This window comes from Thermobia domestica, chromosome 13 (genome assembly GCF_964235325.1).
Source record: "Thermobia domestica chromosome 13, izTheDome1.hap1.1, whole genome shotgun sequence".
NCBI lineage: Eukaryota > Metazoa > Arthropoda > Insecta > Zygentoma > Lepismatidae > Thermobia > Thermobia domestica.
In genome coordinates this window covers 1151233-1265162 of record NC_137466.1, presented here as the reverse complement: position 1 = coordinate 1265162, position 113930 = coordinate 1151233, and the positions used below count along the sequence as shown (strand labels likewise).

The following is a 113930-nucleotide window of genomic DNA, read 5'->3' as shown; positions in this document are numbered from 1 at the left end:
TCGCATTAAACATTAAAAACTTTTTTTTTCATATCGTAAAATATTTTACGCATATCTTGAAAAATCTGAGCATATTTTACTAATAGAATGAGATACTATACATTAATGTTATTAGGAGCGTGGTTTCTAAGTAGGACTCTGTTATATTATGCTCCTATTTATTTTTTATCTTTCCATTTTATTCGTTGAATTGAACGAAGCGTCTGCTTTAACCAGTGGGATGGCATTTGAGTAAGAGCGAAGTCTATGTCACTGCCAGGATAATTCTCGGGCACTGTAGTCATACACGCCTAATTTTCTGCAATACTCTCTTTATTATCAAGGAAGTAACACTACATCTTTCCTTGAGTTTATTGCCGTTTTAGCCACATATTCTTTATGTTCTTCAATAGTTTGTCTGATAGCATCTTCAAAGCGGTCCCGCTTTTGCTTTTCCAACCTTTTTGATGTGCTGGGAGTAGAGGAGTAATATTGCGGCAAGTTGGGAAAAAACACTTGACACTGCTTATTTTTTCAACTTTGGTATTTTTCTAAAAAACACTTTCACTTCACCACCCACAACAAATGTACCGTAACGAATTATGTTAGATTCATGAAAATGTTTTATACATATCACTGGATTTTTTATCCTGGTAAAATCGGTAGATATTTTCCTAACACATTGACTTCTTAAAGGCTCTGATTTTGGGAGCAAAAATGTGGTAACAGTGGAATCACTTTGCTCACTTTTATAATTAGACTTGCATCCACTGACGAGGCATGATGATGTCAAGCAGATAGGCTACATAAATTCTTCGTTTAATCTATAAATAAAATTAAACAGGCGTCAGTGAAACATCTAAATGCGATTTACAAACGTGTATTTAGTACATTTTTAAAAAGAATGTTATTAATAGTACACGAACATATATATTTACTAAGTAAATCAGTCTTTTGAAGAAGAAAAAAGGCTCTAAGGAATTTCTACGATTGCAAAACCACTCATTTCATTGACTAAAAAGAACGCCAAATTCGACTTTGGAGAAACGGAGAAAAAGGCATGGGATACTTTGAAATCTTGTCTCATATCTGCTCCAGTCCTCGCAAACTTTGACCCGAATCAGGACGCCATAGTCTATTTGGATGCCTGTCGAGACGGAATAGGTGGATACATCGCACAAATTAAGGAAGATAACAAAGAACACCCAATAGCCTATTTTTCGAAATCGTTGTCTCCAGCGGAGCTCAACTACTCCACGGTTGAGCTTGAAGCTCTGGGTGTTACTAAGACAATTTTGCATTTCCACTTTCTATTGGCAGATCGTCCCTTTATTGTTCGGACTGATGCTCACGGCATCTGTTACCTAAGAAATAATAAGATGCTAAATTCTCGATTTATGCGTTGGGCCATCCGTTTACAACCTTATCAATTTACAATTGAACATGTAAAAGGCCGCAATAATGTGACCGCATATTTTTTGTCAAGGTGTCCGCTAAAGGATGAGTTACCCTCAAAATTTGGTCAAGAAGATTGTGCAGACGTGTGCAACCTAGTGTTATGTCCCAAAATAGATATAAGAACAATGCAAAGAAAGGACGATAAAATTAGAGAACTAATACAAAAGAAGAAAGATAACCCAACTGATCGTACTCTAAAACCCTATGTGGTAGTTGACGGTGTTCTATATCGAGTCATGAACAAAGATAGGAAACTAGTGATACCGGAAAAGGCTAACCCTGACACATTACAAGAGGCCCATTCGTCTCCGCTGTGTGGAGGCCACACGGGATTCTCTCGCACTTACTCTAAAGTGAACGAACGTTACTACTTTCCTAACATGGGGAAAATAGTTAAGGAATATGTTCGCTCTTGTGACGAATGTCAAAGGTTTTCTTCACCCCTTACCTCTAAAAGAGGAACTATTCTCCCGCTGGAGTTTGGATATTTTTGGACCGCTACATAGTAGTGCAGGCTATAGTTATATCCTGGTTATGATAGAATATCTTAGCCATGTCGCAATATTAGTACCGCTGCGAAACATAAAAGCTCCTACAGTGGCTAGAGCCATCTTGGACGAGTTAATCGCGCGTTTTAGCCCCCCAAAAGAGGTATTGACGGATAGGGGGAACTAATTTTTTATCAGCGATAATGGCCGAACTAAATGACTTATTTGACATTAAACATGTTCGAACTGCAGCATTCAAACCGTAAACAAACGGGCTGTGTGAGCAATTTAACTCTGTCATTGCAAATTTTCTAACTAAATACACGGACAAACAGCCTACCAAGTGGGCGGAATATGTCCGCTTGTGTGCATATGCTTATAATGTATCAACCTCCCCTATTAGAAAATACTCCCCATACGAGATTGTCTTTGGTCAAAAGGCAAGATTCCCCACTCAATTGGACACCCAGTATCAATTTACGAAAATACAGGAACATCAGAAACAACTAAAGATAATCCGTAAGTTAGCTCAGCACGCCATGACACAAGTACAGCAACAGACTAAATTACGAGTTGATCGCACTAGACAACCTATTAAGCTAAAACTCGTTGACTTAGTATTGTGTAGAGACTACCTGCAAAAGAAGGACATTTCTCCTAAATTGACACCAAAGTTTATGGGACCGTATTATCATAGAAGTATTTCCCCCACAAATGCCTGTAAAATTAAATCAGTAACTGATCCCAGCCGCACCCAGATTGTAACAATCGAAAGATTAAAGAAGTAATACCCGCGAGATAGGTTAACTTCGGAAGAGGTATCTGGTAACAGTGATGAGGATTAAGCAAGAAAAAAAGACGGGGGGTCAATTACATTACTGTGTAGCCGCCTTGAGTGTAATGAACTGGCACCAAAATTCTCACCATATTCAATGCCGCTACGCTGTGAAGAAAACAATAGTTTTAGGATTAGAAACAATATTTTTCCTTCTATCTTTGGAGGCCGGAAGGAAACTTCGGCAGCTATAGAGTATGAGTGTGTCCGAGCACCAGAGATGGTTGGGAGAATGCTGCACACAAAAAAATTTAAGTTAAAAAAAAGAAAGAAAGAAAGAAAATCTCCCCCCTATCCTTAGCTCTTGCTCCCCCATCCTCCGGATTTTAAACTACTCGAGCCACTAGAAAAAAAATGCTCAAGAAGCTTAAACCTAGGTTTAACCGGATTAGTATCAAAAAGGAGCTCCTTACTTCAGAAACATGAATAAGTTACACACAGAATTAAATCGCATAAGTAAATCCGTACGGTGGTTAAACATAGGTTAAACACAGTGTAAAGAGAGAATCCACTAAATGCTGGATCCTAAACTAGTGGTGTTGGGATCTCTTAAAATTAAAAATACTAATAATAGTAATAATAGTACCGTTCTGTAGTACTCAAAGTTTTCAGCATTAAATCCAAGAAAATTGTTATTTGAAATTGATAATTTACAAATGTTATTACTCTTTTGGCAGACAAAACACTTCTGGTTGAACACCAAAACGAACTGGTAAAGTGTATAAGGTCAAGTAAGTTATACTGAAGCCCTCATAAATACTGCTTATCTGCTTGACGCTTAAAAAAAGACAATTTCAGGATGGCTACGGCAAATTGTACGACTATGTCACCTAAGGTTCCTAGCATCAAAATTGATAATTATGGCGGAACCCCGGGAGAGTCCCTGGAGGACTTTCCCCAAACCTTCAAATTGGCCGCAAAGCTATATAAATGGAATGATACTGATTCCATAAAGTACCTTGTTGCTTACTTGTACGGTCCTGCACGTGACTTTTATGAAATACATTGTGATGAGCTACAAGCTCTAACTAAATTTGATGATGCAGAACAGAAATTACGCGCTGCTTTTGGAAACACTGACCAACTCTCAGATAGTTATGCTAGCCTTCATAATAGAATGAAGAAAACGACCGAAACATACTCACAAAATTACTATGCTATGATGAAGCTATGCCAACGTGTCTCTCCGCATATGAGTGACGAGGACAAATTTCAGCACTTATTGCGAGGCTTACCGGCTGATGCCCTTAGTTATGTCATTGAAAAGGGGTGTGACACCCCGGAAGAGGTAAAACTGGCTCTTGAGCGATATGAAAAAGCTCGAGTACGCTCGCAGTTGCGGCGATTGCAAAGTTCTCTGCCATCCACCACTAAGCCAACACAAAAATTGTAATAGAAACTCTGCTTCGATTTTATAGTAGAGAAAAGCATTTCTACAACATATCAAAAGTGTAGCGAAACCTAACGTGTCTTTTCCCGCCATTTTGAGCCGCTATATTGGAAATTTGAACAGAATACTTTACTTTAAAACAGTGGGTACATCTTCTCACAGAAATAAGATAGGAACTTCGTTCTTGTATCAAATTGATAGTAATAGAAGTGAGGAAAGTTGGTGAAGTTCTACAACGACGCCGTTATATTGAAATATGACGGCTGTTCTCTCTAAAATTTCCTTATATTCGGTTTCCTACCTTTAGGAATTGGCACATAACTAAGAAACCGTTATAGATACCAAAAACTCATCCGTAATATAAGTTATAGAGTAGAATATTCTCTTTCCAATTATATCAAAATGGTATCGTTGTCTTAGAAACTAAGGGAGCTATACCATTTTATCTGGTAAGAGTGTTGTGTTTTATATCATTGAAGTACGAAATCTCAGGCTATATATTTTTCTTTAAATAAATGAAATAAATTCTTCCTGAATTAATAAGGACATTTATCTGAATTATTCCTATAAATTGAAAGTAATAATAATAAAGTATATTTCTGGACCGCATCCCGTCTGAGATCGTTGTTAGCTTTTAGAAACCGAATCATACAATCGCTGGAATGTAACACTAGCGAAAGAGACTGAGTTGCATTTTACGGTAGATCAAATAGTCCTTATGCACATTGCAGAAGATTACCTAGATCTGTGACACTCACCAATTTCGCATGAACCTTGCTCTTGAATGGGGAGGTCTATTTGAGCACTTCTTGTGCTGATGCTTTCAATTGTGGCTCGTGACGTCACTTCCTAATATGGATCTTATGGATGAAAATATGTACAAGCGTTTGTCGGGCACTGAAATACCAAAGCAATAAAATAACTGAAAAAATCTGCAATAGGATTGCCGAACAAGTAAGATATCTAATTCATAGTGTTCAAGGTATGAGTAACATAAGGAATTACGATCTTGGAAAACCGTAAGTACGTCCAATTTTATTTATTTGTGTGTGCGTGTTGTGTTGAAGTCGTAATATAGAGACTGCCATGTTATAAATATTTACCTCAGTCAAAGAAAAGATTTTAATCAATGTCAAATCGAAGTTGCTTATATGGTTTGCAGTATCATCAACGACGAAATCACCGCCGACACAGACTGCAATGGAATTCTCAAGAATCTGCAATTGTTGTACAAGCAGATGTTAAGTTGCAATGAAGAAGGAACAGCAAGTCCACCGGCAGCGGAAGATACATTTGGGTCAAAAGCAGGAGGGACTATCGCTCTGTAAGAACATGTGAAAGTAGTCTAAACAAAGGATAAGGTTAATGTGCCTACAGTTGAGGTCAATGCCGATTTTCTGCAGGTAAGGCAGATGGTCGAAACATGGAAGGAAACAAAGACTTCATCAAGCAGAACCTCTAGACCGTGTATACAATACATGCAAATTGTTAGCATTCTGAAACAGTTCATAACTGCTGAAAGAACGGGTGACTGGTATCTGCACATTAAATCCCTGAGAGAGATGATTCCATTCCTTGCTGCCGCGGGACATCACAAATGGTTTTATGCAAAGACCTTCCACATTCATTTCAAGATATGGAAAACTTGCATAGCACAAAATCGTTATGTACACTCCATGTTTCAGAAAGCATTTTACATTATCTGATGTTCTGAAAAATACTGGGCAGGACTACCAGCCGTTCATTTCATCGAACAAGTCCTGATGAGAACCATAAAATCCAGCGGAGGCCTGACAAGCGGAAGGGGAATGACGGACTCTCAAGTAAATCTATGGGTACAGTCAATGACACCATGTGTTAAAGTTAACTATGCCATGCAAGAGTTCACTGGGGTGAAGTACAACACAAGCGAGCAACACAGTGATACTCCTCAAGCCCGAAGAAGGGAAGCTGAAGACGCAGAACAAGAGTAGTTGGAATGTCTATCTGACAGAAACCCATTCCAAGCAGATTCCTCGTTACGCAGCAAAATATCAGGTGTGCGTTCATTTGAGAATGTAAATGTAGAAGATGGAACCGAAGAAGTAAGAGAAAGCATACTCCGTTATATGATTGGTAAAAACGTGCAATCTTACCCTTTAAACGAAGTGAACAGTCCGTGACAATGGCAATGGAAAAACTTATAGAGCTTAACCGTTAATTGGACTACCTTTTTTTTTTATCGTAGTTTGCACTTTCCGGGCCTGAAACAATTTAGTGGAAATCGTTCTGAATGTGTGACAAATTCATATTTATTTTGAATAATGTGTTCAATTCTACATACAGAAAGATTATATATCTTGTTACACTTGTATGTGCGTAAACTTATTTATTTATTTGCCATCAACACAACAGGCATAAGGCCAATTATAGTGTTGGTGTATTACATAATACATTTACAATAGTTTTCTTAAACATAGAGTCCATATTGCAGATGTCAATTTCTTTATGTTTGATACATATTTTGTTATAAGTAGAACACATTCTCCAAATTGGTGATTTCAATAATACGATGGTCCTTGCTTTTTTGCGATAAAACAGACCAGAGTTATTAGCACGACTTTTAAGTGTCGGGACATGAAAATTTAATGTTGATATGAGATTCGTACAATTAAATTCGTTATGTACTATTTTATGGAGAAAAATCATATCTGTCACATTTTGCCTTTGTTCAAGTGTAGAGATACAGAAGTTGTCTATTAATGATAGATAATTTTCATCATATGGATAGATTCCAGTTGTCTTGTACGTCAAGTGTTTGATAAATTTAGATTGGATATTTTCCAATTGGTGTCTGTTGGTGTTACGTTCTTGTATTCGTGTTTTCGTGACTATTGCTTTCCCCTTCACCCAGTATGTCACAGCTGGTAGTAGTGGTCCAGCCCCATTTAAGCTTCGTCTTTAGCCTCACTGGTTCCAAGATGATCAGAAACAACGCTAATAGTGTTAATAGTACGGGAACATTGTATCTCAGAGATAGAGCATGTACTGAGAGTCGAGTACCAGGTAATTCATGACGACTTCATTCTGAATCAAGTACAGAAGGACTGCATTGCTAAATTAAAGAAGTCATTTTCATTTTCATCTTTAATTTTATTGACAAAAACAAAAACAAAAAAAATAAGAAGAACAGCAAGAAAATAACAAAGGAGATTGTTAAGGTAAGAGCGAACTAGTTAAGGTTCCTGTGCCCAGCCCCTTGTCGGGAGTTCTTAAGTTGACATAACCACAGCAACAGGACATGACGTCACTTAATGTCGTCACTACCCAGGAGCATTTAATGCGCAGTGTATCCATAAGCAAGGCAGCTCTGTTGACAGTATTACTGCTGAGATAATATGCCAAGGTGGATTATAATTTAAAACATACCTGGAATTTGTTTCTGTACTGGTGGACAATAAAAAACACATTATGTTGTTACAGCGGTTGTGTGAGTTGCGCTTAATATTTAACAAACGAACAAGATAATACACAAACAATACACTGAATAATGCGTAAATAATTGCGGTTTGTCCCATCAAGGGCGGGAAGAACGCCGGGATTTCTTAAAATCTCATTTCGTGCTGCTCACTGATACATGTATCAAGATTGAAATTTCAGGTTTCCTCAGTTATGTTCTATTTTAAAAGCAGTGGCGTATTTAGGGGGGGGGCTTCCGGGCTTAAGCCACCCGATATCTTACTTACTATAGTAAAGTATATGAAATATCTTGCAGAATTTTCACATTTTCAGGCAAAGCCCTCCCCGAAAGTTAGAAAAGCCCCCCGAAAGAAAATCGTAAATACGCCACTGTTTATAAGTGTACTGATATTTATGATATATCAATTTATTTGAGCACCAAATGAACTCTTGTAGGTTTAGTAAGTGTTTTCTAGTGGCAGAAACGGGATTAAGAATACGTGGACATTTTTAAAATTACAATTTACAGGTAAAAGGTGTTAATTCAGAACAAAAGACAAACGTTTAGGGAATTTATTTATGAAGTCGCAGAATATTTAAGTCATCTGTGAACATAGATACAGCAATAAGATGTTGCTTTAATTCTATGAAACTCTCCGTAAGGGCGTTATTCCAGGGCTGCAAACTAATGTACAAGGGACTTGTAATATGACTATATCGCTGCCTGAACCTACCCTAACCTAACCCGAACTACTGCTACTCTACTACTACTAGTATACTATTATTATTGCTACTACTCAACTACTACCATTACTGCCTTACTATACTACTACTACTACTAGCCTATTCTTATACTATCATTGCAACTACCAGGGCCGAAACCAGCTACAAAGGTTTGGGAGGACCGTGAATATGTTACGGGGGGCCAAGTCTTTAAAATTATCTTATAAATATCTAAATTGTGTTTTTGTATTGATAATAAAATTTTGTATTGAAGTCTGGAGGGACCACAAAAAGTTTAGAGGGACCTGGACCCCCTTTCGTTGCGGGTCTGGCTACTACTAAACTACTACCCTACTGCTACTGCCTTACTACTACTATACTATCATTACTACTATTACTAAGTGTGCACCCATACGTTTAAAAAAAATGTAATTTTTGAACAATTATCTCTTGTAGCGCCCCTAAATTTTACCTGTTCCTGGTGGATAACTGCCATGCGCCAACACATATACAGTTTAGAAGGCGTGATGATATTATTTTCATCGAGAAATGTGGGTTTCAAACTAATATGAATTTGTCGACGTATTATTGATCTGAACTGCGGAAACTGCTCTATCCGAATTTAAGGATGCACACTAACACTGATGTATTAAAGTACTTATGCAGCCTATACCTAAGCTACACGAGGTTTACGTTTACGCACCCACCGTTTCCACTTTTGAAGTATTTCGTTTTATTAGCTTATCGACGTCGACCACACCCTAGACGCCGCATGGACAAAGTCGCACATAGTACAAACTATTCGCAAAATTAAAGTAGGCGAATCACTTATCGACAATTTTCGCATTTATTACTGCCTTAAAATGAAGTGGTCCTTAAGTGACATGAATTCCCGCCTATATCTGTGTGCGTTGTGGATTACACGCACAACATTTAATTGATTTATCAAGAAATACTGAACCCACATAACTGAACAGGGGTGCCCATCAAGGGGGGCAAGGTGGGGCGCTCGCCACCTAACAGGAAATTGTACTTCGGAATACTGAAAACCCAATAGAATTTTTACATTACTTACATTAAAATTTGAAACTATATTTGAAACGTCACTTATACCTGCCCCCCTTGGAAACCACAACATGGGCGCCCTTGCTTATGAACTGCACACTAAGAAAAATCCTTTCTCCGGACAGCGGTATATTATACAAATATACAAAATCCTCTTGCTTACTACACAAATCAGTATGGAGCATATGCTACATACGCACTGCCCTTAGATGTTACATCATGCCATTGCAGGATGTCTGACATCTAACAGTTTTCCGTATATCACCTATGTTACATTCGGCAGCTATATTCTATTCTACTATGGACATTCTACGTCGATTTGTATGTGAGATCCTGACCGCCTATATTGTTTCATACGGAAAGCACGTATAGATGGAACACTTATATTATAAAACATGCGTTTTCAGTTATACGTTTGCTGTACGTTAAGTCCAAAAACTACAGGAATTACGCATGTAACCTACCGTTTTAAGTACACTACCTACAATTTTTTTCTCAGTATGTGCTTTGAAAACTAGCCATATGTCGGATTACAAGAAGAAAGCATTTTTTGTTGAAAATCGTTGCTGTTTTCTTAAATGTTTTTGAGGTTAATCTACCTAAAGCCAAACATACCACTAACTAAAGAGTTTCAGACAGTATTGCTGAGCATGAGTAGTCGCTAATGCTCTCGCCTTTGGTCCTGGGCTCGATTTCCGACAGGGTCAGTCGATCGAAAAAAGTGTAACAGCTTTTTCAGGCTAGCTATCCTAAATGAGGTTTTTCCTGGGATTTCCTCATTCACACCAGGTAAATGCCGGGATGGTATCTAATTTACAGGCCTCAGGGCGCTTCTTTCCTTATCCGTTCCTTATATCCCTCCCGCGTACCGTGATTGTGTGCTCGCCGAGAATGTCATCCCTCCAACCTGACGTGCTTAAGGCCATAGATGCCGGTAATGGCCATGACTTGTACCAATAAATAAATAAATAAATATTGACGAGCGAGCGCTAGCAAGCGAAGTCGGGTTAGAACACCGCAATGCACGTTATATTTGTCCATTCTAATTTATAGCAAATAGTAATTGTAAAATTTTCCATTCAGCACATGGTTTTTCCAGTCTACTCAGTTCACAAATTACTCACATATCAAAATGAATTATCTTTCCGCAACATGAACTCATTCCACCTATAAACATTGTGTTTTTACGTAGTTTTGGTCCCCCGTAATCCTACAGAACTCGAGAAATATATTACATACCTCTTTCGTAAATTTTGCAAATTCAAACTCATAAAATAGGACAGCACCATCGTTTTCTACATACAGTAAACGTTATATAATTTTTAAAAATTAATAGTACAGTCCTCTTTCACACGCAGTCATTCATTTTAATCATAAATTACTGTTTTTATGTTTATTTATTCCACACCTGCATCCATTTATCCAGCGCCGTAACTTAGATTGTTTTCTTGGGAGGAGGGTAAGCATTAATACGCATATTTGGTGCTCCTAGAAAAAGTTGTTTCTCTAATCTTGGGCTCCATCTTTCTCTTACTCTTTATGGGCCCGGGTCGGTAGTTACACCTTTGATCCCGTTCCATACATGACAAATGAATTAGACCTAAGGAGGCAATATTGACAAATATCAAAGCCATACGAATACACATTACTTCTAGGGCCCCTAATAGAATTTTTTTTTATTGAAATGGGCCCACGACTCATTTTTGCTTTATTTACCTTTTATGTGTTGTTTTGTTTATGTAATATAGTGGACATATTCGATGCTTCATTTATAATTTCATGTTCGTTTTGTATACGGAGTAGGAAAATGTCTTAAAATGGGTCCCCTCGAACGGTGGGGAGCTTCCTTGGGGAAGCATTTGCCCTTTCCCTCCTCAAGTTACGGCCCTGTCACTTATCACATACTAGGCTGGTAGCCAGCCCAAAAAACTAGGGGAAGCCCGGTAGAAGTTTGGGAGGGAGACCGATCCAAACGTATTATAGTTAATCATTATATTATAGCTCAGTGTACAAATTTTTGACTAGAAATTTAGAGCTGGCGACCATTGTTCAGTAGGAATGGTTTCTGCCTGAACTCGCAGCGCATTTTCTATTTCGCAAGAAAATAATTGTCACTGAGTGAGAGAAAACACGGAATGTGAAGTCTTTCTTTGTCAAACCAAAGGCCGTTTGGGGTGGGGGGTCATCTCAATGTGTACGTGAGAGATACTGCGACCATTATTTTTGGATTGACAAGTGCGTCTGACTTTGAAATTTTGCACCCTGTTATAGTTCATTTGCAAGCGTACTGTGAAAATTTTAGGGGACCAGTACCGTAAAAATTTAGAGGGGCCCGCCCTCCTAGACCCCATGGATAAGGGCCTGTCACATATTAACATGATGTAGACCTATCATTAGTTTTATGTCAATTATATATTGTGGATCTCCAAATTTTTTGTGGCAACAAATCTTTCGCGGAGCACATCATCAAATATCGCGTGTGGAAATGCTATGTTTTCATACAAATATACAAATATTTCTTTAAGTATATTACTTCATTAACAGATAATCATTTTTAAACATATTTTCTTTACCGGTCTGTTACTCTAGTATAAAATTAATAAGTTGACACCAAATCAGTTGCAAACACTGCTCAACATACTATCTGGTCTGGTGCTCTGGTTTTGTCAACTTAAGATCTCCCCTCCCTTGTCCGAGCACTTCGCCTTTTCGCCACCAGATGCTCACTTTTTCATTTAGCAATTACTGCTGGCACCTCTACTGGGAAGAACTGAAAGATCGTACCGCTCAGTTTAAATGTGTCCAGGATATCCACAATTGAAGTGGGCGGGGAGAGGAATCCAACAGTTTTTTTTTCTTCGTGCACCTGCAGTCAGTCAGAGTCTATTTTTACAAGCCGAGTCGTTCAGCCGCAGGGCAAAATCTCAACCATTGACGGGTAACAGAAATCTTTTCTTTTTGCAGGTAGGAATATAGTTTTTGTACGAAAAACATGAATTAGGTTGCAGAGAACGTCATTCGCATCGCGTTGACAAATTTTCTTTCGTCCGTTTATCACATGAAGCTCTTTTCTTTTGTTTTCGATTATTACCAGAATATGAGATAAAAAACCTAAATGGTTCTTTGTATACAGAAAACAAACAATACCAATATTTTCTTACATATCAGTATTATATGATTTTTTTTTCCTGAAGTGTATGATGCTTGAAAAATGGACAGAATGAATTTTGACTTTTATATTTGTCCCTATCCTTCTGAGTAGAGACAATGCTGTGGCGCAACTAAAGGGCCTGCAGGGCCCGCAACATTGAGAGGCCCAGAACAGAAAGAGGCCCATTTCAGTTTCGAAGTTAAACTTTATAATGTTAGGATGTTAAAAATTATGTGATGTTCCAACTATATCTCATTTTTACCTGTGAAGACGGTAACACCTGAGTGATTATTTAGTAAATGCCAACAAAACTTATACTGACCAGCGAAAACATTATGACCACTCGCTACATTTTGAACGAAATCATTGTGCAGAGATAAGAGCTACAAGGCATAACACAACCGCGCGCCAAACATGACAAGAATCTCATTCGATTAGTCAGTGTGGTGCTTGTGCCTTGAATGGGGAAGGACGACGATATATCAGGGTGAGTAAATGGCTGAGAGCTTCATTTCGGAAACAGCGCGACTTGTCGAGTTTTCGCGATCAGCCGTGCTTATGTATTTCAAAGGTGGGAAAAGGACAGTGAAACCAGCATCGAACCAAACAACAAAAAGTGGGGCGACTACACCTCATTAAAAATGTCGGATGTCGTAGACTCTCGAGGTTGGTACAGCAGAATAGACGAAAACTATAGCACAATATAATAATAATAATAATAATAATAATGTGCATTTTTTTGCATATGAGCAAGTTGTGACTCACTAGATATAACATAGAAAGTCAGAACTGTTCTCTGTAAATTTTACGTGACTCATGGATGTAGATAGAGGGGTCCGTTTAACATTTTTGCGGGAAGGCCCATTCGTCCTTACTTACGCTACTGAGAGGTAAGGTAAAATAATACCGCCAATATATATATATATATATATATATATATATATATATATATATATATATATATAAACTCCTGGCGCAACAGTCCCTTGTGATCGTGAGTCTGCAGCGGGCTTATGTTAGTGGTCAGCACAACTACACCCAACGTAGCCGGCTGTCTAGATTGAAGTCCGCTATCTTTTAGTTTCCCAACTTTTCTCTCGATATTTGGTCAACACAGAAATGTTTGCGTGCCACACCGGGAATTAATCCCTGGACGACGCACACCCTATCACTTTCGCTAATCATTTGGTAAAATTCAGGTTAGGGTGGTACTGAATTAATTTTGGAATATGCCATTTCTCATAAGGTAAAGTTCAAAAGTATTGTGACATAATTAAAAAGCTCATTATCAACCACGTATTCTTGCCTCTAATATCACTAAAAGTTTTCGAGATATGTGTCAAAAATGGTTGAAACACTTGAAGTTAGTTTACTAACTTGAAGAAGATAGTGGCCTTATACATACATAAATGCTCCAATTTTTATTTTTATTTTTCTTTCTCGTAAAGAAATACAAAATCATAATTTCAACCATTTTGGTACATTTTTCATAATTTGAAGGGCGAACAGCCGGTTTCTTTCCTTACGTTTGGAAATTGGGATTTATATTCTTCTTGTCACTTATCGCGAAAGTCTTATAATGACATGGGTCCCAAAGCTAGAATATATTATGCGACAGAGGTAATGACAATTTCATCTCTCAATATCTATTAAATTTGACATTTATTGAACGATAGCGGTTTTATAATACGGATAAATTTTTCGCAATAAGGTGCATATAGTGGTCGTAAGAAATGACAAAAGCTACCATTGACCTTTATAGTTTGACTGATGCTTTTCCGATCATGGTCTTGCCCTTAAATTTTGTAAAGCACAGTATCATTTTAATTATCTTAACCTAATTTCCTAAAGTCTCTCATTCGTACGCTAAGAGAAAGATTTCTATTTTTTATGTATAAGAATTCAGGGAATGCAAATTTATTCAAAATTCCTTTACAATTAAAGTCGCCTAAACAGATATTCCTTCGAGATTTCTGTATTTTGAAAACAAATTCACGACTTCAGTTCTTTGTATTTACTTGTTTCCATTTTTTTTTATCAATACTGTATGATCAATTCCAAGAATTATTTTAGTTCCCCGGTAAATCCATTTATAACCAGCTCCAAATACTGCTACAATTTTAATGTGTTTTTTTTAGGAGAATCTGCATATCTCATCCTTTTGTTACTTTCTATATATTCATCTAGTATGTAAACAAACATCAGTGAAAAAAAGAGGCTGAGAGCTAACACGTGCTCCGTGAGGAACGTTGTCATTCCTTTTACTGATATATCTAGAGAGTCTAGTGTTGCCACGAGACAAGACGAAACTTCTAGATGTGTCGTCTCGTCTAGAAAAGATACCGTCTCGTCTCGTATCGAATGGTTCTGTCTCGTCTCGTGGCAATACCAGAAAGCGTGAGGCCCACAAAAAGAGCTGTTATACCAAGTGGTTAAAATTACAATTTTTAACCAAGTTTTGTTTGGTAGCACAACACACAACACGACTGCAATCTTCCAGCAACGACTGCTTAGATTCGACTGAACCAGTAATTACTTCGATAGGAACATTTGTCAATACCGTCAGTACAGTCGAAAGGAAAGATTTCCCCATTTATTCTGATATCCTTTTTTCAGAACCCCTGGCGCCACTTCAACAAATAAGGAGGCCTATATAACTTCCCCATTTAAAAAATGGTTTAGCTTCGAATAACATCATAAAACAATAAAAAAGATAAATTTTGTTGTCAAATCAGCATCTTTTCAAAATTCAGTATCGAGAAAAGCTGACACGTTTCTGTCTTGGTTCGGAACGAGAAAGACCATGAAACAATAGTTAGTTACTGATAAAATTGCCACTTCTACGTGTACTTCTATAACAGGATTTTTATACGTAGATATCTTCACCAGCCCCCGGAATAAAATCTTCTGAAACACTGATCTCAATGAACGCTTTACATTTGTATTTGAATCTGGAACACTATCACAAAATAATTAAACTTGAATCGATTGAAAAATGGAAGGGAAAGTTGTTTGTAAGAATCATTTAAAAAAAAAATCTTTAGGTATTCCCTGTTCTTTGTAAGATTTGAAACATTGAATCATTTCGATCATTTGAAATAATAAAAGATGATATACATTTCGAAGGCAAATAATTTATTCCGAGTTAATAAATTTTTAAGCAAATTCAGAAACTGTGTTTGTATTTTTCGAGACACGAGACGAGACATTTCACAGAACGTTTCGTATTGTATCGTGTCTCGCTTCAAAGAGTCCTGTCTCGTCTCGTTGGAACACTAAGAGAGTCTTACGCATTCTCTTTCCAAGAAAGTGAAACTTGAAAAGCACATTCAGTCAATTGTTATCATAGAATATACTATGGGCATAGCCACTAATGTGTAGAAGGTGACACAAGCGGAATTTGTTCTTATGGAGCCCTTGGCGAGTTGGAGCCGTGGGGCTCTATTATTTGGATTGGAAAAATTGGTTCAAAAATATTTTACATTTAGCATACATATATACACACACATATATATACATACACACACACACACACACACACGTACATGTGTGTTACATATACTTTAATTAATGTGTGGACAAGGTATAGTTCGCCCGCCCAAAAATCCGCCTCCGGAGGGTGGGTTCGAAACGCACTCCTGAAACATAGAATTATGCTAATCGTAATCTTCTGAGATAGACTGCCCCCCGAGGAATAAGTAGATAAATAAATAAATAAAAATAGTTTCGTAATGTTTATCTTCCGTATACGAGTAATTGAAAAATTTTAGTGTCTCAACAATGAGAGCTGTATACAGGTGATCCTGCGTTCCTGGCGGAACTTCCCTAGTTCCGGCCCAAAATTTCACACTATATCCTCTTTCGGCTCTCTCCCCCACGGTAGTTTTAAGAATTTTTATCTATTATCTACTCCCTTAGAGTAACTGTTGCTCTGTATTTTCACGGGCTTGCAACCGTCAGAATGAATATCCTGGCTGCTTTCCCAGCTACCTATTCAGCATGCAATAACAATCAAATCCCATACAAACTACTCTACCCATCAAATATTTTAACATGGAAAGTTCTTTTACGCAACGTATTTCGTTTGTTTAAAATGGAATAGACCTAAAAACAACTTCTTTTTTAATGTTCTTCTGGAAATTCGATAGCGAGATCGCTCACATCAAAAAATGAGAGAATTAGTGCTCTGACAATCTGGTAGAAATACAACTGCAATATATACACATTACTGTGATTACATTGCTATTTATTCAATGATTATTTTGCTTAGAGCTTTCTTACTCTCCAGGGTACTCTTCAAGGGTATATAATTACTCTTCACTTATGTCGCGAAAAAATATTCAGCTTGCAAATTTATTTCGAGAACTTCTCATTCCCTAATACATGTTTATTCTCTGAATTTGTACGTACAGCCGGCAAACTTACATAGAATCTCAACAGAGTTCAAATGTGAGGTGTCTGCTGGGAAGCACAGGTCAGTTGTATGGGAGGGGCTTTTAGAGTGCAATTCTAGGAACACTGTGGGCTTTTAGAGTGTAATTCTTGAAACGCTGTAGGGGGCCATCCCGCTCCACCTGAGACAAAACAAAAAATCTGGAGACACACAACTAGTTCACACTGGTTATAAAACAGGCGCAACAAAATTCTGAGTGAAATGTGTTTATTTTTTTTTCACTATTCCATTTTCCGAACAATAACATTTACCGATGACCTGTTAGCACCTTCACCACAGCCAGCATGAAAACAAATTCAACCGGAATTTGCCCAGCTCGTTTGATCACGAATAATTATCGTTTGATCCCAACGCATACTGATGTATTACACAATTTGGCTAGGGCTTGTTAGCCCTTGATAATCGACATGTATCATTCCATAGATATTTCAATCGTAAATAGGTAAGCATAGTTTGCTTAGTTTCTGGTAGCAAGTATGGAAAATAGTTTACTGTTTATTTAAAAATGGAGGCCTCCAACAATGAAAATAACAACAATATGAGAAATCGACATGTACCATTCTCTAGATATCTGAATCGCAAATATGTCAAGTTTGGTCAGCTTCTGGTAAAAAGTATGGAAAATTAAGTGAATCGTTTATTTAACAATGGTAGTCTCCAACAACGTAACTAAAACAATATGTGAAATCGACATGAACCATAGGATAGATATTTCAATCTTACATAGGTACGCAAAGTTTGGTCAGTTTCTGGTAGAAAGTATGACAGATAAAGTTTATTGTTTATTTAACAATGATGGCCTCTAACAATGAAACTAACAAAAACACGTGAAATCGACAAGTGCCATTTCATAGATATCTAAATCGTAAAGGAGTGTGCTGTTTGGTTAATCTGTGGTAAAAAGTATGGCAGATGAAGTTGATTGTTTATTTAACAATGGAGAAATCCAACAATTATTTATTGAACAATGGTGGCCTTAAACGATAAAACTAACAATAACATGTCAAATCGACAAGTACCATTCCCTAGATATCTCAGTGGTAATCCGATGGGTGTGCCAAGTTTGGTCAGTTTCTGGTACAAAATATAGCAAATAAAGTTGATTCTTTATTTAACAATGGTGGCTTCCAACAATGAAAGTAAGAACAACATGTGAAATCAACACGTACTATTTCCTACATATTTCAATCTTAAATGGGTGTACAAAGTTTGGTTAGTCTGTGGTAGAAAGTATGACAGATAAAGTTGATCGTTTATTTCACAATGTAGAAATCCAAGGATTGTGTATTTAACAATGGTGGCCTTCAACAATGAAACTAACAACAATATGAGAAATCGACACATATCTTTCCCTAGATATTTCAATCTTAAATGAGTGTGTAAGGTTTGGTCAGTTTCTGCTAGAAAGTATGGCAGATAAAGTTGACTCTTTATTTAATAATGGTGGCCTCTAACAATGAAATTAACAACAATAAGTGAAATCGACACGTACCATTCCATAGATGTCCAATTGTAAATGAGTGCGCCAAATTTGGTTGGTTGTGGTAGAAAGAGTGTAAGATAAAGTTGATTGTTTAGGTAACAATTTAGAAATTCAACGATTGTTTATTTAACAATGGGGGCCTTCAACAATGAGAGAACAACAATATGTGAAATCGACACATACCATTCCATAGATATCTCAATCTTTCATGAGTGTGCAAAATTTGCTTAGTTTGTGGTAGAAAGTATGGCAGATAAAGTTGATCGTTTATTTAACAATGGAGGAATCAAACGAATGTTTATTTAACAATGGTGATCTTTACAATGAAACTAACAACAATATGAGAAATCGACACATATCTTTCCCTAGATATTTCAATCTTAAATGTGTGTGCAAGGATTGGCCAATTTCTGGTAGAAAGTATGGCACATATAGTTGATTGTTCATTTAACAAACCTGGCCTCTAACAATGAAAGTAACAACAATAAGTGATACCGACACGTACCATTCCATAGATATCTCAATCGTAAATGAGTGTGCCAAGTTTGGTTAGTTTGTGGTTGAAAGTTTGGGAGATAAAGTTGATTGTTTATTTAACCATGGATAAATCCAACGATTGATTATTTAATATTGGCCTCGAAGAATGAAACTAAAAACAATATGTGAAATCGACTAGTACCATTAAGTAGATATCTTTGTGCAAATCCGATGGGTGTGCCAAATTTGGTCAGTTTGTTTTAGAAAGTAAGGCAGAAAAAGTTGATTGTTTATTTAAGAATAGTGGCCTTCAACAATGAAACAAACAACAATATGTGGAATCCACACGTACCATTCCCTAAATACTGCAATCTTAAATGGGTGTGCAAAGTTTCTTCATTTTCTCGTAGAAAGTACGAAAGATAAACTTGATTGTTTACTTAACAACGGTGGCCTCTAACAACGAAACTAACAACAATATGCGAAATCGGCACAAACCATTTCATTGAAATCTCAATCGTAAATGAGTGTGCCACGTATGGTTAGTTTGTGGTAGAAAATACGGCAGACAAAAGTTGACTGTATACTTAACACTGGAGAAATCCAAGGATTCTGTATTTAACAATGGTGGTCATTAATATTGAAACTAACAGCAACATGTGAAATCGACACATAGCATTCCGTAGATATTTCAACTTTCAAGGGGTATGCAAAATTCGGTCAGTTTCTGGTAGAAAGTATGGCAAATATAGTTGACTGTTTATTTAAAAATGGTGGTCTCTAACAATAAAACTAATAACAACAAATGAAATCGACACGTACCATTCCATAGATATCTCAATCGTAAATAAGTATGCCACGTTTGGTTAGTTTGTAGTATAAAGTATGGCAGATAAAGTTGATTGTTTATTTTAATGGAGAAATTCAACGGTTGTTTTAAAATGGTGGCCTAGAACAGTGAAACTAACAACATGTGAAATCGATTGGTACAATTCAGTAGTTATCTCTGTGGTAATTCGATGGGTGTGCCAAGCTTAATCAGTTTGTGTTAGAAAGTGTGTTAGATGAAGTTGACTGTTTACTTAACAATGTAGACCTTCAGTAATGAAACTAACAAGAATATGTGGAATCGACACGTACCATTCTTTAGATATCTCAATCTTAAATGGATGTATAAAGTTTGGTCAGTTTGTGGTAGAAAGTACGGAAGAAAAAGTTGATTCTTTACTTAAAATGGTATCCTCTAACAACGAAACTAACAAAAATATGTGAAATCGGCATGTACCATTCCATAGATATCTCAATCGTAAGAGATGGTGCAAATTTGGTTAGTTTGTGGTAGAAAGTGTGGCAGATAAAGTTGATTGTTTTTTTAACAATGGTGACCTCTAAGAATGAAACTAACAACAATAAGTGAAATCAGAACGTACCGTTCCATCGACATCTGAATCGTAAATGATTGTGCAAGTGTGGTGCGTTTGTGGTAGAAAGTATGGCAAATAAAGTTGATTGTTTATTTAATAATGGAGAAATCGAACGATTTTTTAACAATGGTGGCGTCGAAGAATGAAGCTAACAACAATATGAGAAATTTATTGGTACTATTCAGTAGATCGATGGGTGCGCCAAGTTTGGTCAGTTTGTGTTAGAAAGTATGGGAGATGAAGATGATCGTTTATTTAACAATGTAGAAATCCAACGCTTGTGTATTTAACAATGATGGTCTTGAACAATGAAACTAACAACAATATGAGTAATAGACACATATATTTCCTTAGATATTTCAACAATGGTTTCCTCGAACAACGAAACGAACTACAATATGTGAAATAGACAGGTAACATTCGCTGGATGTCTCTGTGCTAATCGGATGGGTGTGCCAAGTTTGGTCAGTTTGTTTTAGAAAGTGTGGCACATAAAGTTGATTGTTTATTTAACAATGGTGGTCTTCAACAATGAAACTAACAACAATATGTGAAATCGACACGTACCATTCCCTAGATTTTGTAACGTCCATTAACCAGATTATATCCGTTTTTGTTTAATTTTTGAATGGTTCATTTTATTTTTGATTGTTTTAATTTTATTAGTTGTATATGTTAACATTGGTGACGGTGGCGCCATCTACCGTTTTAGACACAATGAAAGAACAACAATATGTGAAATCGACACATACCATTCCATAGATATCTCAATCATTCATGAGTGTGCAAAATTTGCTTAGTTTGTGGTAGAAAGTATGGCAGATAAAGTTGATCGTTTATTTAACAATGGAGAAATCCAACGAATGTTTATTTAACAATGGTGATCTTTACAATGAAACTAACAACATTATGAGAAATCGACACATATCTTTCCCTAGATATTTCAATCTTAAATGTGTGTGCAAGGATTGGCCAATTTCTGGTAGAAAGTAAGGCACATATAGTTGATTGTTCATTTAACAAAGCTGGCCTCTAACAATGAAAGTAACAACAATAAGTGATATCGACACGTACCATTCCATAGATATCTCAATCGTAAATGAGTGTGCCAAGTTTGGTTAGTTTGTGGTTGAAAGTTTGGCAGATAAAGTTGATTGTTTATTTAACCATGGATAAATCCAACGATTGTTTATTTAATATTGGTGGCCTCGAACAATGAAACTAAAAACAATATGTGAAATCGACTAGTACCATTAAGTAGATATATCTGTGCAAATCCGATGGGTGTGCCAAATTTGGTCAGTTTTTTAGAAAGTACGGCAGAAAAAGTTGATTGTTTATTTAAGAATAGTGGCCTTGAACAATGAAAATAACAATATGTGGAATCCACACGTACCATTCCCTAAATACTGCAATCTTAAATGGGTGTGCAAAGCTTCTTCATTTTCTCGTAGAAAGTACGAAAGATAAAGTTGATTGTTTACTTAACAACGGTGGCCTCTAACAATGAAATTAACAATATGCGAAATCGGCACAAACCATTTCATTGATATCTCAATCGTAAATGAGTGTGCCACGTTTGGTTAGTTTGTGGTAGAAAATATGGCAGACAAAAGTGGACTGTATACTTAACACTGGAGAAATCCAACGATTCTGTATTTAACAATGGTGGTCATTAATATTGAAACTAACAGCAACATGTGAAATCGACACATAGCATTCCGTAGATATTTCAACTTTCAAGGGGTATGCAAAATTCGGTCAGTTTCTGGTAGAAAGTATGGCAGATGTAGTTGATTGTTTATTTAAAAATGGTGGTCTCTAACAATAAAACTAGTAACAATAAATGAAATCGACACGTACCATTCTATAGATATCTCAATCGTAAATAAGTATGCCACGTTTGCTTAGTTTGTAGTATAAAGTATGGCAGATAAAGTTGATTGTTTCTTTTAATGGAGAAATCCAACGGTTGTTTTAAAATGGTGGCCTCGAAAGTGTAACTAACAACATGTGAAATCGATTGGTACCATTCAGTCTATATCTCTGTGGTAATCCGATGGGTGTGCCAAGTTTAATCTGTTTGTGTTAGAAAGTGTGTTAGATGAAGTCGACTGTTTACTTAACAATGTAGGTCTTCAGTAATAAAACTAAGAAGAATATGTGGAATCGACACGTACCATTCTTTAGATATCCCAATCTTAAATGGATGTATAAAGTTTGGTCAGTTTGTGAAAGAAAGTACGGAAGAAAAAGTTGATTCTTTACTTAAAATGGTATCCTCTAACAATGAAACTAACAAAAATATGTGAAATCGGCATGTACCATTCCATAGATATCTCAGTCGTAAGTGATTGTGCAAGTTTGGTTAGTTTGTGGTAGAAAGTGTGGCAGAAAAACTTGATTGTTTATTTAACAATTGTGGCATCTAACAATGAAAGAACAATATGTGAAATCGACACGTACCATTCCCTAGATATTTCAGTCTTAAATACGTGTGCAAAGTTTGGTCAGTTTCTGGTAGAAAATGTGGCAGACAAAGTTGATTGTTTTTTTTTAACATTGCTGGCCTCTAAGAATGAAAGTAACAACAATAAGTGAAATCGGCACGAAACGTTCCATCGACATCTCAATCGTAAATGATTGTGCAAGTTTGGTCAGTTTGTGCTAGAAAATATGGCAGATAAAGTTGATTGTTGTTTTATTATGAAGAAATCCAACGATTATGTATTTATGAATGGTGTCGTACAACAATGAAACTAACAACAATATGTGAAATCGATACATAGCATTCCGTAGATATTTCAACTTTAAATGGGTATGCAAAGTTTGGTTTGTTTGTGGTTGAAAGTGTGGCAGAAAAACTTGACTGTTTATTTAACAATTGTGGCATCTAACAATGAAAGAACAGTATGTAAAATCCACACCTACCATTCCCTAGATATTTCAATGTTAAATACGTGTGCAAAGTTTGGTCAGTTTCTGGTAGAAAATGTGGCAGATAAAGTTGATTGTTTTTTTTAACATTGCTGGCCTCTAAGAATGAAAGTAACAACAATAAGTGAAATCGGCACGCAACGTTCCATCGACATCTCAATCGTAAATGATTGTGCAAGTTTGGTCAGTGTGGTAGAAAATATGGCAGATAAAGTTGATTGTTGTTTAATAATGAAGAAATCCAACGATTATGTATTTAACAATGGTGTCTTACAACAATGAAACTAACAACAATATGTGAAATCGACACATAGCATTCCGTAGATATTTAAATTTAAATGAGTGTGCAGAGTTTGGTCAGTTTCTAGTAGAACGTATGGCCATTAAGGTTGATTGTTTATTTAACAATGGTGGATCTAACAATGAAAGAACAAAAATATGTGAAATCGACACGTACCATTCCCTAGATATTTCAATCTTAAATGCGTGTGCAAACTTTGGTCAGTTTCTGGTAGAAAGTGTGGCAGATAAAGTTGATTGTTTTTTTTAACAATGGTGGTCTCTAACAATAAAACTAATAACAATAAATGAAATCGGCATGTACCATTCCATAGATATCTCAATCGTAAGAGATGGTGCAAATTTGGTTAGTTTGTGGTAGAAAGTGTGGCAGATAAAGTTGATTGTTTTTTTTAACAATGGTGACCTCTAAGAATGAAACTAACAACAATAAGTGAAATCAGCACGTACCGTTCCATCGACATCTGAATCGTAAATGATTGTGCAAGTGTGGTCCGTTTGTGGTAGAAAGTATGGCAAATAAAGTTGATTGTTTATTTAATAATGGAGAAATCCAACGATTTTTTAACAATGGTGGCGTCGAAGAATGAAGCTAACAACAATATGAGAAATTTATTGGTACTATTCAGTAGATATCTCTGTGGTAATCCGATGGGTGCGCCAAGTTTGGTCAGTTTGTGTTAGAAAGTATGGGAGATGAAGATGATCGTTTATTTAACAATGTAGAAATCCAACGCTTGTGTATTTAACAATGATGGTCTTGAACAATGAAACTAACAACAATATGAGAAATAGACACATATATTTCCTTAGATATTTCAACAATGGTTTCCTCGAACAACGAAACTAACTACAATATGTGAAATAGACAGGTAACATTCGCTGGATGTCTCTGTGCTAATCGGATGGGTGTGCCAAGTTTGGTCAGTTTGTTTTAGAAAGTGTGGCACATAAAGTTGATTGTTTATTTAACAATGGTGGTCTTCAACAATGAAACTAACAACAATATGTGAAATCGACACGTACCATTCCCTAGATTTTGTAACGTCCATTAACCAGATTATATCCGTTTTTGTTTAATTTTTGAATGGTTCATTTTATTTTTGATTGTTTTAATTTTATTAGTTGTATATGTTAACATTGGTGACGGTGGCGCCATCTACCGTTTTAGACACAATGAAAGAACAACAATATGTGAAATCGACACATACCATTCCATAGATATCTCAATCATTCATGAGTGTGCAAAATTTGCTTAGTTTGTGGTAGAAAGTATGGCAGATAAAGTTGATCGTTTATTTAACAATGGAGAAATCCAACGAATGTTTATTTAACAATGGTGATCTTTACAATGAAACTAATAACATTATGAGAAATCGACACATATCTTTCCCTAGATATTTCAATCTTAAATGTGTGTGCAAGGATTGGCCAATTTCTGGTAGAAAGTAAGGCACATATAGTTGATTGTTCATTTAACAAAGCTGGCCTCTAACAATGAAAGTAACAACAATAAGTGATATCGACACGTACCATTCCATAGATATCTCAATCGTAAATGAGTGTGCCAAGTTTGGTTAGTTTGTGGTTGAAAGTTTGGCAGATAAAGTTGATTGTTTATTTAACCATGGATAAATCCAACGATTGTTTATTTAATATTGGTGGCCTCGAACAATGAAACTAAAAACAATATGTGAAATCGACTAGTACCATTAAGTAGATATATCTGTGCAAATCCGATGGGTGTGCCAAATTTGGTCAGTTTTTTTAGAAAGTACGGCAGAAAAAGTTGATTGTTTATTTAAGAATAGTGGCCTTGAACAATGAAAATAACAACAATATGTGGAATCCACACGTACCATTCCCTAGATACTGCAATCTTAAATGGGTGTGCAAAGCTTCTTCATTTTCTCGTAGAAAGTACGAAAGATAAAGTTGATTGTTTACTTAACAACGGTGGCCTCTAACAATGAAATTAACAATATGCGAAATCAGCACAGACCTTTTCATTGATACCTCAATCGTAAATGAGTGTGCCACGTTTGGTTAGTTTGTGGTAGAAAATATGGCAGACAAAAGTGGACTGTATACTTAACACTGGAGAAATCCAACGATTCTGTATTTAACAATGGTGGTCATTAATATTGAAACTAACAGCAACATGTGAAATCGACACATAGCATTCCGTAGATATTTCAACTTTCAAGGGGTATGCAAAATTTGGTCAGTTTCTGGTAGAAAGTATGGCAGATATAGTTGATTGTTTATTTAAAAATGGTGGTCTCTAACAATAAAACTAATAATAAATGAAATCGACACGTACCATTCTATAGATATCTCAATCGTAAATAAGTATGCCACGTTTGGTTAGTTTGTAGTATAAAGTATGGCAGATAAAGTTGATTGTTTCTTTTAATGGAGAAATCCAACGGTTGTTTTAAAATGGTGGCCTCGAAAGTGTAACTAACAACATGTGAAATCGATTGGTACCATTCAGTAGATATCTCTGTGGCAATCCGATGGGTGTGCCAAGTTTAATCAGTTTGTGTTAGAAAGTGTGTTAGATGAAGTCGACTGTTTACTTAACAATGTAGGTCTTCAGTAATAAAACTAACAAGAATATGTGGAATCGACACGTACCATTCTTTAGATATCCCAATCTTAAATGGATGTATAAAGTTTGGTCAGTTTGTGAAAGAAAGTACGGAAGAAAAAGTTGATTCTTTACTTAAAATGGTATCCTCTAACAATGAAACTAACAAAAATATGTGAAATCGGCATGTACCATTCCATAGATATCTCAGTCGTAAGTGATTGTGCAAGTTTGGTTAGTTTGTGGTAGAAAGTGTGGCAGAAAAACTTGATTGTTTATTTAACAATTGTGGCATCTAACAATGAAAGAACAATATGTGAAATCGACACGTACCATTCCCTAGATATTTCAGTCTTAAATACGTGTGCAAAGTTTGGTCAGTTTCTGGTAGAAAATGTGGCAGACAAAGTTGATTGTTTTTTTTTAACATTGCTGGCCTCTAAGAATGAAAGTAACAACAATAAGTGAAATCGGCACGAAACGTTCCATCGACATCTCAATCGTAAATGATTGTGCAAGTTTGGTCAGTTTGTGCTAGAAAATATGGCAGATAAAGTTGATTGTTGTTTTATTATGAAGAAATCCAACGATTATGTATTTATGAATGGTGTCGTACAACAATGAAACTAACAACAATATGTGAAATCGATACATAGCATTCCGTAGATATTTCAACTTTAAATGGGTATGCAAAGTTTGGTTTGTTTGTGGTTGAAAGTGTGGCAGAAAAACTTGACTGTTTATTTAACAATGATGGCATCTAACAATGAAAGAACAGTATGTAAAATCCACACCTACCATTCCCTAGATATTTCAATGTTAAATACGTGTGCAAAGTTTGGTCAGTTTCTGGTAGAAAATGTGGCAGATAAAGTTGATTGTTTTTTTTTAACATTGCTGGCCTCTAAGAATGAAAGTAACAACAATAAGTGAAATCGGCACGCAACGTTCCATCGACATCTCAATCGTAAATGATTGTGCAAGTTTGGTCAGTTTGTGGTAGAAAATATGGCAGATAAAGTTGATTGTTGTTTAATAATGAAGAAATCCAACGATTATGTATTTAACAATGGTGTCTTACAACAATGAAACTAACAACAATATGTGAAATCGACACATAGCATTCCGTAGATATTTAAATTTAAATGAGTGTGCAGAGTTTGGTCAGTTTCTAGTAGAACGTATGGCCATTAAGGTTGATTGTTTATTTAACAATGGTGGATCTAACAATGAAAGAACAAAAATATGTGAAATCGACACGTACCATTCCCTAGATATTTCAATCTTAAATGCGTGTGCAAACTTTGGTCAGTTTCTGGTAGAAAGTGTGGCAGATAAAGTTGATTGTTTTTTTTAACAATGGTGGTCTCTAACAATAAAACTAATAACAATAAATGAAATCGGCATGTACCATTCCATAGATATCTCAATCGTAAGAGATGGTGCAAATTTGGTTAGTTTGTGGTAGAAAGTGTGGCAGATAAAGTTGATTGTTTTTTTTAACAATGGTGACCTCTAAGAATGAAACTAACAACAATAAGTGAAATCAGCACGTACCGTTCCATCGACATCTGAATCGTAAATGATTGTGCAAGTGTGGTCCGTTTGTGGTAGAAAGTATGGCAAATAAAGTTGATTGTTTATTTAATAATGGAGAAATCCAACGATTTTTTAACAATGGTGGCGTCGAAGAATGAAGCTAACAACAATATGAGAAATTTATTGGTACTATTCAGTAGATATCTCTGTGGTAATCCGATGGGTGCGCCAAGTTTGGTCAGTTTGTGTTAGAAAGTATGGGAGATGAAGATGATCGTTTATTTAACAATGTAGAAATCCAACGCTTGTGTATTTAACAATGATGGTCTTGAACAATGAAACTAACAACAATATGAGAAATAGACACATATATTTCCTTAGATATTTCAACAATGGTTTCCTCGAACAACGAAACTAACTACAATATGTGAAATAGACAGGTAACATTCGCTGGATGTCTCTGTGCTAATCGGATGGGTGTGCCAAGTTTGGTCAGTTTGTTTTAGAAAGTGTGGCACATAAAGTTGATTGTTTATTTAACAATGGTGGTCTTCAACAATGAAACTAACAACAATATGTGAAATCGACACGTACCATTCCCTAGATTTTGTAACGTCCATTAACCAGATTATATCCGTTTTTGTTTAATTTTTGAATGGTTCATTTTATTTTTGATTGTTTTAATTTTATTAGTTGTATATGTTAACATTGGTGACGGTGGCGCCATCTACCGTTTTAGACACAATGAAAGAACAACAATATGTGAAATCGACACATACCATTCCATAGATATCTCAATCATTCATGAGTGTGCAAAATTTGCTTAGTTTGTGGTAGAAAGTATGGCAGATAAAGTTGATCGTTTATTTAACAATGGAGAAATCCAACGAATGTTTATTTAACAATGGTGATCTTTACAATGAAACTAACAACATTATGAGAAATCGACACATATCTTTCCCTAGATATTTCAATCTTAAATGTGTGTGCAAGGATTGGCCAATTTCTGGTAGAAAGTAAGGCACATATAGTTGATTGTTCATTTAACAAAGCTGGCCTCTAACAATGAAAGTAACAACAATAAGTGATATCGACACGTACCATTCCATAGATATCTCAATCGTAAATGAGTGTGCCAAGTTTGGTTAGTTTGTGGTTGAAAGTTTGGCAGATAAAGTTGATTGTTTATTTAACCATGGATAAATCCAACGATTGTTTATTTAATATTGGTGGCCTCGAACAATGAAACTAAAAACAATATGTGAAATCGACTAGTACCATTAAGTAGATATATCTGTGCAAATCCGATGGGTGTGCCAAATTTGGTCAGTTTTTTTAGAAAGTACGGCAGAAAAAGTTGATTGTTTATTTAAGAATAGTGGCCTTGAACAATGAAAATAACAACAATATGTGGAATCCACACGTACCATTCCCTAGATACTGCAATCTTAAATGGGTGTGCAAAGCTTCTTCATTTTCTCGTAGAAAGTACGAAAGATAAAGTTGATTGTTTACTTAACAACGGTGGCCTCTAACAATGAAATTAACAACAATATGCGAAATCGGCACAGACCATTTCATTGATACCTCAATCGTAAATGAGTGTGCCACGTTTGGTTAGTTTCTGGTAGAAAATATGGCAGACAAAAGTGGACTGTATACTTAACACTGGAGAAATCCAACGATTCTGTATTTAACAATGGTGGTCATTAATATTGAAACTAACAGCAACATGTGAAATCGACACATAGCATTCCGTAGATATTTCAACTTTCAAGGGGTATGCAAAATTCGGTCAGTTTCTGGTAGAAAGTATGGCAGATATAGTTGATTGTTTATTTAAAAATGGTGGTCTCTAACAATAAAACTAATAATAAATGAAATCGACACGTACCATTCTATAGATATCTCAATCGTAAATAAGTATGCCACGTTTGGTTAGTTTGTAGTATAAAGTATGGCAGATAAAGTTGATTGTTTCTTTTAATGGAGAAATCCAACGGTTGTTTTAAAATGGTGGCCTCGAAAGTGTAACTAACAACATGTGAAATCGATTGGTACCATTCAGTAGATATCTCTGTGGTAATCCGATGGGTGTGCCAAGTTTAATCAGTTTGTGTTAGAAAGTGTGTTAGATGAAGTCGACTGTTTACTTAACAATGTAGGTCTTCAGTAATAAAACTAACAAGAATATGTGGAATCGACACGTACCATTCTTTAGATATCTCAATCTTAAATGGATGTATAAAGTTTGGTCAGTTTGTGGTAGAAAGTACGGAAGAAAAAGTTGATTCTTTACTTAAAATGGTATCCTCTAACAATGAAACTAACAAAAATATGTGAAATCGGCATGTACCATTCCATAGATATCTCAATCGTAAGTGATTGTGCAAGTTTGGTTAGTTTGTGGTAGAAAGTGTGGCAGAAAAACTTGATTGTTTATTTAACAATTGTGGCATCTAACAATGAAAGAACAATATGTGAAATCGACACGTACCATTCCCTAGATATTTCAGTCTTAAATACGTGTGCAAAGTTTGGTCAGTTTCTGGTAGAAAATGTGGCAGACAAAGTTGATTGTTTTTTTTTAACATTGCTGGCCTCTAAGAATGAAAGTAACAACAATAAGTGAAATCGGCACGTAACGTTCCATCGACATGTCAATCGTAAATGATTGTGCAAGTTTGGTCAGTTTGTGCTAGAAAATATGGCAGATAAAGTTGATTGTTGTTTTATTATGAAGAAATCCAACGATTATGTATTTATCAATGGTGTCGTACAACAATGAAAATAACAACAATATGTGAAATCGATACATAGCATTCCGTAGATATTTCAACTTTAAATGGGTATGCAAAGTTTGGTTAGTTTGTGGTTGAAAGTGTGGCAGAAAAACTTGACTGTTTATTTAAAAATGATGGCATCTAACAATGAAAGAACAGTATGTAAAATCCACACCTACCATTCCCTAGATATTTCAATGTTAAATACGTGTGCAAAGTTTGGTCAGTTTCTGGTAGAAAATGTGGCAGACAAAATTGATTGTTTTTTTTTAACATTGCTGGCCTCTAAGAATGAAAGTAACAACAATAAGTGAAATCGGCACGTAACGTTCCATCGACATCTCAATCGTAAATGATTGTGCAAGTTTAATCAGTTTGTGCTAGAAAGTATGGCAGATAAAGTTGATTGTTGTTTTATTATGAAGAAATCCAACGATTATGTATTTATCAATGGTGTCGTACAACAATGAAACTAACAACAATATGTGAAATCGATACATAGCATTCCGTAGATATTTCAACTTTAAATGGGTATGCAAAGTTTGGTTAGTTTGTGGTTGAAAGTGTGGCAGAAAACTTGACTGTTTATTTAACAATGATGGCATCTAACAATGAAAGAACAGTATGTAAAATCCACACCTACCATTCCCTAGATATTTCAATGTTAAATACGTGTGCAAAGTTTGGTTAGTTTGTAGTATAAAGTATGGCAGATAAAGTTGATTGTTTTTTTAATGGAGAAATTCAACGGTTGTTTTAAAATGGTGGCCTCGAAAGTGTAACTAACAACATGTGAAATCGATTGGTACCATTCAGTAGATATCTCTGTGGTAATCCGATGGGTGTGCCAAGTTTAATCAGTTTGTGTTAGAAAGTGTGTTAGATGAAGTCGACTGTTTACTTAACAATGTAGGTCTTCAGTAATAAAACTAACAAGAATATGTGGAATCGACACGTACCATTCTTTAGATATCTCAATCTTAAATGGATGTATAAAGTTTGGTCAGTTTGTGAAAGAGTGTACGGAAGAAAAAGTTGATTCTTTACTTAAAATGGTATCCACTAACAATGAAACTAACAAAAATATGTGAAATCGGCATGTACCATTCCATCGACATCTCAATCGTAAATGATTGTGCAAGTTTGGTCAGTTTGTGGTAGAAAGTATGGCAGATAAAGTTGATTGTTGTTCAATAATGAAGAAATCCAACGATTATGTATTTAACAATGGTGTCTTACAACAATGAAACTAACAAAAATATGTGAAATCGACACATAGCATTCCGTAGATATTTAAATTTAAATGAGTGTGCAAAGTTTGGTCAGTTTCTAGTAGAACGTTTGGCCATTAAGGTTGATTGTTTATTTAACAATGGTGGCATCTAACAATGAAAGAACAACAATATGTGAAATCGAAACGTACCATTCCCTAGATATTTCAATCTTAAATGCGTGTGCAAACTTTGGTCAGTTTCTGGTAGAAAGTGTGGCAGATAAAGTTGATTGTTTTTTTTTTTAACAATGGTGGCCTCTAAGAATGAAACTAACAACAAGTGAAATCAGCACGTACCATTCCATCGACATCTGAATCGTAAATGATTGTGCAAGTTTGGTCAGTTTGTGGTAGAAGGTATGGCAGATAAAGTTCATTGTTTATGTAATAATGGAGAAATCCAACGATTGTGTAACAAAGGTGGCGTCGAAGAATGAAGCTAACAACAATATGAGAAATTGATTGTTACTATTCAGTAGATATCTCTGTGGTAACCCGATGGGTGCGCCAAGTTTGGTCACTTTGTGTTAGAAAGTATGGCAGATAACGATGATCGTTTATTTAATAATGTAGAAATCCAACGCTTGTGTATTTAACAATGAAACTAACAACAATATGAGAAATCGAAAGGTACCATTCGCTGGATGTCTCTATGGTAATCGGATGGGTGTGCCAAGTTTGGTCAGTTTGTTTTAGAAAGTGTGGCACATAAAGTTGATTGTTTATTTAACAATGGTATTCTTCAACAATGAAACTAACAACAATACGTGAAATCGACACGTACCATTCCCTAGACATTTCAATCTTAAATGGGTGTGTAAAGTTTGGTCAGTTTCTGGTAGAAAGTACGGCAGATAAAGTTGATTGTTCACTTAACAATGGTGGCCTCTAACAATGAAACTAATAACAATAAGTGAAATCGACACCTACCATTCCCTAGATTTTGTAACGTCCATTAACCAGATTATATCCGTTTTTGCTTTATTTTTGAATTGTTCATTTTATTTTTGATTGTTTTAATTTTATTAGTTGTATATGTTAACATTGGTGACGGTGGCGCCATCTACCGTTTTAGACACAATGAAAGAACAACAATATGTGTAATCGACACATACCATTCCATAGATATCTCAATCTTTCATGAGTGTGCAAAATTTGCTTAGTTTGTGGTAGAAAGTATGGCAGATAAAGTTGATCGTTTTTTTAACACTGGAGAAATCCAAAGAATGGTTATTTAACAATGGTGATCTTTACAATGAAACTAACAACAATCTAAGAAATCGACACATATCTTTCCCTAGATATTTCAATCTTAAATGTGTGTACATGGATTGGCCAATTTCTGGTAGAAAAAAGTATGGCACATATAGTTGATTGTTCATTTAACAAAGCTGGCCTCTAACAATGAAAGTAACAACAATAAGTGAAATCGACACGTACCATTCCATAGATACCTCAATCGTAAATGAGTGTGCCAAGTTTGGTTAGTTTGTGGTTGAAAGTATGGCAGGTAAAGTTAATTGTTTATTTAACCATGGAGAAATCCAACGATTGTTTATTTAACATGGGTGGCCACGAACAATGAAACTAAAAACAATATGTGAAATCGACTAGTACCATTAAGTAGATATCTCTGTGCAAATTTGATGGGTGTGCCAAATTCGGTCAGTTTTTTGTAGAAAGTACGGCAGAGAAAGTTGATTGTTTATTTAAGAATAGTGGCCTTCAACAATGAAACTAACAACAATATGTGGAATCCACATGTACCATTCCCTAGATACTGCAATCTTAAATGGGTGTGCAAAGTTTCTTCATTTTCTCGTAGAAAGTACGAAAGATAAACTTGATTGTTTACTTAACAACGGTGGCCTCTAACAATGAAACTAACAACAATATGCGAAATCGGCACAAACCATTTCATTGATATCTCAATCGTAAATGAGTGTGCCACGTTTGGTTAGTTTGTGGTAGAAAATATGGCAGACAAAAGTGGACTGTATACTTAACACTGGAGAAATCCAAGGATTCTGTATTTAACAATGGTGGTCATTAATATTGAAACTAACAGCAACATGTGAAATCGACACATAGCATTCCGTAGATATTTCAACTTTTAAGGGGTATGCAAAATTTGGTCAGTTTCTGGTAGAAAGTATGGCAGATATAGTTGATTGTTTATTTATAAATCGTGGTCTCTAACAATAAAACTAATAACAATAAATGAAATTGACACGTATCATTCTATAGATATCTCAATCGTAAATAAGTTGCCACCTTTGGTTAGTTTGAGGTATAAAGTATGGCAGATAAAGTTGATTGTTTATTTTAAAGAAGAAATCCAACGGTTGTTTTAAAATGGTGGCCTCGAACAGTGAAACTAACATGTGAAATCGATTGGTACCATTCAGTAGATATCTGTGGTAATCCGATGGGTGTGCCAAGTTTAATCAGTTTGTGTTAGAAAGTGTGTTAGATGAAGTTGACTGTTTACTGAACAATATAGGTCATCAGTAATGAAACTAACGAGAATATGTGGAATCGACACTTACTATTCTTTAGATATCTCAATCTTAAATGGATGTATAAAGTTTGGTCAGTTTGTGGTAGAAAGTACGGAAGAAAAAGTTGATTCTTTACTTAAAATGGTGTCCTCTAACAATGAAACTAACAAAAATATGTGATATCGGCATGTACCATTCCATAGATATCTCAATCGTAAGTGATTGTGCAAGTTTGGTTAGTTTGTGGTAGAAAGTGTGGCAGAAAAACTTGATTGTTTATTTAACAATTGTGGCATCTAACAATGAAAGAACAATATGTGAAATCGGCACGTACCATTCCCTAAATATTTCAGTCTTAAATACGTGTGCAAAGTTTGGTCAGTTTCATGTAGAAAATGTGGCAGACAAAGTTGATTGTTTTTTTTTAACATTGCTGACCTCTAAGAATGAAAGTAACAACAATAAGTGAAATCGGCACGTAACGTTCCATCGACATCTCAATCGTAAATGATTGTGCAAGTTTGGTCAGTTTGTGCTAGAAAATATGGGAGATAAAGTTGATTGCTGTTTTATAATGAAGAAATCCAGCGATTATGTATTTAACAATGGTGTCGTACAACAATGAAACTAACAACAATATGTGAAATCGACACATAGCATTCCGTAGATATTTCAACTTTAAATGGGTATGCAAAGTCTGCTCAGTTTCTAGTAGAACGTATGGCCATTAATGTTGATTGTTTGTTTAACAATGGTGGCCTCTAACAATGAAACTAACAACAATATGTGAAATCGACCCATACCATTAAATAGATATCTTAATCTTAAATGATTTTGCAAAGTTTGGTTAGTTTGTGGTAGAAAGTGTGGCAGAAAAACTTGATTGTTTATTTAACAATGATGGCATCTAACAATGAAAGAACAGTATGTAAAATCGACACGTACTCTTCCCTAGATATTTCAATCTTAAATGCGTGTGCAAAGTTTGGTCAGTTTCTGGTAGAAAGTGTGGCAGATAAAGTTGATTGTTTTTTAACAATGGTGGCCTCTAAGAATGAAACTAACAACAATAAGTGAAATCAGCACGTACCGTTCCATCGACATCTGAATCGTAAATGATTGTGCAAGTTTGGTCAGTTTGTGGTAGAAAGTATGGCAGATAAAGTTGATTGTTTATTTAATAATGGAGAAATCCAACGATTGTTTAACAATGGTGGCGTCAAAGAATGAAGCTAACAACAATATGAGAAATTGATTGGTACTATTCAGAAGGTATCTCTGTGGTAATCCGATGGGTGCGCCAAGTTTGGTCAGTTTGTGTTAGAAAGTATGGCAGATGAAGATGATCGTTTATTTAACAATGTAGAAATCCAACGCTTGTGTATTTAACAATGATGGTCTTGAACAATGAAACTAACAACAATATGAGAAATCGACACATATCTTTCCTTAGATATTTCAATCTTAAATGAGTGTGCAAGGTTTTGTCAGTTTCTGGTAGAAAGTATGGCAGACAAAGTTGATTCTTTATTTAACAATGATGTCCTCTAACAATGAAAGTAACAACAATAAGTGAAATCGACACGTACGGTTCTATAGATGTCTCAATTGTAAATGCATTCGATTTATGCAATCGCAGTAACAGAAAATCTACTATCAACTGCACGTGTATAAGCACGATCAGTAACAAACAGAAAAGTGTTATTGCAATATGGAATATTGAAAAGGCCACAAGGAAATGTCAAGGACACGATACTATATTATTATGTAATATTCAAATAGCCCAATGAAATATGTGGCCATAGGCTGCAAGTCAGCAAGTAGCATCATTTCAGGTTTTGCAAGGCAACAAGATTGCCAACTGACATGTTCGTCATTTTTACTTAGTATATGTGCACAAAATTTGATAGAAACACGTTTCTAAAATCCAGGAAGAAATAGTTTCCTATTTTATTTCCAGACGTTCCAGTTCTTGCCTAGTCACTATGGAGAAATTTTTGTAACAGACAGTGGGCAGTACTAAATGCTCTCTCACAGTTCATGCAGATCTGTGTTCAGTTGGATGATGTGTGGTCAGTCCATCGTTAGTATGTCTGGCTTTCTGGATTGTAATGCATTACATCTTAATTCAGATTGCTCCCCAATTAACTTGTGATGCAGAATCAGCACGAAATCAATGTTGGGCTATTTGGCTACAAAATTTCATTCAAATGTAACAAGTAATTACCAAGAAATAAAATAGACATATGAATAGAGACGCCCTGAGGTAAGTCTGTCTGTTCCTGTCCGAGTTCAACCATCAAAAATAAAATCTATTTCCTAGACAATGTGATATTTCCTTATCAAATTAGTTCAGATCCGGCCGGTAATTATCCTACTACACACGCACACACACATACCTATCTATCTATCTAGGTATCTATCTATCTATCTATCTATATTCATGGGTGAATTCCTTATGGGCAGACAATCAAAAAAGTTCATATGACTATATGCCAGGAAATGCATCGTTACAGAGTTACGACCATTGAGTCGTCTGATGCTGTGAAATAGTCAATTTCTGGTCGCCCCTTAATGTACGTTAATTTAAATCTCTATATCTCACCCCCTAATTAAGCTAGGAAAGTAGTTTTGGTATGAATGTATTCTGAAGGATGAAGCTTTTTACTGATATGTATGTGGAGGGTGCCTTCGCAGAAGGGGAGGATAAATACCTGATGCAAAAAAAAAAATGTAGTTTCCCTGCCCCGTCCACCGTGGTACCCCCAACTACATCGAACACATATCAGTGGAAAGCTTCGTCGTTCACGAATACATTGATATAAAAATTATTAACCTAGCTTTATTAGGGGGTGAAGTATGGAAATATAAATTGAAGCACATTTAAGGGTGAACAGAAATTGACTATTTCACAGCATTAGGAATGTCAATGTCCGTAACTATGTAAAGATGCATTTCCTGACACATGGTAATATGAGCTTTTTCGCTTGTCTACCCATAAGAAATAAAATGGTATTATATTTTTTAAAGGAACTATGTTAGATTAATATATAGTGCAGAACATGTAAAAGGAAAATTTAAAAGAGCACATTTATAAAGAAAACCAAGAAAATTCTGTCACATTTTGTGGAGGTCTCCGTTCAATTTGCCCTCACACCGTCAGTTGAATGAGAATGGAGATAAGTTGCTGGTGGTATACCAAACCTATCTGACTGGGGCCGTTCATTTACATCGTGAACTTGCTTAAGGACTGAGCCTACATGGGATTTTTAGAGAGCGTCATAAAAGTTCTTATCTTGTACGAGGTTAAGCTGTGACTAAACCTGCTGCAGCATCACGGAAGGTATGTTAGGTCTTTGGTGAGGCTGTAGTGACTATGTGGACAGTGGAGCGAAAGTGTAAGGACGGTGACGAAACTCTTGAAGACGAAGCACGTGCTGGAAAACCAACACATGTACAACATGAAGATTTTAAGACAGCAATTGAGGCGAACAGTGGCCAAGCCTTTTTGAAATCTGAGATTTACACTTCGGAAACCCTCCTTGTGAGGAAAGAGACATAACTGGACAGAGTTTTTACATGTGATGAGAAGCGAGTTCTGTTGGAAGCTCCGCGGTGCGGTCATCATTATTTAGCATAACATGAACCAGCTACAAAACAGCCGAAACCTGCACTACATCAGTCCTTTGTGTTTAGTGGACGGTTCATGGAATCGTGCATCAAGAACTGCTACAAGAAGTTGAGTGTATCAACATAACGTTGTATTGTCAGCACTTGAGCCCAAGAAAGACTCAAAACTCTGGAGTCTCCACATTTAAATCGTAAAAATGGTTCCTTGTTAAAAGCACGGGGCTAAGCTCCACGCGGGTAGAATGACCCGGTAGGACTCTACGAATTGGAAGAGAAACACTACTGCATATGCCTTACTTCTAGGATATTGCACCATCCCATTATCACGTTTCATTCCTTGGACAATCGCCTTCGAGGACGGCAGGTGAAATCTCTAACAGAGTTGCAAAATGCGCTTGACACTTACTTCGCTTCACGGCCCACCAATTTCTACAATGATGGAATCCATCGCATTCCAGAATGTTGGCAGGATGTCGTGAATGCAGATGGGGATTATCTTTTATCATCTAGGTGCGTCTTAGGCGACATATGAATGTTCGAATGTGGTTTGTGAAACAGCAGCAAACTTTCTTGATTGGCTTGCTAGCTCGTGCAGCTAAGAAAATTATAGTATTATAAACGTCAAGAATATTTCTTTCTCCGCCCTTTTGCAGAATATGTGTTAGGGAATGTTGCCAAACTTGATTTTTAACTAATTTCTAAGGAAACATTCTTGGCACATATGTTATCTATTTTTGGATATATTTACATTTTCTTTCCAAAAAATTTTGCCTAAATGGTGTTGAATTTGTTTCATATCTTACATTTACGTCTTTATAGGTGAACAAGTGATTTGCAGAAGTTGAACTTCAAGTTGATCTCTTTCCACAGCTTTGGTACTTACGAGAATTCTACGTGCGTGGTAGCGTGTTGTCCAATGTAAATTTTGAATGTCTTTCTTTATATTTAGCATATGTTCATCCAAGTTTTAAGATGTGTTATCAAATAGTTTTCTCAATACTTTTAAAAACTTTGGCACGTATGATCCTTTCTGTGTATTAATGTTTATTGACAAATTTGAATTTTATTAAATCCCCTCTGACAACTGACACGTGTTCTTTTCAGCAGTGTACATTAACAGCTGTGTTGCGGAAACTAAAGTCTGCGTAAACCCATTTACAAACCCTTAGCACTTATTTTTCCAAACTGTTAGTGCAAACATGTTTCTTGTAAGAATTTAACAATGGTTAGATCATTTCCCACACTTTTTACACGTGTGAGGTTTTTATTGCATGAGTTCACAAACATGAGCTTTGAACAAATATCTGTCCACTCTCGGCACATCTTAATTTTTTTCAAAATTAGGTACAAAGAAACGCGTTATCAGATTTAAACTTCATGTTAAACACTTAACAAGCCTTTGCATTTGTGATGCTTTTCATGAGGGTATATTAAAAGGTGACTTCTCAAAAGTAAACCTTGACAGATCTTTTTGCACATTTCTGGCAAGCATAATGTGTATTCACCTACGTGACTTAACACGTCGTATAGTAAACTTGAAATTCGGCATAATCCTTCAGACCACTTTTGGAACATGCTTTCTACCTATGTGTTCTAACATGCCTTCTCAAATATAAAGTTCTCCTATATCCTTTACCACACTCCAGCACGTACGACGTTTTCATTTGTATGTATTAACATGTGTTGTCTAATTTGAAATTCGACTAAATCCCTTTCCATAACTATGCCACCTAGCAGAATTTCATCAAAATGTATTAAGACGTTCCTTGCCATAGTTGAAATGTGCGCAAATACCTTTCCGCACTTTTGTCTACTATGAGACTTTTCACGTGGATGAGTTAACATGTGAATCCTTAAACTTGATTTTTTAAATCTCCTAACAGCACTCTTGACAAGTATGAGATTTCCACCGAATGTATTAACGTCTGCGTTGCCAAATATGAACTGTGCGTAATTTTTACTAATTCTTGGCACGTATAAGTTTTTCACCAGTATGCGTTAACACATGTGTTGCCAGTTCTGAATTTCGACTAAACGGCCTACCACAATCTTCGCACATGTAAATTTTTCACCAGTATGTATTAACACGTGTGTTGTCAAATTTGAAAGTTGCGTAAATATTTTTCCGCACTCTAAGCAAATATGACGTTTTTCACCTCTATGGATTAAAATGTTTTGATAAATCTAACCTTCGACTGAATGCTTAACCACACTCTTCACACGTATGAGCTATTTCACTTCTCCTTATTAATATGAGTCTTGCCAAATGTGAAGGGATCCTTATTACTTTTCTTCGCGAAGGCAAGTATGACGTTTTTTACCGGTATATATGTGTTTTGCCAAATCCAACCTTCGACTCAATGCCCAACCACACTGCACGTTTCAAGCATTTCACCTGTATGTATTAACATGTGTCCTGCCAAATCCGGCCTTCGACTAAATGCCCTACCACACTCTTTCCACGTATGACGGTTTTCACCTTTATGTACTAAATGTGAATTGTTCAATATTAACGGAGCCTACATACTTTTTCATACTCTAGGCATATATGACGTATTTCACTTTTATGTATTAACATTTCTTTTAACAAATCCCACTTTCGTATAATGCTTTACTACACTCTAGGCAAGAATTATCTTTTTCGCCTATGTACTAACATATGTTTTGCCAAATCTGACTTTCGACTAAATGCCTGACCACACTCTTTGCATGTGTGAGACTTTGCACCTGTATGTATTATCATGTGTTTACCCAAATCCGACTTTCGAGTAAATGCCTTACCACATTGTTCGCATGTATGAGGTTTTACACCTGTATGTATTAACATGTGAATTGCCAAATCTGACCTTCGACTATATGCCTTCCCACAATCATTGCACGTATGAGACTTTTTACCTGTATGTGTTAACATGTGTCTTCCCAAATGGAAACGCAGTCGAAATGCTTTTCCACACTCTAAGCAAGTATGACGTTTTTCACCTGTATGTACTAACGTGTGTTTTGCCAAATCCGCCCTTCGAAAAAATCCCTTACCACACTCTTTACACGTATGAACTTTTTCTCTTGTATGTATTAAAATGTGACTTACCAAATATGAACGCAGCCTAAATTTTTTTCCACATTCTAGACAAGTATGACTTATTTCACTTGTATGTATTAACAGGTGTTTAGCTAAATCTGACCTTCGACTAAATACCCTGCCACACTCTTCGCACGTAAGAGACTTTTTACCTGTATGTGTTAACATGTGCCTTCCCAAATGCGAATGCAGTCTAAATGCTTTTCCACACTCTAAGCAAGTATGAGACTTTTCACCAGTATGTATTAACATGTGGCTTGCCAAAAGCGACCTACGACTAAATGCCTGACCACACTCTAGGCACGTATGATGGTTTTCAACTGAATGTACTGAAATGTGTCTTGCCAAATCCGACATTCGACTAAATGTTTTACCACAGTCTTCACACGTGTGAGGCCTTGCACCCGTATGTATTAACATGTGTCTTACCAAATGTGAACGTTGCCTAAATACTACTCCACACGCTAGGCATGTATGATGTTTTTCACCTGTATGTATTAACAAGTGTCTTGATAAATCCGACCTTCGCCTAAATGCTTTACCACACTTTTCACACGTATGAGGCCTGACACCTGTGTGTATTAACATGTGTGTTTGCAAATTCGAACTTCGACTAAATCCCTTGCCACACTCATGGCATGTACGAAGTTTTTTACCTGTAAGAGTCAACATGTCTCTTTCCGAAGTCAAATGCTTCCAACATTCCTTCCCAGACTCGTCGCATTTTTGAGGTTTTGCACGTTTATGCGTTAAGGTGTGCGTTGAAAAATGTGATCGAGAATATGGTTTGTAGAACTCCTTCGAAGTGTGAGGTTTCTCAACTGAATGAAGAATTAAATCTTTTCGTAGATTAAGCGTTTTTGCTTTTCTGGAAACAGTATATCTATGGAATCTGTAACAAATTTAATAAACAAGAAAATGGAGACAAATAATACGAAACGGCAAAAAATACCTAGCGCTTACCCGTAAAATACAGCAGAATGGGAAAATTCTAGTTTTTCTTATTATACTTGTTATTAGATCTAAAATGTGAGGCTATTAGGCCGCCGACATGTGTTATATTTAGTGATAAACTGAAGTTCGATACTATTGTGCTGTTATAGAAATACGGTACCGAGGAGAATCGGGGCATTTTCATATTTCTATTCTAGAAAAAGAATGTCCTTTGTTTCTTCTATGTCAAATCGTATATACATTTATACTATATCAGGTTTATCTTTAGTATATACCGAGTTCCATCGTGTACTCTCATGTCAAAAATGATTGTAAACACTATAGAAACTACAGTGTAAAAACTGAGAAAAAAAGACAAGTCAGAGTCAGTTAGTTGGAATGCAATGAGCAACGAAAAACGAACATATTAGAGATATGGCTGACGGCAGTACTGACGTAGCTGCTAAGAAGGAAAAAGTAAGCAGATTGTAACTAGTGCTCCAAGCAAAGATGGTGTTGATGAGGGCAATAAGAGGAATGAAAAAAGAAATTTACAGAATGTAACTAATGCTGTACCCTAAGATAGTGCTGAGAAAGGTTATAAGAGGAAAGCTAGAATCTCAAAAAGAGCGAAAACATAAAAGGATATTGGTACGAAATTATATACGAAAAGTTGTAAAGTTACTTTTCAGCGCGCCCGGCAACTTCTTTCAGTCTGTAGAAGGTCTGAAGAAGACCTCTTTCAGTCTGAACTGTAGAGGTAATCTAACAGAAGAGCAGACACAATCTTTGGTTTTAAGATAATACGTAAAAAACAATAGAATTTTGAACTACACTATAATCACACGTAAAACTCAACAAGAGATCAAATTAACACCCGCGATACATATCCTGCAGATTTTTTGTAACAATCCCTGATGTCAAAATGCAAATTCCGAAAGGTTGCTTTTTAACAGTATGTTGTATTGATATAAAATATTCAAATAAAAAATTGAACAGAAAATACAATATTGTCACATGGGAATATCAACGTGATAAATGAGGTTTCAAAACGCCAAAAAACAATATGGCAAAGAATAAAACTAACCAAGATAGTTGTGTCGCTTTTTCAGGCACCACCTTCGAACACCGATGTATCACCTAAGACATACCCCGAGAACGAAAGTAGTACTCGTCAGCATGGACGATCTTCTGCCAACGTTCTCGAAGACCATGGATTCCATCGGAGTAAAAATTAATAGGCCGTGAGGCGAGGAAAGTATCTAGTGCATTTTGCACCTCTACTAGGATTCCACCTGGCGTCCTATAAGGTGATTGTTAAAGAAATGGAAAAGATGGTAATCAGATCGGTGCAATAACTGACTATGCAGGATGCAATAGCGTTTTCCATCCAAGACTTACAATGGTGTCCCGAGTCATTCTAGGCATGTGGGACTTAGCGTTGTCCTGTAACCGAAGGACCCTTTTGAGACTCAGAATTGCTGCCTTCAGAGTGCATTAATCGTCTGAAAGCCTGGCACGATACCGCGAGTAGTAAACTAAAAACACAGGAGGACCTTCTTCTGTTTTACTGCTATTTTCGATTAATTGGTACCGCTTCATGGGATGCTAACCAATGATGACGGCGCCGTGGAATTCGTACAAGACCCACTTCTCATCCGATGACAACGTCCTTTAAAAAGATGGCTCCTTATTCAGACGAAAAAGCAAAAAAAAAAAAAAAAAAAAAAAGGTATCTAGCCCAGAGTTAAACCATGAGGGAGCCATCGACCAACTTCTTGTGCATCCAAGTTGATAGAGGTACTGCGAATGGTTTCTCCGCCCACACTGGAATGTAGTTCAAGTTGTGTGCATGGCCATTGCTCGCCTCAATTGCTGCCTGAAGATCTCCATTTTGTAAATATTTGCTCTCCCAGCACCTGGTGCGTTTTGAGTGCTTCGTCACCGCCCTTAAGTTTGTTAAATCACCGCTGCAGTGTCTGTGTAGTCATGAAACCCTCACCAGAAGTCTGTCGGATCTTCAGCTCCGGTTCATCCCAGTTAGAACTCCGACACCATATGGTCCTCATGACAATCTGTGGATTTCCTACGTTCACTCTGTCCTTACGCAAGCTCACGGTTTAACTGAACTGTCACAACCAGGGAGTATGCTAGATATACCCATAAAAGCAAAAGACTTTCGCCCTATCTCCATTCGCATTCAAGTCACGGCGGTGGACCTTTTGAACACAGACCTCCCAAAAAGCGACAATATTTTTTTGGTTATTTTATATCATTTCTACGTTTGAATTTCCAAAAAAATTACCACATGCAAATCATAATACGGTGGACGCAAGAGCAACATGTTTTTGCTAACTTATCTAAACAAGAGTAGTGTAATAACCTAAGTTCTGAGCCAAAACACTAAGCCGTTTTGGACATATTTCCTTTGAGTTCTAACATATAGTACTTCTGGGCCAAAATTCCAGGCAAACCCATTTTGAGAATATGTTTGACCAGCAGAGATTGGGCAGGGTGCTTGGCGCATAGGCTTTTATGCTTTCACAAATATTACATACAAGTCTCTACGCACTGATCTTTTACATTAGAGCTTACATACAAGTCTCTACACACTGATCGGTTACATTGGAGCTTACATACAAGTCTCTATACACTGGTCTTTTCCATTGGAGGTTGCATACAAGTCTCTACACACTGGTCTTTTACATTGAAGATTAGATACAAGTTTCTATACACTGGTCTTTTATATTGGAAGCTTACATACAAGTCTCTATGCACTGGTCTTTTACATTGGATTTTAACTTACACTCGTTTCTCTATCTCCTTCTTTTACAAGATACTATCCTATCATTACAGTGTTCATTTTTACTGTTCGGTTTTCCCTTTATCCATTTAGACTGAATGGAAGGAAATTATTTTATTGTTTTTTCTTATATAATAAATGGTTGATGAAATTACCGTTAATACTATTTCTATAATTTTTCCTTCTACTACTTCTACTACTACTTCTACTATCAATACTAGTTATACAATTCGTGAGTTACTTGGTAAAGACAAAACCACACCAGAGATTTAACCAATGACTACTGCTAGCAAACATACACAACAACAAGTTACTAACAAACATTGGAGACATTATTTATGCAGAAGGAGAACCGAGACTTAAGTCTCGAAAACTAATTACAGAACCATTTTCCGACAACATTGTGCTTGTTAAGATCTCTAGTTGGGAATTGTGCCCGAGAGTCGAAGGACTAATAATAAGTTCGTAATTAAGAAAGAGGCATGCAGTTTCTTCAATTCGTTTTCAAGAGCTCAAGTAGCGAATTCTCTTTAGCATTGCACGGTGTAAAAGCTAAGCTACCATTCTTCTTAGCTGCAGAAACTCCTAGAGCAAAAGGTGTACAAAAGGTAATTGCCCCATGCTTAAAAGAAATAAAGAAACGATACAAGCAGCCTATTGTGATCCCTTACAAAATAGAGTTAGCAGATGTACCAATAGAAGACCTTCTTGACCGGATACCAGAGATCTTAGAACGAATAAAGGCAGAACATTATTACTTCCTAGATTTAGACATTACCCAAGACTTTGGAAGTGTGTTTAAGAAGAGAGAGATAGAGGGGTACATTACAAACAATTTTAACATTAACATGGAAGGAAATGTTGGCGCAGAGGATTACGACGAAAAATACTTCATTAAGGTTATATGCAGAAACGACACACTGTTGGAATCGTTTGCCTAAGGTGGAACACGGATAATTCTTCTGTTAAAATTTACAGATGCCAGATAACAAGTTCAGGTGTAACTAAAACATTAGGAAACCACATAGTCGTTTTTTTTTAAATGTCCAGATAAGAGATTGAGAGACCTTCCAGTCCAAGTTAGCACAACAGAACGGTATTACGAGGTTGGAAGCCACTATTTATAATTACAACAACAACCACTTGGGCACCACAACCAAGAACTGGGATTCTATACTCGATTGGTTAACCTTATTGGAAAACACTAGATGTTACTTCGTTAATGCAACGTTCTATAAGGTTCCAATATCTACTATGTGGGCTAAGCTAACCAGCGTCCTCGAGAACAGTTGCCTTATAGTTAACAAAACACAAGGGCTCTTAAGCTATTCATACTGAGGAAACTTACATACTAATAAGTTAACTGGATTATAAATTAAGCTGCTAGTGAACCCGAATGTACAAGAAAAACAGATAAGGTTTGTGCAGTCTACCTTTAGTTTAAATACGTTGCCAGTTAACTACATTACAGTTACAGAAGAAAGTGATTCGAAATTACGTTAGTGCTCTTTTGTACCTAACTAAGGCTAAAGCTCTAACATACTTATGTGTCTTGTGCTCTCGAACTGTAAGCGCTAACAATCGATAAGTAAAATGTAACTCCAATTCTGTCCACGGTAGAGAGAATAAGGGCTTCGCCTCGTTTTCTTTCTCCTCTTTTCTATTAAGTTGCTGTATTAAATGTTAATTTTTCTTTAGTTTCTTCTCCTGTCTCTCTATGGATGTTTCTGTAATTCTCTTGCTCTTGTCGTATGGAAAGTTCCTCTAGTTCTGCAGCTCGTGTTTTGGTAGACCTTAGGTAAATCTTATTAGGTGGACAAATCTCTCTAATAGTGCAAGGACATAGAGCATTGGTAATGTGAATTCTCTTACGATACACTTCTAGAATAACATTTTCTGTCGATACCAAACCTAAAACTCTTAAGATCGATGCTTGTTGATATAGCGAAAAAGTGTGTGTTAAATTTTGTAAAGTACGTCTTGCCCTCCTTTAAATAACACGTCTGGGAAAAGCTTAATTTTGAATCACTTTCTTCTGTAACTTTAATGTAGTTAATTGGCAACGTATTTAGACTAAAGGCAGACAGCACAAATCTTATCTGTTTTTCTTGTACATTCGAGTCCTCTAACAGCTTTATTTGTAATCTAGTTAACTTAGTATGTAAGTTTCCTCAGTATGCATAGCTTAAGAGCCCTTGTGTTTTGTTAACTATAAGGCAACTGTTCTCGAGGATGCTGGTTAGCTTAGCCCACATAGTAGATATTGGAACCTTATAGAACGTTGCATTAGCGAAGTAACATCTAGTGTTTTTCAACAAGGTTAACCAATCGAGTATAGGACCCAGTTCTTGGTTTTGGTGCCCAAGTGGTTGTTGTTGAAATTATAAATAGCGGCTTCCAACCTTGTAATACCGTTCTGTTGTGCTAACTTGGACTGGAAGGTCTCTCAATCTCTTATCTGGACATCTAAGAAAATCGACTATGTGGTTTCCTAATGTTTTAGTTATATCTGAACTTGGTATCTGGCATACGAACTTATTGTTTATTTTAACAGAAGAATTATCCGTGTTCCACCTTAGGCAATCGATTACAACAGTTTGTCGTTTCTGTATATAACCTTAAGGGACTATTTTTCGTCGTAATCCTCTGCGCCAACATTTCCTTCCATCTTAATGTTAATCAATATGTGCTTCCATCTTAATGTTAAAATTGTTTGTAATATACCCCGCTATCTCTCTCTTCTTAAACACACCTCCAAAGTCTTGGGTAATGTCTAAATCTAAAAAGTAATAATGTTCTGCCTTTATTCGTTCTAAGATCTCTGGTATCCGGTCAAGAAGGTCTTCTATTGGTACATCTGCCAACACTATTTTGTAAGGGACCACAATAGTCTGCTTGTATCGTTTCTTTATTTCTTTCAAGCATGGGGCAATTACCTTTTGTATACCTTTCGCTCTAGGAGTTTCTGCAGCTAAGAAGAATGGTAGCTTAGCTTTTACACCGTGCAATGCTAAAGAGAATTCGCTACTTGAGCTCTTGAAAACGAATTGAAGAAACTGCATGCCTCTTTCTTAATTACGAATTTATTATTAGTCCTTCGACCCTCGGGCACAATTCCCAACTAGAGATCTTAACAAGAATAATGTTGTCGCAAAATGGTTCTGTAATTGGTTTTAGAACCTTAATGGCGTTGGCACTCTACTCAGAATTACTAAAGAGCGCAATTTATCGAAATGATCTGAGTATATAACATTATAGCAATATATTTAATGGTAGTAATAATTAATTTTATGTTGATATAATCAATATGTGCTTATATAATTAATTAATAATTAATTCAAATTTGTTCCAATTTAGTGCAATTATAAATATTTCGTTCCAAAACTTTAATATATTATTCCCTGATTATTGTTGATTAGAATGAAATGATATTATATTTTTCTTGAAGCTTGATTTGTTTTTAATTATCTTAAGAACTAGATGTTGGAATGAAAAAATGCAACTAAACTGCACACCGCAGCGCAAATCCGTTGTTTGATTACTTATATTTGTCGAAAGAGGCTGTAGCGATCTTCTTCCTTTCGATATTATACTTCATCATGTATTACCAACGTACTTTATGTATTTCGAGAATAAATGCGCAAAGTCTTAACATTTTAAAAGGAACATCTGTACGCTAGCGGCACTCGCATTTTCAACAAGATGTTCTACAACTACAAGGTCCTACTATCACCTATTTCGCAGTGTAGCTAACGAGTTGAAGGTGTTACCAATCAGCCGTGAGCTGAAATACTGCAAATACATAATGGCTCGTAAACGACCTTTATCAAAAACCAGAAAACGAAATAAGCGCTCAAAATCTACTCGAACCTTCGCTAAACGTCGCAAAACTGAAATTGTTGTTTCTGTTCATGATTCTTCTCCGTGTTATCAAGAACGAGGAACCGCTGAAGATTCAAGACAGCATGATGAAAGGTAAGATATATATATAAACTTCGTGTTACTGGAGTATGTTAGTAGATAACTCTTTATATTCGTTTTTCTTATTATTATTTAATGTATATTTACATTATTTTTGTCTCTGGTTTTTAATTATGTTTTGTTTTCGTTGTTTAGCATCTGTACTCAGTACCTACCAGTTTCTGTATACAATCTATAATATATTGAGTAACTATTTAGACTGGGACGGAATATTTTACTACATTTAATACTCTCTCACTGCGAACCAAATAAGGGTACCAGTGTACTCTAAGTTATTTCAATAAATTAGAGTGCTAAAAACAGTGGCTCGCAAGGATACCTGTGAACCGTAAGTCATACCAGGGGGGGGTATATCTTCGAAATCTTGGTTTACGTAGGTATAATATTTGTCAATTAGGATCGGACTGTAAGCAAGATATAAATAATGTTGACGATTAAATAATATAACATTCACATGTGAGAATCATTGTCGTTCTGAAATATTCCATGGTACGTATAAAATTTGTGCGTGTCATTTTGTTCGATCTTAAGCACAATATAATAAAAATTTAATGTTAATGGACTAGAGATTATGTGGAAATAATTATGATGATGATACATGTCATGACAAAGAGCGATGTATACGAATATGATGTTGATTAAAGAGAAGAAGTACGATTATAATTACATGCCACTTAGTCCTCAAACATATTTGTCAAATAAAATATTTACTTTTGCAAAACTGAGATAGGCAGCTTCAGAACTGCGTAAACTGACGAGCACCTAGTTATAGAATGCAGTATAACTATATGGATATTGTACATGTGGACAACTTCACACTATCCCTCCTCTCCCTAATTTATTTCTAGTATAAAAAAACTCTTTCGGAAATAATAATTTTAGCAACTAACCTAAACTAACGATTTGAGGTAAAAAATCTCAAAATCGGACGGGTAAGTGTGAAGTTGTCCCGCCCCTTATTTCATTAGTTTGAATAATAGATATAATAATAATAATAAGTCTCTTCTACCAGTTATGAGTACATCCTATCTCGCAAACGGTACGGTGGGTGAAACAGATGAACCAAGAATTTCTCTGTTTTGCACATCACGTGACTGACTAGCTTCGGGTTAGAATTCCAAGCATTGAGAAGCAAGCAAACGAGGGGATCTGATAAGACTTTTTTTTTCATTTGTGCTGCATAGAGGGTTTTCACATTCGAATTGGCATGTCATTTCTACTCCCCCTCCTGCCGGATCGGTTTTCCTTATTCTTGTTCCGCCAAAATTGTTTCTAAGTATTGACTCAGTCGCGGGCATTTCAGGTGCCATAGTAGGGTATCCGTTTCGCTTTCTTTCTTTCAAGGCATGGTAAAAACGCCAGTCACTACGAAAAGTAGTGCATTTCATATATTGTAGCTCCAAATGAGTGTATTCTCCATGTTAGCATGCGTCTCTATCCTCTCATCTGGTTTATAGTTTTAGTCGTCTTCATCCACCATTTTTTTTTCAACGTCGACCAAATGTTCACATCGGGAATCTTATTCGCAAGCCCACGCATCGTAGGCTATGACTTGAATGATTTTTTTTCTAAAATTTGTTTACATGTTGTACTATAGCAAGCAATTTATGCAGCTTTTTAATTTACTTGGGTACTTTCTAGCTGAAAAAAGTTGTGTAGAAACCAAGGTTGTAGCTAGGGGAGCAAGGGTTCCAAATTTTGATTTGCCTTCCAAATATTGAAACTAGTATATAAATACACGTTTGCTATTTATACTACTAGTTTAGTATATATGCCCCCACCCAAATCAGAACTCTGGCTACGTTCCTGGTAGAAACTAAAAAAATGTAATTGCTGAGCATTTTGAACGTCCGAAAACGTGATTCGCAAAAACTTTTGACGCGCAATTACAAGTTCTGATGATAATTGCATCACAAAAGTGGTATGATAGAAGAAAAAAATTCATTTCTCAGTGAGATCCGACTTTTTCAACTTCTAAAATGTGGAATGTGCTATTTATTATTCTATAGGAGTATTTTTTTTTTCATTTGCTCAGAATTTTCTGGGAGAGGTGTGTATGAACCCATAGACTCCCGTTCATCTGCACGTCTCTATATATATCACGTAGCTACCATTGTATCACAACGATGCCTCTATGCTATGCATAAGAAATTGAAGTCCTTTAGAACGGCTGTGTCCGTCCGTTTGTCTATCTATCTGTCTGTCAACAGGTATCACAGCAAAAACGGTAAGAGGTATCGACAAGCGGTCGTTCCAACATCCTAAGAATAGATTCCATCTCCTTCAGAAACCTCCTACTTACCAGAACTGGTAGAAATCGGCAATTTGCGGTTTTAACTCATAACTCATAAAACGGTACCGTAACAGCTATCGGCAAACGGTTTTCGGAAATTAATTCAGGGTCTCAAGGAAGCAAACCACTTCCACTTCTGCATTTATACTAGAACCGAAAGTGATACATATTCACTATTACTTCTGGTTTCAGTTTATTGTTATACAATTAAAGCGGTAAAATCTATCAACAAGTGGTTTTTGGGAATCGATTAAGCATCCCATGAAGAGATTCCATCTCCTTCAACAACCTCCTACTTAAATTGGAAGTGGTCGATTTTTCCACTTCCTGTTTCAACAGTAATAGTCATAACCCCGAAACGATAATAGCTAGCGTCAAACGGTTCTCAGAATTTGATTCAAGGTGTGAAGGAAACAACAAATGTCGAGCATGCAACCGGGAAGTTAGCCATTCTACTGAGAAATTAGACTAAAAGACGAAAGTGTCAACTGTTTATAAGTCAGCAGTTTGGGCCACGGTATCTATTGGAAGTGGTTACTCAAACCTAGAAGAATACCTCAGCATTTTAGATATTCCATGCATGAGCAAGACTATGTTCTCTAACATTGAAGGGAAACTTGAATCCGTAAGTATAGTCTATTTTTTTTTTGTTCTATATTTATCCAGACACATGCACACAAACCAATCAGACAGCTGCATATTGTGCGTGTGCGTTTAAAATTAGATGTATATGTTAATCTAAAGCGAGTGAGAAAATCTACTATCTCATTTTGATAAAGTATCTGTAAATAATATGAGTTTATGTGGTTAAAATAAAGAAATTACTACAAGTGTCAGTAGTGTGAGAAAATTTGTAGTATTTTGACGAAAACAGGAAAAAGATCTTCAATGTTTATGAAGGAATTAATGATTTGGGGAAAACCAAATTGTACCTAACGTTCATTCGCTACTATGACAAAACCTTACTGAAAGTGATGAATAAATATCATTGCTTGGTATTGTGCGTTCGTTTTGTCTTCTTTTATCGTAAATATTTTGATTTACTTCTTTTTCGAAATGAGACGTGATTATTTTATTTTTCGTCTTATAAAGTAATTTTGATGTGTTTTACATGTGTCATTTGTTTTTTCTTTCGTGATTTTTATTTCGGAGAATCTCATCATGAGGTCTCATTTCCCTTTACCAACATCCTTCTTCGTACGTCCACAAAAACACTAAGAATTACTTTTCACATTCATCTGCGAACCTTATACATTTTATCGTTGTTCTGTAACTGACTCCTTTCTCTTACTCAAACATTTTTTCACGGTGTATTCTAACGTATAGGAGAGAGAGAGCACCCCTGCTTTACACTTCCATACAATTTTTTTTTTTTTTAGAGAATTAGCGGAAGACGATTGTTGCGATTGCTTGTTTGCTGATACTCATCAACGTGAGCCGAAACATATTTACGTGTGGGTCAACATCAAATGTGTGCTTTCTGATCACACTTGATAATCGTAGATGCACACTACATTGCTATGTATTTTATTTAGGTTTGGAATGAAACTCTCTGGTCACAAATGAAATTAGCAGAAGAAGAGAAAAGAATAGCGATTGAAAAGGGTAATGTTGATGCAGATGAATGCCTTGGATTACGGTATACTTGGACGGAGGCTGGAGTCAAAGGAGTTACGGTCAGAGTTACAACGCAGCTTCAGGAGTCGTAAGTTCTGCATGTCAGAATGTTTATATTTATTGCCATATGTACTCATATTACTACTAACCTAAGATTGCTTTTTTTTAACATTTCTGTATGAGTGTTACCAGCGGGAATCAAACTTTTGATAGCTCGTATATATATGTGAGCAATTACTTCTAACTATAGCGGAGATATTTGTCAATAAAGTATGAAATGTATTAAGTCGCAATAAAACCTTTATACAAGTTTATAATGTTTAATAAGTTAATGAAAATAGTACAATACATTTTCTGATCATATTATGTATAACTGTAGATTGTTTTCTTTTACGAGTATATATACTTGGGATATGCTAGTATCAGTTATATTGATGTTAGTAATATATGATTATTTTTATTACAGTTGGCTGTACTGGTCCTACATTTGCTTAAGAGAGCTGCAGATGAATATAACAGGTGACGTATATTGCTTTGGTAAACAAGGTTGTATATATATATTATTATTATTATCTTCTAAATATTATTATTTATATTCATAAAATTATCTTTAATGGCATTCCACATTTTGTACCATTATCATTAATAAAATTAATAAATTACTTTTCTATAATCTTGTTGCTTTTTTATATATATATAATTAAACATACTTCAACACTCTTGTACCAAACAATTAATAATCTCTGGCTCCAGTATGCGATAGTTTGAATAAAAGTTGTAATTATAATTAAAATACCTATAGAGCATATCCTAGTAAACTTCAGATACTTCCTTCATCACCAATGACCTCTCAGTAGGCATACTTCCTCGATTTTCATCGAACATTATATGTGGAACTTTTAAAACCATTTGCTGATCCGTGTACAGATAATGGGTTATAATTACTAAAATTTAGATAAAGTCCCAAACAGAATTTAGATAATATTAAAATACATCTCATTTTATTAATGAAAACCTGGAGTGGGTTCAGCTATAAGCACCCCATTTCTTCAAATTCCATCTGGCTGAGAAAATAATATAAACAAACTTTAGATATAGTTAAATGTAATTCTGTTTTCCTTTCAATCGTAATATTTTTGAAACAATCTTGCAATATTTCCCGTTCCACAATTTATTATTTGCAATAGTCAGTACTTTAACTTAACATTCTTTTAACAAATTCTATCACTTTTTTAGTTTGATTATTATTCAACAAAAGAATATTTTTTTAGGTCTTAATTACTTTCTTCTTTTTTTGTATGTTAGAATTTTATGGTGTAGAATTGTACATTTTTCGCCAATACTTGGAATGATTGTAGCTTTGCCAACATTACATTAAAACTTCATAATAAAATTAAAAGCATAATTCAGTAATGATTATTGTAAACAAAGAAAAACATGTTGAATAATCATACTGCCATCTAGGAGTTTGTAATACCATCACGAAATGTAGGGCATTACAATTTACCGGTGGTGACTAAAAATTACCAGACAATTTCTGTTGACAGTTCTTGCTATATAAAGTCGAAGTAAGGTTTGTTAATATTCCGTATTCCTAAAATGTGTTATGTTAATATTTTTCAACATCATAATAACAAATAACTTAAATAATAAGCTGATTTCTCTATTAACAAATTTCCAGTAGTAACACAGAATAAACTTTAACAAAAACAATTACAACGAACAAAACGAAACATGGAATTAAGTTCAACGGGATTTCCAATTCCGATTAGCCTGTGTCGCGGAATCTTTCTTTCTTGTCTGTCTTCTTTTTATTAAATTTACAATTATGTACCAAATTCCTTCTTCAATTTGTCCATGGTACATATCGTGCTTCTGTTTGAAAGCTACACATTTCTTTTCTTCTCACAGTTTTACAATGATCTTTGATCTTCCTTTTGCCGTATGTCTTCCTTCCCCGAACTCCTGCATTTGTCTGTTCTACTATAGTTTTCTTTCTCACTTCTTTCAAATACTGATGCAGTCGTTTCATTTTAGTTGTCGATTTTCATCTCCTGATGGGAAGTATTTCACTGGACAGTTCCAGATTGAATTTTTTCTTTTTCCCTTCCAAACAAATTACTTCTTATTGCTATTGATATCTTTCAAGTCATTATTAGTGAAAATTGCCTGTAATGTTCCCTTCATTTCATCTAGTGGGATTGGAGACTTTAGATAGTAGTCTGCTTTTCCATGAATTTCAATCTTTACTCTTCTTTTCTTCTTTCTAAGCAATATGTGTACTTGAATCTCTTATTTGGTCACTGTTTACGAGATGTTTTCCTACTCACAATCCCGTTTCAATTTACTTTGAAGTTTACTTCCTGTCTACAATCACGTTGATTTCGCCCTGTAAGTTTCACTCCGCTCACACCAGAATAATTTACTTTCTTATTACGTAGTTTATGTTCCCTGTTTATTTGTTGATCACAGCAGTCCTGTTTATCTGTGGATGAATTGTCACTTCCCTCTAAAATATGAATATCATCTCCTTCGCACTCATTTTGTTCCACAAGAAATTTATTTTCTTTGCACTGATGTTCTTGGTCTATATCCGGTACCTCGATTTCCTTCGATTGACACTCATTACCTAAGTGTTGGCATTCCTGTGTTTCTTCCTTCACAGTACTATTTATCGTTTCATTTAATCTATCAATTTCGATTTTATCTTCTTTTTTGATGTCAAACTCCTCATATTTTAAAATATCTATTTCTGGCTTTTCTGGACATTCTTTAGGAATTTCTTCCTCTAACCTCACAATTGATTGGTTGGTAATTATTCTAAATTCTTTCAGAGTCTCGGCATGTTCTTCCCTCACATCTCGTGCAGATACTGTGAAATTCTTAATGTCACCTCTTAATTGGAACAGTTCTCTCAAAATTAAATCTAATTTATCTTCTATTCTTAAATTCGGTTTAACACTATTTGTCATTGACGTTCCTCCTTCTTCCTCATTCAAATTTCTCGCATTTGGATTGTTTACCCATTCACATATTTCATCACTATCATTGACAGAGTCCTTTCTCTTATTCACTATACGTGACATTCTTTTATTTCATTAAATAACCCATTTGGGTTCCCACTAACATTAGGATCCGATGTCTACTAAATTTCAAATCGTACTTGTTTCCTAAAAGATCATTAAATTTCTTTTCACAAATTTAGACACATAAATTCTCCAGGTCTAAGACTCCGAACATTCTGCAGTCGAATCTCTCTCACTTTCATTTGCTATAAATATGGCAAAGATGACATACTACCTCCGATGATTCCCCTTCGAAGAATTTATCTCTGGCGCCTTCTGGTAAATAACTGCGAAGATTCATCCTCCACAAGTTAGTATAACGACCTTCTTATACTGAAGCAAGAAAGTCCCAACTTTATAGATCCTGATGCTGGATGTCGCCCAATTTATCCTGCCCTTCCTTCTGATATTAACGCGCAACGGAAATAAATTTACTACAGTAATGCGTAAAAGTCCTCAATTTAGGGAGCCCGTACCCGAAGGAATCGAACATATATAGTGAAATTACTATTAGATATAACAGAAAATCAAAAATATCGAAAGTGTGATTAAGATTCATTGTATTATTGAATTAATAGAAACTAGGTAACATAATACATGCATATACATATAGATATACAAACATAAATCAGTAAACATGAATCGATGACGTTACTAAATCACATTATCTGTACATGACATTAATAGCAATTTTAGTCCTTTATAGATAGCAGAATTCCACAATTCGTCCAAAGATATTGGAGATTAGGACGTCGGTAAGTATCATATGTAAGTATCATTTATTTTATTTTACTCTTAGTAGCTTTATAGTAGTTTTAGGATGTTCAATAAATTTTATGTTCATATTATGTATAACTGTAGATTGTTTTCTTTTACGAGTATATATACTTGGGATATGTCAGTATCAGTTAAATTGCTGTTAGTAATATGTGAATATCCTTATTACAGTTGGCTGTACTGGTCCTACATTTGTTTAAGATAGCTGCAGATGAATATAACAGGAGACGTATATTGCTTTGGTAAACAAGGTTGTATATATATATTATTATTATTATCTTCTAAATATTATTATTTATATTCATAAAATTATTCATTGGTGGCATTCCACACTTTGTAACATTATCATTAAAAATTAATAAATATTTTTCTATAATGTTGTTGCTTCTTTAAATATATATAATTAAACATACCTCAACACCCTTGTACCAAACAATTAATAATCTCTAGCTCCAGTCTGAAATAGTCTGAATGAAAGTTGTAATTATAATTAAAATACCTATACAGCATATCTTAGTAAACTTCAGATACTTCCATCAACACCATTGATCTTTCAGTCGGCATACTTCCTTGGTTTTTATCGAACATTATATGTGGAACTTCAAAAACCATTTGCTGATCCGTGTACAGATAATGGGTTATAACTACTAAAGTTTAGATAAAGTTCAAACAGAATTTAGATCATATTAAAAGACATCTGATTTTATTAATAATAACCCGCAGTGGGTTCCGCTATTAGCACCTCATTTCTTCAATCTCCATCTGGCTGAGATAATATTATAAATAAACTTTAGATATAGTTAGATGCAATTCTAAGTTTCACTTTCAATTGTAATATTTTTGAAACAATCTTGCAACTTTTCCAGTTCCACAATTTATTATTTGAAACAGTCAGTATTTTAACTTAATATTTTTTTTAACAAATTTTATCACTTTTTTAGTTTGTTTATTATCAACAAAAGAACAATTTATTAGGTCTAAGTTACTTTCTTCTGTTTTTGTATGCTACAATTTTATGGTGCAGAATTGTACAATTTTCGCCAATACTTGGAATGATTGTAGCTTTGCCAACATTACGTTAAAACTTCATAATAAAATTAAAAGCATAATTTAGTAATGATTATTGTAAACAAAGAAAAACATGTTGAATAATCATACTGCCATCTAGGAGTTTGTAATGCCATCACGAAATGTGGGGCATTACACTAAGATAAGTCGATAACAACACCTTTAGGATGCATCCCAAATATTATATTAACCTATTATCCCTGTTGCTTAGTTAGCTCATGTTAAAGATCCTTGATTTCATTCATGGTAAAGGCCTATGAGGAGGATTATAAAGAATGCGAGTCTAACGAGTGATCATGATAGTGTGCTGGTGGTGTTAATAGTGATTGGTATTGGTAAAAGAAGAGCAATTTCTACATCGAAGATGAGGAAGATTACTGCAATGAGGAAGAATCGTAAAGAGAAAGGGAAGCGTGCTGAGAGCTTAGGGTCAAACCCACACTCAAATGCAGAACTTTTTCTCGGTCATTAATAGTTTCGTTTTGAAAGGAGGGCTGAAATAGCTATGACAACTAATAGTTAATAGAGCAGTTGTTGGAATTGTGTTGATTACAATTTCATTTAGATGATCATTTTGTTTGGAAGTCAAATATACTTTATATATTAAATAGGCTAATTACCCAATCAATAAAGATACATATAAAGAAATAATCATACTACGTCTACGAAGTGTCAATATCAGGCAGGGGCTTCAAATCCAAAGTGGTGTGTAGAGGGAGTAATGTGAAAGTAGATGACGTAAGAGGCAACTGGCTATGAATGTAGAGCCAATGATAATATGTAGGCCGTGAAAGCCTTTTGCTATAAAGAATGTTGACCCATAAACGGAATCTGCACTGGTGAATAGGGCTTCAAAGTATTTATATGCTTGTAGGGCCGTAAAATACAATCTTAGGAGGATTGTAAATAGTAGACCTTGTGTGATTAGCTTCTATTAATCTGTGATGATCTTATGTTACAGTGACTCCTAAAGCTAGGAGAATTGCGGTATTAGCAAGGGGAATATGTATAAGATTAAATGGAACAATTCCTACAGGTGGCCACAATAAACAAATTTCTACCGTTGGTGCCAGTCTACTATGAAAAAAGGCTCAGAAGAATGAAATGAAGAAGAATATTTCAGAGATAATGAAAAAAATTATGCCTCATCGAAGACCCAATGTTACTATAATATTGTGCAGTACTTGATATGTTCCTTTTCGGGTCACATCTCGTCATCATTCAATTATAGTTAGTTTTATGATTAGTATACCAAGGAAGAATAAGAGGGGTCATATTGATGGAATCATTTAGTGAGATCTGTAGTTGTAATTAAGCCACCCAAAGCTCCAGTAAGTGGTAAGGAGCTTTGGTCAATTAGGTGGTATGGGCGATTTTGTGGTGCTGACAAAAGTAACTTCTTTTCAATATAGTGTTACTAAAACTGCGAATACGTAGGATTGGATTACTGCGACGGTGGATTCTAGTATTAGTAAGGTAATTTGACCAATTATTAATAGTGAGAGTATGGATAGTGATAAGGAAGTTCCAGTGTTACCTAGGAGTGTTAGAAGATGTTCCGCAATTATATTTGCTATTAGCCATACGGCTAAGGCGCCTGGTCGAATAATGTCACTAATTATTGCGATAAATACTATGAATGGCAAGAGAGGGGCCGGGGTCACGGAAGGAACTAGGTGAGCAAATATGTGTTGAGTGTGATTAATTCAACCATAAATATAAACCTTAATCATAAGAGGAGTGCTAAGGTTAGTGTAAAGGTTAAGTGACTAGAACTAGTAAATACATAGGGGAATAGACCTATTAAGTTGTTAAATAGGATGAAAGAGAGGAAAGAAATGAATAAGAAGGTTCTTCCCTGATGGCTGGTAGGACCAAGAATGGTTTTAAATTCCTTGCGAAGGGTTAAGGTAATTTTATTTCATAAAATATTTGACCGCCCTGGAAGGAACCAGAATGGCATGGTAATAATTAATAAACCAATTACTGTTCTAAGTCATTTGAGTGATATATTTATAATTGAAGTAGAGGGGTAGAAAGTTGAAAAAGGTTTGCTATCATTTTCAGTTTATGGTCGTTGTTTTAGTATTACTGCTGTCTTGTGTAGGACAGGGAGCACTTGAATTAAAATATATAATGGAAGCAAATAACAACTTACATAGGGAGAATAGAATGAATAATTTGATTCATTTTAGGGATAATATTTGAGGAAGAGAAAAATACTATTGTACAGTGGCTCAAGCATGACATGGTTATGTTATAAATTAACTATTTTTTCCCATTGGAAGTAATTAATATTTTACTATCTTTTGGTTTAAGAGACCATTGCTTACTTTCAGCCAACGAATGAAAGTTCTTGTATTATTTTTCCTATTGAGTTAATGAATACTGAATGAGGACGGGCTTCAACAACAATTGATATAAAGCTGTGATTAGCTCCACAGATCTCTGAACATTGACCTGTGCGTCTTATATTAGCTGCTACTTGGTTTAGGCGTCCTGGTGTAGCGTCTGTTTTAATTCCAAACGCTGGCATACTTCATGATTGAACAACGTCGGCAGCGGTAATTAGGATACGAATATCAATGTTAATAGGTAACACAATGCGATTATCTACATCTAATAGACAAAATGAATTAGGATTTATTTCATTAACAGGGATCATATAAGAGTCAAATTCTGTTAAGGAGAAGTCTGAATATTCATAGCTTAAGTATCTGGTGTCCAGTTGTTTTAAGAGTAAATGCTGGTTGATGGATTTCAACGAGTAAATATAGTAAGCGTAGAGAGGGTAAAGCAATAAAGATTAGTGTGATGGCGGGCAGGATTCTTCAAATAGTTTCTAGGATTTGTCCTTCTAGTAAATTGCGGTTAATATATGTGTTTGGTAACAGAGAGGCTAATAAATATCCTACAAGTATTGTAATTATAGTTACGCAGAGCATTGTGTGGTCATGAAAAAGTACCATTTGTTCTATTACTGGGGATGCAGCATCTTGAAACCCTAGTTGATTTCAAATGGCCATTTCTAAGAAAGATGGTTATTATCTTATATTTGGGGCTTAGGCCCAATGCACTTATCTGCTATCTTAGAAATTTATTAATAAGGAAAGTTCTGCATAACTATATTCTGCGGGGTGTAAGTTTTGAAATCATTCTAGGGATGTTTTTGTTGATCTGAAAAAATTACTGGACGAGCACTACCAAAGGCTTTTCATATAATAATTACAAGCACTAAAACAGCGACGAAGGAAAGGAATGAGCCGATACTTGAAACTATATTTCATGTAGTATAAGCATCAGGATAATCCGAGTGTCGACGTGGTATTCCTCTTAGGCCTAAGAAATGTTGAGGAAAGAATGTGATATTTATCCGTAAGCATATTACTAGAAATTGAATTTTCAATCACGTTGGGTTTATTGTTGTTCCTCTGAATAAGGAAAATCAATGAATAATTCCTGCTATGATAGCAAACACGGTCCCTATTGATAATACATAATGAAAATCTACTTCATAGTAACTATCGTGTAGAACCATATCTAATGATGAATTTGCTAGTAAAACTCCGGTAAGACCACCAACTGTGAATAAAAGATGAATCCTAAAGTTCATGAAATTGAAGGGAAGTAAGTTATTTGCGCACCGCGGTGTGTGGCAATTCACCTAAATACTTTGATTCCCGTTGGGACGGCATGAATTATTGTCGCTGCCGTAAAATAGGCACAAGTATCAACGTCTCTACCAACAGTGAATATATGATGAGCTCATACGATAAACCCTGGGAATCCAATTGCCAGTATTGCATAAATAATTCCCAATACACCAAAAGTTACCTTTTTACCACTTTCTTGGGTTACAATATGTGAAATCACACCAAGTCCTGGAAAAATTAAAATTTATACCACAGGGTGACCAAAGAATCAGAATAAGTGTTGATATAAAATGGGGTCACCTCCTCCGGAAGAATCGAAGAAGGAAGTATTGAGATTCCGGTCAGTTAGTAATATTGTAATAGCTTCTGCTAATACAGGCAGAGATAACAGAAGTAACACGGCAGTAATTACTACGGACCATACAAATAGAGGCATTCGTTCTAGAGTTATTCCAGAGGTTCGTATATTAATTACAGTTGTAATGAAGTTTACTGCTCAGAGAATTGAAGAGACCCTGCTAGATGAATGGAGAAAATAGAGAGATCGATAGAGGCTCCGGCGTGAGTAGTAGCTCTGGAGAGAGGAAGATGTACAGTCCATCAGTTCCTGCACCACTTTCTACAATTCTTCCAGTTAAGAGGAGAGTTAGTGAGGGGGGAGTAATCAAAATCTTATATTGTTTAGGGGAGGAAATGCTATGTCGGGTGCACCTAATATTAGAAAAACTTATTCATTACTAAATCCACCAATTATGATTGGCATAACTATGAAGAAAATTATAATGAAGGCATGGGCGATTACAATTACATTATAGATTTGATCGTCTCCAATTAGTCTACCGGGGAGGCCGAGCTCTGCTCGAATAAGAAGACTTAGTGATGTGCCTACTATTCCTGCTCACGCCACTAAAATTGTACCAAAGTCTTTATGATTTGTGGAAAATAATCATCGTTGCATTTAAATAGGATGGCCGAAATGTTAGGTGATAAATTGTAAATCTATTTATGGCACAAAGCCTCCTGTTAGGTCTTATAGTCAATATTATGATGTCGGACTGCAATTCCGGAGTAGTAGTTAATATACTAAGACCTAAAAGGTTGCCTTTTATTTATGGCTTTCAAGGCCATGAGTTTTTTTAAACTTAAATTCTTTATTTATAAAGTGTTGATTGTAAGAGGTAAAATAATAATACCTCTCAGTGAGGCAATCATAAGTATTGATCTAATTAGTATTTCTTGGTATTTTTCTCATTAAAGGTGTTCATGTCTGTGTATAATGGTTGATAATGAAGGCAGCATAACCAATATTTTCTTTACCATAAAAAGAGTGATTGCTATCGTTGAAAGTAACGTGTAGAATAAAAAGTAAAGTGATCATGTTTTATCGCTTAATAGTAAAGCTACCAGTATTCAGCCGGTATGGTTAATTGATGAGAATACTATAATTTTGCGTAAGGATGTTTGATTTAGGGCCCCAATTGAACCTACAATTAAAGATAGAATTAAGGTTAGGTGAATTAGGCTTGTCGGTGATAATCTATAAGAGAGTAAGCTAAGGAGTGCTAGTTTTTGCCAGGTTATTAAAATAACACAGTCTATTCAAGGTATAACTTCTATTACCTCAGGTATTCAGAAATGAAGAGGTGCTTCCCCCATTTTAAATAGGAGAGAGATGGAGATCAGATAGTATGCACTTTACAGACCTATGTACAGTAAAATAATAGCTATTAAAAGCAAGGATCTTGCAATGGCTTGAACTAGAAAGTATTTTAGAGCAGATTCGATATGACGTTGATTGTTGGTCTTTGAAATCAGGGGGATGAATGATAGAAGATTAATTTTAAGACCAATTCAAGTACCAAGTAATGATGAGGACGTTAGGGAAATGAGGGTCCCCAGCATAGGTGTTGTGGATTATAATAAAGTTTTAGGATTAGCGAGCATTAGAAAAAGAAGAGTAAAAACTTCATATGCGAGGTATGAGCCCACTTGCTTTTCTTTCTACATCTTAGTGTACGGCGCACGTTGATTTTTGATGTCAAAAGTGAAAGTTTAATTCTTTTAGGTGTAAAAAGAGTACAATAAAATACTTGATTTATCCTATCACGATAATCCTTTAATCAGGCATCTTATTTTTTTCTTGTTTAATTATTACTTACAACGACATACAGATATTTAAAAAGAACGGGATTTAGTAGAATTAATTAAATTTAGGATTTATTATATATTAATAATAATTAAGACTTAAAAATCTATTAAATCCTCTTTATTAACCTAAAATACCGGTTAAAGGTATATTAATATGCTTAACGTATTCAATAAGTGCTAGCTTTTACTGCATATGAGTAAGGAGAAACTAAATATACTTGTATAGGATACAATTTTGTTTGAGAGGGAAAAAACAAAATTGTATCCTATAACAAGGGGTATAAACGTTTCATTTAATACTAATTCTTATTGATTAAGGTTAAATAGATAATAGTTTTTTAGTTTAATATATTTTAGTGGCAAAATTATCCTGGCTTTTCTTCTCTTATTTATCTGGTTGTACGTGTATTCTTTGGAGGGAATAAGAAAGATTATTGGTCCTTGAGGGTAAATAATGAGCTGTAGTTGGTCGCAGTACTTGCGTTTGTTCATTAATTGGTGTTTAAAACAGTCAAGGTTTAAGGAGATCCGGCGAAATTCGTGCCAGCTGCCGCAATGAGACGAGGGGGTTGGAGGGAAGATCAAATGACGGTTAATGTGTAGTTATAATTTGAATAGAAGGGCTTTATTCTTTTTTTTTTTTTAGGTGAAATTATTAGTTGAAGTGAAGAGTTCGGTTGTATTGAGGCTATGAAATTATTTGTTAGACTAGGATTAGATACACTATTATTTTTAATGTAAAGTGTAATACCTGGGTAATAGCAGTTATGTTCTTGAAACTCAAAGGATTTACGGTATTTTAGATTATTCAGAGGAATATCTCCCTTAATAGACAATCCACGATATATTTTTTTTTTTTTTTGCTGTTGTAGAACAGTTTGTATACCGCCGTAGTTGATGGTATTTGGAGAGGGGCTAAGTACCTTCATTATCCATATTAGGAGAGACTTCAGGTTAAGGTGCAGCTTACCAGTAAGAAGAGATGGATTACAATAAGATGTTTAGTACGGATTTTGATATGAAATTATTCAAGTGAAGGTGGATTTGAATGTAATATTAGTTATTTTACTAAAGTGAGTAGGGCTCTAGAATATGTACACATCGCCCGTCGCTCTCATTTATTTAGGTGAGATAAGTCGTAACATAGTGGGTGTACCGGAAGGTGTGCTTAGGTTAGTTACAAAAGAGAGTTTCTTAGTTGAGCTATTCGTTTATATCGAAGAGGTTTCTGTGCGATTCAGATTATTTTGATTCAAGGACATACTTATTATTGCTATTATTAGTATTAGTGTTAGGTGAATAAACTTGATTGTTGTTATTGTATAGGGTAAAGAATAAATTTATTGGAGTTACAGTTGATCAGTACGGTAAGGGAATGTTTAAATAAATGAAAATTATTTTTGAGAAAGAAAACATAAGATGTTGTACCTTTTGTATCAGGGGACACTGACACAACCGTCTCAAAAGAAGACGTCACACAAAGTATTGACAGGCAGGTGCACATAGTGATGGGTAAATTTTCAGGAAGATATTTTTCGGGAATATTCCGGGAAGATTCCCAAAAATGAGAATTTTCCGGGAATTTATTTACAATCACAGAAAATTGCAATCTATTACTATATTCTAATTTCAAAGTTAAATTTGTTTTTATATCATAGTATATTATCACTGTTGTCCCCAGAGAGTCTTTAAAATGTATGTTCTGAACGATGTTATGTTATTTTATTAATATTTAATTATATTTAGAGAGTACGCATAAGTGGATATATATTTACATTATGTTCTATGAAAGCAAATATGTTTCAAAAATGGTATAGTGAGTTCACGTAACTTACTTTTAACCCACTAAACAGTTTAATTTTTTATGAAAGTGGATTTTCTAAACTTGACTCTACTACTGATATTATAAACACATTAAATTTTTAAATGCTATTAAAAAAATATGTTGGGTAACTGCCAGAAGACACCTGTCCCACCATTTTCTCAACATTTGCGCATAAATATTTATATTCACAATATTTGCAAGATACTTTCCTATCTTTATAATTTTGCATGTAACATTGCCACACACGGCTTTTCTTCCTGCCCATTTCTCGAAATTTCATGCGTTAATTCACATGTAAAAGAAGTCCCAGTACCTCTTCAGAAATTCGAGTCAGAGAGAGGAGACAGACCGACGTCTATTAGTAACGGTGGTTCAGGGTTTATTAATAGTAGTTCATCTCTACTTCTACGTAATTCTACATTACTTTATAAAATGGATCTTTTTCACCATTTGTAAATTAGTACTTTGCTACATTTGGCTATTGCTCAACTTTGGGGGCCAGATTTTGCACCTAATTTTTTGCGATATTTTATTCTGATAGTTTCTTTATGGTTTCATACGTTAAATTACGTTACCAACATTAAATTCAGACAGCATCGACGAGCAAGCGTCACCGAGTGAAGGCGGGTTGGAGCTCCAGAGGGCACGTTGTTTTCTATTTTTGTTACCAACAATTCACTTTCTTATCTCACATATATCACTTTCACTTACCTTTACGGTTTGTACAAATTCCCTCTGCCCTAAAAAAATGTTCGATATTTTCTTAACTACTTGAGCACCACTACCAACTCATTTCTTCCGTAAATCATCCTACTTTTTGCTAGTTTTGCCCCCCAATACTAAACAATTACCCTATTTTTTAGTGTAAATGGAAATGGAACTTAAAAAAAATCACACTATTAGTTATATAAAGTACAGTCAAATAATTTGAAATTTTTAACCTCCAAATTCTTTAAAACCTAGAAGTAAATCATAATATATTAAAATAAAGTAATTAGTCATATGGTTCTTATCATTTGGAAGATAAAGTAAAGAAATGGAAATAGATTCCTTCCCGATAATTTATAGGCGAGAGAAAAAACTGGGAATATTCCCATATTTTATTTTCCTTCCCACCTGGAATATTCCCACTGCCCACTACTAGGCGCACAGAGTGCTTGGGAAGAGTTGGCCAGCTGAACACGAGAGTTAAAAAAGGAAATCATTTTAGAGAAATGAATTTTTGTTAATCACAATATATGAATCACTTTTATATTACGAATAGTATCTTTAAACGATACGCACTGAGTGTTAAGAGAGAGAGGGAGAGAGATAGAACTTTGATCATATTACAGAAAAACTGTTATGGTCGGGACGGTAATAATAATAAGACACATACGAATTATATAAAAAAATCATTAAAAATTATATTTGACACAAATTTCAAGAGAATAATAGCTTAGTAACATTTAAAACTACCAGTTCTTCTAAAATCTTTGTATCATGTTACATCACATCGAGAAACATTCGTTTAAAAAAGTAAAACATATCTGATTAGGATGAAATTATACTTCATCAAGTAAATGAAGACAAGTAAAAGGTGAGTAAGGAATGCAGTATATTCAAGAAGCGAAAAAGTAACATCCACGATACAGAAATTTCTCGTGTTGTCTCGGAAACTAGACGAGAAGTGTGTTCCAATAAGAGGTGAAAGGAGAAAGTTCAAGTTAGAGACAAGACGAGAAACGGCAATTCTAGTATAATCTTCGAGACGAGATAAGTCTCGTGGCAACGGTAGTTCACTGAAGTCTTATTTATCAGTGTTCTAGCATAACATGATTAGTGGTAAAAATTCATAAAATGCGAAACAATGAGGAACATTTATCAACATTTAAAGATACGTAAGTCATTACATAATATACTTTAATAAGTGGCTGATTTAGGGGGTAGACCGGGTAGACATGGGCCTACCCTAAAGTTTTGAAAAATGTATAAACGATGAAAGAGTAAATATATTTTCCACTATTCATATTAATGGTAGATAATTATTTAACAAATAGCATCAACCACTACTGTACATTAATCAATCAAATGTGTGCAATTATCCAAGAAGCGAGGGAGCGGCATCTGGTTCGGATTCCACGTTAATCAGTAGGTCCCGTCTCATTTAGCCTAGCTGCTAAAAGGGACGTTAAACTCAAATTCAACTCGAGCGAGGGAGCAGGCTTACCCAAAATGAAAATCCTACAGCTGCCCTAGACTTCAATGTTGATACTGCATATTGCACTCTTAGCGAATCTCTCGTGACGTGGAAGCATTCTAGATAAATTCTAGAGTTCTAGATAAAATTAAAATTAAAACCTGGACATAAATTTATAAAACGAGAGGAGAAATAATTCTTCGAGAATCGAAACGAGACGAAAATCCAACCATTAATTTAAGAGACGACACAAGATAACTTTATTACTCGTTCCGTCTCGTGAGCAACACTACGCAAAGGTACCGTTAATTAAGTAAGGAGAGAGAAGAGTGATTGCTCAATAGTACAACCTTCATACTCAATCCCAGGTACATTAGTGTTCCCCACTAGAAAGCTGAGAAATAAAAATTTCACGTCTCGTTAATGTTTGTAGTATTCTCGTGTCGGTTTTCGAAGAATTATTTCTTTTTCCTCTCGATTATCTAAGAAGTTTTTCCCTTCTCCTCTTGTCTCGTAAAGTACTTTTTGGTCTCGATTCAGAAGAAATAATCTGCTAACTTTTATGTTGCGTGATGCAAATTGAAGAGAGTACTACTAATCTGTTTTGAGATCAGCCACTGTAATTGATTATGTAATTGGGAGAGAGACGAAATCAAACAAAACAAAATGTGAATTTTAGCTTTCTTTTTCAGAACTGAGATTATATAAGACGTAGATGGTTTATCTACAGTTCAAGGTGGAATTCGAACCCGAGACCACATACAGAAATGTAAACCACTCACTCCCCATATCACTAGTTCACCCGCGAATTACTTATGAATTACTGTAATTAATTTGCAAACTACTGAGAATGGTGTTACTTTATTCAATCCGAGTAACTTACTAGTGGGTGGGGTATTCAAAATATCTTAAGTGACGGGGAAATTTGTTCCGTCTTTTCAGGATTTCGCACTTTTGCCATTGATGCACTAGACAAACTAAATTATTAAGAGGTGTATTGGTTTGCAACCCAAGTTAATCCATAAATACAGTCATAAGATTTCTGTGGTGAAAAGAGAATAAAAGAAGCAAATATTTATATGCATCTATTTCAATGTAGTGATTTATTGATCCCTTACTTAATATTATGATGATAACTCAATCTGAGTTAAATGTAAAATATTTCCGTTGCCTACTTAAAGAGAAGGCTACATTATATTACTATACATTGTTTCTGAATTATTGAATTCGAATTGAGATTTTTTTGTTTTGTTTTGAAATCCTACCTATTTTAAGGGTACTGAAAATCTGAAATTCTGTATTTGTATGTGAACAATGTTATAAGGAAATCACTTAATATTGTAGGAACGTAAAAACTAAATAATTAAATAAAAATAAATCAATCATTGTTTAAGATTACATCTTAGGAGTCATTGTTATAAACTATCAAAAAAAAAAGGAAAAAAAAAAAGAACTACAGGCTTACCTTACTAAATTTAACACGTGTAAATGAAGTCTTTACTGGGGATGATATTGCGGAGCCATTTTTCTCGTACATTGTCTTCAACTGGAAATTGAAATACACTCACTTTTGGACCCTTTGAGGAATTCAGTTACAATTAGGAAAACAAGTAATTGGCACTTTTGCTTCCAAATTATATTTATACGCACTTATAACAATTTACGTAACAACCACAAAAACAAAGCACTTCTAAGTGTGCGCGCTCACTGTTTCACCACTCGCTTTTAACTCACGTGAACAAGTGCCATCCCCCAACTCACAGAAGTTTGTCGTCTTTGTTTGTACCTACTCGTTGTGACGTCACGGCTGATCCTAAACGTAGCCCCAAGGCCTTCTCTTGAGACGGTTGTGACAATGAATGATATAATTATATAATTATTTTCCGAAACGGAAAGAGCTAAAATGATATGATATTGTAAGTGTCATATTATTTATTAATTTTATTTTAGTGGTGAAATGTTTTTCGGTTTCCATTGTATCTTGTTGTACAAGAATTGAATTTAATTCAGCAACGATTAGATTACTAAGGATTTAATTCTGTTGTAATTTGGTTGTAAGTAATAGTATGGGGAATTTGCTCTTTATTTCTCGTTATTTATAATGTGGTTTTATATTAAATGAAAGATGTGGGCTTAGAAGTAGCTTTCATTTATAATTTTGTTATAACTTATTTAAGATGCATGATTATATTTTATTACATTTAATTTATTATTGTACTTTCATCTTGAATTATCTTGGATAATTTATAATGGTGTTATTAGTACATTAGGGAGAATAAGTAAAGGAATTCGGCAATTTTTTTCTCCGTCTGTTTATCAAAAACTTGTCCATTTGTTATAATATAAGGTCTGACCTGCCCAATGAGGGTTTAAACGGCCGCGGTATCTTGACCGTGCGAAGGAAACATAATTATTAGTTCTTTAATTGTGGGCTTATATGAAAGGTTGAACAAATGGAAGACTGTCTTTATTCGTGATGATGAATTTTACTTTTGAGTGAAAGGCTTAAATGTTTTAAGAGGACGATAAGACCCTGTAGATCTTTATATTTAAGCAATAATTTTTATGATTGGAAATGAATATATTTATTGTTTAAGTATTGCGTTGGGGTAAAGAGAAAATAATTAAACTCTTTTTGTAGTGATTACTCTTTAGTATTTTTATGATCCTTTATTAGTGATTCTTAGACTAAGTTACCTCAAAGATAACAGCGTAATTCTTTTCGAGAGATTTTATCGACAAAAGAGATTGCGACCTCGATGTGGGATTAAGGTTTTATCTACGTGCAGATGCTTAGAATTATAGGTCTCTTCGACCTATAAAATCTTACATAATCTGAGTTCAGATCGGCGTGAGCCAGATCGGTTTCTATCCCTTACCTTAATATAGTATTTCAGTACGAAGGGACCAAGAACTAATATTTATTATTAAGGAATAAAAATAATTGATAATTACTTTGGGAGATAAGTGCATTAGATTTAGGATCCAGTAATGGATGTAGTGAATCCAGGTAATAGTGTATTATGATTACATTATAGGTGTTATTTCTTATTTGATTTTGATTATATGTGTTTTAATCGGAGTTGCATTTTTAACCTTATTAGAACGAAAAGTTCTAGGGTACATTCAGATCCGACGAGGGCCTAATAAGTTAGGTATTTGTGGTCTACATCAGCTTTTCCCGGATGCGATTAAATTATTTACTAAAGAACAAGTGTTTCCTACTATCTCTAATTACTATCCTTATTATTTAGCTCCTGTTTTTAATTTACTTTTATCTTTATTAGTGTGATTGAGTATTTTTTATTTAAGTATTATGTTGACTTTTCTTTAGGATTACTATTTTTTGTGCTGTACTAGAATAGGTGTGTATACTCTAATGATTGCTGGGTGGTTTTCTAATTCTTCATATTTTTTGTTAGATGTTCTACGGGCGGTGGTACAGACTATTTCTCTTGAAGTTAGTTTAGCTTTGATTTTACTATCTTTTGTATGTCTAGCTGAAAGATATAGATTATGAAACTTTGGCTACTTTCAGGAGGAGGTATGGCTTTTGGGGATTGCATTTCCTTTAGCAATAGTGTGATTTGCCTCTTGTTTAGCGCTGACGAATCGAACTCCTTTTGATTTTGCTGAAGGGGAATCAGAACTTGTTTCGGGATTTAATATTGAATGTAAAGCAATGGTGTTTGCTCTTATTTCTATGGCCGAATACACTAGTATTTTATTTATGAGTGTTTTGTTTAGTATTTTGTTTTTAGGATATGATATTTTTTCTATTTTTTGTAGGGTAGTATTTATTTCTTTTGGGTTTATTTGGGTGCGCGGTACTTTACCTCGGTTTCGTTATATGTTAAGTTAACATATCTTGCTTGAAAGTGTTTTCTAACACTTTCTCTTAATTATCTTTTATTTTAGGTGGTATGAAACTTCTTCTTATTTCTTTTTTAATTTAAGTGTATTAAATTGAGAATAAAGTTCTTAGAGCTTTGCTCTGTTGTATATTTTAAAATCATATGCTTATTCTCAGCCAAAGAGCTGGGTTTTGTTTAATAAAAGTCTCACAAGGTGGAGAGGTAAGGAACAAATAGGAAATAAGCAAAGTAGATAGCCGTAAGGATTTGGCCTGTTAAAATATAACGATCTTCTACTGGACGAACACAGATTCAAGTTAGGAGGATCACTGTGCAGACTATAATTCAGAACATAATTTGGTTGATAGGGTAGAATTGTAGGCCCCGTATTTTTCTGGTGTGGAAAATTGGCATAATTATTAAAATGAGGATTGAATTTACTAATGCAATAACTCCTCCTAGTTTATTAGGAATAGAGCGAAGAACAGCATAAGCGAATAGGAAGTATCATTCTGGTTGAATAGGCACGGAAGTAACTATAGGATTAGCTGAAGTAAAGTTTTCTGGGTCTCCGAGTATGTAGGGGTTTCAGAGGATAAGTAACATTAAGGTTATTATTATTATTATGAAACCAATAGCATCCTTTCTTGAGAAGTAAGGGTGAAAAGAGATCTTATCTTGATTTCTATTAAGACCTAGGCGGTTATTAGAACCTGTTAGATGGAGAAACAGGAGATGTACTATAGATGTGGCAGCTACGATGATGGGTAAAAAGAACTGAAAGGCGAAGAATCGATTTAAGGTGGTGTTATCTACAGCGAAACCTCCCCAATTCATTGTACTAGTATTGTTCCCAAATAAGGAATGGCTGAAAGTAAATTTGTAATGACTGTTGCCCCTCAGAAGGATGTTTGACCTCAAGGTAATACATACCCTACAAAAGCTGTTGCTATAACTAAAAGTTGCTGTTGCTATAACTAAGATAACAACTCCTACTCTTCAAGTATGAAGGTAAAGATAAGAACCATAATATATTCCTCAGCCGACGTGTAAAGGCAAATAAAGTAAAAGACGTGTAATGTACGTATGAGTCATCCGAAGTTTACATCTCGACAAATGTGAAATACCCTACTAAAAGCTAATTCGATTCTTGATACATAGTGTATGGCTAAAAATAATCCAGTAGCAATTTGAATAATTAATTATTGACAACAAGGGACCCAAAGTTTCATCAATATGAGATATTAAGTGGTGCAGGCAAATCGACTAGGGCGTTGTTAGCAATCTTAAGTAGGGGTGATGGAAGCGAATTGGTGTTGAGATATGCCTTAGAGGGTCGAAGAGAACCTTGGTATAAAGTATTTTTTACTACAGTAATAATTGTAATAAATAAGTATGTACCCAATATAATAGTATTTATTAAGATTGATGTTATGTAAAATTTCATACCGGAAATTTCTTAATAGTTGTATACGTGTGAGGGTCAAAAATTGAAATTATATTTGGGAGGAGCAGAGGGTCATTAATTCAGACGAAGAGTAAGAGGGGAGGAATTAAGAAAGTTAATAAAAAGAGACCAGGAGTTAAGGTGGATATTTCGTTTGAGGTTAGCCTTCTTACGTAGATGAGTAGAAGTAATATACCACCAAGGAAGACTACAAAGAGAACGTAAGAGAATCAAGGTGATTCTCTTATAGTTCAAATGATTAAACAGGTAGTTATAGTGTTAATAATGAGTATTAGTCCCATTGATAGTGGATGTGATATTTGAATTAAAATGGGTCTTAGAACTATTAAAATTGTAATAATATTTAGGTTATTTTAATTTCAAGAGATACCATATTACTTTCTTATTCCCTGCCTAGTTTATATGTTGAAAATTATTTTTGTGTATTATTTTTTACTTTTAGAGTTTGTGAAGGTAGCTTGGGCTTAACAGTTTTAGTATCCATTGTTCGGAATCACGGGAGCGATTATTTGAATTATTTAATTGTATTACGATGTTAAAATATTTAACATTTATGTTGCTTTCTTTATCCCCCTGGACTTTAATTTAAAATTATGATGAGTTGTTTAGTTATGTCTTATTAGAGTCTGTTTTTCTTTATAAGAAGAAATAGTATAGGACCAATCCCTTGAGAAGTGAGCTATTATTTATGAAGAGATAATTTGAGATATTCCTTAATGTTGTTCAGTTATTGCGTATTATATATTTTATGGAGAATGTGGCTGTAAGTTTAAATCTAATTTGATTTGTTATTAGCGTTGTAGGTATTTGATCGGTTAGATTAGTTTGTTTACGACAGATTGATGTAAAATTTTTGATTGCTTATTCTTCTGTTTCATATATGTGCTTAGTATTAATGGGATTAATGACAATGGGCTTATGAGGATTTAACGGTGCTCTTATGAATGTTTAGGAAGTCGAAGATTGTTAATTAATCGAGGGATAATATCTTTTATAACAAGCATAGCTCTATGATGGTTCTTGTTAAGAATTGCGAATATATCTGCACCACCTACATTAAATTTATTAGAAATTAGTTTGCAAAATAGAATTGTTGGCTTATCGTGGTTGAGTATGTTGGGCTTGGCCTTAGTTTCTTTTTACTTTGTGGAGAAAATTTTACTTTGTGGAACTAACGAAGGCTTACGGCCTTCAACCCGTTGTTTGACCTTTTTCAGTTTGTGTGATTAGATTTGTGTTTTTGAATGGTATGAATATTTTATTATTTATAATGGGTTTAAATTTTAGTTAATAGATATAGAATGTTATTGAATGAGAATGTTATTGAATGAATTGTTATAAATCTTTTATTTGATTGAATGTCGTTCATGTTTATAAGATTTGTGCTTTATATTTCTAGTATAATGATTTATTATAGTGAACAATATATAGCGGTATCTTCGGTATCTGAGCGGTATCTTCGGTATCTGAGCGGTATCTTAATCGGTTTATTATATTAGTACGAATATTTGTTCTTTCAATGGTGTTATTAATTATTTCACCTAATTTAATAAGAATTCTTCTCGGCTGTGATGGGTTAGCATTGGTATCATATTGTTATTTATTATGAGAATGTACGATTTTATACTGCCGGCATATTGACAGCTCTTTCTAATCGAGTTGGGTATGTAGCAATTTTACGAGCAATTGCTTGAATATTGAATTATGGTAGTTCAAATTATATGTTTTATTTACAGTTTTGAGTAATAATGAAATACTTATTTTTTTAGTTTAGTTATTTTAGCGGCAATAACAAAAAGAAAACTAATTCCCTTCTCTGCGTGACTACCAGCAGCAATAGCTGCCCCAACACGAGTATCTGCATTGGTTCATTCTTCTACACTTGTAACCGCCGGCGTTAATTTATTAATTCGTTTTAGAGATATTTTATTAAATGTTTATATAGGTGATGTATTACTATTACTATCAGGTTTAACAATATTTATAGCTGGCAATGGTGCGAACTATGAATATCATTTAAAGAAAATTATTGCATTATCTACATTAAGTCAGCACGGTTTTATAATAATAATTCTATCTATAGGGTTCCCTGTATTAGTTTTTTTTCACATACTCACACATGCACTGTTTAAGGCTTTACTTTTTTTCTGCTGGAGCGATTATCCATGGCGTAGGAGATACACAAGATATCCGTAGAATGGAAGCACTTGTAGGTCAAATGCCTCTTACTCTATCTTGCTTGAATGTATCTAATTTAGCATTATGTAGCATACCAATCTTACCTGGGTTTAATTCAAAGCATTTCATTTTGGAGGTTTCCTCTTTATCTTTAATTAATGTAGTTTTTCTTATTTTTTTTCTACACGCCTAACTGTATGTTATTCTGTTCATTTAAGATTTTAATTAACAGGTAGGTGGTTTGGTGGAGCTATTATTCATTCTATTAGAGATAATGAAGGGTGAATTATATGTCGGGGTATACGAGGATTAGTAGTAGTAGCAACCTTAAGGGGGCGACATTAAATTGGTTAATTTACCTCACTGTTAATTGTGTTGTTTTACCTTTACATCTAAAGATAAGTGCTTTGCTTGTTAGTGGAGTAAGTGTGTGAGTTGGAATTTTATTGGCTAGTTATTCTATTGCCCAATCTTTAGTATGTGCTAAATTTTATTTTAACCAGGGTTGGCAAAAACCATGGTTTTTATTGAAAAAAAAAAACGTTTTTTGGTTTAAGCCAGTTTTTTTTAACTAGGTTTTTTAGAAGAGTGAATAAAGATATGAATTATTTGAGTCCACTTGGGCACAGACTCATTTATGCATAAATATATACTAAAGATAATTCTCATTTCACTAAATGCCTCTCGTGGGGATTGTACGACCCCCGTCCACACACAAAAAGTACGGCATTTCGATGTGTTTATCAATAGTAAACATTATTGAAACGAAACAATATTTAGGATTTTTTGATTGCAATTACATAACAATAATAATAACTACAAGAAATCACAAAACAAATATTTATAAACTTATATATATATATATATATATATATATATATATATATATATATATATATATATATATATATATATATATATATATATATATATATATATATGAGTCGCTTTGGCATTTGTGCCGTATCGTCAGACCACTTTGAAAACGGAAAAATATCACCTAAGTGTATTGCATTTCCTTATATTTTCTTGGATTACATTAAGTTACGTTAGATTACGTTACATTAGGCGTGCACTGTTACATTAATACGGATCCATAGTATAAGTATTAGTAGTAGTAGAAGCAGGAGTAAGAGTATTAATATTAGTAGTAGGAACAAGTTAGAAGCCCGGCAGGGGTTGGTTGGGTTCTGTTCTCGACATGAATTGGGCAAATTAAAGACTTGCCATTTTTTTCTGTACATTTTACAATTTATGGATCCGTATAGTAAAACAAGTGTACCTCTCCGCGAAATAGTTCATCCACCTCCACATACAGTACCGCTAACAACATAAAAAACAATCAACAAATAAAACCACTGTCTTAACTTTTACTACTCCACTTACCTCCCTTTTACTCATTCTTTCTTACAGACTTAAATAAATTCTCCAACTGACTCGGTAAATTTCCTACAATTGATCCGGCGATACGGCACTTAGCCCGTTGCTTTTGTAGTATAATCTTTTTGAGTAACGAATGGGGAATTTAGGTCTGAATATAATGGGAATAATATACGGGAGTGAAACGTGATAACCCAAAAATGTGTGTTCATCAAGATTTTACAAACACTTAATCTTTTACGAGAATTTTTCGTTTTTTGGTATAAACCATTCTTTTAAAAAACCAGCTGGTTTAAAACAAGATTTAAACCATGTTTTAAACCACCTTGGTTTAAACCAGCTTACCCTCATTTTTAACTCTACAATAACAGGAAGCGTATGATTTTTACCTTATCTTTCAACAAATTATATTATGAAATTACCTCTGCAGGCAGGCGGGGCATATTACAATAATATTGATCAAGGTTGAAGTAAATATGTTGGAGCCCAGGGCATATTTTTTTTATTTAAAACATATCAATTATTTTTATAAAAAAAATTATATTTCTTTATTTCCTTATGCTCGTTTATTCACATAATTTATATTGAACGCATAGTATTGAAGATACTAAGAAGAAGTATATTCTCTGAATACGCCTTGAGAAGAGCACTCCTTTTTACCCCGAAAAGGTAATGTAATGTTGTTATACTAAGGGAGCTATGACTATGTGATGTTAAGATATGTTAACGGTCTAATGCGCTAAAGACAGAAGTTAGCAGCTTTTTCTTGAATATTCACATCTTTTTGGTTGGGGAAGCTGAAGTCCCATTAATATCATTAACAGCGAAATCCCTCGTTTTTGCTTCAACTAAGTAAATAGGGGTCAAGAGGACCAAACGTTCAGCTCGAAAGTGAGTCAAATTTTTGCTTCCTATCTAAGATAAGTTGATAACAACACCTTTCGGATGCAACCCAAATACTATATTTAACTATTATCCCTGTTGCTTAGTCAGTTCATGTTACAGATCCTTGGTTTCATTCATGGTAAAGGACTATGAGAAGGATTACTAAGAATGCGAGTCTAACGAGGGATCATGATGTGCGCTGGTAGTGTTAATAGTGATTATTATTGGTAAAAGAAGGGAAATTTCTACATCAAAGATGAGGAAGATTAATGCAATGAGAAAGAATCGTAAAGAGAAAGGGAAGCGTGTTCAGGATTTACGGTCAAACACACACTCAAAGGGACAACTTTTTTCTTGGTCATTAATAGATTTTTTTGAAAGGAGGGTTGAAATAGCTATGACAACTAGACAGATGGTAATAGTTAATAGAGCAGTTGTTGGAATTGTGTTGATTACAATTTCATTTAGATGATCATTTTGATTGGAAGTCAAATATACTTTATATATTAAATAGGCTAACCGATTTATCAATAAGTAGAAAAATAAAGGAATAATCGTACTACGTCTACGAAGTGTCAACATCAGGCAGCGGCATCAAATCCAAAGTGGTGTGTACAGGGAGTAATGTGAAGGTAGATGACGTAAAAGGCAAGTGGCTAGGAATGTAGAGCCAATGATAACATGTACGCCATGAAAGTCTGTTGCTATAAAGAATGTTGACCCCTAAACGGAATCTGCACTGGTGAATGGGGCTTCAAAGTAATTATATGCTTGTAGGGCCGTAAAATACAATCCTAGGAGGATTGTAAATAGTAGACCTTGTGTGATTAGCTTCTATTAATCTGTGATCAGCTAATGTTACAGCGACTTCTGAGGCCAGGAGAATTGCGGTATTAGCAAGGCGAATATGTATAGGATTAAATGGATTAATTCCTGCAGGTGGCCAGAAGGAACCAATTTCTAACTTTGGTGCCAGTCTACTATGAAAAAAGGCTCAGAAGAATGAAATGAAGAAGAATACTTCAGAGAATATGAATAAGATTATGCCTCATCGAATACCTAATGTTACTATAATATTGTGCAATCCTTCATATGTTCCTTCTCGGGTCACATCTCGTCATCATTGAATTATAGTTAGTATTATTATTAGTATACCAAGCAAGAATAAGAGGGGTCATATTGAGGGAATCATTTAGTGAGGCCTGCAGTTGTAATTGAGGCACGCAAAGCTTCAGTAAGTAGTCAGGGGCTTTGGTCAATTAGGTGGTAAGGTTGATTTTGTATTGCTGACATAAGTAACTTCTCTTGAATATACTGTTACTAAAACGGCGAATACGTAGGATTGGATTACTGCGACAACGGATTCTAGTATTAGTAAGGTAATTTGACCAATTATTATAGTGAGACTGTAGAGAGATCTGAGATCTATTGTCGGTCGTATATTATATGGTTCTGATAATAGGTTAAGGTGTAGGTTCACGTGTCAGATACCCTCGCTACTCAACCGGGAGCGACTCGAATCTTCGTTAGACTAATTCATTGCGTTTACAGAAGGACAGTTTCTCTCAATTAATCACATACGTTGGGACATTGTCTCATTACGCGCATGCGCAACAGATATTCAAACGAGTTTTACCAACATTATCAGATTTGTTTTGCGCATGTATTTATCATACTAATATCGGAAAAGTATTTTTGACTTAATCGGAAAAAGACGAAGAATTCTTTAAACATGCAAGTGCTTCTGATATTTAAGTGTCCTTAGTAGTAATTTAAAATGACATACTTTTGCGTTTCCTGTGAAAGATGCTGTGCAATGACCAGGATGGCAAACACTATGTTTCTTATTGAAAAAAAAACGCGGATTTTTGGCTTAAACCCGGTTTTTGGTTTAAGTAATTTGCTCTATGTATTTATATCACATATGCAGAGAAATAAGTTTCTGTCACCATGGTGTTACTATGCAACAACCGGGTAATGCTGGAAGGAGTCACAAACTTGAAGCAGAATCCAAACTGCTTCTTAGCTTACATCTTAGTGAAATTTTCCAGCATTTAAACCCGAAACCGGGAATAACTAGCCACAAATTCGATATGTCTGGCGATTCACTCACGAAGGACTTCTGATAAAAATACGTTGTACTGATCTTAACAAACTTGTCAATATAATTATCAAGTCATTTCACGAGTACAGAATGATAAAGAATTCCACAAACGAAAACATTATACAGAATTACATATTGACAATTTTAAAGTACTGCAGAGCACAGGACTTATTTAGTCGAAGTTTGTAAACTACGACTTTTATTAGTCGAAGTTAAAGAAATACGACTTAATTTGCATATCAGTAAGAAGTGTGAATAAAGATACGAATTATTTGAGTCCACTTTGGATCTGATCCATTTACACATAAAAAAAATGACGAAAATACTTTTGATTTTAATAAATGCCTCTCGTGGGGTTTGTATGATCCTCTTCCCCAAAAGTACGGCATTTCGATGTATTTTATCAATAGTAAATATTATTAAAACGGAACAATATGTAGAATGTTCCTTTCATTGCAGTTGCATAACAGAAATAAAAAAACTCCAAAAAATCACAAAAGACACATTCATAAACCTATACAAAAAGGGTGTTTTTGTATTACAATCTCTTTGACTAATGAATGGGGAATTTATGTCTGAATATACGAATAATATAGGACAATGAATCGTGATAACCCACAAATGTGTATTCATCAAGACTTTACAATCCCTTAAACTTTTACATATATTTTTCGTTTTTTGGTTTAAACCAGTTGGTTTTTTGAAAAACAAAGCAGCTGGTTTAAACCAAGGTTTAAATAATCTTGGTTTAAACCAGCCAACCCCGGTAATTACTATCAGTAAAAGTGAAGAATCAAGTTGGAGAATTACAAACGAAACAGCAACGAAGAAAAATTTGCAAGACATCTATTAGCTCATGTTCCACCATACATTCACTGTTTAGCTTTATTACTGAAGAAGTATGCAAACTTACTGATAAACTATAATGCACTTCACTGTTGGTTTGGTTTGTATGTGTGACGTAAATATTGGTCAAATAACGGGGATCACGGTGAGTGTCTTACACAGAGATGTTTCCAATTATTTTGTCTTACTTGTTGCTGTACATATCAACAACATTCTCGCACCCAGTTCCACAAACTCAGTCATATATCTTGTGGCTTTTTCTTTTCAGAAATCTGGATCAAAATCACCACATTTTTGCCTTGAACTTCCTATCTAACAAGAAAAAACTTTTTTTCCTTACTTTCGTTTTCGGTTAGTGCTGACTAACTAAGAATTGTGATACTTATGAAGAGAGAAGTTTTTGCTTCAGCTCAAATATTTGGCCTCAAGAAATTTCAAACATTTTTCTTGCAGGATGAAAAGAAATTTATCTAATAACAAGCATATACAGTAAGTACATGGTAACGAGTCCAGCCCAGTAACATCACAAATATCGGTGTAAAAGTATTACTGCTACTAGAAGCGGTGCAAACTCATACGATGAAACCCGCCATGATGGTGCCAAACCTCCTATTGCACTTATTATTTCAGAATACTGTTATTAAGTAGTCTTTGGACTTGACAGCTATTTATATCTTGTTTAAATTAATGCTGAGCGATCGTTTTACGTGCAAGCACATGTTTATAAGAAGAATTGTTCTTTACATTACTCAAAAGCTTGTGACTAATCCGAACACTCAAGGCTGGAGCAAGGGGGGGGGGGGGTTGATATAAATGTACCGCTACGTTAGAATACTTTCTTCATGGCTACTCATTACGTTGTTTTCCTTTATGTGTTCAAATATTTGCAATTCCAATAACTCAGTTTAAGGTAAACGATAAACTTATATTTACCCTATTATTGCAGCTGTTGAAAAAATATTTATACAAGATATTTTTGAAAAAAAAAAATACGTACCTGTGGGTCTGAGCATTGCTACCTGCTTCTCGATTATTTCCTTGAACGTCCTTTTCGTTATTCTTTTTACTTCCAATGGTGGCAGATTCTTCCGTATTGTGTGTACAATCGGCGGATATTGGCTTTATATTATTGTGAAAACGTTTGTCATTTATATCAGCTGTTGAGAAACGCTTGACCAAACATATTGCTTTCGAAGCTAGTTTCCAATCTGATACTGTTTCATCCTCATTAGTTTCTGATGCGATGTTCTCTCCTTCAGCCGCATTCTTTTCTTCCTTAGTATCTGAACGTATTATTAGGGGATCTTTAAGATCCTTAGTGCTACTAGTACACAGTTTATAATTAGATTCTTCAGATGTCTCGATCTCTGCTTTCATTTCAACTTTAACAGGAACATTTTCTGCCTTGATTTCAACTTTATTACAAGCAAGGTCGAAACAACGCAAAGCCATTTTCCTAACAGAAAAGTGTTCAAATTACAGATTTGAAATCTTCAGCATTTCATGTTCAAGCGAAACAAACAAATCTGAAAGGAATAAGAAAAATATAATTCCTTTTAACTAAATATTCAAGCTGACCTGGGGAAGAAAATATCAAGTGCAACTTCTTCTGAAATTCAGGTAATGGGTGAAATGCTTTGACATTAGACAAGGATAGTAAAAGATATTGGAACCAGTATTTTAAATGTCGAAATTTTCTTACTTGTGATACTAAAATACTGATATAAACGAATCCCAAAAATACAGAACCATACCGAAAAATCGAAATACTCATACTGTAAACACATCCATGCAATATATTACAAAATTGCCATTTTGATATACCTAAGTACATTTTATCAAAGTAGGATTCTTCGTATTTTGTTTTTAAATAATGTTACAAGTTCACAACGTACGTTCAGTGTTGTATAAGGAGAGAAAGCGCCAAAGCCAAGATTTCCTCTGCTACATTACTTATTTTAATTTCATAAATAAAATGTAATAAGTAATGTTATACCAATTTTCCACTTAAATAGGGATAACATTTCCAAGGCGGAGTGCAATATTTTAAAGAAAGATTTACTCGTTCCTCCCAGCATTTGGCCTTTACTTAAATACACATAGCGCTACCAATTTCTAGTTAAATTTATTTTGTGGTCGTTGCTGCGTATTTTAATTTGCTGGGCTTGCTTTTATATTTTGTTGTATTGAGGTTTAGCGTCCATTTTAGTACCAATGTTATATGCAAGAAGGACCTACTGGCTAACGTTGGAAATGAACCGATCTCTCACACACAAGGCGCATAGGCTAACCGCAGAGCATCTAGACAGTTATATAAGGGAGTAATGGAGGATATACCTACTTAATGTTTGATAGATCAGCACATATGTACCTTGAACTTACGAGAGATCAAACGTATCACTAGCAACATACGGTACATTTGACTGAAATATTTTATAAGATATCCGCTCTCATGGTATTTTTGTTTTACGGTATAATGATGTTTTTCGATATTTAAAAGATCAAAATCAATATCACAAAATTTTAACTGTGAACAGTTCTATCGACATATATGTTAACGACAAATTATTTCTTTTGTAAATTAAGGTAAAATAAAAGGGTGAGAGAACTAGTTTGTCTTTCTATTAAAAAAAAATTAAAATTAAACGCCTTCTCATATTATGCCGATTTTTCAGGACCTAAATAGTTATTTTTTTACTTAATAGCAGAAAATATATATATATATATATATATATATATATATATATATATATATATATATTAATTTACAAATGAACAATAGTGTATAATTTTCTCAATCTTTTATAAAAATTGGCTTGAGTCAAACGTGACTATAGGTATTTATATCATAGTTGCCAAACAACCTCCTCCTAAACTGTCAAAGGAGTTTCTTCTACGACACTGAATCTCCTCTCCTGGGATTCCGCCTTGGAGAATTACGAAATTCTCTCGGAGTATTTTACCGATAGGACTCAACTAGGTTAACCAGTGCTTTCGTAGTAATACTTTCCCTCTCCGAAATGAAATCATCTCAACTCATCTCTCCTACAGTTAGTTAAACGAACCGTATATTAATATTGTGGGTGCTAATCACATTTACATAAAGAGTAACCAACTTACGTAGACTGTGATAATCTATAAAGACGTGTTTCAAATCAAAATTTATATTGTTTTACTTCATACTTTTACGAAGTTAGGAATCTTGGATTATACCCTGGGATACATAAAAAAAATTTAGTTACTAGGCGATGTGCAAATGTATTTGTGTTCGTTATTTTTCATACATTAAATGTGTGTTGCGATTTATCTAAAAGGCACAAGTCATTAAATTATAAACACAAAAGTAAAAGAAACAACAATAATGTAAATTACATACTCTAGGTTAACAATGATGCTTTACATTCTCCATCATTATACCTTATTTTTTGCATGATATCATTATTAAAAATAAAGCTTCAGTACGTAATTATTACTTGCAGTGTAAGTAGAAATCTTAGCAATATATCTAACGCTAAAAACAAGTGACGATACTATTTTTGTATACATAATGTGAAATTTTATGCAGTTAGCAATTCATGTATCCCTCTACCTAGTAAAAGAATTGATGTTATATATTAATTTAGCAAGAGGGTACTGAGTATTTATATGTTTGGGAAGTTTGTTCTCAAGTATAATACCCTCGTATTTACACCCTTTTTCATATAATATAGTTGTTTGTTCTGTACAGAATTTTTTGTTTGTTTCTTGTATCATGATTACGTTGTTCTTCGATCCGATGTCTAAGTGTCTCTTTACAAGTATCAGTAAATTTAAGATATACAAACAGGGTAGTGGAAATATAGGAAGTTTTTTTTTTTTTTAAAAAAAATTAAATATTGGCTTGCAGCGATCTTTTGGTTTAGTAGTTGCCATGATTCTTATTATTTTTTCTATATTGCAAAAAATATTTTGGCTTTGTGCGCATTTCCCTAAAATATAATGCTATATGTTTAACTCGATTTGAATAACCTAAAGTAAAATGTTTTTAAAGCAGAATGTTTTAATATGGTCTTAACTACTTTAATTGAGAAATAAATCTGGTTTAATATTTTACTAACCTTATTTATATGCACATCCCAGGAGAGATTTTTACCTATCCACGTTACTAAGATCCCGGTTGAATTAACATAGTGCCATGAATAGTCGACCGCGTATGAGTCCCCTAGACGAATCGTACTTGTGAGATACATCAAATTTCTCCTTGACAGTGCAACGTATAAAGCTTCCAAGTGATCCCTTAGGTACGGTTAACACCGAGGGCTGGTTAGTCTAGCCACATATTGCGAGAGGCTAAAATTTTGTCATGAAAAACACGAAAGTAAAATTACAAAGCTAAATTTTACTGTGATAATGAATTAACATCGAAAGTAGCAACTGCATAGATAAAATGTATGCCGTATCGAGAAAACGGAATAATTATTTGGAAATTTGTTTTTGAAATATAAAAACGTGGGGGAGAAATAAACGGTGTAGATTAGGAATACAGTTCTTTTTTTCTTTTAATTTTCAGGTAAATTCGGTTAAATCATACAAAGTAATAAGAAAGATATGTAAGTACTAAACCTGTGAAGCTGTAGTTTTTCAATAGAAATCCCACCAGAAATAATTTTTTTTGTACTGTGCCCTTTTTTTTCCAAAATCAGCTCTATTATTTTGAGAACGTATTTTCTAAACAATTTCCCAATAAGATTAATCTTAAGACGGCATAAAAATTATGTCTCTAAATAATTATATTCTGTTGGGTAAATGCCTGCAAACAGCGTGTACCTTCACATCTACTTATTCCTAGAATGTCATGAACCAAGTGCGTACAATTTTATAAGATTCATGCATAATTAGCTACATATAGTGAAAGCCACACTTCTCAAAAATACGCATCAAACATTGCAAGCTGCTCACTGCTAGTTATTTTTGTATCTATTACGGTATATGCCAATTTGAAGCTTAGGGTTATAGTCGAGGTGAGTCCACAGGGAACAAGCGAATTTACGATGGTGTGCAGAATTAGTACGAAAAATACGCATTATGTCTAGCAGGTGTTCACTGCAAAGTAGCTTTGCATAATATTATAATAATTATGAATCACACATTTCAACGCCACTTTTATAATCAGATTACTTACATGAATAACGAATGTACTTTGAGCAATTGCAGTGCAAATGAGGAGGTTAATGTTTACCACACTTGTCATTCTTTATACACACATCTGTAAACAGGCAGCTTAAGCGGACATAACCACGCGCGATCCCTCGAATTGTGCCCTGCCAGGAATCGGAATAAAAACCAACTAAGATTCTATTGGCCACTAAGCAGATTCCGGCGCGGTTTTCGCACTGTTTGTATTTAAAACATATAAGTTTGCAAACATATCACAAATGTATTCGAAGCTGGTGAGCAGGTAAGAAACTAAGAGTGCACAAGACGTTAGAAAGTCGTAGGTGGAAAAATGGATATTAAAATAACATTTTTACGATGATATATGTACAACTGTGTAATAAATTTTCTCCATCAGTGAGGATTAGAGAAAGTTGTTTTCTGGTGGTGGAAAATTTAATATCCTTGAGATGAAATGTATTAATAACGAAAATACTGGAGATCCACATTGAGCACAATAGCATATATGATCTCGAGGGAATTTGGGGAAAAATTCCGCACGGCCGCCATGGCTCTTGGGGAGAACCCCACTTAGCCGACCCTTGATATAACCATTGGCCCTCGTAATTCTTAAGCTAATCGACAATTTAATCTAAGATATACTACCAGTATTGTAACACCAAGTATCACTCGCTTATCTATTTTTTTAGATAGGATATATTAGTCTAGTTTTCAATGTAGTACTCAATATTTCTACTAGTGGAAGCGAAATATACTACAATCTCCTTTCAAGGAACGGTATATAATTTTAAATTGACTGCCATCAAAATATGTCGATTAAATAAACTCAATAACATATTGAAAAATTTGGTTTGCACGAAGCATATGCATTTATGCAACAGGAGCTGCTGGCAAAGAATACTTTGAAACATGCAAAGTCATCCGGTGAACTTACGGGGAAGTTGTGGGCTTGTTTAACCCTGCGTGAGATTTCTGTAAAACAAATTATCAAGTGTGCCATACGTAGCCCTTAGGTAGTTCGCAAAATAACTATGCATACGGCCTATAGTCCATTTCATTATTTTCAATCAAAATATTCACAGGCTGTGCACAATTGTTCTGCACGCAAGTGGGGAAAATTTATTTTGTCTTCTCAATTTTTATTTTAGGCTTATTTTCTTGAATCCAATCAGATAAGTTAGAAAGGATTTCATTTGCACTACCTTTAGCATCCTCATTTGCTCTCTCTCTTACTATAGCATTAGCATCATCTACATACAGGAATAGCTCTGCTGGAGCAATATTAGTTGGTAGGTCGTTAATATTTATCAAAAATACCTGCCCTAGTACGGATTTTTGTGGCACTCTACATGATATTCCTTGTTTCTCCTACATTTGGTATGTAGTTTGGTTCGTATCCCTCTGTTACTGTATGTGATTTCTACTACTTGCTACCTGTTTTCGAACTACGATTTAGGGTCATATGCATAGCTATTCTGCGGGCTACTTACGGCCACGTACGGCATGCTTCATAATATGCGTTGCAGAGTCCGCAACTTCCTCGTAAGTCAAGCGGATGGCAGCGAGAGCTTTAAAGTACTTCTTACTAGCATCTAGCAGTGTGTTTTCCTATAGAAGATGGATGTGCTTAGAACAAAAGGTATATTTTATAATAATTTTGAAGATTTTATTGACTTCTCTGAACAAGCGAACGAAATGTCTAAAAGATATGTCACGTCGAGAATGTTATATTTCCACTAGTACATCGATTGAGTACAAGACATGAAATGCAACTGCTATATACTCCAATTCCAGAGTACTGATAAATACCAGGTGAGTGTTAAGACCATTTTCTAAAAATATTCACAATATTGTGCAGCAATCATGCAGAAACTTACGATCATTGTTAGACCAATATTACTGTTTATCAATGAAAATAAGTTTTCAATACCTTTACATTGTACTATATCATTTCTGGTTAGCAGTTAAGTATTTGTAAACTTTAAAGGAAAGATATATTTGCGAAGTGATTACAATAACATGTCGAATATAAAATATATAAATTAAAAGGAAAATGGATGTCAATGGAAAATATCAGAAATGAAAGGAAAATGTCACTTTTAAAATCTGTAACCAAACTGAATAAATTTAGGTAGAAATGGGAGTGGAGAATAAGAATATGGAGCCAATTTTGAAAAAGAAGAGTAAAATGTGTTAATTCACAAAGGAAGAGTGACGTTAAGCGTAAACAAGGAACATGTCAGTTATCTGCAGAGACAAAAGTAGCATTAAATATGTCGTTCAGTACTATGGAATTATAATATAAAACTAGCTATATTGATCACTTAACACAAGTTAATCATTGGTTTTCACATTTGTTTACCTTTATGCGCATATCCATCTTCACTGACGTTTGCGTTCCCTAAGGTCGGAGCGCTAGTAGAAGAAATATTAGCTTCTACTGGGCACCTAGCACAGGTTGGTGTGTGCTTTTGCACTTTTCTTTTTTCATATAACAAGTTTGCAAGTATACAATAAATCCGTGTGCACTTAGTGGGTAGTCGCGAAGAAAATAAAAGAGTAGAAAGTATTAGGAAATAAGTAGTAAACGACTTACAAACAGTGGCAGCACTTGAGAGAAGGTACAACAGTAAAAATAAAATTCTTATCGGTTTAGATTAAGAGAATAAAATTTACCCAATTTACTAATCATTCTATAGTATACATAATCAGAACATTAGGCAAGTTTGTTAAGTTGAGCTCAAACGATGGAACTGTAATTTTAACCGATGTGGCTTTCAAGTGTAATTTTAAGTGTCAGTAAGCAGTGCCAATCTGTCCTCCTGAGGCCCAAAGGAACAGTGACTACTTTCTTATCATCATCTATCCAGTAGGTTAGGTAATATCTCATCATTCAGGCAGAGGTAGTAAAGTAAAAATGTGTACTAATATAATAAGGCATTAAAATTCAAACTTTTGATAATTTACACTGCCGATGTTCAGACCGTTTTCCTAATAAAAAATAAACTGACATTTGGCTGATGGTTCGTTTTTGAAACTGGCAGAGAAGTTTGTCACTTGAAAATCGTATGTGACAACAAGGTATTAAGAATGTTTGAAGTAATGCCTTTTTATTAACTTTAATACGTATTCAAGCATATATTTCTAAACACGTAAGGAGCTATTTTAAAAGCTAAGGAAAACTGCCCAAACCTAAGGGCAACTAACGTAATTCAATTGATATGCATTACTGAGCAAAATGTGTAGATAGTAGCTGTAGACATCGAAATTAAAAATGTTAGTAAGCACACAGACAAAGGAAGTTGTTTGCAACCATCAGGTTCTCTAAAAATATCGAGGCTTTGTAGGTTAGATTTGGGAGTACATCGGTTGTGATTAGAAAACATGAAACCACATTTGCACCAGTTTAGTCGACGCCTTTTTGTCATTTCTCCCGTTACACCGTGATCCTGTTGCTACAGAGCTTCTGTAATTCCTGGTAAAAATTGTGATTCATGGTTTCAACAGGCTTCTTTTATAATCTAACTTAACACTGTTCAAGGGGTTCTTCAGATACCGAAACTAACAATAGTCTGAAAGTGACATGTCCGTGATATACGGTAGATAAATCCGCATGTAGCAAGAAAGTTTTCGGCCAGGTAACACGTGTTTGCCTTTTGGCTTTCTACGCTTGCTCTCTTAAAGCATGACTTCAGACAGTCTGCCTTTTGCTGTACTTGCGACCAATACGCAGGAAAAAATTCACAGAGCGTTATAACGTCAATGGTCGTTCATAGGCTATTGTCTTCCCAATAGCATAAAATGCTTGAGACAAGGTTAAATAGTTCTGAATGCAAGGTTGCCCTCACGTAACTTCATTACAGTAATCCAGTTTACGGCATGCTTGCACGCATTCGTCAAGCCGGATGGAAGCTTGCCAACTTCGAATGCAAGTTTCCAGCAAACATATTCCAACTTGTCTGTGCTATTAGGGTCATATCTTCTGAACCGAATTCTCTCAGTTTCTGACAGGTCGACAAGTATGTATCTGGTCTGATGCTGCTAGCGTAGTATATCACAGTTTTTCTGTTTATAATGTATGTCTGGCAACAGCAGTTCGTGGAGCAAGATGCTCCCTCAATTCCACCAAATGCACAATTTAATCTAATGGGGCGCAGTGTAGGCTTTGCGAAGTGTAGATTATAGAACTTCTGCTCGATTCTGCTTCAAACATTCCCGTGCATTGGTGTATTTTATGTACTTTTCATCGCTCAAGATCAACCGCTCCAGAAAAGGCTAAAATTTGTTAAACTTCAGTAAGATTCTCAGACGGAAAATTAATCGTGTGTATATCTTTGAGTCAGATCATATGCCATTGAAGTATCGAGCTCCTTTTCTACCCAGATTTTTCTAAATGGTTTAATACTGTTTGTGAATGGATGTTAGGTAATTGGCGATGCCATTACTGGTTACATGCCGATCTTGTCCCGCGACGTTCAGAGAATATCATTCCCTTTCTCTGATTGGTCGTTCACCGCTAGTAGCATTGGGGACATCAAAATTTCTAGAACGAAAATCGACTGAACTGTGTTATGGCTGTTATTTTTTTATAGCATATCTTGTTAGTAAACAACAATAATTTCATCCCAGGCCTTGCGCAGTATTTACATCTTAATAGAAATAAAATCTAAAGATGTAGTGGAGATTTGCGGCTAGCTCACTCATTTTCACTTTGCGGCATAATCGTATGTCTGAATGCGAGAATTTCAATATGTCTTACACCTACTAGCTTCAGCTGTCGGCTAACGAACGATTCTAAGCTTTACCTGCTGAGACTTATATAATCTGAGATTTGGAATATTCACGCCATCTGTTATGCAAGAGGCTCACTACTTTTGATAGTGAGGAAATGCTACTATTGTGTCCAAGCACTTGAGATTGTTAATATCAAACTGGTTAAGGTCTTCCCTTAATCTTTTTTCAATGCATTTTCTACTATTATACCGCTCACTAAAACTTCTCTATGAGCTTCGTCAAACTATAAAAATCTCTGGTTTAATATCAGGCTTTTGTAGAGAGACATTAGATCAATTCACTTTTTATTAAAATTATTTTGGTACTAGGTCACATGGAAAGTTATTATAAAGCAGAGATGTTCCTCACACTTGAAGTATTTATTCATTCAGGTAGCCACGTTGATTATAAGATGTAAAAATAAAAAAATTAAAAATTATGTACTTACAAATATATACATAAACTCTCACCTAAGGGTAAGAAATTAAACTTTGATTTTCCATGTACAGAAATCGATTTTGAGGCCACAGGTATAGGTATTAATTGTTTTAAGTTGGTTTTCGTATCACAATACAGATCCCCAAACGGTAATTCAATATTCTTTCTAATTCGACTCGATGAAGTGCTAAACTTTTTGAGTAGCCTTAGTTTCCGAAATTGGTTAAAGGTGGTGATCCTAATTCTGATTTTGACGTAACAACAAAGAACAGTATAGATGAATTAAAAGATCTGATAAGGTAATTTAATTATACTATTACAAATATGAAGCCAACAAGGGTTCTAGCTTGTCTTGATAATATATTTATAAATTTCAATTTATGTCAAACTTCCTGTGATGTATCCACATTTCCATTTTCTGATCATGACTGTTTATGGATAAAATTGGATAACGCACTATTAAGAAAGGTGGTTGGTGCCTTGTCCAAAATGTAAAACAGCAATCTCTAGGCTGATCACTGACGGTAAAATATCTGAGTTTAAGAATTCACTCTGCATCTCGAACTGCTTTCGAATTACATTACCTCTAAAGAACTTTTTGAACGCTTCTTGAACCTATTTCTTTATAACTTTGACATGTTAATTCCACAGCGAATTTGTAGTCAATTATAGCCTACTTAAAAAGCCACATAAAGAAAATAATTCCCGCTGTTATACCACTCAACTATACTCAATGACGAGTGAGGTAATGTTACATTCAAACATATATAACACAGCAAAAATGAAGTGACTACGTCAGCCTATCTGAAAGCTAGGAAAACATACAAGCAAGCTGCTAATGAAGCGAGAAAGCAGTATACTTCGGCAAAAATTTAATCGTCTGTTAATAAGTGTGAGCAAGCTCGAAATTCAATTAGAACTATACATAAGAGTTATCGGGACTACTTTTACCCCCATCCATAAGATTTTAGTAGTAATTTCGTAAACACTGGAGACAAGGTGCACGATAATATTGCCAAACATCATGTAACGGCAGTCAATCTATTGGAGCAATCTGTAAATCTTGTGTTCAGAAATATATCTCCCCAAGTAGTTCACAACATTGTAAATAACTTTAAGTCTTCAAATAGTATTGATGTTTAAGGATTATCGACTAATGTAATTAAAAACTTATTAACTGTATTGTTCTGCCGCTTACCCATTACATTAACCTATGTCTAAGAAGGGAATCCTCCCCGTAGTTTTAAAATTATCACGAGTGCTGTCTGCCTATAAAAATGGGCCTGAAAAACGACATTTCTCAGGTAGCACTCCTCTGAAAATTTCTTGAAACTGATATATATATATAGCTGCGTTATTATCTTGATAAGCATAACGTAATTTTTGATTCACAGTTTGGTTTTGTAGAGTGTAGATCTACTGTTCGAGCGATCGATTCGTTAGTAAAAACATTATTGGAGGCTTTGAAATCAAGAATTTTGTTGAGGCAACATTTGTGATAGAAACAAAGCCTTTGATTGTGTTGAACACACAATTCTCCTTTAAAAAAATTAGCGTACTGTGCTATCATGGTATCAAAATTAACTACCCTCCTGCTATTCAGCAGAAGTGAAAAGATTGATCGAGGGTATAGGGACTACAAAAGAAAGGATTTGCATGTTTAGTGTGCACGTAAAAAGTATGTTCCGCAACCTTAAGAGAAAAGAAATTCTCAGAGTAGTAAACAGTGTGACGAACGACAGGAAAATTCAAAACTGGGATAAGGATAGAATGAAGAAAGCTTTAAGTTTTTTTTTTTTTTTTTTTTTTGTTTTTGTTTTTGTTTATGGGACAATAGCTTCTGCAAGATAAGCGACAGGATAGTGAAAATGAAAGATGGGTTAAGCATTGCTTCATGTATAAGCCAAGAAATAGCGGATCTACTAATGAATGAATGGGAGAAAACCGTGACGGAAAATGGTGTTGATAAATTACTAGTGTTTTGTAGGTACATGGATGATTGTATTGCAGTGTGGAAAGGCACCAGAAGGCAATTCGAGAGGTTTATTAGAGAATTGATTGATGAAAGAAAGGGTATTATTTTGGAGAGGGAATAGAAGAAAATAGTGTAATAATTTTCTTAGATATGAAAGTAACGAGAACAAGGGAAAGCAATTTTGTAACGTAGTAGTTCCAAAAACACTGTGCAGCAGGCGTATGATGCAATAAGAGAAGTGATGAGGGAACAAAGCTGAATTTCATTAGGAATATGGATGAGGGGATTAGGATGATAAATATGGAGGAAGATCAAAAGAAGAAGCATAATGAAACGCTACGGGAACAGCCGAAAGGGAACGGTTACGGTGACGAGGACAGGAAAAAGAGTAGGAAGAGAAGAAAAGCGAGAGAAGAGGACAAGAAAAAAACGATGACACGCCATTGAAAGTGCAGGGGTGATCACAGAGATCAGAGGAATTCTTAGGAGGGAAGATATTAAGACTTACAGGAAGGGCGGAATGGAGATACTGGATATCATTAGAAAAAAGATGAGAGTGTCAGCGGATTCGTGTAAAAGCTGGGTTATATATGAAGTGCCGTGTGGGATGTGCGATATGGTGTATGGAGGGGAAACCAAGAAGAGGATGCAAGAACGTTTAAAGCAACATAAAGATGATGTCAGATTGAAGAGACACTAATGCTATTTTCAAGCACGTCAGTGAAACCGGCCAGGAAGTGAACTGGGAAGGAGCAACGGTAGTGGAGTATGAGTGGGGACAACTGGTTAGGAAGTCGAAAGAAACGAAGAGCTCTGAACTGGAACACTGGTTATAGTATTAATGAAGTGTGGGGGGACACTTTGGAAAAGGTAGAACACAGAAAGAAGAGGGGTACAATATAAAGAAACTATAAGGTTCATTTGATCTATGTATTTTTTTTTATTTATTTATTTAGTTATTTTTCATCCTTTCATTATTTACTTATGGTCTTCTGCATTTTGTTAATGTATTTAAAATGGTCACAAGGTTTATAAGTTTTGGAATCATAGAAAGCTGTTGCCGGCTATTATCAGTTCATAGTTTTTTGCTATGTTGTTACTCATCAATTTTGCTAGATGAAAGGCAGTTACGCTTGCACCCGGAGGGTAGGTAGTGTTTTTTTTTTTTTTTTTTTTTTTTTTAAGTAAACTTGTAATGAGGAGTGATTCCTCATTGATGGAAAAAAGTAATGATCTCCTTTCTTTACTGTATATAATTTTATTTCTGATTTCAGTTGTAGTGTGTAGTCTGAGGAAGGAAGTGCTATACTTACGAAACCGTTACTTTTCTAGTTCATTTTTTATAATAAATATACTAGCCTGCCTTGTAAGAAAGGGTTGTTTTTTTTTAAAAAATATTGCAGAATAGTTCATCCACTGAGGTGACAGCAGAAAGGTAATACTGAAGAATTCACACAGCAAACACGAACACTATGTACAGCGTAACCTTCACAGAAGTAGCAATTGTGAACTGTCAAGAATTTAGGTGCTTTCCATTGTTTTCGGATGTTCTGTTCCTACCATCAGGCTTCAACCTGAAACCTGCCAATTTAGGAAGGAACAGCAATATTAAGAGAAATTATGTTGTTCACCTGTAAAGATAGAAACGGTTCATTGGTTCCAATTGTAGCTAAAACTAGATTGTAGTGTCCACCTTTAACAAATTAGTAATATCTTATATATCTTTGACTTTTCGTCCCACGCCTTGCCGGCAAGGCTAAAGGAGAAGGAAACAAATTAATAAGCCTTTATCGACGTCTTCATGGAGCTGCATACTCACCACCGCTAACGCGCCTCTTCTCTATGGACACACACGTGCTGGTTGATAAAGCTTAGCCCTTAACTAGTCGCGTGAAAAAAGTTACTTAATTAGTCGCGTGCGGAATTTTGTTCCGCATAATAACTACATAGTAAAACTCGTATAATATTTGTTTTTTTTTTAAATTTTTATTTAATTTTAGGTTAAAATATTTGTTTTTATAGGTGTCTTAATTTATTTTATGCTATTGAAGACCTAAACTAATATAAAAATATATTAGAAATAAGTACATAAACAATGAAGAAACTATTCTGCTTTTTCTCAAATAACAAGAATAATAACATGTATAGTTAGACCTGATAAGAAATATAGTTTTTATGTATTTTGAAACTTTCATATAAATTGTGCTTTTTCCTCTCGGTTAACATATCCATACTACTTATATATACTCGTCTTCAAGTCCCATCCTTTGCATAGAGATTGTTCAGATTAGCATGAGATGACTTCAGTCCTCCTGCAAGATATAGAAGGCTCAGCAAGGCCTTTACTTCTGTTATATTAGTATTTTGAGCATCTCTTTCTCTGCTATAAGTGTTCCTATGTGTTTCAATCCACTGGTTTGTAAATTCAACGATTCTTTCCAGCATAGATGTACTAAAGAACAAACTCCAACATTCGCTCGGCGTTTTCGCTTCTTTAGCATGTCCTTTGACTCCTGGTAAATGGGTCAAAATATTCTGACTTATTCTTCGTATATTTTGCCGTGGAGCATGTGCGTACCATTTAGTGACATTATCCTTTGCTAGAAGATATGGTCCCCGTGCAGTAGTATTTGAGAGTGGTTCCACATGATCTGGTTGTGGCAACACTTCACCTTCATCTGCTCATTCTTCACTTGCAGAGATATGGTCGCTTTCTTCAATGATATCTTCTTTATGGCCATCTTCCATATCCGGAACATCTAAATTGTCGTCTTCAGCCAGAACTTCCAGCAACATGTTTCTAATTCTGTCCATATCACGTTCATGATGATCCATTTTGAAAGAAAAGGCTGACTCTCTTCTCTATGTATTTATTTTCAGAGCGCACAATGCACATATGAACCGCTTATAAGTTCAGTTGCTTACAAATGAACTGCACCTGAAAATATATTTTTGTAAAATAAATTTTAAAAAGAGTGGTGGTGGCGCTTGCTTGTGATATGTTTTGTAGTCACCGAATCGCTTCATTGTTGTCGGCGAAAAACAATAAATTGAAAGAAAGCGTAAAATTTGTAGAAGAAAGAAAGGGTAACTTATTTAGTCGCGCGCGGAACTTTGCTCCGCAAAATGCACCACTCCAAAATAAATAACAAAATATTCCCTAGTGGCTTGGGCAACAATTCAAATATGTATTGTTGTTTAATCATGAAACTTTAAAAGACAGCTACACAAAAGTTCAAAGGCATGCGATCGAAAGTAAGGAAAACAAAAAGAAAAATGTAAAAGTGCGGAACAAAATTCCGCATGCGACTAATTAAGGGTTAGTATAAGTCATATAACAGTTTTAAGGTATTTGAATCAAAATTTGTACAGAAACTGTTGTGTTTATAGGTATGGTTTAACAGCTATATCGCCGGATCAATTTTACATGGTTTAAAAGAGGCATTGCAGAATTTAGTTTGGTTTCTGAAGAAGAGTAAATGAAAGTCAGACAAACGGAATAGTTGAATTTAAGGAAATACTTGTTGCTTTTAGTTGTTTTTGATGTTGCATGCGGCACTATACGTGGAGGCGGAAGGGACTTCAGTGGAAATGTTGCCTAAATGACAAGATTGTCACATATAATGAATAAGTATTCTCGATTTGTACAAAAATAGGTAATGTCTGTTATTGAAATTGTGTGAAAAATATGCTCTACTAAACACGCGAACGGTTTGTCGTAAATATGGAAACGAAATTACAGAAAAGAAGAGAAACATGTGCTTTATGCACTAGGCGTAGCTTTTATCTCATAGTCCTTACTTTACTTCAATCATCACTATCAAGTGAGCCAAGGTCACAACCTAGTATCTTGGGTAGTAATGGGCAGTGGGAATATTTTCGGTGGGAAGGAATTTAAAAAATGGGAATATTCCCGAGTTTCTTCCCTGGCCTATAAATTTCCGGGAAGGAATTTATTTCTATTTCTTTACTTTATTTAACAAATTATAAGAACCATATGACTAATTACCTTATTTTAATATATTATGATTTACTTCTAGGGTTTAAAGAATTTGGAGGATAAAAAATTTAAAATTCTTTGACAGTACTTTATAACCAATAATATGATTTTTTAAGTTCCATTTCCATTTTCACTAAAACATAAGGTAATTGTTTAGAATTGTGGGCCAAAGGTAGCATAAACTTGGATGATTTATGGAAGAAATGAGTTGATAGTGATGTCTAAGTTGTCAAAAAAGTATCGAGCACATCTTTTTAGGGTAGTAGAGGATTTATACAAAACGGGAATGTAAGTGGAAGTGATTTATGTGAGAAAAGAAAGTGATTTGTTGGCAACGAAGATAGAAAACGAAGTGCCATGCAGGGCTCTAACCCGCCTTCATTCGCTAACGCTCGCTCTGCAACGTGGTCTGAGTATAATGTTTGTAACGTAATTTAGCGCATGAAACCATAAAACAAACGCATCGGAATAGAATATCGCAACAAAAGTAGGTGCAAAAGCTGGCCCACAATGCTAAAAAAACAGCCAAAATTAGCAAGGTACTAATTTACAAATGATGAAAAAAACATTTTGTAAAGTAATTTATATTTATGTAGAAATAGAGATGAAGTACTATTAATAAACCCTGAACCACCATTAGTAATAGACGTCGGCCTGTCTCCTCTCTCTGACTCGAATTTCTGAAGAATTACCGGACTTCTTTTACATGTGAATTAACGTATGGAATTTCGAGAAATAGGTAGAATGAAAGGTCGTGTATGGCAATGTTCGTGCCAAAATATAAATATTAGTAAGTATGATGCAAATTTTGTGAACATAAATATGTATGCGCAAATGTTGACAATTTGGTGAGACATGTATCTTCTAGCATTTACCCAATCTAATTTGTTTATAAGATTCATAAATTTAATGTGTTTACAATATCAGTAATATAGTCAAGTTGAGCTAATTCACTTACATATAAATTTAAACTGTTACTATATAAATTACTAAATAATTTTTTCACATATATTTAATTGATAGAACATATTGCAAATAAATATACATTCATGCATACTTTCTAAATATAATAAAGTGTTAATAAAGTAACAGAGTACCGTTCAGATTATACATTTGAAAAATCCTCTGTGGACAGTAATAATATGCTGTGATATAAAAATTAATTCAACTTTGAAATCATAATATAGTAATAGAATGCAATTTTCTTTCTGATTGAACATAAATTCCCATTTTGGGAATCTTCCCGAAAAATATCTTCCCGGGAATTTACCCGTCACAAATCTTGGATGAGAAACTATATAATATCCTTTTTTTTTTTAACTTTCGTGCGGTTCAGTGATACAGTTCTAATGCCATAGCTATTGAACTTGTACTCTCCTAAAGTTAAACTGTAACTTAAAATGAAATTTATTTTATAAAATATGACCCTCGGATTTATTAGCAGACGATTCGTAACAAAAAATTACTGCATATATGATTTGATTCTATGGATGCTCTTATTGTAAATCTATGTATGTGTTCCTCTCCTAATTTCACTACTTTTTTTTTTATGATTAAGATCTTATCTCAAAAAAAAAATAAAAAATAGAATATTATTATTTTTCTTCTTTCCTGGAACATTTTTTCTTAATAACTTCATGAAAATTTATTTCCTTTGTTCTATGTGGCATGCATTTCATCATTGTGATTACTGCGTGCGATGTTTACACATTATCAGGGGACAGCTGAGCTCAGGATCATAATTTTTGTCTTTTCTTTCTTATCAAAATATTAGGGTCTCCCGACGTGTAGCTACACCAACAAGCTTTCAGTGTTAACCGGTCAAGAGTTTACTTTGCGCAAAACAGTCTTCAATTTGCCTATTTTATGTCGAGAACAGAACTCAACTAACTCCTCCGGGGCTTCTAACCCGTTCCTTCTGCTACCCCTACTCCTACTATTACTTATACTATGAGGTACTGGTACCAAACACTGTTCGGCAGAAAGTAAAGTCTTACCGATAACCGTACCTGAGGGATCACATTGGAATGTTTGCGCAATGCATAGTCAAGGGGAAGTTTGGGGTACCCCACACGTAGAGTTGGTCTAGGGAACCCCTACGGGATTCACTGCCTTAAACCATTTGGAAGTAATGCTTCATATTACATAATTTTAGAGTTTTGAAAAGATCAAGAAAAACACCTACGTATATCTCGTTACTATGTAAACTTTAATGCACAATTTCTAAACAAATTATATATTGCATTTTTCTTAATGCAGAGGTATTTCACGTGTTTCAATAGTTTGTGTCAGTTTTTGCATAATGTACAACAAAACTACCAGCAACAAACAGTTCTTCTTGAATTTAAGGAAATTAACTGCAAGCGAATGATTGTACTGAAAGGGGCCGATGCTGGAAAATTTCTAAGCTATACAATTACTAGACTGACTTTAGGATAACATTTTTATGCACAAACTTGCACCACACCAGATGCACTTTGTAAAGAAAATTGCTTCTAATTCTAGCATTTTCGAAAAAAACTCATTTCTACATGTATTGCCATTCCAATCATGAATCACACACATAAATGAACTGCAATACCCTTAACCCTGCAATACGCGCGCAGATTTTTGTGACGTGGATAGTCGCACGGGCTACCACTGTAGCCAATTTGTTTTTATTTTATTATGTTGCCTAGCTTTGTTAATATTTCTGACTTTCTTGTAGAGAATTGCTTTTATTCCTCTTTTAAGGGTTTTATACATAATTTGAGAAATATGTTTATTTTGAAAGCTATGCACATACATAGAAGACTAACGCCATTCATTTTTTCAAAAGTGATACAGGAATAAGACTGTAAAAGTTATTTGTATTTATCAATAAATGGACCAATCTGGCGCATTTGATACTTTCCTTCATCTTAAACATATATGTTAGAATTCTTTAAAAATTAGGTATAATTTTTCAAAAATTTTACAAATATTACAAATAAGGGTATTATCCATAAAACATATACCTTTCCAGCATAACGAGTTTTTGGTATCAAAGTTTGATTACGTTTTTGCATAATTTTACATATGTTATTTCCACTCATACATTTTTCTTTCTATGTTTCCGTATTTATGTCCTTCTAAGCATGTTCTGCACACAAGTGGTGAGTGGTCAATGCAGACTTTCTTTCAAGCATTGTCCACTCATCAAAAGCATCAAAATGTCAATAAGGACATGTACAATCTCGTCTGTAAGTTTTGCATCAAGGTTAAGTACAAATCTCAATTTAACACTGTCAGTGTAAATATCGGTAAAATCAACCTTAAGTCTCAAAATATTTGCATCTAAAAGCATTTCTAGATATTCAAGCTCCGACAACGCAGATCTACCCCCACCTTTAGGTCCTGGAAAACGAAGCACAATATTATGAGCACGAGCGCAAATATTACGAGTAGGAGAGACTTTTTTCCATTTGACATTGTCTTTTACTACATAATAATTTACTTCAGAACTGCCTTTACTACTATTATCAACAGGTATCAGTGATTCCTGATGCAAGGAATTCTCAGTCACATCTTCTAAATTTTCACTATTTCTGTGTCCGAAAAATGCATTTTTGCGGTCTCAAAATATTAACTATTGCCATCTAGAAATCATTCCTCATCAGAATTGGGATTTTGCAAACTCATTGACCATCTGATCAACACTCAAACTATAGTGGAAAAACTTTGACGCTTAAGAACACAACGTGGCATCAATAGTCGCGCGGGCTACACATGTAGCCCATGAAACTTTCAAACAGAATAACAATGAGCTTCTTTCGATTTTACGTTTGACCACACACTAAGCACGCAGAATTATAGTTGATAGAAAGGTACACAGACACTCTTTGAGTTATAATCTCGAATTACTTTGCGGCAAGGAAAATAAAAACGCTGGGCTACAATAGTAGCCCGCGCGCGTATTGGAGGGTTAATACAATTCATTGTTTCTGTAAACGTGTATTATTTACGTAGGGGTACATCTCGACAGCTCCACTTAAACATTCACCCTAGTTCTTCTGACCTAATTGTGTTAATATACGAAAAGTATTCCGCTTAGATGAAGGCGGACAGAAATTAATGAAATTGCACTATTCTTTTTCGAGTCTAAAAAAGGATGGTCTCCATCAAGTAAACATTAGGCTAGGAAGAAAGCTGAGCACTAGAGTCACTGGTGTCGCTACTTCTACGGAAGAATACTCGATCTGCAACTCTGTCCCAGGATATTTGTCCTGCCTGACCCAGTAACATAGCCTTCGTGTAAATCTGTTGTAAGTTTAAGTTAGGTTCCCTTGTGTGTTTTGCATGCATTGCTGTCTTTTTTTCTTTGACTGGACCAAATATTTACACGGAAAACGTATATATAAATTCCTTCTGTGGATACCGCGAACTTCATCTATGCCAAGGATATTGTATAGATAGGCAGGATATTGTCGTGTGACGCAGGGAAAATATTCTGGAGAACAATGAGAACGACCGGAAGGTGAAAAAAATCTGAAACACTAACCTCAATTATAAATGCATAAGACATCTACGTTAGCACTTTCTGAATATATAATTCATATAAACTCACGATTCAAATTAACGATGGCATAAATTCTTTTCCTCTTCTCCTCCAAAAATAAAAACATACAGCCTATAGGCTATAAATATAAAAATAAAAACATACAGCCTATAGGCTGTCTTATATATCAGAAGGATGATTTATGAAATTAAACATTAATCTTCGGAGTGTTAATCGTTGCTATCACAACAATTACGTATTGCCTTGTCTTGTCGTAGACCATTACCGGTCACGTACGTAGATGCACCCGCTCGCTTGGTGTGTGTGCAAAATTTGAAAAACTGTCAAACATCTTTATGATTCATAAACAAAATTGTATAAAATACAGGACACAATTGGGAAGAAAGGACAAAATCGGGAAAAGGTCAAATTCGGGAAAAGGTTAAAATCACGAAACAAGTGCAGACAGTGTAAGAGTGCTGGAAGCCAAGTTGAACAGGGGAAAAAGTTAAGGGAACGTGTAACATGAAAATTGAACAAAGTGTAAAAAACAGAGAGGGTTGTACGTACGTGTAAATGTGAAAAAACGTAAGTGTATCGTAGGTATATAGTAGTTCCCACTCAACTCTCTTCCAACAAAGCACCATCATATACGAGGCTCTCACCGTAACGGCCACTGTCGAACTCTTAAGCACACTTCCCAATAACGTCACATATAATAACAACATTTTTACAGTGTTGACACACACGGTACGCAAAATTGCACACACCTTCCGTCCAAATTCCGCAATTTTACACACAATACTAGGTTTTCTAATTTTTAATACAGATTCAAAGGCTTCAGTAACATTCTTAGACCACTCTTATCTTTAACAGGAAGATCATACGCATATTTCGAGAATACATCAATAATCGTTAGCAAATACTTATACCCTTTGTTTAATTTGGAAACACCTTTTAGTACCCTGCTATCCATTTTTGCAAGATCAGCTTGCCATAAATCATCAATCCCTTTTATAACAACACTTAGCCTAGGACAGTTTTTTCTTGCAGGTTTGTGAATTTCTATAATATTTTCTGTAAAACCTTTACTTTCTTCTAGTCAATCTTTCTTTTTAAGGAATTGAGTTTTATTAATAACACATACAATACAAACACCTTTGTTAATGTACTTCCATTCTTTGTTCGTTCTATTCTAATGGTATCTTTCTATATGTTAATTTCTTACACTTAACACAATATATCCTATTTGTTATATAGAAAATCATTTAAGTTCCCTTTCTATATACATACAACAAATAGTAATTGTCCGTTTTCCACAGCAGCATTCTCTTTTGGTTTAATCGTAATTATATTATCCTTGCTAAAGCTGAAAGGTATATTTCCAATCAGATTACCATCACCTAAATATACATTTAGATGGAATTAATCAGGGTATGTTTCTATATGCATTAGATTACCATTATAGAGAAATCTGTTACTATTACACTGATTGAATCTTCTGAAAATTTCATCTTTAACACCTTTAATACTCGATCAAAATAATAAATGTGTAGTTTCCTTCTTCTTAATAAACATATTTGCTTCTTTGTTAGATATTTTGAAATTTTTCTAAAAAAATGTATCTAACATTGACTTAAGCTGACGTAATGTTATAGCATCAAACTATCGAATTGCATTACGTAAATAACTTAGAACATCAGTATTAACATTAACATTTTTAACTTTTCAATAACATATCCAATGTGTGACAATCTTTTTTGATTTATCTAAATTGACTACACCACATTCGTTTTCTTTATGTTCTCTAGACAATTCATCACTCATAAACACTCCACGAAAGTGCTCTATCCTTAATTCTTTCACCAACGTCTCTATGTCGAAGTTGGTTAATGATTTAAATTCTTGACTTTCTACTACCATCTTGTTTGGCTTCCATTGCTAAATTATGTTGTTTTTGTTCTTCTAATTCTTGCTTATTCTTTTTCGCATCAATAACAGTTTTAGTTAGCTGCTGATTCTCCTGCTAAAAAATTAAAGTTCCAACTGCCGCGACAATAGATGCTATCGTAAATGTAAATCCATCAATGTGTTCTCTAGGTAAACTCTTGGTCTTTTCATTTGCGTAGTGCTTAGAGTTATATACATACTTTTTCTTTCATCACTTACTTGTTGTTGTTTTTTTAATGTATGATCAATCTTAAAATTCTCAAGTTCATTTGAGGAATAAAAAACGTCCAACCTTTAATAGAACACACACTTCCTATTTATTTAATATAAAATCTTTGGTTGTAATAGTATGGTTGATCTTTCTCCGCCAAAATGAATTAAAGTATCACTCTCATCTCTTATTATTATTTCGAATTCATCGATCTTCTTTCTTGTTAAAGGTAAAATAAAGAATAAGCGGGTTCATATATAATACTATGTTTAAACTCAGCATTCGTTTTAAATGCTGTTATTTCTTCTTTTTCTCTATGAGTATGATCACCACCTTTAACGATCATACTATCAACTACATTACAGTAAACATTAATTATATCAAAAGGATGTAACGTTGGTAATTTCCTTCCAATATAAGTTTCGTTCTTTGGTAATACTGGTAAATGTTCAAATTCAAGAAAATTACTAAATTTCCTATTACAAAATTATTATCACTTGTTTCTATTTTTACACTATTTCTAATCTGATCTTTTGTTAATATTATATTTACAGATTGGGAATTAAATAATCCTTAAGGCTCTTTAAACTGTATTGTCCACCTGGTATAAGTACTCGTTTATCTCCATATATAACTAATGTATTATCTGCAACATTTGGTGTTAAATAAGTGCTAAAAAACCGAACAAGTCCTATACTTAAATCGTTATTATCTAATTCGTAATGTAGTTTATTTTATCGAAATAGAAGTATCACCAGTTAACTTGAACATCTTAGCCATTTATTATATAATAAATGAATTTGATTTGACTAAAGATATTCCAAGAGAAAAAGTAATGAAGTTAATGGAAAATAAAATACGAAAAATAGAATAGAGCTTAAAGAAGAAAAGAAGAAATTGCGTTATTAGATATGCGTATAACAGCTTAATCTCTTTATCCATATTATTATCTGCAACATCTGGTTTCATTAACTTATTTATCCCTGTGACAGTTTATTCAATTATAACAACATCTCTAGCTACAAGTAGTGCAGTTATTACAGGGTTGTCTTCTCAACTTAATATTAGTAAGAAGAATGATGAATATAAGAATATTGTAATCTGTATCAATTCCTTTAGAGAATAATTAGAGATGATAATAGCATTGAATGGCGATATGGATGAGGAATATATTAAAGATACTGTTTATAAGATTAAACAAACACTTAAAATATAAAATATAGGGGTGTCTATAATTCCGACGGTTACCCATTATTAAACTTTTTATAATAAATGAGTAACTGTAAGAAAACTGTTAATTAAGATGGGAGATGATTAAAGAAAAAACGTTTAAAAAGAGAAATGGAGAACTTATACATGATTATATACGTTGCCTTATAGATCCGTCTGCTTGTGTTAAAACGTTTCTCTTATTTAACTTTTTACTACAGCCAGCGTGGTTAAACAATAATTATTACTATATTTATTCTAAAAGCTTGAATCAGCTAAAGTATCAAGAACTACAAGAACGATTTGAAGAAGCAGAATTAAAATTTAAAAACAAATAGCAAAATTTCCAAGTGGTAACGACTCGCTTGTACCTGTTCATGAATGTAAAAAATACTCTATTGTTGAATTTGATGATTATATTTTAGAGAATCAAGATAGTGTTAGAAATTACTTTACAAAACGAAGGCAAAAGAATTTAGATTATTTCCATCTTGCACAAATATATTCCAAAGTACCTAAAAAGCTAGTAAGAGATAATGTTAACTTCTTATGTTTATTTCTTGAAGATTATACTAATTTAAAACCTGTGAACAATGAGTTTGTAGGAGGAGATATGTCCTACGATAAATTTAAAGTGATATGTTGTACTTGTTGGAAAGATGATTATGGTTTTATAGTTATCGAAATCACAAGGAAACTAAATAATGGTATATATTTATATAGAAAAAAGATAAAACATTTTATAAATGTTTGTTGTATTTAGACCTTTTTTCACGTTTCTTGATGTTTTCTAGACGTTTTGGATTATTTTAGACGTGTTCGACGTTCTCTAGACTTTACGTTTGTTCGTTTTCATTAGAATGAATGGATGAGAAAGAAATTGTGAGGAACCTTAAGTTAAACAGTTCCTTATTAAAGGTTTTAAAAATTGGAAAAAAGAAAGAGCAGGAATATATGACAATTACAAAAGCAGGAACAACCTCTAACCGATGCTACTGAGAATTTATGTAGATTAAAGAAGTATTAGAACAAAACAAAAATCCAATAACAGAAGTTGTTTCATTTTTAAATGAGAGTGCAATAGTAAGTTTCAAATAGTTTGAATCACCTCCAATGTATGACAGCTCTTGCGAGGAATGTGATTCACCACTAACTAAGGAGATAAAACAAATGAGAAAACAAATTAAATATAAAGTAGAAGGAGTACAGCATTCAGCAACTCATTTTGGTAAGATTGCAACGAAATAATATGCTAAAAGAAACGATGATGTATTTGGAATAGGAAGTGTTGAGGAAAATGTTAAAATAATAAATAAAATAGGAAATTCTAATGTTAAAGTTAATGGTGATGATTTAATAACTAACGGAAAATCCTATAAAGGAACAGACAGATTATGGGAGGTTAACAATGAATACTTCTAAACATATTGAAAATTATGATGAGGATGATTTTGAAAGTTATGAAGAAATAGTAACAAAACCAGATGCTGCGTTTCAAAATTAACATCCAGATAATAAAAGAGTTGCGTCTAGTAGAAGTGCAAAGCACAAAAATATTGTAAAATATATTTGGGAGACAAAGATTAAACCAAGCCTACCTCCAAGTCCTAAATCTAAAAAGATCGCCTAAATCTGGAGAAGGAATTAAAGAATGTACTGAACTGCCTGAAGAATACATTTGGATGGATGATGTTCGAAAAATTATAGAGGGATTAATTGTTATAGATGGAAGAAAAAGCTAGTAATAATTTTTACAATGAGAAAGTAGGTATAGTAAGTATGATTAATAACAAGCTTTCACAGTTTATTCCTTACGATCCAAAAGGTATAGGTTATTTGATCAAGATATTGACCACATTACCACCAAGATTTTTGAATGATAAGAAACTTGGTAAAGGGTTAGTAAATGATTAGATTAATAAACTCCTATTTGAATTACATATTCCTGGATTTAGCTATTGCGGTCAACTGGGCCGCTGTCGTGCTTGAAAAGAGCATGGCAATACACACGTTGTTGCGGGGACTTCCTTGGAGTCTAATCTACCACCTCCATTTGGGAACTTTTAGAGAGAACTCGGGTAATGACCGAACACAATGGTAATAACGATTCGGATTGGATAATCCGCAGGCGAGCTCCTAAGTTAGCAAAATAAAAATGAATTATTATATAAAGTTGATTAAGAAAATAAAATATAAAAGGTGTTATTTATAAACTTCTAAATAGTATTGATGTTAAAATTTATATTGGAAGTACAACGAAACATTATCTCAAAGAATGGGTAGTCATAGATATGACGCTAGAAATAATAATCCTAAACTTGTTAACTAATACATGAGAACTGTTGAAATAGGTCAATTCTGTTTTGAACCTGTGAAGATAGTAACTGTTTCTTGAGGAAAAGATTTAAGAATTGGAGAACAGCATGAGCTTGAAAAATTTGATAAAAATATTATACTTAATGTTCTTCAAGCTTATTCATTTAACAGAGAGAAAAACAAGAAACTTGGATAAGAGAAGAGCATCAGGGAGAGCTTATTATCATCGGCATAAACTATATCCTATTTGGCATGAAAAAGGAAAAGAAAGAACTAAACTTAGAATGAGAGCACGAAGAAGTAAAGAGAAGCTATTTAAAACTGCATGGAAAGAATTATGAAACAGAAATATATTGGTCAGTCTAATATGGAGCCGTGTCAGAGACTGAACGAATATGGTGGTGAGGGGTGTGACCAACTCCAATGATCCATTAAGGCAGCCTTCTGGGAAACTTGAGGGATTAACTGTCAATACTAAGGTATAAGAAAGATTAAGAGAGGACATAAGGGTATTAACCCATTTGATGAAACTTGTAAAGAACACGATATATACAACAGAGATAATACAGATATAGCTTCAAAACATATTGCTGATAAAGAATTAGAAAATAAAGAATGGGAGTGAGTATTTAGTAAAGATGCATCAATTGGTGAAAAACTCGCAGTTTTGGGAGTTGGTACTGCTATGAATGGTAAAGTTAAGTTAGCATGGGGTCTTTATAGATTTTCTTTTTAATAAATAGTATGTAGAGTATATTAGAGTTATGAGTTTCAAAGTTTTACAGCAAATAGAGCATATAATAATTTGAATAAACCTAACAAAGATATTGAATTTGATTTCGAAGTAAGAGAGGGATTTCTTCACCCTCCCAAAGCAGACTCTTTTATGAAATTTGAAATTTTATGCGCTCAAGCTAGAGGATCGTTTGGAGCTAATAATACTATAAAACTTGTAAATACTATCTTCTCATTCTTATTCTCTAGCATAAAAATTAGAAAATATGCAGTAATTATAGATAGGATTGATCTGCCTGGAATAACATCTACAGCTATCAGAACTTTAAAGATTTCTAAACCAGAAGTTGAGTACTTACAACAAGCTGGTTTAGAAATAGATTATAAACTTGGATTGAAAAAAGATTTTACAGTTTTATATCCGCTAAGATTAATTCCAGACTTTTTAAGTGATTATAAAGAGGTTATGTAGAAAGGTGGATTGACAATAGCATTTATAAAGGCTGGTAATAATAATGATATTTTATATAAGTGGACAGAAGTGGGTGCAACAACTCCCCATGATGGAAAAATAACAATAAAGAGTGTGGAGGTAAGAATGTAAATTCTCGAGTATGAATCAAATTATGAAAGCAAGTTAAAGTTAAATATTCTTAAAGGACCTAAAATAACGTTTTCATTTCACACTTATCAATATGCGCAAACGAATGTAGAAGGTTCTATTTAGAATTTGATGTAACTACTTAATTTTATTCTAGACAGTTTGATAACCCTGATTTGGTAGTTGTAACTTTTCAAACTGATAGAAGCAATAAGCAGACTGTAGATTCTATTAAATTTGATCATTGTTAAGTTAAAAACCTCTACTTGAAAATAAGCGCCAGTGGGTTTTCCAAAAGAAAACAGAAATTTAGATATTACTTATAATGATTATTTTAAGATATATGAAAACTATACCGCATATAAGGCAATAACTTGTGAAAATACAGAAATGTACTACGATCCTGATGAGTTCATTAAATGTAGACCAATGTAAGTGATTAATTGTAGTAAGAGAAAAAATATATCTATAAATGAGAGAGCTAATGTAAAAATAGCAGTAGATTTTGCACAAGCAGTAGCCAAAATATAATTTGCTATGCGATTTTAATTGGTCAAAAGAACTTTACGTATGATCCTAAGAATGAGAAAGTAGTAGAAGAGTTTTAGATTAGGTTAGATTAAGTTTATTGTTTTTAGATTTAGTTTTTAGAACTTTTATAAATATTCTTTTCATAAAAGTTCTTATAAGGTATATCTAGTAAGGGTAGATGATTTTCTATTAAATAAATGTGGCAGAACAAATTGAATTTTTAAATAAGCTTGGAAACAGAGCAAAAGCAAGTTACAGACTCACGGGAACTGGATCAAAACACACCATTTCAAAATCTAAAGGTAAAAACTAAATATAGTAATAGTATTTTAATTGAATGTTAAAATTTTAAGGTATTTCTTCCACATAGATTCAAGAAACACTTGACTGATAAAATGATAAGAGATATAGTTAAAGTTGAATTGAAAATAAAATACACTGGATTGAAAGATAATTACCCAACTCTGTAATTCTGTGTTTGAGTAAAAGATTTTCTACTTAACAAAATAAAATGGCATCCAATTTTAACAAGAAAAATGATAGTACTGTTTTAAGACATGTTAAATTACAATTAGAAGAAGGTATAGCTTACATTATGGAAATTGATTTAAACAAAATACGCAGGTGAAAAAGGTTTAGTACATTTAGATGGGAAATATAAAACATTATTGCTCGAAAGATATAATGAAGATACAGAGCAAGGGTTAAAACTATGAGAAATGGGGTCATAGGGAGAACCAGTAAATACTTCAGAACAGTTCCTTTTTGGTGCGTTTCAAGACACTGAGAGTGAAAAGTGATAATGCACAAATCACATTCTGAATTATCGGAGATATGACTTCTGGGGAAGTGTCGTTGCTCCAGGGAGGCATTACTAACTGATCACTCCCTAAAATCGTCACTGTTTTGCAGGGCCGTAGAGAGAAATTTATTTCAGCGATCGAAAGCTTGACAGGAATTTATTTCAGCGATTGAGGGCATATTTTACTAAAAAGTCTATTATCCAGGGGCCGATCCAGGATGATTGTTTGGGAGGTCGTTCGAAGTCAAATCAAGGTAAGAGCGGATTACAAAAAAAGAAAGAAAGTAAAGAAAAGAAAAAACAAATTTAGATAATGAGAAATAGCTCTTCTGCAGAATTAACTTTCTTAAGAAAGTAAGGCCTATCTACTTTAGGTTTTAATTTAAGTTTATAATACAAAGATTAAAAATACTTAGGATATGTTTTATTTTTAAAATAAAAAGTATAAAGAGTTCCCTATTCTGGGGGATGTGATCGCCCGAACGCACTCCCCTGAATCCGCCCCTGCTATCATCATCTCTAAAATTAGCTATAATTTACAAAAAAAGTAGTGATTTCGTGGGGGCAAAAGCTCTTGATTGCAAAGGCCTGCATCATGTGTATGTCCCTGCTGTTCTGAATTGTCAAAAGCTCCTCTTCAAAGGTAAGTCATAAAATATAAATAATGAACGTGTAACATAGAATACAATACAAATAGAAAATATGTTATAATTAACAAATAGAAAATAATTATAAAATAAAGTTGAAGGACAATTAAAAAACATTAAAACTTGAAAGTAAAATATACTTTTAAAAAAATTTTGCATTTATGCAGGGCTACACACAGTGAGGAGTGCCATGTAAATTTAGTAACAAATATAATATTGGAAAATTATTTCGAATTAAACTAGCTGTGACTACATTACTTCGAAATTGAACTTGTGGAATATACAGTATGAGCGTAGCTCAAATAAAATAATCAATAAGAATAGTCTTGATTGGAAGCTCGAACAATCCACGTAGGAGTAACTTACATTAACCATTCACCTAACAGACAATGACGCACAGGGCTTGGCACTACTTTATCAGATGGTTCTATCAAATTTAACCTAATTAAAACAATAGTAACAAATTTTAAAGCTTTAAAACGTGTCCTGAAGAAGAGGAAGTTCATTTTGCACATTGTAACTAAGTTACAAGAGATTTACGTCTTATCTGAACGGCGCATCCACCGAGTCAACTTTTGGATTATCCCCTTAAGGTTGTTTTCAACGGAGCTAAGGAAAACGTATGTGAACCAGTAATAGAATTCTCCGTAGCAGAATGGATAAAGTCATGGTTCGATAACCACAAGGTTCGTGGTTCGAAACCCGTCGCCGAAATCAGATTTTTTAAAATCTTAATTCCTCAGTTCTGAAAATCTTTCTCTCCTTTCGTAATCATATGATGCTCTAAAAAGAGTTCTCCACATTAATTCGACAACTGCCTAATGTGATCCTCGCAGTTCGAAAACTTCCCTTCTTATCTTTCGCAAAATCAGGATTTTCGTCATAATACGAATGCTGTCCGATCATTTTTCCCCAATTCTAAATCTGTGTATACAAATCATCCCTCTCTGTCTCCATACTTGAATCCCTCTCTCTCTCTCTCTCTCTCTCTCTCTCTCTCAATGTCACCCAGGAAGTCATATGGCTTCAGATCAAACCTTCGACTCTTGAAACCAAATGTAAGCTCTTTAGCAATGTGCTATCGTAGCTCTATAGATTTGTTGTTAAAACCAGTGTCTTTTAGACTTTATTCGGGGGGGGGGGGGAGATAGAGATTCTCCGGCGACATTAGATTTTCACTTTTTATTAGTGTATTACTATACATTTGATCAAAAAATACGTATTTATGAAGCTCAAGAGAGGGGGAATTACACCCTCCTGTCCTGCCCAAATGACGCCCCTGAAACATTTGTTTGCACTTACTGAAAAGAAATTCAATGAATCATTGAATAAAACTCGTTTCTGTCCGTAGATATTTTAGAGCTCTTCCATAGATTTCTTAGGGAGCATCTTACTAGCTTGCAGTCTTTAAAGAAAGAAAAGAATGAAACTAAAGATATTTATGAAGCTCTGGGAAGATTGTGTGACTTTCCTTTAATTTAGGCTCTTAAAAATATTTCAGAACAAAGGAATGGAAAAGACTGTTTTAAAGCTATAACGTTGTAAACTTGATTCTTGTTTCTTTTTCAGCTGAATGGAAAGAGTGTACTACGTCACACACACTGCTTTAGACAATGAGAGGTGGAGGACGGGGAGGAGTTGGAATAATTACTAGTAGCAACTAATCGATTGATACACGTATTGCGGGAAAGCATAAGAAAACTGGGCAAGAGTTTGTTATTCATTTGGACTTAGAATTTTTGTAACAAATTTTATGCCGCGGACTGTACAATCAATTGAAGCAGTACGGTGCCTTCCATTTCAATTCAGGCAGAGCATGTACCATCACCATCTCAGATATTGTTGAAACTTTTTTTTATAGCAACTAGACATGTTTTTAAGAGACCCATATTTTTTTGTTTTGTCGAAAAAAATTTTCCCGCCAAGTAATGGGCCATCAAAGACGGGGAGTACAATTTATGAATTGTAGAAGATATGGAAAATGGTCAATTTCGGAGCCTCACCATTCGGCTATGGAGACAGGTAGAGTTATAATTCTTGTTGTGGTATGTACATAGGGATATAAATAAACTATATTTTATTATAGTTTGGTTTGCACATGCGCATCGTTTTGTACATAAATTAACAAATTAACGTCAATTAATCTGAAAAGTCGAAGTTTGCGAATTTTTTTCGAGCACTTCCGGTTCGAATTTTAAAATTCTGTTTTCACGGTTGGTAAGACCTGGTTACCCGCTTTCCGAAAAAAAAAATTGTATCGCTTCTATAGTCAACCGTTTTGTCGCAAAAAATTCGAGAAATTGAAAAAGTTTCAAAAATCGCCATTTTTGGGCGCCATTTTCTCAAAACACAATTTTTTGAAATTCTGAAATTTTGTCAGATGGTTCAACTTTACCTGAATAATAAACACACCAAAGATCATTCTCGACCAATGCTTCATGGATTAACTGCAGCCTTTTAAAGTTAGCGAAGTTTCGCTAATTTTGATGTCACAGTTAGCAACACTGGGAACAATAAAAGTGCAATGATTTGATGATGTTTGTGGTTCATATTCATTAAATGAAGAATAAAAGGTTTTCTTGGCTGGTTTTTTATTATTTTGAACAAAGAGGCTCTCTGAAATAGTAAAATGAGCCCCCCCTACTCCTCCGTTTTCTTAAACTGAAGTAATCTGAGGTGGAAATCACAATTACGAAACACACAAATTTTAAGTTTACTTGAAATGGCCATCCAATGAATTCTGATGATCTATAAAAGGCCTAAACTATTACCTCAGTATGATTTGGAATGCTCCAGACAAAGCCTCAATTAAGTGCGATGTCATTACAGTGATCGAAAAATGACAAAGTTAAAAAAAATCGAAACGTTTTCTTATGCGTTCCAAAGAAATTTACTGAATTTTTAAACAGAACAATCCCGGCATAAAAATGGGTCACTCGGAATTTTATAGTATTCGACTAAAGTGTGTCAGTCCGCAACCTGGGAGGGAAGTGTGTGTGTGTATTGTGCAAATTTTAAGTTAGCTGCTACTGCGTTGCTACAAATCAAAGGTGCAACCTATATTGAAGCTGTCATGAGTGACCTATTTCCTTTAGTAGTATGATCCGTAGAAAATGACAGCTGTCTTCTTCAAGAATGTGGTGAATGTCCTGGAGTGGAAGAAATAAGTGTGGTGTCTTTAATTATTGATCCTGATGAAAATGAAAGTGGTTACGTATGCCATATGGGAGAATCATAATCTCGTTAAAAAAAGAAAAAAAACTGTGCCATATTCTGTTTTCGTATCGTACATTTCCGGTTTAACTATAAGAATTGTAATTCATGACTACATCAAGAAAATCCAAAGAGAATCAATTGCTACCGAAGACCACCGTATAAAATTTCAAGATACAAATTCTATTTTACTTCATGTGGACTTCGCTGAAAACTGGACTGTTTTTCTGCAAAGTGAAATTCAGAGTTATCACCGAAATATGACACAATTGACAGTTTTGTTGTAATAAACGACGATAAAACACGATTCGGCTCATGTACTCATAGTCATAGACAAGAATCTAAACATACTCGAAGAAAAGCGAAAATATATTTTATAGAAAAAGGTTTGAATACGTGAAAATAGGTGTCTACAATTTCCCAAACCGTGTCAGTGATTTCTGATGGTGCTGCATCCCACTTTAAAAATCGCTTTCAGATGTTCGAGATGCAGCCAGGTCCGATAAAGCAGTGTTTTTGCAGTGAAACCAGCCATGCAAGGGTCTCTGCGACGGTAGTGGGGAAGGGGGGGGGGGCAAAGAATGTGGCAACGCGCCATAGCCTTAGGCTAAAACAGATACACAGTATTAAAACCGCAGAAGAAAAAAATGAAATGAAATCTTTAAGTTTTACGTTCCACGGTTATGCCGGTTAGGCTAAAGGAGACGGTGATTATGAGAAATGAATGAAATGGTGGAATGCAGAAAGTGGGAAGAAACGGGATAACCCCAAGATAACCCACGAGCACGGTGTTTGTGCACCAC

At 34.6% G+C, this 113930-nt stretch overlaps 1 protein-coding gene across 3 annotated transcripts; it reads right to left on the bottom strand.

The window, feature by feature from the left end:
- Window positions 1-37361: 37361 nt before the first annotated feature.
- On the bottom strand, window positions 37362-101586 carry LOC145667989 (uncharacterized). 3 transcript variants are annotated; one of them, XM_081735434.1, is made up of 3 exons: window positions 101483-101586; window positions 81054-81582; window positions 37362-41891 (listed from the first exon to the last, which is right to left on the bottom strand). In XM_081735434.1, exons 2-3 carry the CDS (start codon window positions 81506-81508, stop codon window positions 40553-40555), a joined length of 1794 nt encoding a protein of 597 aa, XP_081591560.1. In that variant the 5' UTR covers window positions 81509-81582; window positions 101483-101586; the 3' UTR covers window positions 37362-40552. The 3 variants fall into 3 exon arrangements, with proteins under 3 accessions (XP_081591560.1, XP_081591559.1, XP_081591558.1); XM_081735433.1 differs by lacking the exon at window positions 101483-101586 and adding an exon at window positions 100916-101184; XM_081735432.1 differs by lacking the exon at window positions 101483-101586 and adding an exon at window positions 100982-101184.
- Window positions 101587-113930: the final 12344 nt, after the last annotated feature.

Bases quoted from the DNA above. Each gene is read 5' to 3' on its own strand.
- LOC145667989 (XM_081735434.1), bottom strand. From the start codon at position 81,508: ATGGCTTTGCGTTGTTTCGACCTTGCTTGTAATAAAGTTGAAATCAAG. The intron at 41,892-81,053 runs GTACGTATTTTT...AATTTGTTACAG, and splicing joins AGCAATGCTCAGACCCACAG to ATTCCATAGATATACTGTTT.